At 41.3% G+C, this 144,179-nt stretch overlaps 1 protein-coding gene across 1 annotated transcript; it reads left to right on the top strand.

Moving 5' to 3' along the window:
• Positions 1-98,853: 98,853 nt before the first annotated feature.
• Positions 98,854-100,367, top strand: HTR1E (5-hydroxytryptamine receptor 1E). Its single transcript, XM_032651685.1, has one exon. The coding sequence runs from the start codon at positions 99,036-99,038 to the stop codon at positions 100,131-100,133; it is 1,098 nt and encodes a 365-aa protein (XP_032507576.1). The 5' UTR covers positions 98,854-99,035; the 3' UTR covers positions 100,134-100,367.
• Positions 100,368-144,179: the final 43,812 nt, after the last annotated feature.

The raw sequence follows: 144,179 nt of genomic DNA, 5'->3' as shown, positions 1-144,179 counted from the left end.
CCCGTGTACCGCAAAAAAAAAAAAAAAAAAAAAAAAAAACTACAAACAATAAATGCTGGAGAGGGTGTGGAGAAAAGAAAACCCTCTTGCACTGTTGGTGGGAATGTAAATTGATACAGCCACCATGGAGAACAGTATGGAGGTTCCTTAAAAAACTAAATATAGAACTACCAGGGACGAGGGGAAGATGGTGGAAGAGTAAGACGCGGAGATCACCTTCCTCCCCACAGATAAACCAGAAATACATCTACACGTGGAACAACTCCTACAGAACACCTACTGAACACTGGCAGAAGACCTCAGACCTCCCAAAAGGCAAGAAACTCCCCACGTACCTGGGTAGGGCAAAAGAAAAAACAGAGACAAAAGGACAGGGACGGGACCTGCACCAGTGGGAGGGAGCTGTGAAGGAGGAAATGTTTCCACACACTAGGAAGGCCCTTCGCGGGCGTAGACTGCGGGTGGTGGAGGGGGAAAGCTTCGAAGCCGCGGAGGAGAGCAGAACAACAGGGTGCGGAGGGCAAAGAGGGGAGATTCCCGCACAAAGCATTGGTGACGACCTGCGCTCACAAGCCCAGGAGGCTTGTCTGTTCACCCGCCGGGGCGGGCAGGGCTGGGAGCTGAGGCTCGGGCTTCGGGCGGAGCGCAGGGAGAGGACTGGGGTTGGCGGCATGAACACAGCCTGCAGGGAATTAGTGCGCCAAGGCTAGCCGGGAGGGAGTCTGGGGAAAAGTCTGGACCTGCCGAAGAGGCAAGAGACTTTTTCTTACCTCTTTGCTTCCTGGTACGCGAGGAGAGGGCATTAAGAGCGCTGCTTAAAGGAGCTCCAGAGACGGGCGCGAGCCGCGGCTAAAAGCGTAAACCCCAGAGACGGGCATGAGACGCTAAGGCTGCTGCTGCCGCCAGCAAAAAGCCTGGGTGCGAGCACAGGTCACTATCCACACCCCGCTTTCGGGGAGCCTGTGCAGCCCGCCACTACCAGGGTCCCAGGATCCAGGGACAACTTCCCCGGGAGAACGCACGGCGCGCCTCAGGCTGGTGCAACGTCGCGCAGGCCTCTGACGCTGCAGGCTCGCCCCGCCCTCCATGCCCCTCCCTCCCCCCGGCCTGAGTGAGCCAGAGCCCCTGAATCAGCGGCTCCTTTAACCCAGTCCTGTCTGAGCGAAGAACAGACGCCCTCCAGCGACCTACACGCAGAGGCGGGGCCAAATCCAAAACTGAGCTCCTGGGAGCTGTGAGAACAAAGAAGAGAAAGGGAAATCTCTCCCAGCAGCCTCAGAAGCAGCGGATTAAAGCTCCACAATCACCTTGATGAGTAATTGAGGAGGTGGACTTTGACAGCAAGATTTATGATTTTTTCCCCATTTCCTCTTTTTGTGACTGTGTATGTGTATGCTTCTGTGTGAGATTTTGTCTGTATAGCTTTACTTTCACCATTTGTCCTAGGGTTCTATCCGTCCGTGTTGTTTTTTTTTTAAATTTTTTTCGTAATAATTATTGTTTATTTTAATAACTATTTTTATCTTACTTTATTTTATCTTCTTTCTTTCCTTCCCTCCTTCCTCCCTCCCTCCCTCCCTCCCTCCTTTCTTTCTCTCTTTCTTTCTAATTTTTCTCCCTTTTATTCTGAGCCGTGTGGAAGAAAGGCTCTTGGTGCTACAGCCAGGAGTCAGTGCTGTGCCTCTGAGGTGGGAGAGACAACTTCAGGACACTGGTCCACAAGAGACCTCCCAGCTCCACATACTATCAAATGTGAAAATCTCCCAGAGATCTCCATCTCAACACCAGCACCCAGTTTCACTCAATGACCAGCAAGCTACAGTGCTGGACACCCTATGCCAAACAACTAGCAAAACAGGAACACAACCCCACCCATTAGCAGAGACGCTGCCTAAAATCATAATAAGTCCACAGACACCCCAAAACACACAACCAGATGAAGACCTGTCCACCAGAAAGACACGATCCAGCCTCATCCACCAGAACACAGGCACTAGTCCCCTCCACCAGGAAGCCTACACAACCCACTGAACCAACTTTAGCCACTGAGGACAGACACCAAAAACAACGGGAACTACGAACCTGCAGCCTGCAAAAAGGAGACCCCAAACACAGTAAGATAAGCAAAATGAGAAGACAGAAAAACACACTGCAGATGAAGGAGCAAGATAAAAACCCACCAGACCTAACAAATGAAGAGGAAATAGGCAGTCTACCTGAAAAAGAATTCAGAATAATGATAGTAAAGATGATCCAAAATCTTGGAAATAGAATAGACAAAATGCAAGAAACATTTAACAAGGACCTAGAAGAAATAAAGATGAAACAAACAATGATGAACAACTCAATAAGTGAAATGAAAAATACTCTAGATGGGATCAATAGCAGAATAACTGAGGCAGAAGAACAGATAAGTGACCTGCAAGATAAAATAGTGGAAATAACTACTGCAGAGCAGAATAAAGAAAAAAGAATGAAAAGAACTGAGGACAGTCTCAGAGACCTCTGGGACAACATTAAACACACCAACATTCAAATTATAAGGGGTTCCAGAAGAAGAAGAGAAAAAGAAAGGGACTAAGAAAATATTTGAAGAGATTACAGTTGAAAACTTCCCTAATATGGGAAAGGAAATAGTTAATCAAGTCCAGGAAGCACAGAGAGTCCCATACAGGATAAATACAAGAAGAAATACGCCAAGACACATATTAATCAAATGGTCAAAAATTAAATGCAAAGAAAACATATGAAAAGCAGCAAGGGAAAAACAGCAAATAACACAAAAGGGAATCCCCATAAGGTTAACAGCTGATCTTTCAGCAGGAACTCTGCAAGCCAGAAGGGACTGGCAGGACATATTTAAAGTGATGAAGGAGAAAAACCTGCAACCAAGATTACTCTACCCAGCAAGGATCTCATTCAGATTTGATGGAGAAATTCAAACCTTTACAAACAAGCAAAAGCTGAGGGAGTTCAGCACCACTAAACCAGCTTTACAACAACTGCTAAAGGAACTTCTCTAGGCAAGAAACACAAGAGAAGGAAAAGACCTACAATACCGAACCCAAAACAATTAAGAAAATGGAAATAGGAACATACATATCAATAATTACCTTAAATGTAAATGGACTAAATGCTCCCACCAAAAGAAAAAGACTGGCTGAATGGATACAATAACAAGACCCATATATATGCTGTCTGCAAGAGATGCACTTCAGACCTAGAGACACAGACTGAAAGTAAGGAGATGGAAAAAGATATTCCATGCAAATTGAAACCAAAAGAAAGCTGGAGTAGCAATTCTTATATCAGACAAAGTAGACTTTAAAATAAAGCCTATTAGAAAATACAAAGAAGGACACTACATAATGATCAAGGGATCGACCCAAGAAGAAGATATAACAATTGTAAATATTTATGCACCCAACATAGGAGTGCCTCAATACATAAGGCACATACTAACAGCCATAAAAGGGGAAATCGACAGTAACACATTCATAGTAGGGAACTTTAACACCCCACTTTCACCAATGGACAGATCATCCAAAATGAAAATAAATAAGGAAACACAAGCTTTAAATGATACATCAAACAAGATGGACTTAATTGATATTTATAGGATATTCCATCCAAAAACAACAGAAAAAACATTTTTCTCAAGTGCTCATGGAACATTCTCCAGGACAGATCATAACTTGGGTCACAAATCAAGCCTTGGTAAATTTAAGAGAATTGAAATTGTATCAAGTATCTTTTCCGACCACAATACTATGAGACTAGATATGAATTATAGGAAAAGATCTGTAAAAAATACAAACACATGGAGGCTAAAAAATACACTACTTAATAATGAAGTGATCACTGAAAAAATCAAAAAGGAAATAAAAAATACCTAGAAACAAATGACAATGGAGACACGACGACCCAAAACCTGTGGGATGCAGCAAAAGCAGTTCTAAGAGGGAAGTTATAGCAATATAATCATACATTAAGAAACAGGAAACATCTCGAATAAACAACCTAACCTTGCACCTAAAGCAATTAGAGAAAGAAGAACAAAAAAACCCCAAAGTTAGCAGAAGGAAAGAAATCATAAAAATCAGATCAGAAATAAATGAAAAAGAAATGAAGGAAACGATGGCAAAGATCAATAAATCTAAAAGCTAGTTCTTTGAGAAGATAAACAAAATTGATAAACCATTAGCCTTTTTCTCCCAAGAAAAAAAGGTAGAAGACTAAAATCAATAGAATTAGAAATGAAAAAGGAGAAGTAACAACTGACACTGCAGAAATACAAAAGATCATGAGAGATTACTACAAGCAACTCTATGCCAATAAAATGGACAACCTGGAAGAAATGGACAAATTCTTAGAAAGGCACAACCTGCCAAGACTGAATCAGGAAGAAAAAGAAAGTATGAACAGACCAATCACAAGCACTGAAATTGAAACTGTGATTAAAAATCTTCCAACAAACAAAAGCCAGGGACCAGATGGCTTCACAGGTGAATTCTATCAAACATTTAGAGATAACACCTATCCTTCTCAAACTCTTCCAAAATAGAGCAGAGGGAAGAACACTCCCAAACTCATTCTACAAGGCCACCATCACCCTGATACCCAAACCAGACAAGGATGTCACAAAGAAAGAAAACTACAGGCCAATATCACTGATGAACACAGATGCAAAAATCCTCAACAAAATACTAGCAAACACAATCCAACAGCACATTAAAAGGATCATACACCATGATCAAGTGGGGTTTATTCCAGGAATGCAAGGATTCTTCAATATACGCAAATCAATCAATGTGATACACCATATTAACAAATTGAAGGAGAAAAACCATATGATCATCTCAATAGATGCAGAGAAAGCTTTCAACAATATTCAACACTGATTTATGATAAAAACCCTGCAGAAAGTAGGCATAGAGGGAACGTTCCTCAACATAATAAAGGCCATATATGACAAACCCACAGCCAACATCATCCTCAAAGGTGAAAAACTGAAAGCATTTCCACTAAGATCAGGAAAAAGACAAGGTTGCCCACTCTCACCACTCTTATTCAATATAGTTTTGGAAGTTTTAGCCACAGCAATCAGAGAAGAAAAGGAAATAAAAGGAATCCAAATCGGAAAAGAAGAAGTAAAGCTGTCACTGTTTGCAGATGACATGATACTATACATAGAGAATCCTAAAGATGCTACCAGAAAACTACTAGAGCTAATCAATGAATTTGGTAAAGTAGCAGGATACAAAATTAATGCACAGAAATCTCTGGCATTCCTATATACTAATGATGAAAAATCTGAAAGTGAAATCAAGAAAACACTCCCATTTACCATTGCAACAAAAAGAATAAAATATCTAGGAATAAACCTACCTAAGGAGACCAAAGACCTGTATGCAGAAAATTATAAGACACTGATGAAAGAAATTAAAGATGATACAAATAGATGGAGAGATACACCATGTTCTTGGATTCGAAGAATCAACATTGTGAAAAAGACTCTGCTACCCAAAGCAATCTACAGATTCAATGCAATCCCTATGAAACTACCACTGGCATTTTTCACAGAACTAGAACAAAAAATTTCACAATTTGTATGGAAACACAAAAGACCCCGAATAGCCAAAGCAACCTTGAGAACGAAAAACGGAACTGGATGAATCAGGCTCCCGAACTTCAGACTATACTATAAAGCTACAGTAATCAAGACAGTATGGTACTGGCACAAAAACAGAAACATAGATCAATGGAACAGGATAGAAAGCCCAGAGATAAACCCACGCACATATGGTCACCTTATCTTTGATAAAGGAGGCAGGAATGTACAGTGGAGAAAGGACAGCCTCTTCAATAAGTGGTGCTGGGACAACTGGACAGGTACATGTAAAAGTATGAGATTAGATCACTCCATAACACCATACATAAAAATAAGCTCAAAATGGATTAAAGACCTAAATGTAAGGCCAGAAACTATCAAATCCTTAGAGGAAAACATAGGCAGAACACTCTATGACATAAATCACAGCAAGATCCTTTTTGACCCACCTCCTAGAGAAATGGAAATAAAAACAAAAATAAACAAATGGGACCTAATGAAACTTAAAAGCTTTTCCACAGCAAAGGAAACCATAAACAAGACCAAAAGACAACCCTCAGAATAGGAGAAAATATTTGCAAATGAAGCAACTGACAAAGGATTAATCTCCAAAATTTATAAGCAGCTCATGCAGCTCAATAACAAATAAACAAACAACCCAATGCAAAATTGGGCAGAAGATCTAAATAGACATTTCTCCAAAGAAGATATACAGACTGCCGACAAACACATGAAAGAATGCTCAACATCATTAATCATTAGAGAAATGCAAATCAAAACTACAATGAGACATCATCTCACACCAGTCAGAATGGCCATCATCAAAATATCTACAAACAATAAATGCTGGAGAGGGTGTGGAGAAAAGGGAACACTCTTGCACTGCTGGTGGGAATGTGAATTGGTACAGCCACTATGGAGAACAGTATGAAGGTTCCTTAAAAAACTACAAATAGAACTACCATATGACCCAGCAATCCCACTACTGGGCATATACCCTGAGAAAACCTAATTCAAAAAGAATCATGTACCACAATGTTCATTGCAGCACTATTTACAGTAGCCAGGACATGGAAGCAACCTAAGTGTCCATCGACAGATGAATGGATAAAGAACATGTGGCACATATATACAATGGATATTACTCAGCCATAAAAAAAAACGAAATTGAGTTATTTGTAGTGAGGTGGAAGGACCTAAAGTCTGTCATACAGAGTGAAGTAAGTAAGAAAGCGAAAAACAAATACCATATGGTAACACATATATATGGAATCTTAAAAAAATAAAATGGTTCTGAACAACCTAGAGGCAGCACAGGAATAAAGGCGCACACATAGAGAATGGACTTGAGGACACAGGGAGGGGGAAGGGTAGGCTGGGACGAAGTGAGAGAGTGGCATTGACATATATACACTACCAAACGTAAGGTAGATAGCTAGTGGGAAGCAGCCGCATAGCACAGGGAGATCAGCTCGGTGCTTTGTGGCTGCCTGGAGGGGTGGGATAGGGAGGGTGGGAGAGAAACGCAAGGGGGGGCGGGGATATGGAGATATATGTATACGTATAGCTGATTCACTTTGTTATACAGCAGAAAGTAACACAACAACGTAAAGCAATTATACTCCAGTAAAGATGTTAAAAAAAAAAAACAAAAAAAAACGTAAAGCAGTTGGAAGCTTCCTGTAATCAGTTAATCAAGATGGAGAAAACCATAAAGCAAATTGCTTACAGAAGGGATAGAGACTAGATGAGGGACAATTTTCCTCATAAAGTTCTGAGGATGCGCAATCCTTAGAGATGCAAGATACAGAATAGAGGCATAGAATTGAGGGACTAGCTTGAAACAGGGGCTTTGGTTAAAACTTCGTATGTGAAACATTCATTTATTTCTTTGCCTTCCACACCCTAAATATAAAACCCGGGAACTAGATGTCCATTCTCCAGAGGGCACCTTCTCTAGGAAAACTGAGAAGTTCAAGAGAAAAGATGATCTCTGAGACAGTAGATTAAATTTCGCAAAGGTAGTCAAAAGAAATGGCATCCATAAAGCAAGAATTAGAAGTTGGTTCAATCAGCTAACAGGAGTTTCAGAGGTGAAAAAGAAGAATTGGAAGATGTAAACTATCAGAGAAATAATACTAGAGAAATTCCCGGAGATAACAAGTACAAGTTGTCAGACTGAAAATTCCCACTGAGTATCCAATACACTGAATTTTTAAAAATAGACCTAGGGCACATCATTAGAAATTTTGTCCACTAAATTTGAATAATACAAATGAGAAAATAAAGGTCATCTACCAAAAATAAGAATGGCATGGAGTTTCTCATTCATAAGCCTGTATCTGGAGAACATTAGACCAAAACTGTCACAAATATGAGGGAAAATGATTTTCAGAAATTAATGCTCTGTAAAATTATCAGTCAAGTGTGAGGTAAAAGAAAGATATTTGTGTAAATTCATAAATTCAAATAAATTCTCCTTAGGTGCGTCTTTTCTAAGGATTCTGCTTGGCAAGATGCTCCAACAAAATAATAGAACTAACCAAGAAAAAGAAAGGGAAGGAAACCCAAAATGGTGGATTCAACCTAAAAACGTGGTGAAGGAGAGTCCCCAAATGGCAGGTCTAGAGAACAATCAGGCCAATGATCAAGAGCAAAGAAGTTGACTCCAAAGCCTTCAAGGAAAAAAGGGGAGGAAAACAAATGAGATACAAAATATAGTAGAACATTTAGAGAAATTAAATGTAAGTGAATGGAAATTGGGCAAAAGAAAAAAAGAGCACTTTGAAAAATTTTCACTCTACAATAAATGAGTACATTCATATAAGTATTGATTTTTGGTCACTTAGAGTAGCACTATATCCATATTGGGAAGACTGGAGAAGAGGAGGTGGGAGTCCCAAAAGAGATAAACCCTCACCAATCAAAACAGGAAGTCAATAGGTAATCTCTCAACTTGATTAATAAGAATATAGTAATATAAGCATATCATTGTAAATAAAAACAACAACTGAAAATAAAGCAAATAAAGACAATAAAAATGATTACTTCCTAAAAGTTCTTATTACAGGAAATAAATCTTGTAACTAGGTGAGGTGATGGATGTTAACTAGACTTATTGTAGTGATCATTTCATAATATATATATATACATATCAAGTCATTATATTGTACACCTACTTGAATTAATTCCTTTTTCTGTGTAGTAGTTAGGATATCAACTTTATACACTGTAAGGATTGTTTGTGTTTGTATTCAGTTTTAGTGTTTGCTTCTTATTTCATCCTTTTTGCTTGTTTATTTTTGAATATATAAAATATTTACGTGAATATTACATCACAAAATTCAAAACTATTTAAAAGTTTATTCAGGGAAGTCTAGTTCCCAGCCCTGTCCCTTCCTCAATTCTCACCTACCTGCTTATATAACCACTTTCATTCGTTTCTAGCTTGTCTTTCCTGTGTTTCTTTTTTGAAAAACCAAGCTGTGTGTGTTTGTATGTGTTCTAATTTCTCCTTTTTTGTTACAAAAAAGGTAGTACACTACATATCCTCTTTTGCACCTTGCTTTCTTTAACAATATATCCTGGAAATCATTCCATATAGTTTCATAAAGATCATTTTTTGTCATTTTCATGGTGGCAAATTATTACATTTTGTGGCAATTCAACTACTCTAAGAGTGGATATTTAGGTCGTTTTCAACATTTTGCTAATACAAATCATTTTGCCAGGAGTAGTTTTGGGCATTTTGTTTTGTATTCGTAAGATGTACCTTCAAAGGCTTAAAAATATTTCTAGTATTTGCCATATGAGATGGTTAAATGCTAGAGAAATCGTTAGGACAGTGAGATCGTTGTCTATCCAAATTCCATCTTCTTCTCTCTACTAACAGAATCCTGATTTAATTATAGACCTCAGTATGTCAACTAGAATACTATATTCTCTACCCACTACTAGGGAGGAAGACTCAACAAGGAGGGGGGGTCTTTTGCCCTTTTCTCCTCTGTACAATTTCTGTGTAAAATTTGAACAAAATGTCTGGAACCCCAGCAGCCATTTTGGACTATGAGGCAACCTCAAAAGCTGGAATCTAAGTGCAAAGGATGGCATAGCAGAAAAATAGGAGACTGTGTTTTGGCCCCAGACTGCCTGCCTCTAGAGCTCTTTACATGAAAGATAAACTTCTATACTGCTTGAGCTATTTATTCGGATTTTTCTTTTAATCAGCCAAATAAAATCTTAGTGATACAGAAACCAGTACCTGAGAGTGGAGTGCCTCTAGGAACTTAAACCAAAATATGTCAAGGCTTAGTGGAGGCAAGCCAGCTGGAAAGCTGATGACCCTTATAATGGGGCAGCCAAACAGTCAAATGCTGATGGACTCCAGTGTTAGGTGATATGGTTGGGATATTCATAATGATACATGTGTTGGCTTTTTCTTGTCACTTTTAGTAAAAACCTAACAGAGAGAAATAAACTCAGACCAGAGCTATCAAGTCTGCAAACTGAGATTAAAAGGAAACACTGCCTTAATGAAAGAAGTGTTCCCTGCCTGAGTTCTTCAATCTAAGTTTAATTAGAGACCCACGGTTCCAAGCCTCCAAGGTACAAAAGCAACCAATGCTTCTGTACTTTCAACAAAAACAGCAATAAGAGGTGTCTGTAAAACTGCAGCCTTAACAAGATTTAAGATGGAAGGTGCATCCTCTGTCAATGACAAGACTGAGGTTTCAGCCTCCCACTGGAGCCATTATTTCAAATGTCCTCCAGACATCAGCCTTGAAGTTGAAAGAGAGTGTTGGAGAGAACACTAAAGCCACAACCAAAAGATGAAACTCTCAGGATTTAGAATTATGTCCCTACAGGAGAGCCAGAATACTACCTCCTTTGAAAATGGATGCCACTGCATCAGCCCAGGACTGTGACCATGAAAACTGTCCCTGCTTCTTTGACTTCTATCTTCCAGAGGAAAACCAGCTGCTTGATGCTCAAGTGTTTACTCTAAAGCAGTTATATCAGAAGTGCTGCAAGGGAGGGAATCTGTTATTGGCTTTCTTCCTCCTTAGATCAGGAGGTCTAGCTGCCATTGGATGGACTTATGACAAGTTCACTCTATCATGACATTTTTCCACCTGGGCCCTGCTGACCACACAATGTTACCTCAAAATCTCTGATTCCTTTTGAGCCAAAAGTCTTAAATGCTGGTCTTTGACTCTTTTCAAGGTAAGGGGGAAAAATATGCAAAAGAAGATCCCTCTGCCACGATTAGAGTCTGCTTTGCCTTTTTCGAGTAAATCCCCTCGGTGAGATCATCACAAGACTAAATTGAAAGGTTATCTCTTACAGACTTCATGAAGAAGTGAAACCTGAAGGATGGGTAGAATTAAATTAACTATGACTTATTTCAAGTAGAATAAGCAGCATATACAAAGGACTGGAGGAAAGAAGGCTCAGGGCCTGTCCAAAGAAGAATGGACTGGTTTGGCTGAAGCTTCGGGCACAGGTGAAAAGATGCATTTGGACATGGCCTTGAGTGCAAAGTTAAGACACTTGGACATTGTCCTGCAGGTAACAAGGGTTCATAGAAAACAATGAGTGATGTTTGCAAATACTGTTTTTCTACCAGCTATGTAGCAATGCCCACAGCTAATTCATGGAGTCAGCTAGGACCCATAGAAAACTGCACAAGTTCAACTGAGGACAGTGAATAAGCAAAATGGAGTGAATCCCTGTCAAACCAGCAAGTCCTTTTAGTGCTCCCCAGCACGGGCAGCAATGGCATTGTGAAAATGAGGTCAACTCTGCCTATTTGGAAAAACTCTTCCATCTTTATGTCTACAGAATAAGACTAACCAATTTGGGGACTTAGGTAGCCTATGATGCATTATCCTTGCCAATTGAGAACTTTTAAAAATCTTGCTTTTTTTCTCTCCATCATAGTAAGTCAGCATTATTTGATAGTAGGTCAGCATTATTTGATGGTAGGTCAGCACTGTTAAACATCTAGGAGCGGGCTTCCCTGGTGGCGCAGTGGTTGAGAGTCTGCCTGCCGATGCAGGGGACAAGGGTTCGTGCCCCGGTCCGGGAGGATCCCACGTGCCGCGGAGCGGCTGGGCCCGTGAGCCATGGCCGCTGAGCCTGCACGTCCGGAGCCTGTTGCTCCGCAAGGGGAGAGGCCACAACAGTGAGAGGCCCGCGTACCGCAAAAAAAAAAACAACAAAAAACAAACAAACAAAAAAAAACATCTAGGAGCATCAAGAGTGAGATTTGTGACTCGCCAATGTAGATTAAAATCTGTGCAAATGCATGACCATTTATAAATATGTTCGAATTGCCTAAATAAATACAAAAACAGAAGCTCTCCTAGGTGTACTAAGCAACCTTGATTTTTATTTTTATTTTTTTGCACCAATTTGTATAGTACATTCTCTACAAGCCTTAATCGAGCTAGGATAAAAAATGTCTTTCTTTGGTCTCATTTATATCCATCAGATTGTGTTACCTCCCTCTGGCAATGTCCAAGGATTTCTCTGCATTTTAAACAATGTGATCCTGAAATGTGGTGTAACCTCAGGTGACTTGGTGAACAACCATCATCCCCACATCAGTGTAGTCATCTCAGCCTCTGAACTGTCAGCTCCAGATTATAAATTTGATCTACTTGTTCACAAAACTAGCTCATAGAGAGAGAAGTCAGGTCTTGCTTTAAAAGGGGATTAGCAGCAAAGATGGATTCAAGTGCAAAAAGAGTATTAAAAAATAATGAAACCAAAATATATATTATCAACGCCTCTCTAAGCAACAGAATAAATTATCCTAACATGAGTGCAACAGGAGTATTGCTCTTTGCTAGAGTTTGCCTTTCTCTCTCTCATTCACTCTGTTTATCGTTTACCTTTCTCCTGTTTGGTACAGTACATTCTTTTAAATTACATGTTGCCAAGGGCAAAGATAGTTTTTGCTGGTACTTTCCTACCTCTGGAGGGAAACAAGGGTGAGTGTCATTTGAAGGTAGACAGCATCTTATTCGTACTGTTGGAAACCTTGCACACTGCAGACTTGATAAAAGCTCTAAAAATAAGGAAGAATTCTACTTCTACTTTCAGTGGTACCATCAAGATCAATGTCCATGGTTATAATGAGAATAAAAATTTTAACTCCATAATTCCAGAGTTTGTGTTCCCATAAACACATAAAAATCCTTCTGTACTCAGGCGTTTGACTAGTTTGATGTAACCTTGTAAAAAAGGTGAAAGCTCCGATTATCTTTTTCCCTCCACAAAATCATACTTTCTACTCCTAAAAGGAATGCATAGCCATCAATCAGAAGTTAACTAGATATTTTCTTTTCAGTTTAAAAGATTTTTAAATTAATAATGTTCTCTAAATTATGGAATTTTCCTCTTTGGGCTAACACACTGTGTAATGTGGAGATAAAGATGATCGTCTATTACAGAAACCTAGGAGCTCTTACTGGGTTACCAGATATTGTGGATTGATTTGTGTCCCCCAAAAAGATATGTTGAAGTCCCAGTCCCTTGTTCCTGTAATGTGATTTTGTTCAGAAACAGGATCTTTGCAGATGTAATTCAGTTAAGAAAAGGTCGTTAGAGTGAGCCCTAATCCAACATGACTAGTGTCCTTATAAGAAGAGAAAAATGCCATGTGAAGAGTCAGACACACAGCAGGAAGGCCATGTGATGACAGAGGCAGAGATTGGAGTGATGCAGCTACAAGCCAAGGAATGCCAGGGATTGCTGGCCACCATCAGGAGCTAGGAAGAGGCAAGGAAGGATTCTACCCAGAGTTTCATATGAAGCATCACCATGCCAACACCTTGATTTTGAACTTGTAGTCTCAAGAACTGTGAGGGAATAGATTTCTGTTGTTTTAAGCCATCTAGTGTGTGGTACTTTGTTACAATACTCTGGTAAATACAACAGGCAATGAGCTAGTTGGGACCAATTACATCCCCTTTTCCCAGCTGGAGGGACTGCACCTGAACTGGACATCTCATGGGACAGAGACATCACAGCCTCCAGGTGCTGGGCAGCTAACATTTCCCTACATTACATGCCTTAAACAGCTGTTTGTCTCCTGTTTTACTAGGTACTCTTACTCTACCCCCATTAAAAGGTCGAGCAAACGGAGGAGGAGTTGTCCTGTGGGAGCACAGTCTCAAAATGAGTGCCACTATGCCCAGGCCAAGCACAGAATGCTGAGGACACAAGAGATGTGTGCAAGCTGCTGACCTTCCACTCATGAGTGCCAGCCTGCACCAAGTGACACAACTGGATCTTGATCCAAGCCCTTTGCAGGACACATTATGAATTCAAAAACATCTGACATTCCATTTACACACTGAGTAACAGATAGACAGTGTGGACGTACAAAGCCCATATCCTTGAGTCATGGTGCTTGGCTTTGGAATTGACTCCTCTTTACTAGCAATGTAGCCTTGGGCAATGTATTAACCTCTTTGGCCTTAGTTTCCTTATCTATAAAATGAAGATAATAAAAAATAATAAGAATTTGTTCTGGGTGTCCTTGAGAAGGGTAAATGAAAACAAAATCCATGTAAAGAGGTGAACACAATTAGACGCAAGCATTAATTGCGTTGATTGATATTCTTTTACCTGCTCTGAGCACTAACTAAGAATTTATTTCTCATGACTGATGATGCGTCTCCAGCCGCCCAGCATGCCAAGCCTCTGTTTTCCTGCAAGTATCACACTGACAAATTTCAGTGGCTCATCATTTTTCCTTGCATGCAGTTGTTCTGGGGCTTCATGTCCTCAAGGACAGCCATGTTATCTGTTTCCATTATTTTTCCAAAATCAATAGGCAAAATATTTACTTAAATTTTTGTACTTGAAAACAGCACAGTCTGAACGACTCTGAGCTCCCTCAAATGCATATGAATGATGATTGGTGAATATCAGGTAAGTATTGTCACCACCAGTCATTCAGTTGCTTTCTCACTCAACTAAGAACAATGAGCCACCATATCCCAAGACAGTTTTAAACTGTCTTTACTTTCAGTCATATACAAAATTTGCATTCTTTTAACTAAATTCCAATCAAAATGTTTATAATCCAGCAAAAACTAATGTTTAAAAAATAAAATATCGAGGAGATTCGTTCAAGATGGTGGAGTAGAAGGACGTGCACTCACTCCCTTTTGCAAGAGCACAGGTATCACAACTAACTGCTGAACAGTCATCGACAGGAAGACACTGACACTCACCAAAAAATATACCCCACATCCAAAGACCAAGGAGAAGCTGCAATGAAACGGTAGGAGAGGCACAATCACAATAAAATCAAATCCCATAGAGGCTCGGGCTTCGGTCGGAGCGCAGGGAGAAGACTGGGGTTGGCGGCGTGAACACAGCCTGAAGGGATTAGTGCACCACGGCTAGCCGGGAGGAAGTCCGGGAAAAGGTCTTGAGCTGCCGAAGAGGTAAGAGACTTTTTCTTACCTCTTTGTTTGCTGGTGCACGAGGAGAGGGGATTAAGAGCGCTGCTTAAAGGAGCTCTAGAGACGGGCGCGAGCCGCGGCTAAAAGCGCGGACCCCAGAGACGGGCAGGAGACGCTAAGGCTGCTGCTGCCGCCGCCAAGAAGCCTGCGTGCGAGCACAGGTCACTAACCACACTTCCTTTCCGGGGAGCCTGTGCAGCCCGCCACTGCCGGGTTCCCAGGATCCAAGGACAACTTCCCCGGGAGAACGCACGGCGCGCCTCACGCTGGTGCAACGTCACGCTAGCCGCTGCCGCCGCAGGCTCGCCCCGCCCTCCGTGCCCCTCCCTCCCCCCAGGCCTGAGTGCGCCAGAGTCCCCAAGTCAGCGGCTTCTTTAACCCCGTCCTGTCTGAGCGAAAAACAGACGCCCTCCGTCGACCTAGACGCAGAGGACAGGCCAAATCCAAAGCTGAACCCCTGGGAGCTGTGAAAACAAAGAAGGGAAAGGGAAATCTCTCCCAGCATCCTCAGAAGCAGCGGATTAAAGCTCCACAATCAACTTGATGTACCTGCATCTGTGGAATACCTGAATAGACAACGAATCATCCCAAATTGAGGAGGTGGACTTTGAGAGGAAGATTTATGATTTTTTCCCCGTTTCCTCTTTTTGTGAGTGTGTATGTGTATGCTCCTGTGTGAGATTTCGTCTGTATAGCTTTGCTTCGACCATTTGTCCTAAGGTCCTATCTGTCCGTTTTTTTTTTTTAATTTTTTTTCTTAATAATTTTTTTAATTTAATAACTTTATTATATTTTACTCTATTTCGTTTTACTTTATCATTTTTCCTTCCTTCCCTCCTTCCTTCCTTCCTCCCTCCCTCCCTCCTTCTTTTCTTTCTTTCCTTCTTTCCTTTTCTTAATTTCTTCCTTCCTTCCTTTCTTTCTTCCTACTTTTACTAATTATTTCTCTCAACTTATTCTCACTTTTATTCTGAGCCGTGTGGATGAAAGACTCTTGGTGCTACAGCCAGGAGTCAGTGCTGTGTCTCTGAGGTGGGAGAGACAACTTCAGGACACTGGTCCACAAGAGACCTCCCAGCTCCACATAATATGAAACAGCGAAAATCTCCCAGAGATCTCCATCTCAACACCAGCACCCAACTTCACTCAATGACCAGCAAGCTACAGTGCTGGACACCCTATGCCAAACAACTAGCAAAACAGGAACACAACCCCATCCATTAGGAGAGAGGCTGTCTAAGATCATAATAAGTCCACAGACACCCCAAAACACACCAACAGATGTGGACCTGCCCACCAGAGAGAAAAGATCCAGCCTCATCCACCAGAACACAGGCACTAGTCCCCTCCACCAGGAAGCCTACACAACCCATTGAACCAACCACTGGGGACAGACACCAAAAACAACGGGAAGTACTAGCCTGCAGCCTGCAAAAAGGAGACCCCAAACACAGTAAGATAAGCAAAATGAGAAGACAGAAAAACACACTGCAGATGAAGGAGCAAGATAAAAACCCACTAGACCTAACAAATGAAGAGGAAATAGGCAGTCTACCTGAAAAAGAATTCAGAATAATGATAGCAAAGATGATCCAAAATCTTGGAAATAGAATAGACAAAATGCAAGAAACATTTAACAAGGACCTAGAAGAAATAAAGATGAAACAAACAACAATGAACAACACAACAAATGAAATGAGAAATACTCTAGATGGGATCAATAGCAGAATAACTGAGACAGAAGAACGGATAAGTGACCTGGAAGATAAAATAGTGGAAATAACTACTGCAGAGCAGAATAAAGAAAAAAGAATGAAAAGAACTGAGGACAGTCTCAGAGACCTCTGGGACAACATTAAATGCACCAACATTCGAATTATAGAGGTTCCAGGAGAGGAAGAGAAAAAGAAAGGGACTGAGAAAATATTTGAAGAGATTATAGTTGAAAACTTCCCTAATATGGGAAAGGAAATAGTTAATCAAGTCCAGGAAGCACAGAGAGTCCCATACAGGATAAATCCAAGGAGAAATACACCAAGACACATATTAATCAAATGGTCAAAAATTAAATGCAAAGAAAGCATATGAAAAGCAGCAAGGGAAAAACAGCAAATAACACACAAGGGAATCCCCATAAGGTTAACAGCTGATCTTTCAGCAGAAACTCTGCAAGCCAGAAGGGACTGGCAGGACATATTTAAAGTGATGAAGGAGAAAAACCTACAACCAAGATTACTCTACCTAGCAAGGATCTCATTCAGATTTGATGGAGAAATTAAAACTTTTACAGACAAGCAAAAATTGAGAGAGTTCAGCACCACTAAACCAGCTTTACAACAAATGCTAAAGGAATTTCTCTAGGCAAGAAACACAAGAGAAGGGAAAGACTTACAATAACAAACCCAAAACAATTAAGAAAATGGGAATAGGAACATATATACTGATAATTACCTTAAATGTAAATGGACTAAATGCTCCCACCAAAAGAAAAAGACTGGCTGAATGGATACATAAACAAGACCCTATATATGCTGTCTACAAGACACCCACTTCAGACCTAGGGACACATACAGACTGAAAGTGAGGCGATGGAAAAAGATATTCCTTGCAAATGGAAATCAAAAGAAAGCTGGAGGAGCAATTCTCATATCAGACAAAATAGACTTTAAAATAAAGACTATTACAAGAGACAAAGAAGGACACTACATAATGATCAAGGGATCGATCCAAGAAGAAGATATAACAATTGTAAATATTTATGCACCCAACATAGGAGCACCTCAATACATAAGGCAAATACTAACAACCATAAAAGGGGAAATCGACAGTAACACATTCATAGTAGGGGACTTTTAACACCCCATTTTCACCAATGGACAGATCATCCAAAATGAAAATAAATAAGGAAACACAAGCTTTAAATGATACATTAAACAAGATGGACTTAATTGATATTTATAGGACAGTCCATCCAAAAACAACAGAAAAAACATTTTTCTCAAGTGCTCATGGAACATTCTCCAGCATAGATCATATCTTGGGTCACAAATCAAGCCTTGGTAAATTTAAGAAAATTGAAATTGTATCAAGTATCTTTTCCGACCACAATGCTATGAGACTAGATATCAATTACACGAAAAGATCTGTAAAAAATACAAACACATGGAGGCTAAACAATACACTACTTAATAACGAAGTGATCACTGAAGAAATCAAAGAGAAAATCAAAAAATACCTAGAAACAAATGACAATGGAGACATGACGACCCAAAACCTATGGGATGCAGCAAAAGCAGTTCTAAGAGGGAAGTTTATAGCAATACAAGCCCACCTTAAGAAACAGGAAACATCTCGAATAAACAACCTAAACTTACACCTAAAGCAATTAGAGAAAGAAGAACAAAGAAACTCCAAAGTTAGCAGAAGGAAAGAAATCATAAAGATCAGATCAGAAATAAATGAAAAAGAAATGAAGGAAATGATAGCAAAGATCAATAAAACTAAAAGCTGGTTCTTTGAGAAGATAAACAAAATTGATAAACCAGTAGCCAGACTCATCAACAAAAAAAGGGAGAAGACTAAAATCAATAGAATTAGAAATGAAAAAGGAGAAGTAACAACTGACACTGCAGAAATACAAAAGATCATGAGAGATTACTACAAGCAACTCTATGCCAATAAAATGGACAACCTGGAAGAAATGGACAAATTCTTAAAAAGGTATAACCTTCCAAGACTGAACCAGGAAGAAATACAAAATATGAACAGACCAATCACAATAAAGAAATTGAAACTGTGATTAAAAACCTTCCCATAGGGGCTTCCCTGGTGGCACAGTGGTTGACAGTCCGCCTGCCGATGCAGGGGACACGGGTTCATGCCCCGGTCCGGGAAGATCCCACATGCCACGGAGCGGCTGGGCCCATGAGCCATGGCCGCTGAGCCTGCGCGTCTGGAGCCTGCGCTCTGCAACAGGAGGGGCCACAACAGTGAGAGGCCCGCGTACAGCAAAAAAAAAAAAAAAAAAAACTTTATAGATTTCCTCATATAAATCTTGTAAATGTTTTGTTAGATTTATAACTAAGTATTTTATTTTGGGGAATGCTAAAGCAAAATAGCATTTTTGCTTTATTTATTATGTGTTCTTAATTTCAAATTCCGTTGTTCATTGCTGGTATATAGAAAAATGACTGACTTGTGTATATTACCCTGTATCCTACAACCTTGCTATAATTGCTTACTTATTCCAGTAGGGAATAAGTTGGTTGATTCTGTTGGATTTTCTGTATAGACAGTTGTGTCATTTATAAACAAAGACAATTTTTAGTTCTTCCTTCCCAATCTATGTATCTTTTATTTCCTTTTCTTGTCTTATTGTGTTAGGAAGGACTTCCGGTACAATTTTGAAAAGGAGTGGAGAGAGGGGATATCCTTGTGCTGCTTCTGATCTTAATGGAAAAACTTCTCCACAGGTACAGTAGGAGGAGGAGAGCTTCAGTCCAGCTCCTCTGATTCTTTTCTCCAACCCATCTCTTTTTACATTCTTACTCTTCTCCCCTTCCCTCAACCTCAGGATCCTTTAACACCTTTTTGCTTCCCAACTGCACCCAAACCAAGCCTGTTCCTTTCTCTTCTCAACTTTCAAAGCAGGTTTTGCCCATCTGATTTCTCTTCTGGATCACTAGATGTGGCTGGAGGTGGAGTGAGATGGGGTGGGGGGAAAAGCCCCTATTAGAGTCTGACCTCAGGTTGGGTTATCTACAAGACAGGCTGAACTTTCACATTGCCAGATCAGACCTTTTTTTTGACATATCCCCTGTTTTACTATTGTGCTACAAAACAAAAGAAAACCTCTGTCTTTTTTTCGGCACCTTTTGAGGTACGTTCAAAAGGGCTTTCTTGGTTTTTTGTACTTGGGTATATTTCAAGCCCCAGAAATGGGAGTAGACAAGAGGAGGGAGAACACAACCCTGCCACATGTATATTATGGTTGTTATCATTAAAATTAAATTTATAAAACAATCTTTAATTATATGCTAACTTAAAATTAAAATTTTTACTTGAATAACAAAATAATTATTTTAATCCCTGAACAAATTATAAAAGTATATTCTGTGCAAGTGGTTCAAGCATCAAAATAATTGGACTATTCTGGACACTAGGACTACTCTGATATGTCCTATCAAACAACTGACTGTATCTCTTTGACATTTCTGAAGAACTTTATTTCTTGCTATCACTGATTTTTAATTTTTGCTTTGCAAATTGAAAAAGTGAGAAAGGAAGCAAAGTGTTAAAAACTATAGTGAAAAGAAGCTAGAAAACATTCTATATGTATGTGTCTTACTGTTACTATTGTTGACAACGAGACTGACTTTGTAGACCACTGCAAAGGACTGAACTGTGTCCCCCTAAAATTCATATGTTGAAGCCCTAACCCCTCATGTGACTGTATTGGAAAAAGGGCCTCTAAGAAGGCAATTAAGGTTAAACGAAATCATAAGGATGAAGCTCTGACCCCATAGAACTGGTATCCTTGTAAAAGGGAAGTGACACCAGAGATCTCTCTCTCTCTCTCCACCATGTGAGGACACAAAGAAGCACGGCCGTCTACAAGCCAGGAAGAAGGCTCTCACCAGAAACCAAACCCTGCTAGAACATGGATCTTGGACTTCCCAGCCTCCAGAACTATGAGAAAATAAATTTCTTTTGTTTAAGCCACCCAGTCTATGTTATTTTGTTATGGCAGCCTGAGACGACTTAGACAACCACTGAATATATGTCAGGGTAAAAGGAGGGTTGCACAATATGAACAGCTTGAGAAAACCAGTTCTAAGACAAAATTACCTTCAAGAAAATACATTGTATCTGAGTCTCCAACAATATTTTGGTTTTCTTTTTAACACATTAAGGAATCATTTGGAGAAGTTTCAAAAAACACAGATTTCTCAGCCACAGCCTCAGAGATTTTGATTCAGTAGATCTAGGGCAGAATTTGATTTTATTGATTTTTTTTTTACATGTCCCCAGATGATTCTGATGCAAAGTCAGGGTTAGAAACCACTGCACCAGGGAAGCACCTCAGAAATAAGAATCATAATGAATGTAATCCCCTCCTCTCATGTTTTCTCCTCTCCCCACAAACCTGTCTATTCCCTGCCCACTTCTTTTCTTACTAGTAAAATTAATTTAAAATTAATCAGAATATTGAATTGGAATCAATATGTGGAAATTTTCTGATGAAGAAGAAACCTGCTACTCTCTGGTCCAACAATTAGACACTATGCACAAGAGGAGGACACAAACCTCAGGAAGCCACTGAATCAATTCTGGCTGCTCAGCAGGTCTGTGACTGATCTCTAGATAACCTGTATCCAAAAATGGCCTTTGGGGTTAGTCTATTTACTTTCTTTTCACCTTTGCATTTTAAAACCATAGTTTTCATCTCCCAGCCTAGAAACAAGTGAAAATTCCAACATTCCTCTTCCCTCCTGCCTCTCCTCTCCAGCTGGTTACCAAATCCTATTGACTTTTCCTTTTAAGTCTCTCTCAAATACTTCCCTACCTCTGTATCTATCCACAACCTCTACCTTCTTCCAGATTACTATAATTTCACACATAATTATTATAATAGCTCTGGTTTTCCTTGCTTGCAGTCTTGACCTTCTATGATCTAATCCAGATTAAGGTCCTTCAAACCGCTTACAGTGGTGGACGGGGCTCTTCCTCCTTTCAGGCTTAACTTCCACAGCATTACCCCAGCCCTGACCCATAAACACAGACCCAGGACCAGTCACGCTGAGCTATTTTATTCTCTAAACACTTTAGCTTATGACTCAAATGAATTCACACATTCGCTATTGTAAACCAACCTTCTGCTTGGAATATGACTTCCCCAAAACCTGTACAATCTGACTCATCACTCATTCCAGGCCATCCTCCATTCTGCCTCCTCTGTGTAATGCTCCTGAACTTCCCCTGTAAGAAGAGAAAATAAACAAACAAATAATCAAAACAAACATAGTTGTTGTGAATAACTCAAATCTCTGGATAGGCCTTTCCTTGATAAGATAAAAGAGTATGGGGAAGTAAAAATCCCGCCTTGAATTTGTGCCTCTAGAGCCTGGAAAGCAAAAAGCCTAATAAGCCATGATGAAGGGAGAATGTGGTGTCTGAGAGGCAGCTCTGCAGACTTTGTCTCCCCGGCAGTACCCTACCATGCACACTTTCCCCCACCATGCACCACAGCCCTGAGGGGAAGGCTTGCACCATCTCCCAAGGGAGGCTAAGTAAAGAGAACAACAGCAAAAACAAAGAGAGTAACGCAGAGAAGATGAAACAAAACAAAACAGTACAACGAAAGAAAATGGGAATACCATCTGGAAAGCTCAAGAAGAATATACTCCTAAAGAGGATCTAATGAAGGATAAAGCTGTAACACCAGGGACCCTCACACACAATGTGAGGACAAAGGAATGAGTTGAACATTCGATGAGAGAAAGGCACTACATTTAACATATTTGAAGTTCCTAGAGCTGAAATTTTGAGAGGGGCTCTCAGGGGAAACTCGATTTATTTTCTTTCCAAGGACTCACTTTGGGAAGTACTTGTTGATAATAGTTTCCAGAGTCTGCTGTAGCTAAATTTAAAAGAAAAATTTTTTAACACCAACCCTTTCTGATAGGACTGTGGCCTCTTCTCTCTGTATAGATAGATACATGACACACATGGAATTCTCATGCTGGTCCAGTCACCTGTGAATTCAAGAATTTGCTAAAGTAGGTTTCAAGCCCTGTCAGACATGCATTCTTTGTGCTCCAAACTCAAAGAATTATGCCTCCTTCAGCTTTTACTTCCCATTTCAGAATCCCCCTATTTAATACAAGCTCATTCTCTTTCTGTCTCCAAGGATCCTAAATGTTTCCATCACATCAGGCTTTGTATTGATCTTTAAGGAAGAGGCTAATGACAAAAGTACCAACTCTGGAGTCAGGAGAACTGGAATCTAATCCAGGCCCTGCCTCTGACCAGATATGCGATTTTGGAACAGGACATATACATCTTTCTTTCTTTTCTCAGCCATATTATCATCCATACAAAAAGACATATTAACGTCCAAGGTGTCCAATTTTGTCTAAAATTCTCTGGGATCTGATAAATAAACATATCAAATATGCCCATGTTGAGAGAGAGAGAAACACCTCCATTTACTAGCAATGGCCTTGAGTAAGTCAAGTCACCTCCTAACTTCTCTAGGCCTCACTACTGGTGTCAGATTGCCTGGTTTTAAACCCCCGTTTTGCCACTTACTGGCTACAAAGATTTGGGAATATTATTTAACCTCTTTGAACCAGTCTACCAATCTAAAAGATGAGGATAATAGGGACTTCCCTGGTGGTCCAGTGGTTGAGAATCTGTCTTCCAATGCAGGAGACACGGGTTCGATCCCTGGTCGGGGAACTAGGATCCCACATGCCGCGGGGCAACTAAGCCCACGCTGCAACTACTGAGCCCATGCACCACCACTACAGAGCCCACACACCACAACTACTGAGCCCACGCACTCTGGAGCCTGCATGCCACAACTAGAGAGAAGCCCGCATGCCACAACTAAGACCTGACGCAGCCAAAAATAAACAAATAAATATTTTTTTAAAAAAGACGAGGATAATAATGGCCCTTTCCCCATAAGGCTGTTGCAAAGATTAAATGAGTTAATATACATAGCATGTTTAGAGCAGTGCTGCAAATAGTAAGAGCTCAATAAATGTCAGCTATTATTATCATCCTTGTCATTATAAAATGAGAATAACAACCTGCTTTGACTTCTTCCTATGATTCATGAGGGTCAACTGAGATAATGTATATCAAAGTGATTTGTAAATTTAAAAGTGCTATTTAAAGTTAAGGAATCATACAAATGTTCAACAACTGGTGACTGGACTTTAAAATATGTGCCATATACAACTACTATGGAGAACAGTATGGAGGTTCCTTAAGAAACTAAAAACATAACTACCATATGATCCCACTCCTGGGCATATATCTGGATAAAATCATAATTCAAAAAGATACATGCACCCCAATGTTCATTGCAGCACTATTTACAATAGCCAAGACATGGAAGCAACCTAAATGACAGAGGAATGGATAAAGAAGATGTGATACATATATACAATGGAATATTACTCAGCCATAAAAAAGAATGAAATAATGCCATTTGCAGCAACCTGGATGGACCTAGAGATTATCATACTAAGTGAAGTAAGTCAGACAGAGAAAGACAAATATCATATGATATCACTTATATGTGGAATCTTAAAAGAAAATGATACAAATGAACTTATTTACAAAATAGAAACAGACTCACAGATTTCAAAAACAAATTTATGGTTACCAAAGGGGAAATGTGGCTGGGGGGGAGGGGTAAATTAGGAGTTTGGGATTAACATATACACACTACTATATATAATATAGATCATCATATACAGTTCCTACTGTATAGCACAAGGAACTCGACTCAATATTCTCTAATAACCTATATGGGAAAAGAATCTGAAAAAGAATGGATATATGTATATGTATAACTGAATCACTTTGCTGTACACCTGAAACTAACACAACGTGGTAAATCAACTATACTCCAATATAAAATAAAAAATTAAATTTAAAACAAAATAAAATATGTGCCATATTTGTACAATGGAAAACAATTCAGCAACTGATAGGAACTACTGGTACATACTACATACTGATGAACCCAAAGACATTGTGCCAAGTAAAAGAAGCCAGACACAGAATATTGTGTATTCATATGTGCTGATCTTCAAATTTACAGAAACAGAAAGCAGCTCAGTGGCTGCCTAGGACAGGGGTGGGAGGAGGGAAATTGACTGTAAACAGCCATGAAGGAACGTTTTAGGGCACTGGAGATGTTCTACAACTGGACTGTGGTGATGGCTGCACAACTTCATAAAGCTAATAAAACCACTGAACTGTATACTCACAATGGGTGAACGCTACGTTGTATAAATCATACCTCAATCAAGCTATTTAACTAAATAAATAAATACAAAGTGAAGGTGTTATTGTCACCTAATATGTTATATTGTAAACCCTGTTTCTCTTTAAAGAAATGATTTGACATTGCTCAGTTTTGAAGACAAAGTGCTTTGAAAGTTGTCAATTTCTACACAAAGTAGTAATATTACTGATAAAAATAAATAATAATAAACACATTTTTAGGTACTCTCTTATCCCCCAGACCCCCATCCTCACAGTCAAATACTGCCACAAGAATCCCTTGCTTCATGAGCCTGAGTTCCACAGCCCACTCATTCCCATAACCAAGCTTTCTTTGGAGCTCCATCAGCCCACCTCTGGAACACACTCCAATGGAATGAAAAAGAATAAGCCTTAGAGCAGTCATGGGTTCAAACCTTAGCTCAGCACATACCACCTATATGACCACCAGCAATGTACTTACCCTTGAGCGCCTCCTTTTCCCAAGGGCCAGAAGAGAGCCACTGAGGTAGAAAGATCAGCCCTACACTGAGAAAGCCTAGTTGTCCTCTGCACATCTTTCCAAATCCAGCTGAGCCCCAATTCCTCCACCTAGGCTTCTCTGCTCCTTCAGCTTTTCCATGAAGTCATCCATGGTAGTACCTTCCCCAGCCTTGACTTTGAGCTCCTTGAGGGCAGGGACCCGGTCCTACATATATTATTTCAAACTTCCAGGTTGGAAGTGTGCAAGAAATATTTATTGAAAATAACCTATTTCTACTCACCACTGAGTGAGCTGCTTCTCATGGTCACTTTCAATGAAGAAGGGTTGACCATGAGCCCCTGTCAATACCTCTAGAGCCTGAGGGTTTGTTCCTTGCTATGTTTGTTCTAACCAACCTAGTCTGCCTTACTTACTTCTTCATGGGAACAGGTGTTAACGTGTGCTAACGTGGAGAAAGAGCCAGCCTGTTGCCAGAGCAAGGAGCTTTTTCCTAGTGCAAGGACAACTGTTCCTGTAAAGTTGGGACTCTGATGACATAGTCTAATCAATTAAGTTAATCAACCTAGATTTATTATTTTGCTCCCCATATCCTGAGTTTGGTGAACACCATTGGCCAATCAAGTCAATACATAAATATTTTTAAAGAGAAAATGCTTTCATTCAAAAGCATTGCTGGACACTTGTCATTTGAATACTTGGTGGACAATATTTGTCACTCCTAGGCTCATCTCTACACAGCCCTTCCCTGGAATCCCTCCCAGTGGAGGAAGTATACTTTTCATTCAGTTGACATCAGACTCAGTCATGTGACTTGCTTTAACAAATGGAATGGGAGCAGAAATGATCAATCTTATAATTAAGCAAAAACTTTAAGAAGCACTGTGATGTTCTGCCATGACTCTTCCCTCCACCTAAGAATGGTCTGGCTCCATCAGCCTGTGTCCCAGGACAAACATGTGGAGTGAACCTGCTAATCCACAGCTAATAGGCACTGCGGGCAAGATACAAACATTTGCTGTAATAAACCACTGAGATTTGCGGGTTATGCTTTGTCACCATAGCGGAACTTACTGAGAGCTGACTAATACAGGAAGCTAACTGTAGACATCTTATACTCCTCCTCTGGCTTTTGTCACAACATAAATCTAGAAAGCAATCGGAAGCTCATTCTTTGAAATCAACAGTAAAAGAGATGAGAGCTATGTCATACGGTTATTGGGATTGTTTGGTAGGCTATCATGTGGAAAGCGTCTAGGATTCTGTGAGCTCCTCCCCATTATAACTCCTTCCCTTCTCACTTTATTCCTACTTCCACGGTGGAGGTAGGAAATTACAGATAAATGTCTACTAGGGTCTTGACTTTTCTCCGTACTACCGCTGGGATGAACAAGTCATACACAGTCCCCTACCTTAAGAAGCTTCTAGGCCATCTTCTGGTAGGAAAATGTGCATGCTTGCTCCCTCAGATGTTGAAGTAAGTGTCCAGCATCCACGTGGAAAGTTAACAAATGTGACTGGGATATGCCTCGGAAGCAACGCATTCCACTTCCCGCCACTACCAACCACCACCCCCATGTCCAGCTAATACTCCCTGGTACTCAGGCTGGAGTAGATTCCCCCCACTTTGCATTCCCACCCCTCCCTGTACTTCCCCTTTTGCCCAACTATTACTTTGGATTGGACTTACAGTTTGTGAATCAGTCTTTCCATCAGATGCTAAGTTCTGTGAGAGAAGAAACTATATTTTCTTTATTGTATTCCCAGAAGCTGGCTCATGTCTGGAACATGGTACTCATTTATCAACATTTTTTGAATGAATAAATTTGATCAGTTAATTCCTTCATAATGACTTTTGAGTTCACACCGAAAGTTGATGAGTTTGCTATGCCATGTGCTCAGGGCTCCAACTCAATCCTTATAGATATTTTTTAAACTGACAAGGAGCTCTCCACGTGAAATCAGTATGTGATTTACATATACCTACAATCTTAAAGCACTCATAGAACCCTGTGGAAATTCAAATGGGCAATCCACCAGCTGAATTATCAGCTCCTAATTAAGCAGATGTTGGCTTTCATTAAAACTGGTAAAATATATCCCAGAAGTTCATTCATAGCTTGAGAATAACCATGAACTTAAAGAAGCTGAAATCTGCTAAAGCAGGGGTGTTCTGAGGTATGTTCAGCAGTTTCCAAGTGTATGATACATGTTTCCATAGTTGCCTACACTGTAATAACCAAAGAATAGATAAGCTAATTTCCTAAAAAAGAATAGAATAGAATGGAAAGAATAGACTCTCCTTCATCTCTTGGAAGGACTCCAGAGTTGCCAGAGTATGACCATGTCCTTGCTCCTGGGATATCTACAAAACTTTGATTCTGTGAGTTTCTTTTTAATGATGAGGAATGATTCTTGTTCTGTTTATTTTTACATAACACCTCTATCATCAAACATATTTCAAAATGATGATTTGGATTGGTACAGCCACTGTGGAAAATAGCATGGAGTCTTCTCAAAAAAAACTTAAAACAGGCCTACCACGTGACCCAGCAATGCCATTCCTGGGTATATCTGAAAAAAACAAAAACACTAATTCAAAAAGATACATGCACCCCAATGTTCATAGTAGCATTATTTAAAATTGCCAAGATATGGAAGCAACCTAAGTGTCAACAGATGAATGGATAAAGAAGATGTGGTGCATATATATATACAATGGAATACCACTCAGCCATAAAAAAGAATGAAATTTTGTCATTTGCACGGATGGATTTGGAGGACATTATGTTAAGTGAAATAAGTCAGACAGAGAAAGGAAAATACTGTATGATATCACTTATATGTGGAATCTAAAAAATACAACAAACTAATGAATAATACAAAAAAGAAGCAGAATCACAGATAAAGAGAACAAACTAGTGGTTACCAGTGGGGAGAGGGAAGGGGGAGGGCCAATATAAGGGTAGATGGAAAAGGGGGGTTATTATGGGATTGTATGAAATCACATGTGTGAAACTTCTGAAAATTGTAAAGTACTATAGAATTTAAAGAATCCTTCTAAATACTATATGATATCACTTACACGTGGAATCTTGAAAATACAAAAAACTAGTGAATATAACAAAAGAAAAAGCAGACTCACAAATATAGAGAACAAACTAGTGGTTACCAGTGATGGCAGGGGGCAATATTGGGGTAGGGAAATAGGAAGTACAAACTATTAGGTGTAAGATAGGCTCAAGGACGTATTGTACAACACAGGGAATATAGTCAATAATTTTATAATAACTGTAAATGGAAAGTAAACCTTTAAAATTGTATTAAAATAAAAAATTTTAATACAAATAAATAAAATGAAATCAGATTTTTAAAAAAGAGTATTTCATTCAATAAAAAATTTTAAATAGAGGAAAAAATTTTAAATTTTTAAAAAATTCCAATGACTTGGAAACACTGCCTTTCCTTGGTGGAAAAAAAAATCCTTCCATCCCATCCTCCTGTTAGGCATCAGTCAGCTTAAGCCTTTTCTCTTAGTTTCAAAGGATTAGCAGAAGCAAAGTACAATTCAGGACTTTGGTTTTCCAACTTTCTCTGGTTCAGTGAAATTCTCCTTCATACCCATCACCCAGTCCATGCTGATCCTGAGAGGCACTCCAGAAAGCAGGAAGAAGGGTACACATGCTTGCTTTCTGAATTGAAGAAGGATTTTGTTTGCTTTAGAATTGCCAAGCTACTAGAAGAAAATCACATCAATTTAGCCATGAGGCTACACACAGTAAAGGCAAGCGTGAGGCAGGTATTTGGGGAACCACATGGTTTGTCTGCAGAAGTTCCAATGACCTTTCAACTCAAAGATTATATCAAGCTGTCTGCAAATCACATTGTCTATGTAAAATTTTCTCTTTCATTTTATGGCTCCCATGTCTCCTCTCCCATCTGCCAGGGCTGTGGTTCAAATAATCTGCTTTTTTTCCTGAAATATCATGGAATAAATCTACATAAAGCCTCAAGGTTTCAGAGCTACCCAGGTTCCAGACAGTTAGTAATCCACTAGCCCTCGGGAAGCCTCCTTCAGCCGGGCCAGGATTCTATAAAGTCCCTCCCAAGTTAAATTCTCTGGCCTCGCGGCAGGTGGATACTCAGAACACTTGGAAGAGCACGGAAGCTCCTGCCAACTTTTCTCCACCCCAATTTGCGCCCCCCCCCCCCCCCGCTTCTTCCCTACCCTCTTCTTCCCATCCCTCTCCATAAAACATCCTGTGGATGATGACTGGAATTTTCCCCTTGAGGAAAGCTGAGGAATAATTCACCTCCAGAGTGTTTGCCTGGAGGAACCGCAGGAGACAAAGTCCAAATCTACCCCACTCTCCCCCGTAGCCAGGTTGGCCACAGGAGAGGGGAACGGGGTCTGCTTCTCCCAGCAGCCACTGGCCCGCCGCCAGCGAAGGGCCCTCGTCCACTCCTCCCCCCTCCCCTTAGGCCAAGTTTATATTGCGGGCAGCGCTGCCCTCTAGCGTTGGCAACTGGGAGCCCTGGGGCGCAGTCAGCTCCAGAATTTCTCTTTCACAGCCTAAGCAAGACCTGAAGCACCTCCGAGCTCCGGCCCCCTGTTCTCGTCCACCACCACCCCCGCACTGCACCCCGCCCCACCTCTTCATCCCACCCACCCCCTTCTCCTTTCAAGGGTGTCCTGGACGGCTGCAACCTACCGGTCGATTTAACAGACGGCCCCGCGCTCCCGCTTTTCTCCTGGTCCGTCTCCTCCTCCCCGCTCTCGCTCTCGCCTCCTCTTCCTGTCGGGGCGCCCAGACGTGGCGGAACGCAGCGCCTGCCGCCCTGCGCGCCGCGCTCCCGGCCCCTTCTCGCCACAGCCCGTGGTCACCGCGCGGGCAAAGGGCGCCCGAGGGGCCAGCGCCCGGGCTCGAAGCGCCCCGAAGCCGGGTGCCGTGAGAAGCGGCGCTTTGGTAAAGCTCGAGAGGAAAAGGAGCGGTTCGGAGTGAGACTTCTGGAACCACCGGACGCCCGGGTTTGCCCAGTGCGCGGCAGCTGCGCGCACCGTCCACCAGGTGAGGAGCGCACGCCTTCCGGTACGGCCTCGGCCTCCCCTTGACCCCGTCCCGAGGCAGAGGCTCGGGCTCGGGCTGGCGGATTTCTGCCCGGTCTGAGGCTCAAAGGCGACGGGGATTAGGGCCTGGGGAGGGCGACTACGGGGGTCGCCCAGGCACCGTGCCTGCCTCTGGACTTCTTAGCACGGGACACGATTCTCGATCAAACAGCCTCCCAGATGTGTGAACCTAACTGTCGACATTGTGTAGAACTGTGCTTTGAGAATTTTATACGGCTTCCTTGCAGAAGGATTTGAGGCGGCGTAAAAATTAAGTAAAGGTAGAAAAGGGGTGCTTGGAGGAAGGAATTTGGGTGGCAGTCCGGAGAAGACGGGTATGCTGCGGGGACCGCGGGAGGACGAGGGGGAATGCAGAGACAACGCTGATGAAAAAACCTTTGATTAGAAAGGAATGCACGGTTGCTCCAGCGGTCAGAAAACAGTGATGTGCTCCTGAGAAAGAAAATACCCAGGTGGGGAGGTGATGGGGCTGACTCGTTTTCTTAAATTACCAAATAAAGCTTGGAAATGCGAGTGAAGACGGGAAGTTTAGTCTTAAGCTATTTCCACCCAGTACTGCAAGGTGAGAGACTGGCCCCTTACGTAGTGAAAATGAAAGGGAATTGAAGCTAAATGGAAGTGGTTCCTGCTTCTATCTCAGGCTATCAAGGTTGTGTGTTATTAAAATATCATATAGTTTTATGTGTTTCCATCTGCATCCAGTTTGGGGTAAGACCTTGTATTCAACCTAACCCTGCTTGTCCTTGAGTTAGAAGGATGAAGCAGAGGGTGTCAGCCTCCCAGGGTGCTTCTTCCTAACCTTCCTTATTGTCCTTCTGTGCTTCCTGCACCAAATCTCCCAGAGTCTGGGAGGGAATAATAGATGGTCAAATGGATTGGGGGAGGGTTTTTTTCCCCAAATAATTCAGGGTTCTCTTACCATTTTTCTCTCACTCCCAGCTCCAAGCAGTATATGCTCAGATCTGAACTTGACATTGCTCCACAATGTATGTTTGCCATAATTATACACTCAGGTGCAATGTACATGACCTTAAACACCCAGGGTGGACTTGTGAATCCGGGACTTCCCTGAATTAACCCTGTTCAAGGGGCAGGAAGCAGGGGCCTGGGTCTGGTTCCCTGTGCAGTCTCTTCGATGGGGAACATATTAGAAATACATATTTGAAACAGAGGAGATTATGAGCCAGCCTTTCTTCTCTTGCTGGTGTACTTGTTTACCTGCTGAATTCAATGAGGTGATCCTGTCTTCAACAAATAACTGAGTAGAAGTGTCTGAGGGCAGCTTAGCAAATGCAGAAAATATGCCTGCCTGCCTGCCTTTTTCCTCCCTTCAGAAATTTAGCCCCCAGACCACAGAACTGTGAAAATGAAGCAGGCCTCCTAAATGGGGCTCAGCTCAATTTCTGTAATCATGTTTAAAGCAAAGTATGTTGCTTATTTCTAAAATTGCATAGTACCTCCACTACTAACCATTTTGCTGCATAGAAGTGGGAGAAGTACTTCTGCTAGGTATTTCACCACTAGAGAGCTATACAGAGAAGCTCATTCACATCCTGATTCATCGTTGTTGATACAACTTAATATCATGTCATCATCACCCGATATGGGCTGTCAAAGCCCAAGGGTTGCTGCAGATCTCATGATGAGCTGGAAAGAGCTGGAAAAGAGTTCAAAAAAATAATGTAGCTGAGACTCAGATTCTCAGAATCATGGTTTATGCATGCCCAAACATTCCTTTAGGTGGTCATTGTTCCTTTCGGGAAGATTTCCAGGGATGAAGACTTCACAGATTATTTTCATAGTAAAAAGTATTCAAATTGGCCATTTATGTCCACCAGCTGACAAATTTAAAATTCCATGGAAATCAACATAGTAAACTCAAGTTTTCTTCTCTTCTCTTCTCCTACCCATGGTGACTTTACACAGGGCATATTCCCAGAGCAGTGCTCCTGGCACACCGTGCCCTTAGGCACATGTTGAGACATGAGCCATCACCTCCTTTGCAACTCTCCCTGCTATCACTTTTTAAATTTATTTTATTTTATTCATTTATTTAATTTTTGGCTGCATTGGGTCTTCGCTGCTGCACACAGGCTTTCTCTAGTTGCGGTGAGCAGGGGCTACTCTTCATTGTGGTGTGCGGGCTTCTCATTGTGGTGGCTTCTCTTGTTGTGGAGCATGGGCTCTAGAGGCGTGGGCTTCAGTAGTTGTGGCTCACAGGCTCTAGAGCACAGGCTCAGTAGTTGTGGCACATGGGCTTAGGTCCTCCGTGGCATGTGGGATCTTCCCAGACCAGAGCTCGAACCCATGTCCCCTGCATTGGCAGGCAGATTCTTAACCACTGCACCACCAGGGAAGCCCTCCCTGATATCACTTTTGTTAGCCTTTCTGGTATCTATTCAGAAACATCTGCTCCCCATTTCTTCTTATTGATGCCTGGTCAGCATCAATCATGTAAATAAATTTCTATTCTTTGGAGGAAAATAGCCAAGGTTCTCAGAGATGGGACCTAGGAAGAGACAAAAATCCAGGACACATCTTTAGTCCAGATGACACTGCAATATGTTTCCATTCCCTGCTGTTTGATGAGATTCTTACTGGAGAGTGAAGTGAAACATGTCTCTAGTGGCACCTTGTCCCCAGCTGACTCAAGTACCTCCCCATGGACGTATTAAACCACCCCCCAGGGGCTTCCCTGGTGGCGCAGTGGTTGAGAGTCCGCCTACCGATGCAGGGGACACGGGTTCGTGCCTCGGTCCGGGAAGATTCCACATGCCGCGGAGCGGCTGGGCCCGTGAGCCATGGCCGCTGAGCCTGCGTGTCTGGAGCCTGTGCTCCGCAACGGGAGAGGCCACAACAGTGAGAGGCCCACGTACCGCAAAAAAAAAAAACCAACAAAACCACCCTCCAATCACCACCACCACCAGGATCTCAAGGCTTCAAGTCGAAAGTAGATCCCTTTGCAGAAAACCTCAGGCCCTGACCTGCTAGGTTATCTTCGCACTAATCAAGCATCTGATTTCCACGCCTCACCTGTATACACGTGTCATTTTTTTCATGTTTCTGTAGTCTTTCTTGGAACTTTATTTCTATACTGTTCTTTAAAAGTACAAGATTTAAGTCTAATATTTTAATATAGAGAGGGCTTCCCTCTGTTTCCGTAGGCTTATTTACATGAGAAAATAAGCTCGAGGCTGCTCAAGTGGTGAATTTCAACCAAATAAGGATTTACTGTTCATACCACATTTTATCAAGGCCATCTCATGGCAGAGGTGAATCTGGGCATCTTATGCTTTATGCTCCTTTATGCTCCACCTCCCACATTTTTACGCATGGGAAATTATATGAACATTAATTGCAGGGAAACACTGAAGATAAGTATGCTATATGGGTGAGGAGAGGGGTAGATGGCTGGAGAGGGAAGAGAAAAGGGGGGGAAATGGGGCAGTGGCTCTTTACAGCATCTGACTTCTCCTGTTTTCTCCTCCCTGAGTCATTTTCTAAATCTAGTACTGGGGCCTCTAAAGCTTGGGGCCAGTCATCCTTCCAAAGTCTATCTTCCTAGGAATGAAAGGACTTTCATCAATATCCCATCACCTTTTTATAATTTGGTATTTGTTTCCACATTTTGTGGATTAAGAAACTGAGAACCAGAATTTACAGAGGTCATTCAGTCAGTTGGCATATTCCTGAATCACAACAAATTGGCAAAATCTTTGAGAATTCTGTTTCTGATACAGTTTGATTCTGATTTTATTTTTCATTTTTAAGTTTATTGTTTGTTTGTTTCATCCCCTGTGGATTACCTGATCACTGTGGTCTTTGTCCTAATAGATTTCAGTGCTTTTAGTTCTAAAAAATGCACATAACCAGAACACTTGTAATAGGTTTGTTGTTAGAGCTCTCTCCTGGTCACCAGTTCTCAACACGTGCATTGTAGGATTCGGAAGACAAAATCCTTTGGAAGAAGCTGTAAAACCCAATCCTTCTACATATGGATCATTTTAAGTTGTAAGGAATGAGCATCTCAAGATTCTAGTTATCAGTACAGACCAGATGGAAGGTCTTTGTGAAATCTGGCTTGAGAAAGAAAGCATTTTTAGAGCAAGAAGGTAATATTTTGAAAGATAGCAGCCAGTAGCAGCAGCAGCTTGCAGTTCTAAAGCTCTCAGATCCTTCTAACAACCCCATCTACCGAAAATGCCCAAGTAATGTAAAACCAGACCCTGAGAAATATCTTTCCTTATCTGCAGCCGTTCTTTATCCCTTTATAAAATAATAGGTATATGGTGATGTTTCCAAGGGATCTGGGAAGGATCTGACTTAAACTTGAAAGTATGGGTTTGGTTGGGACAGCTTGCCCAAGAAAGTCAAATTTGTGTCAAGATCTGTATTCTTGGGAATCAAAGACAAGCCAAAGTGTCTTTTGGGAGTAAACTCTGCCTAATAGTGAGATTGATAGGCAATACCTCCCAGAAAATGACTTCAGCTACAGTATTATAATAATGTGCAGAGTTTTCATAAGCCCATTCATATATGGTGGAATGGGGAAAAGAGGAGGGAACTAATGTATGATGAGTGTCTGCAATGCTTCAGGAATTGTGCTAAGAACTGCACACATATTCTTTTACTTAATGCTCACAGAAGCACTGCAGGGTAAGTATTATCAACCCCTAAAATTCATTCATTCATTTAAAAACTACATTTGTCATCCAACTGCTGGACCTGCTGTCCTTTTCAGGAAGCTGCAAAAAATCCAGAGTGAGTGATGTGAACACACACAAGGGGAATAGCTCGAGAGAAGGTTTGAAAAGAATGTTGGTCATGGAGGGGATCCTATGACTTGGGACTTTACTCTGTAGGCCTGGGGGAATCATTACAGAATTTGTAAATGTATTTAAATGTATTTATTAAGAATAATATACATTTAAAAAGTGTACAAATCATAAGTGTTAAGCTCAGTGACCTTTCTCAAAGTGAACATACCAGGTAACTAACCACCACCAAGATGAGAAATAGAACCTCTTCACTACACAAATCTCTTCTGTCCCCACCCCATCACTCCTTCACCCTCCTCCCTAAATGTAACCACTCCCTGCCTTCCAACATCATAGATTTTTTTTTTTTTTTTTTTTGCGGTACGCGGGCCTCTCACTGCTGTGGCCTCTCCCGTTGTGGAACACAGGCTCCAGACGCGCAGGCTCAGCGGCCATGGCTCACGGGCCCAGCCGCTCCGCGGCATGTGGGATCCTCCCGGACCGGGGCACGAACCTGTGTCCCCTGCATCGGCAGGCGGACTCTCAGCCACTGTGCCACCGGGGAAGCCCTGATTATTTTAAGCTTTATATACACATAAATCACATAGAATGGTCTCTTTTGTGATTTGGCTCAATCTTACATTCATGAGATTTATTCTTGTGGATGGTGATACCAGTAGCTTGGTAATTTGTTGCTGTGGTTGAAATCGCATTGCATCGTATGAATGCGCCACAGTTTAATGAATTATTCTACTGTTGATGGGCATTTGGGTTGTTTCCAGCTTTCTAAACCTGGTGACTAATGTTTCCTTTCACCAAGACTGAGGACACAGGAGAATGAGTAAAAACGCATTTGTTGGCTCTCAGAAGGTTAAAAGAATTGCCAAACTGGGGACCTCCCTGGCGGTCCAGTGGTTAAGACTCCACGCTTCCAATGCAGGGGGCGTGGGTGCGATCCCTGGTCGGGGAACTCCCACATGACGCGGGGTACGGCCAAAAAAAAAAAAGAATTGCCCCAATCTGTGCTTCTGCCACAAGCACTCTGTCCCCTGGCTCCCCCCATGACCCTTCCTCCTGCCCCAGCAGCCCTCACACCCTGAATTATAATGGGAACCTCAAAGGGAACATGAACTACTTCGTATTTCCTGAGCTGGTGACCTGTGAATCATTTGCTTTCCCTTCAGTTTTACCTCCTTTCAGCGGCACAATTCCAAACAAAGAAGGAGATGATGAGGAATCAACTAAAACTTTTTTTTTACCTTTTAGACTACAAGACAGAATTCAGGGCAAGAGAATGGAAATAAAGGAAGTAGAATGTAGAGAGCCTAGTCTTGTTCTGGTTGGTTCAGGGGGACTGACCCAGTTAAAATGTGCAGAGCGGCAGATGCCAGCAGTGCACGAAAGACAAGCACTATCTGAAAATGCAGTTAGACCGCCAATGGGCTGTGTACTTGGCTTTGATGGGGACCTGTCACGGGTCAGCCTCTCCAAGAAACACACTCTGAGATGGGATTTATGGTACCGGATGTGTATTAGGGAATGCCCAGGGGAACCACACCAGAGGAAGGGGAGGAAGCAGGATTGGGCAGAGGGAGAAGTTGAGCTGCAATGTGGGCCTCCGGGGGGCGCCTGAGCATTCTAGAATGATCCACCAGAGTTGTCCCAAGCTGGGCCACAGGGTCAGGCTTCCCAACCTTTCCTCCGGCAGGAACTGAAAGTGGCTGCCCTGAGAAGGGCACAACCCAGCTCTCTGCAGCTGAGGACAATCCTGAAAGGGCTGTCCTGACCCAAACCCAGCGGCCTAGCTACAAGCCCTTTCTTTTTTTTAATTAAAAAAAAAATTTTATTGGAGTATAGTTGATTTACAATGTTGTGTTAGTTTCAGGTGTACAGCGAAGTGAATCAGTTGTACATGTACATATATCCCCTATATTTTAGATTCTTTTCCCATATAGGCCATTACAGAGTACTGAAAACGGTTCCCTGTGCTATACAGTAGGTCCTTATTAGTCACCTATTTCATATATCATAGTGTGTATATGTCAATCCCAATCTCCCAATTTATCCCTACCCCCTTTTCCCCCCTGGTAACCATAAGTTTGTTTCCTACATCTGTAACTCTATTTCTGTTCTGTAGATAAGTTCATTTGTACCCTTTTTTTAGATTCCACATATAAGCAATATCATATGATATTTGTCTTTCTCTATCTGACTTACTTCACTCAGTATGACGATCTCTACGTCCATCCATGTTGCTGCAAATGTACAAGCCCTTTCTTGAAGGAGAGATCTGGGCAGCGTGTCTCTGTGTCCATCTCAGGACATTTTTTTATATGGACTCCAACTAGAGAGGGTTAAACTAGATAACTTTCCAGGCTGCTCCTTCTAACTGTGAGATCTGCATTGACTTTTTTCATTATACCCAGGTTTCTAAGCCACTGAAGAGCTTCCAAAGTGTTGTAACTAATTTGCCAATTTGCCTTTCATCTCTCCGCCCTACCATTTCAGCAATACATCACTTAAACCACTCAAAGAAGGGCGGCAAGACCCCCTATAAACACACGTGACCCCTTGATGCAGAACTTCTCTTAAGAAGGTGGGGAGGGTATACTGCCAACTGTCTTCAGTAGTAACCTTTTAGATGATCCTAAAGGGACTGTGTGTGTGTGTGTGTGTGTGTGCATGCCTGTAATGGTGATGCCTGTATTTAACGCTTGAGAAAGACTTTGCTGTAACTGCTCCTTTATAACTGGACCTGCATGAAGACTGAAATATAACAGAAAAACTGCTCATGAAAACCTCTCCTTACTATCTCTGCCTATTCAACTCAGTAACATGCTATCCTGTAAAGGGGTTTTTGCTGTACCTCTTTGACAAGGGACTGGATGATACTTACCAGTTTGAAGAACCTCTTGGAGCAGATTCTGCTGGGGAAACCCCTGCTCACACACCACACGCAGCAGCCCCTGAGCTGGAACTCTGCCTCTGACCTGATGATTCATTCCATTTTGCCTTTAATGCTGGGCTGCTGCTCCCAGCTTTCTCACGACTGTATTTGGTGAATTTCTACCAAGGGCCTCTCCCCAACACTTTTGTGACCTAGAAAGGGCAGAATTATACTCTGCATCCATCGGAGCTCCATTCCTGGGTCCTATTTGCTTTTGCTCCCACTGTTTGGTCTCCTTTCAAAAATGGTTTTACTGTCTGCAAAATCATCATTACGAAAGAAACACGGTCTGTTAAGAAAATGTCATTAGTTTTGGGCCTTCGCTGTGTTAATTTTCTCCAACATTCTTACTGCAGTTCTCCAGTTTGCTTTTCTTGATTGCAGTCTGACGCCTCCCCCTCCCTTATTACCTAAAGTAAGTTCTTTGATCGCTCTGGGCCTTGGTTGTCCCATCTCTTAACATGAGAATGACAATTCCTGCCTTCTAGACCTACTGTGAGGAGTAAAGAAAGGGTAGTGTCACATAGGCTGTGAAGAAGCTGAGGTATTATTACAATCACTATCTTCATTATTATTCCTGTGTGGGGTGTTGTAGAAATAATCCTGACCTAAGTTTAGTTGAAGGATGTGGCGCTGGTCTTGTACAAAATAAACAGCGATGGATCCAGGCTGAGTTCCACTGCCCTGAGCCCTGTCGGCAAGAATTTTTCCTCTTTTAATTACTAAACTTTGCCTCAGATCAGCCCCAGAGCATGCTCTTGTGGGCTGCTTTCTCCAGCCACTCCATCTCCACACTCTGGATCCACTCACAAATCCCCCCTCTGTACATGCAGGAAGAGAGACTGGTCCCAGGGTGGAATTGTGGAATTGCATTTGTCATTGCTCTGCACCTAGAAAGTCACATGGTTTCTGCATGCTCTGTAGTGATGCCTCTTAAACCTCAGTGTGCAGAAGAACCACCTGGGAAGCACGTTAAACCTCAGGTGCCTGGGCCCCACCTGCAAAGCTACTAATCAGTAGGGTGGGGAGGGCAAGAATTTTCATTTCTCACAATCTCCCAGTGATGCTGGTACTGCTTGTCTGCACACCACACTTTGGGTAGCATGGATCTGGGTGGGTGGTGGGGGTGAGGGGGGTGGCCACGGGGCCAGCATGCCATACAAAAGAAAATGTTTTTGTCACAGCGAAATAAACAGAAAACGTATAAGGGAACTCAAAGAACTACAACCCAGATTAGAGGTGTGTCATCTTTAAGCAAGAAAACATTTTGCTGTCATGTTGCAAATACTTTATTACCACAGTCTTCTTTGTGGGGAAAGCAAACTTCCTTTTAAAATGAGCAAAAATATCACATCAGTGAGCCAGTGTTCATCTCAAAGGCTACCAAAAGTTTACAAAATTCAATATATATTCCTAATTTTTTTAAAAACTAGTAAACCGGAAGTAGAAGAAATAAATTTATTAATAAACTAGAAACAGTAAGGAACAGTTTTTCACAGTAAGAACATCTTTCTCAAACAATAGCCAACATCATGCTTACTGGTAAAACACTATAACAATAAGACAAGGATGCCTGCTAATACTACCATTATTTAACTTTCATCTAAATGTTCTAATCAATGTGGAAGGAAGGAAGGAAGGAAGGGGAGCAAAGAAAAAAGAAAAGAGAAAAAGAAAAAAAAAGACTAGAAAAGAGGTGTTATAAATACTGGTCAGGCTGTAGCTGTATTATTATTTATAGATGATGTGATTATCTACTAGGAAAACTCAAGTGAATAAATGAAAAGTGCCATTAAAAAGAATGGAGGAACTCACGAAGATGAGTATACAAAAATATACAAAAGCCAATAGCTTGCCTGATTGGCAACAATATTATTGTAGGGATATCTACAAAGCTTGCAAATCACTGGGGAGAAAACAGGCCTGAGAAATGTCAAAAGATTCTGTCAGAGTCCCAGAAGAATGGGAAATGAAAGCCCACCTCACCTGAAGAAGCTGAAGGAAAGGACCCTACCGGAAGGGACTTCACATTCCAAAACTCATCTCCACGAATTCTGTAATATTTATCACTCCATGGTTTCTGACCACACCATGTGGCACTCTAACTAATTCTCTCCTGTATTACCATAAATGAACAAGAACAGTATCCTTACTTAAGTAGCTTACATCTTTTTTGGTTTTCCCCCTTTTAAAATTTTTATACAATTTTTAAAGGTTACACTCCATTTACAGTTATTACAAAATATTGGGTATATTCTCCATGCTGTACAATACATCCTTGTAGCCTATATTATACCCAAAAGTTTGTACCTCCTACTCCCCCACTCCTATACTGCCCCTCCCCCTCCCACTGATAACCACTAGTTTGTTCTCTATATCTGTGAGTCTGCTTCTTTTTTGTTATATTTACTAGTCTGTTGTATTTTTTAGATTCCACATGTAAGTGATATCATACAGTATTTGTCTTTCTCTGTCTGACTTATTTCACTTAGCATAACACCCTCCAAGTCCATCTATGTTGCTGCAAATGGCAACATTTTGTTCTTTTTTATGGCTGAGTAGTATTCCAGTGTGTGTGTGTGTGTGTGTGTGTGTGTGTGTACACACACACACACCACATCTTCTTCTTTTTTTTTCTTTTTTTAGTTTTTGGCCACACCCCACGACATGTGGGATCTTAGTTCCCTGACCAGGGATCAAACCCACGCCTTCTGCATTAGAAGGCAGAGTCTTAACCACTGGACCACCAGGGAAGTCCCTATACCATGTCTTCTTTATCCATTCATCTACCGACAAACACTTAGGTTGCTTCCATATCTTAGCAATTGTAAATAATACTGCTATGAACATTGGGGTACCTGTATCTTTTCAAATTAGTGTTTTTGATTTTTCAAATATATACCCAGGAGTGGAATTGCTGGGTCATAAGGTAGTTCTATTTTCAGTATTTTGAGAAACCTTCATACCGTTTTCCACAGTGGCTGCACCAATTTACGTTCCTACCTATTATGTATGAGGGTTCCCTTTTCTTCACATCCTTGCCAACATTTGTTATTTGTGCTCTTTTTGATGATAAGCAGCTTACCTCTTAAAACTTTATTTCATGGTGCAGATTTTAATGTTGAACTCTGCCCTTCTAAAAGAAATTTTTGTCACCTGGCAGAAGAAGTGGACATTTAGTAATCCATAAATACTCCCCTACCATATAGTCCAGCATAATTTAAGTAAACATTCAAGGAAAGAAGCAGAGTTTCCTCTTTCATTATGTTTTCATTTGAACTGTTTTAACTTTCTGATCATTCTGTCCCTCTGAACCTAATTCAGTTCCTTACAAAGATGGTCTAAAAAAAATCAAGTATTAAATATGACATTTTATTAGCAGTTGGCAATTAGCAAATAAATTTACAGGATACATCCATATTGGCAAGCATATTTCATAGATTCTAAACTAGTAAAGCAGTGTAATCTCCTCACCCTTTCTGTGACATGATAAGCCTGTTTCTAAGGCCACCTGAGACCTCACCTGATGTCCAAGGCATTGGAGGACCAAAATGTGCTGACCCCAGGATTTGGCAACTTACATATAAATGAAGCGTCTTATCAAGAAGGCATGAAAATGACTTTAGAGGAAAGAAAAATCTCCAAGCTCACGAGTCGTGCTTCGTTTTCAGCTTGGTAGCAGAGGCAGTGCTCTTGTGATACAGATAGAGCAGTTTTCTCCAGCACATCCGTGGCCATTTATACCTTTACCAAAAAGGTGGCCAGCCAGGTCCCACTGATTTTTGGATAATCTCTCATATTGCCTTAGTTTACTGAGTGCCTCTTTCTCAGACACATTTAACACTGACATGCATTTAATTAATAATTTATGGTTCATACTATTGTTATTACAATTGCAACACATTACTGTTATTATATTAAAACATGTGGTATTAGTAGCATATGGTTTGCCGGTTTAATAAAAATGAGCATGAATCTGAGGGTGAGGATGCATGGAGCAAAGACTTAAGGTCAGAGAACCTGGATTAACATCCCAGCCTCCTGGCTTGTGAGCTGCATGGTTTGTCATCATTACCTTTGGACAATAATACCTGCCCTGCCACCTCTAGAGAAGTTTCTCAAATCAGTGTGTGCTGTAGGAATTCATCCTTTACAAGATCACCTGTGTTAAGTCAAACTGCATCTTGTCTTCCTCCAAGGGGACAATTCAGCATGGAACTCAAACTTTGGAGTTCAGCGAGCCAGGTTCAAATCCCAGCTCAGCCACTTGTTAACTGCTTGCTTTGGGGAAAATTACTTACCTCTCTAAACCTTAATGTCTTCATTTGTTAGACAGGGCTGGCATAATAGTACTACCTCATAGGGCTACTATGGGAATTTAAAATATGTATTAGTTACCCATTGCTGCATAACAAATTACCCCAAAGCCTAATGGCTTAAAACAACAGATTTTCATTATTTCAGGGTTTATGTGGGTCGGGAATCTGGGCATGGTTTAGCTGGGTCCTCTGGCTCAGATTTCTCACAAGGCTGCAATCAAAGGGTCAACCAGGAGTGCAGACATCTCAAGGGGCAACTGAGGGAAGATAAGCTTTCAGACTCACTCATGTAGCTACTGACAAGCCTCAGATACTGGCTGGCCAGAGACTTAGGTTCACTGTCACATGGACCTCTCTATAGAGCTATTATCAACACAGCTTGCTTCTCCCAGGTGTTGCAGCTTGCTTTCCCCAGAGCTAGGGCTAAAAGGGAGAGATTCCGAGATGGAAGCCACAGTCTTTTTATAACCTAATCTCAGAAGTGACATCCCATCACTTGGGCTGTACTCTGTTCGTTAGAGACAAGACACTAGTTCCAGCCCATACTCAGGGGAGGGAGTTACACAGAGGCATGAGTACCAGGAGGAACAGATCACTGAGGTCCCCTTTAAGGCTGTCTACCACAATATGACGATATATGAAAAGTTGTTTGATAAAGACTCAAGTCAGTATCAGCTGCTATTACTACCTCACAGTACTGTTCTTAGTCTGAAATTAGAAGCCATGTAATCTATCAGAATATATGTAAAAGGAATTTGTAAAATGTAAAGATCCTTGCAAAATAAAGGTTTTATTAGGTTTATAACATTCAAAATCTACTTCCAAATTATAGGTGGTGATACAAAAACAGCAAATCAATGAGTAAGTGACCTGAATTCTACACCTTGCTCTGCGAATGCCCTTGTAATAACCATTTATTTGTTTCATGCCTTAGTTCTCTTATAAGAGCAATACTAATAACAGCCTTGCCAGGATAAAATGTAATAGCGTACATAAAACTATGCTGAAACCTAAAGAAATGAGATGCTGATGGTGATGCTGATGGTGATGATGACAATGACGATGATAAAAATGATTATATATTTCAGCTACTGCTTCTTGGTCCTTTGTTGACAGTTCAAGTAAACAGATGTGATTTTTTTTATCAGTTATATTTGAAATCTATGCATAAAATCCAGCTACTCCCAGTTTTTACACTTTTATATGGTTTAATCTTATCTGGCTTTGCATATTAGATATGCTGCTCTGAAAAGTGGATGCAAATAGAACTTTTGGAAGCTGACCCACAATTCAAATGCACAGAAAGGGTTTCCATATATCTAGTGGAAGTTCACAATGCATGTGTAACATAATTAGTATTTTTGTAATAGAAAGAATTATCTTTACCTAATTAGCCTGAGGTTTCTGACATTATATCAAGTGCTTTAGTATTGGGCACACCTGGATAAATACTCTTCTAGTATATGATCAAGCCTTAAAGTTATTAGAGAAAGAACTTGCAAAACAGCCTTTTGAAGTAGGCAAATATAACTTTTAGTTATCTCCAAGAGTGCTTTATGTTTAATTCTTGTGCTATGTACACTTCATCTCTCACTGTACACTGACTCCAATTTAGCAGGTACAAGTTCAAAATCTCCTGTTCAACCACATGTGGTTTTTTCCCCCTGCTTATAAATGTATTACATGTTCATTGTAGAAAATATGGAAATACAGAAAAGTGTACAGAAGAGAATTAAAATTATTCAAAACCCCACCACCAAGAGATAGCCACTGTTGATACTTTGATGTATTTTTGCTCCCAGTGCTTTTACTCTATATAAACAGATGTTTCTTTTTTAATAATATTAGAAGCATACTATGTGTTTTTTGTATCCATTAACTTTTTTCCAATTGACGTTATATCTTTAATAGTTTCACATATAACTAAATATTCTTTTAAAACATCACTTCTGGGCTTCCCTGGTGGCGCAGTGGTTGAGAGTCCACCTGCCAATGCAGGGGACACGGGTTCGTGCCCCGGTCCGGCAGGATCCCACATGCCGCGGAGCGGCTGGGCCCGTGAGCCATGGCCGCTGAGCCTGCGCGTCCGGAGCCTGCGCTCCACAACGGGAGAGGCTACAGCGGTGAGAGGCCCGCGTACCGCAAAAAACAAAACAAAACAAAACATCACTTCTTATAAGTATATATTGTATGGATATATCGTAACATTTAACCAATCATTACCACTGGATTTTTAGATTGTCACTTTTTTAATACTATAAAATTAGAGTGTGAAATTATATACATTTAATACTATAACATAGCATGAAATTTTTTACTTAAATCTTGTCGTTATTCTAGCTATTTTGGTAAGCGGTTTGTAGCAAAGGAGTTCTTGACGTAACTAGAGGGGAAATGAGTTTTGGTAATTTAATTGTGATAGGACTTACATACACACCACAGCCTTTTCTTTCCCTTCCTTCCCTCTTTTGGCAGCAATCTATAGGCTTTTAGTGCTGGAAATTGTCAAAGCAACAATCTAATTGGAGTGGCATCTGTCCTTTTTTCCCTACCCAGCATCCATCCCCTTTCTCTGGTAATAGTGCCCTGATTTTTCTTGAAGAACCACACCTCTTTTTCCTCAGTCTGCATGACCCACTCAGGTCAAACTGAATGCACCCTTGACTCCCAAGAGTTACACGTGACCCAGACCAATCGCAACATCTTGCTCTTCTAGCCACTGTGATTGGTTCAGGGATGTCCCGTGGTCCAGAACAAACCAATCAGAACCAGTGAAACTCAGTTCAGAGGTTTACAGGTGCCGCCAAAGCCTTTTATCTGTATCGGCTGGGTAGATCTGAGGATCGACGCCTGGAAATGCTGGGACCTGACCTAAGGGGAAAGCCCCCTAAAGATAACACCTTACATGGTGAAAAGAAGAGATGGAGAAAGCGTCTTGATTTAACTCTTTGACTTCCTGGATCCAGCTGTTCCTGGATCTACCCTGGACATTAAAGTCTCACGAGCAACTCCCTTTTTTGCATAAACCAATTTAAGAGGATTTCTGTCATTTGTGTTTGAAAAGATTCTCACTAATCCAGAGATCTTACACCCTCAACTGATGAAGAGGAGTTGTGATTAAGATAGTATAAATTCATACTTTATAACTTTATGAGTTGTGGTTAAGAAGATTCTGGAGCTGAATCGTGTATCCATCACTCACTGTGTAACTGCGGGAAAGTTAACATGACCTTCCCTCCGCCTCAGCTTCCCTACTTCTACAATGAGGAAAATGAAGGGTTAAATACATTAATATGTGAAAAGTGCTTAGAACAGTGCCTGGCACCTCCTAACTGCTAGCTAATTGTGCCCCTGCTGCCGCTGTTGTTAGTTTGAAGGTGGAAAGTGAAACACAGGAGAGGTAAGTGACCTTTTTCACTCAGGGCTTTGTTCGTCAACCAAAAATTCAAACTTAGGTCTTCTCTTTTCTGTGCTCAGTTAACGATATCATCATCTTGATGACACAGATTTAAGCATTAGGCTTTGAGAGGGTTTCTGTCCGCATATTTGAATATTTCTGTCAAAAGCATTGGAGGGAAATCTGAGGCCCACACAATAGCTTTATGTTGCTAGCAGTGACCAGCCCCTACTGCTAGGACTGTAGGTTATAACTTGTAACTGAATATCTTTTATTATAAGAAATTTAATTAACTGTATTGTTAAATGTATTTATTCAATTAAAATTAAAATACATTTTATTGTAATTTCTATTATTACAAGTGATTGGAAAGAAAATACTTGGTCCCTTTCCCAGCTTTCCTTTTCTTAAGTAAAATATACCTTCCCACTAAACCAGTTGCCCCTGCAGAATGCCTTCAGGTAGTGGGCTCCCGTTACTACTGAGCGCTGGGCAGGCAGCTGGTCTCTCCCAAACGTGAATCAGATTTCATCAAGTCTGGCTCGGAGAGAACGTGGCATATGGCCAATGAATACACAGCTGCCTCGTGAATTTTTTCACCGAGATTAGTCTAATACCTAAGTGTACAGTGAATAAAACACTTTCTAAATAAGAATATTATGTTCACATTCCTTGTCACTGTCAAATATTAAGAGCCAGGTCATTCCCTTGAATTATAACAAAATCCCACTCTCCTGTTTGAAAAAGTCCACATTACTTAGTATTTATTGTCATACTATTCAAGTCCAGGCTGCCTTTTAAATTTTATTATTAAAATTTTTTTCAGACAGCTACATTGCCTGTTATTAAAATAGAAGCTCTTCTGTGAGTGTAGAACTGCTCCATAAAGGCCTCATAAAATTCTGATAGAGATGGAGAGCATGGAAGAATGATGGTGTGATTGGAGGTGCTGGGCCTGGGGCTTTGGAAGGGTCCGATCGCAGTTCCAACACAGCCCTGACACTTCTTGGCTGCCTGCCATTGAGCAGGGTACTTACTACCCTCCACCTTAGTTTCCTCATCTGTAAAATGATAGTAATAATATGCCCTAATGATAATACAACTATTATCAGAATCAAAATTGGGATAACAAAATTGTCAGAATCAAAATGAGAAAATGTATACAATGCTTTTAGCACAGTACCTGCTGCATAGCAAGCCCTCAAAAACAATGAGAGCTGCTTTGTTATTGATTCCAAAGTTTGCAGAATTATCTTTGTAACCACGGGACAATTAGCAAACCTTTCTGGGCCTCAGTTTTGTCATCTTTACAAGTAAATTGGATCAGATTCAATATAAAATGCCTTTCAGGTTTAGAATGCTATGACAGTGCCCATAGGTGTAAGGTAAACCCCAAATCTATAACAGTGTTGATGTTGGGGGAATTTTTTCAAACCTATTCTTCCACGGTGAAATCAAGCTGCACCCATTCTCAGCAAGGTTCCTCCATTCATGACTTTTTCTCCATCCAGTGCTCAGATTTTTCAGCACTTGTTTGGGGAGAAGAGTTAATGGCTCATTGCAGAACTTTCCTCATCATGACAACTTTAATAGTAGTAACAACTTTCTTTCCGATTCCATAATGAATCTTTGTCATAATTAAAGGGCTGCATGATGTTGATAGCACAGACAAAAGTAACCAATTCAAGGATTAACTTGGTTACTGAGGATCACTAATATAGGTTATTCCTTCCCAATTGTTTTGCTGGGGTGGGTGCTGAGGGCACTAATCGTCTTCACTGATTAAGCCAACCTGAAAATCTCTTTATCAGCCCTTACCTTCGTACTTCACCAACACAGCCTTTGAAGTATTTATGTTTTTCTTCTCATGAAGAGCTTTTAATTTTTTTTTTGCCTAGGCTCCAAAGTAAGAAATTAATTTAAAAAGCATTACTTTCAAAGCAGACTTCCGAAAGCCTCCACACATCAACATTAAATCTAAATTGATAAGTATTTTTTTCTTTAAATGATGCAACTTGTAAAACTAGTGGTATATTTCCTGTGTGAATAACTATAGCTATATTGATTTATGAACTCCAGGAAGAATTACCGCTAGGGAAAAAGACAGGCTAGAGGAGCACTAGTTGTGAAGCAGATATAACATTTTAAACTGTGTTTACATTTACATGTGTTTATGTGTTAAGTGATATTTATACTCATTTTCCCAAAATGAATTATAGATTGATGAAGGACGTATTCAAAACTCAATTCACTGGAAGAAAAAACAATAGATATAAATATACGCTGTGAAATTGAAAAATGTTTTTCTTCTAATAATATAAATGGAATAATGCAAATAAAAATGTCACCTAAGTGGCACGCTGTATTTTTGGACCCCAGATTGACTACTGGCATAACTACCAGAAAATAAAATAGAAACTAGATACAGCCAGGCATTGGCAAATATCCTTCCATATTATTGTTAAGAAATTAAAATAACTGCCTCTTCATGGTGTGAATTTTCCTTATTTGAGCCTTTCTTGATTACAAATAACAGATTCCCATTTCAAATTAGCTTAATCATGAAGGCAATTTATTAAAAGTTGCTAGGATATATGGTGGAACCCCAGAGCCACAGCTAGCTGCTAGGAAGTTATCCAGAACCCAGAACCCAGTGTGTATATGTCTCTCTTTTCTCTCCTTCCCTCCTCTCCTCTCCTCTCTCCAGATTGGCTCTCAGTGTTCTGCATGCACGTAGGGAAATGTAGGTATTCTGCAGCTCCCTAGCTCAGATGTCCAGGTTCAGAAAACTCAGAAAACCAGTAAACATCTCTCACTCACAGGTCCAAATTTCTAGAAGAAAGTGATTGGCCCAGCTGTAGTTAGGTATGTACCCTTGGCCCAATGAACAATGGCCAGGCGGTGAGGTTCTGGAATTGCAAACATTGTTGCTGGGAATCTAGTCTTACTGGGAGGGGAACAGTATGCAGGAAAAAAGAGGATATGACTTGTAGAGATACTCCCCCCGAAAGTTGTCTGTTCTTCCTGCATAAACACACACACACACACACACACACACACACACACACACACACACACACCCCTCTACCTATCTCCTTATATGAGGTCTCCCAGCCATACGTGATTAACACAGCTTACACTGAACTACACACTCTCACCCATTCTCCTCCTAAAGGGAGATAATCCTATCAGTCATATCTAGCAACTAAAACCAAAAATGTCATCGATGGGCCCCTATCCTCAAAATGAATGATTTCCAGCTTAGCCCATTTTCCCTCTAGACCAGACTCCATTTTGTCGGACAATGCTCTTTTCCATCCTGCAATTCAATGGTTAGATGGAAAAATTAAAAAGCTGTCAGAACCACAAACCACCCCCACTTAGAAAAAGATACAAGAAGCAAAAGCCTTCAAGGCAACACCATGCATTGGTTACCAGACCACAGAATATATTGCATCTCACAGGAGGACAAGGATTAAAGGGAAGGATAAAAATATTTTATGGGCCTCCATTGGTGTTGTGGTGGTGTTGTCTTGCTTAATTAACTGCTTCAGTAAAACATAATGCAAATGAGGGAATTCTTTCTGCATGCTGCCCTGAGTGACTTAGCCAATCAGTTCCACAGTCTCTCTGTAGTTCTGTAGCCTTCTCTATTGATACAGTTTCTCTCTTGGTCAAGATTCTTTGGTTTGCAAGTGAAAACATACACAGATGTAAAAACACACAGCTGAGGGGGAAAAATAGGTTAGGAGTTTATTGGAAGGGTACAGGGGTGTACCAGTTAGCTACTACCGGATAACAACCTCAAAACTTAATGACATAAAACAGCACCCTTTATTTAACTCAGTTTTGGAGACTGGGTAATTTTTCTGGTGTGGTCCAGCTCAGCTGGTCTCTGCTGAGATAGCTTGTGTATCTGCACACAGCTGGCATGTCAGTTATAAGCCTGATCTAGTGTGTTCACACACTTACGGGGATTGGCAGGCTGCCGTCTAGTGCACTTAAGTGGGCCATTCAGGATACTAGACAAGGTGTCCTCACTTGGTGGTCACAGGGTTCCTAAAAGAGCAGCTCTTGAGACCCAGAATCAAAACTCATACAATTCCATTTTTGCCGTGGAAAAATGGTCAAAGTAATTCATAAGTTCAAAAGTAATTCATAAGTTAAGCCGGATTCAAGAAATGGGGAAAAGATCCACCTCCCGATGGGAGGAGCTGCAGAATAGTATGGGCATTTCTGCAATCTCCAGCAAGTGATATTTCAAGGAGGTCCAAGATAATGTGAATAGCCAGACACCACAGTGGCTAGAACTGGGAATTGTAAAGCTTGCAGAGCCTGGGGGATTTCCATTTTCATTCAGGCTATTGTCTGCCTCTCATCATAGCTAGCTCTGCTCCCCTCAGTAAGACAACTGACTTTATTCTGTGACTTTCTTCTCTTGTGTGTGTGTACAAGACCAAGAGGATGGCCCCACAGTTCACCAGTGCACACGTCTTCAGTTCAAGTGACCAATAGACAGCTGTTCACCCAGCCCATCCACCGTGTCTGGGGGGAGAGCCACAGAATAGACACATGGTAGCTGGGAGCCCACCCTGTGGAAGAGGAAGTTTGGGGATCCTTCTCAGAGGATGAGAGAGACCCAGGAGGCACTTTCTGTCACCATAAGTAGTGACAAAGCCTGTGTGCTATAAGAAAGACAACTCTCCAAATGAAATATGTACCCTATGGCCAAGTCAGTAGCAGGCAAGTGCAACAAAAATTGAAAACAAGCTTGTCATTTTCTTTTATTTCTTCTGAATCTGAAGCTCCTGTAAATACTTTCTGTTCTTTTAGAAGGTTTATAAATGATATTTAATGGAAGTCAAATTTGGTCTGCAGCATATTTTGTTCATTCAAATTTTCCCCATTATCTTGGGAGCATCCCCTAATGAACATCCCCTACTCCAGAGCGCCAGCACAGCATCCTTTCCATCCATCTGGGAAATGGGCACAACATAAACCAGAGCAAATAGACTATCTGCTTTCTGATAGCAAGTATGATTTCAGGAGTTTCTCTGAGCCCGTGTCTTATGACTTCACCACATTTTCCTACACTTTCTGGAGGTCCAGCAAAGAGTCAGTTTTCCCTGGCAATCTTTTTTTTTTTTTTTTTTTTTTTTTTTTTTTTGCGGTACGCGGGCCTCTCACTGTTGTGGCCTCTCCCGATGCGGAGCACAGGCTCCGGACGCACAGGCTCAGCGGCCATGGCTCACGGGCCCAGCCGCTCCGCGACATGTGGGATCTTCCCGGACCGGGGCACGAACCCGCGTCCCCTGCATCGGCAGGTGGACTCTCAACCACTGCGCCACCAGGGAGGCCCCTCCCTGGCAGTCTTGTTGGGGCAAACAATATCTCTTGCTGGCACCACTGCTTATTTTCTACAGAGCGATTGAGAGGGACTATACACCCCATGCAGATTATTTTCCCACCTGCACTTACCCATCATGGAACCTTAAGCAAAGCCTCCTGTCAGCTTGTCACCTACAAAATCTAGATATAAAATATCTGCTCTTGCTGGTACTCAATATGTTGGTTATCAAGATCAAATAAGTCCAGGTCTACATGCGGTAGCACCTTGAAAACAGTAGAATGTTCTGTACATGAAAAGAAAAGGAACTTCTCTCACAGATGCTTGGTAGTGAGATCAATTGGAATAGGTTATTGTATGCCCAGTGTCGTAGTACAGAAGTAAAACCCCACCCTGTAAATGTAGATGAGCCTGTGGAGAATTGTTCCTCTGCTACCCCAGCCTGCTGCTGCCCCTTGCAGTATCCCGGAGGCTCTTCCTCTCAGCCTTCCTCTTTACATACAAACACTTGAATAAGTCTGTCAGAAGGAGGTGGAAGATATGAGAACTTAACCAAGTTTGGTTCTCCCAGGAAAAGCCTCCAGAAAGCTTGCCAGTGGGTTCAAAGATGATTTGTCACACTGGTCTGGTTTAGAAGTCCTTTGGCTCACCCACTTTCTGATATCCCTTCCATAATTTTCTCCTAAGTTTATCATTACTGTCTTCTCTGATTTCCTTTGAATTTTTTTTAACAGATCATGCATTCCCATGCTTGAAATTACTCCCAAATGTCAAGAGGACTCTTACAAAATGCCCAAACAGCCAATCTTCAAATTATGTTCTGGGTGTAGTAACTTTTGCCCTAATTTTCAATTATTATACTTGAAAATTTTCCATTACTTCAATATTTTGTTTTGATAAATGTCAAATCTACAGAAAAATTAAAAGACTAGTACAATGAGCGTGGGTATATCCTTCTGGATTCTTCAACTGTTAACATTGTCCCACATTTATTTGCCTTCTGACTCTGTCTCAAAATCTCTCTCCCCCTCGCTCGAGTATGCATATTCGTGTGTGTCTGTATGTGTGCATATATACACACACATATGTATAGGTTGAACTACTTGAAGTTACAAGATGTTCTGGGCTCATCTTAGGCTTTCTCTACAACCAATTTGGAATCATCCATTTCTCCAAGGAGTACTGTTTTCTTTTAATGGAGAATTGTACTTAGAAACCACAGTCTGGGCTCTAGGTTTACTTGACACTAAGGTGTCATTGCTTCTAGGCCTTGTTAGTGAACAAAACTAAGAAAACAGTTTTAAGAGTTCCTATTGTTGATGTTTCCAACTCAAATCCAGCACCCCTGAGTTCTTTCTCACCATCTCTTATTTCATATTTGTATCTTCCTTCTTCTACAAATGAGAACTCTTGTTTCCACCTACATCAATGTATTTAATCATGTGTTCTATCCTGCCATACACACAAAATAGTTTCAGAATTACTGTATCCATACTACTGCTAGCAATAAAACTTCTAAGTAAAGGTCAAGATTTCTTTGCAGTTCTTTCTTTCCTTAGGAAAAAAAAAACTGCAAAAAAAGTTCCTTAATATTATAGAGTATGTGTCACTATATTATCAGTTTGATTATGTACCTGTGTTTATATTTACATTCAATTCTACAATTTTCTTTTTCCATTGCTCTTCAATTATTTTTGAACACATAAAATATTTACAAAGTTCAAAAGTCCATCTCCTCACTTTCACTCTGTGTGTGTCTTTTGCCCTAAAGTCAGTTTCTTATAGGCAACATATTGAAGGGTCTTATTTATTTTATCCAATCAGACACTCTTTGTCTTTTGATCAGAGCCTTTAGTCAATTAACATTTCTAGTAATTATTGATGGGTATGTACTTATTGCCATTTTATTCCTTGTTTTCCAGTTGTTTTTTGTAGTCCTTCTTTTTGTTTCTCCCTCTGCAGTTTGATGATTTTGTTTTGTAGTATGCTTGGGTTCCTTTTGGTTTTTGTGTATCTGTTGTAGGTTTTGATTTGTGGTTACCATGGAGTTCACGTATATTGACACATAATTACATCTACTTGATTTAAACTGATAGTCATTTAAGTTCAAACACATTCTAAATGACTTAACATATTTTACTCCCCCTTACCACATTTCATGTTTTTGATGTCTTATTTTACATCTTCATACTTATCCCTTTACGGTTAATTGTAGTTATAGTTGCTTTTACAATTTTTTTGTCTTTTAATCTATTGAAGTGATAAAGTGCTTATTTACGTGATCTTCAGTCTTTACATTGCCTTCCTATTGGGATTTACCCCTCCTATAGATCTTTATTTCTTTTCCATTTAGAGAAGACCCTTCAAATTTCTTTTAGAGTAGGTTTAGTGTTGATGAATTCTTTTAGTTTTTACTTGTCTGAAAACTTGTTTATCTCTCCTTGTGTTCTAAATGATAATCTTGCCGGGTAGAGTACCATAGGTTGCACATTTTTCCCTTTCAGGACTTTAAATATATCATGTCACTCCCTTCTGGCCTGTGAAGTTTCTGTGGAGAAATCAGCTGATAGCCTTATGGGGATTTCTTTGTAAATGACTCTTTGTTTTTCTCTTGCTGGCTTTAGAATTCTCTCTTTATCTTTAACTTTTGACATTTTAATTATGATATGTCTTGGTGTGGGTCTGTTTGGGTTCATCTTGTTTGGGACCTTCTGTATTTCCTGTACTTGGATATCTGTTTCCTTCTTTAGGTTGGGGAAGTTTTCAGCCATAATTTCTTCAAATACATTTTCAATCCTCTTCTCTGTCTCTTCTCCTTCTGAAACCTCTATAATGTGAATTTTGGCACGTTTAATGTTATCCCATAGATCTCGTATGCTGCTTTCATTTTTTTTTTTTTTTTTTTTTTGTCTTTCTGTCTGCTGTTCTGTTTGGGTGATTTCCATTATTTTATCTTTCAGATCACTTACGAATTCTTCTGTGTCATTTAGTCTACTATTCATTGCTTCTAGAGTGCTTTTTATCTCACATATTGAATTATCTTTTTTTTTTTTTTTTTCCTGGTTCGCGGGCCTCTCACTGCTGTGGCCTCTCCCGCTGCGGAGCACAGGCTCCGGACGCGCAGGCTCAGCGGCCATGGCTCACGGGCCCAGCCACTCCGCAGCATGTGGAATCTTCCCAGACCGGGGCACGAACCCACATCCCCTGCATCGGCAGGCGGACTCTCAACCACTGTGCCACCAGGGAAGCCCCGAATTATCTATTTTTGATTGGGTCTTCTTTGTATTTCCTAGTTCCTTGTTAAAATGATCTGTGTTTAGACCAATTCCCTTCCCTAATTCACTTAGCATTTTTATTACCAATGTTTTGAATTCTTTGTCTGACAGATTGCTTATTTCTGTTTCATTATTTTTTCAGGGATTTTCTCTTGCTCTTTCAATTAACAGTAGTTCCTCTTCCTTTTCATTTTACTTAACTTTCTCTGTCTCTATGAATTTAGATGAAACATATGAATTGTGGTCTTGAAGCGGTGTCCTTATGTGGACTATGTAGACTGCATTTGCCCAGTCCCTTTGGTGGGAGTGCTGAATTTGATATGGACACCAGTCACATTTTTCCTCAGGGTGTGGTAACCACTCTCACCTTGGTAGGGGCTGTAGCTGGTGATGGAGGAGCTAGAGCTGGCTCTAGGTGTGAGGCAGGACTTCCTCTCTGTTCAGTGGCCATCACTGCCCTGTCCTGGGTGGGGTCTACTCCCAAGTTACTGGAGCAGAAGCCCTGAGGGTCCAGCTCAAGCTGGCTCTGTTCTCTTTAATGGTGTGTTTTTCTTTCTCCCCGCACTGAGACCTTTGCCCAAAAGGAGGGGAGTGCTAAAGGAAGTGGGGCTCATGTGCTTACAGAGTTCCGATGTGCTGCCTGTGTAGGTGTCTGTGGCTCTGCTCAGATGCAGCCCACAGTTGCATCTTTTGCACTGTTGTGGTCGCCCCAGATCTAGTGCTAGGCAGTGGCATGGAGTGGGTGGGGCTGGAGGTTTTGCTCAGTCTGGGCTGGGGCACACAGTGAGGCAGTGGTGGGGATTCCAGCAGCCACACTGCCATCAAAAGTCTGGGCTGTTTCTGGGGTGCTTTTTGAGTAAGCACCAACAATGGCCACCACTGCCCCACCTGGATTACACCCAGGGACCCCAGGTTGCTTCTGCATTCCTAGGTTGTAGGTTGAGTCTTTTCCCAGGTCCTGGCAGCCCTAGATCCACCGCTATGGAGTAGCAGGGATGGGTTGTTCACTCAGCTCGGACTAGGGAGCACAGCGAGGTGGCAGCTGCTAGGGCAGACCTCTGTTCACCCAGCCTAGAGGCAACCAGCACTAGTGCACTCCTTATGAGTGGAGGCAAAGCTTCAGCCTTTCTATCTGTCCCGGCAATTCTCCAAGCAGCCAAGGGGGCTGGTCTTCTACATGTAGGACCCCAGGACTGGGATGCCCAGTGTGTGGCTCAACCCCTTCACTCCCCAGGGCGAATGCCTGCCTGTGTGATCTCCCTTTTCCTCTTAGTTCCCTCCCAGGGGCACAGGTCTCAACCAGATGGTTTCCTTCCCATCCTACCTGATTACATGTGTATCTTTCTTACAGCCCTGATTATACAGGAGTCCGTCTCCCAGTTTCCAGTTAATTTTCCATGAAAACTGTTCCACATGTAGATGTATTTCTGATGTGTTCATGGGGGAAGGTGAACTCCACATCCTCTTACTCCATCATCTTGATCTCCCTCTTCTGGCCTTAGACCTATATCTGGATTTTGAATCAACACTATAAAGGCTTTTCCCTGGCCTATAAAGAAATTGACCTATATTTTCTTCTATTCTTGTATAGTATTTTTACATTTAGAACTGTAATTAATTGGGAACTTTGGTATGGATCTAATTTTATCTTTTTTCAAATTGCTATCCAGTTGCCCCAACACCATTTAATTTACAAGTCATCGTTATTCCAGTAATGTTAGAGGCAGGCCACTTTTATCATAATCACAATTTCCACTTGCACTTGAATCTACTTGGGGAGTTTCTATTCTGTCCCATCGATCTATCTGTCTATTCATGCACTAATATAAATGTGATACCTTTTCAGCTGGGTTCACACAACAGCTACTCCTTCTGCCGTTGGTTCTTGGAAGGGGTGCAGGGAGGGAGTACCATCAGGCCCAGTATCTCACAGTCTAAAGACTTGGAAAAGTGTTTGTGGTGGACAGACCCTAACGTGATCCCAGTGATTCTGCCCTCTGGTATTCACAATTTTATAGATTCTCCTCCCCTTGAATGTGAGTGAGGCCTGTGACTTGCTTCTAACCAATGAAATACAGCAAGGTTGATGGGATGTCATTCCCTTACATTACCTAAGACTGTCTTGCTAGCAGATGTACTCTTACTCTTCCGCTGGCCTTGAAGAAGCAGAGGGCTCTGTTGTGAACTGTGGAGCAGAGCACATGACAAAGAACTGTGGGTGGGCTCTGGGAACTCAAGGCAGCCTCTGACCAACAACCAGCAAAAAACAAAAACAAACCTGAAGCTCTAGAATCTCTCTCTCTCTCTCTCTCTCTCTCTCTCTCTCTCTCTCCATTGTGGGCTTTAAAGAGGCAAGCTGCCATGAATCCTACAGCCATAAGGAAATTAATTTTGCCAATAATCCAAGGAAGCTTGAATGTGAATCTTTCTGCATTCGGGTCTGTGATGAGAACCGAGTCCTGGTGGACACCCTGATTGCAGACTTGTAAGACCTTAAGCCAAGGACTCAGCTAAGTCATGCTCAGAATTCTGATCACAGAAACTGAGATAATAAACATGTGTGGCTTTAGGCTGCTAAATGTGTGGTAGTTTATTACGTGGGAAGGAACAACTAATAATACAGTGTTCACTCTTAAATCTAAAATAGTATTTTAAGTAATACAATCCTAAGTGTGTATGAGTGTGTGTAGGCTTCAGTAAGAGAAAGTGTGTGTGTGAAGAATGAAACACATTTAAAAATTAAATATGGTTTTAAAAATATGGGGTTTTTTTAGTGTTTAAAATTTATTTTTCATTGGATTGTCATTACAATTGGATATTATGGATATTATGTAATTCTCAAAACAATTTGAACTCATTATAAGTATTGGTAGTTACTAAACATGAAACAATAATTATAACAGCAAATCTTAATAAAATAGATGTGAGAGCTTTGTACCTTTGTGAAAAGTAATTTTACTGACATCAAATGTTTGAATTGCTCCATTTTTTTGGTGCCCTGAATATTTTTACATCTGGGTGCAAAGCACCACAGTAATATAGCTGTTTTCTTCTGGGAGACACAATTTTACACACAAATCGACATTATAAGAGTATATGTGGATGACAAAGTCTGAATATTGATTCCTTTTAAAATGTGTGTTTTTTTAAAAATATGATTTTTAAAATATGATTCCTTTAAAAGTACCCTACTATTAGGATATTTTCCTACCCGGTTTTAAGACCAATGATATATAAAATACAACCTTCCGACACAAAATGGACCTGCCGATTCAGGAAAAGTCTATGGTTTTCCAGCTATGCCTGTGACAGAGTGGAAGAATCTATAAAAACATGTTTTTTTAGAGTCAGAGAGAGCTCGGGTGCTACTTGCTTAGCCTATGGTCTTATTACATGTTATTTACCTTTTTTGAGCTTTATTTTCTTTTTCTGTGAAAAAAAGACCACCACCACCAACCTTAGAGTTTTATGAGAGTTGCATATGCAACTCTTATTTGGCCAGGCTGGTATATGCATATGCTTATTTAGCCAGGCTGGAAGACTATAATGTTAGATTTGTGCTTATTTGTTTGTTTGACTCTTTATTGGTATTCACGGGGTTCCATGGCTGAGTTCCATCACATGCCAGCCTTGTTGTTAAGCATATAAAACAACCATTGTTGAAACTGCCAGTCTCCAGATACCCAACAACAAGGCTGAGGCTCTGAGACAGCTTAGTAAAATCTATCCAACAGAATTGAGAAGGCTTGGGAGCAGATGTTTGGGGGCATTTTAAAACAACTTTAGGCACCAGTCCAGGGGGAATTTTTGTTCAAGTGGAGCTGGCATTGTGGGATTTTTTCAAAAACAATAAGCAGTCCACCATTGTTCAAAGATGATTATTTCCTGCCTCTGAGGCGATTACTTGAGCAATGTATTTCAAATAATCCTGATCTAAGAATTTTTCACTTGAACCTTTGAAAAAAAGCAAGAAAAAATATCTATCTTTTACTCTTTATAGTTGTGTAGAACAACCTCTAATGATTAGGGTATCTGGAAGTTTCTTTTTATGATAGATGCTGGCCAAGACCATCTGTGTTTTTGTGAAATATTGTTAGAATTAAATCCCCAAATTCAAGATGAGCTTTCCCTTACTGTCACTTTTCTTCCTACCTCTTGACTCTTCAGGGACTCTCCATGGATACCTCAGCCCCAGCTTCTCAGGCCTGTGACACTGGAGAAAAAGCACAGTGTGGTCTGTCTTACATCAGTTGATCTGAAGGTTTAGTTCTTTCCATTTGTTTTACAATTTGTTATAAAATAAATTATTTTCCCAGTGGGGGGAAAAAGAAAGAAAGACTTACAGGCATTCGCATGGAAAGATTTCGAAGATGTATTGTTAAATGGAATGAAAGCATGTGATGGAATGAAGACTAATATGCAAAACCAGATCCCACAAGCATGGAAAAGCATGGACAAAAGTCTGCAGGGTGCGTGGTGGTTACACTGGGCACCCATGGAAAGGGAGTGGAGTGGGGAGGGGTCAGGGGGCCTGTTGCCTTTAGTTATGTCTATTTCTGTATTATTTAAATTTTTTACATTTAGGCTCTATTGACTCATTGCTTCATTTCTTAAATTGTTTTCAATTGAAAAAGCACATGCAGCGCTTGATCAGTAGAGGCACTTGTCATTGACAAGCCTATGTTTAAATGTCAGCCCCTCGAAATCACCTTCCTTGATCATTCTATCTATAGGACCCTTTCTTCCTTCACTCTGTCCCTGCTTCCCTCATCTCCCTCAAAACACTTGCCACAATCCAAAATTAAATTGTATCGATGTTTATTCGCCTCTCTCCCGACAAGAATGCAGGTTTTGTGATGGTGGAAGTCTCATGAATCTTGTTCAACTTTGATTCTCCAATGAGAATCTGGAAGAGAACTGGGCATAGAGTAGACGGTCAGTGAATATTTGAATAAATACTGGAATGAATGAGACAGGTGCCCATTTACCCTGTGTTCTCAGCTGCACAACTCCCGAGGGGCAGGAGCTGCAAGGGAAAGTAGCAGCTTTCCCAAGTTCTGTATCTGCTTCCAAAATACCCCTCTCTTCTTTGTTAGAGACACTTGTTTCAAGAGATTCAGAGAAAATTTGCCCCATGAAGGATCCCAGCAGTCACAGATTTGTGATACAGAAGTGTCTACCAACCTGATGTTGGCCTGGCTCCCAAACAGTATGAGGCAGTGTGTTACTCAGGGTTCTCCAGAGAAGCAGAACCAACAGAATGTGTGTATCTCTCTGGCTCGCTCGCTCTATACACGTATTTTTTTAAACACACATTATATCTGTTTATTCTGTAAAAATGTAAAAAGTGAATGTTTTTTTTTCCATCAGGGGACAGCACAAAAGAATAACCACAGCCACCCTCATGTGTAGAGAGAGATGGTCCCATATCAGATTGTGACTCCCATCACAGCTTTGTAGTGAAGCAGTGGTACTATTCAAAAGAATCCAGAATTGGGCTTAAAGTCTCTCTGTCACCTTGCCTGAAGTAGTAAAGAAATGAATTATTCTAGAAGAAAAATAGATGTTTGATATAGCACAACATGAAGGAAACAAGGTGAAGTAATTGATTTTCACTAGTAGTGTTTTTTTTTTTAAGTAGTATGAATTTAAGCTTGTATCCATCTTTTGGAGCTTAGATGTGATAAAAGAATAGCAGCACAGAACAGACAGGCCCTAACTATTGGGAGGGGTTAATGTGAGCTGCTCTACAGAACCAAGCTGCTTCCAAAATTGTCACTATGATTTTTCAGGTACCACTCTGTACCGTGGGCACATTTTGAATTAGAGATTGGTCCTTTCTGTTATTCTCTGTCTTGTCCTGTGCAGCACTTCCACTGGCTCCGGAAGCATCACTCCATATCCTACCAACAGAGAGAGATTGATCTTAAGGAATTGGGTCACAAAATTATAGGGGCTGGCAAGTCCAAAATCTACAGAGCAGTTGCCAACAGGCTCGAGACCCAGGGAAGAGTTCATGTTTCAGCTTGAGCTCAAGGTCAGTCTGCTGGCAGAATTTCCTCTTTCTTGGAAGGCATCAGTATTTTTTCGTTTAAAGCCTTCCACTGATTGGATGAGGCCCACCCTCATTAGGAAGGGTGATCTGCCTCACTCAAAGTCTACTGATTTAAATGTTAGTCTCATCTTAAAAAATGCCTTCACAGGCAGGGAAACTCTGCACCCTTTCCCCATACTTTGCCCTGTGTATGTATCTCTTCCATCTGGTTATTCCTGAGTTATAGCCTTTTATAATAAACCAGTGATCTTGTAAGTAAAATGTCTCTCTGAGTTCTGTGGGCCACTTTAGCAAATTAATTAAACCCAGAGAGGGGTTCATTGCAACTTCCAATCTATAGCAGGTAAGTCAGAAGCACAGGTGACAATCTGGACTTGGGACTGGCATCTGAAGTTGGGAGGGCAGTCTTGTAGGAGTGACCCCTTAACCTGTGGGATCTGATGCTATCTCAGCAAAGATAGGTCAGAATTGAGTTAAATTATAGTGTTGGGACTTCCCTGGTGGCGCAGTGGTTAAGAATCCGCCTGCCAGTGCAGGGGATACGGGTTCGAGCCCTGGTCCAGGAAGATCCCACATGCCGCAGAGCAACTAAGCCCGTGCGCCACAACTACTGAGCCTGCATGCCACAACTACTGAGCCTGCGTGCCACAACTACTGAAGCCCACACACCTAGAGCCAATGCTCTGCAACAAGAGAAGCCACCGCAATGAGAAGCCCGCGCACCACAACGAAAATTAGCCCCCACTCGCCACAAGTAGAGAAAGCCCGCAGGCAGCAGCGAAGACCCAACACAGCCAAAATAAATAAATAAATTTATTTTAAAAAAATTTTAGTGTTGGAGAATTTCTCCTAGGTATGGGGAATCGCCCTCAACACACACACACACACACACACACACACACACACACACACACACACTGGAATTGGTGGCCAGAACCTTTAAAGACTCACCCACATTGTGTGCAGTTGTGCTTTGTTTATTCTCATTGCTATATAGTATGCCAGTGTATGAATATAAAATAACTTTTTTAAATACAAAAAAAAATGCCTTCACAGAAACATTTAGACTAGCATTTGACGAAATATCAGGGTAGCACAGCCTGGCCAAGATGACACGTAAAATTAACCATCCCAGGCAGGATGACAGAGCTTCAGCTGAGGCAGGTGGGTAGATAGTCCAGTGGTGAAAAGATTAGAAACAAGGGTATGTGTGAGGAAGAAGGGGCAAGTTTTATATAACTTCCTGACAGATGTTGAACCTCTCTTAACCCTCTTTTATGCAATGATTGGAAAGAGAATCAGAAGCTGGAGGCAAGGTCAGCAATGGGAGCCCTGGCTTTCCAGTCCCATCTCAGCCAAGTGGGGAGATAAAGCTGTTGGAGGCCAGACAGCTCTGAGTGTCCAGCTTTGACAGCAGTGACCTTCTTCCCCAGTATCACTACATTCTTGGGTACTAGTAAGAAAGCCAATCAATTCTACCCAAATTACAAATAAGTTGAAATGTAATAGGGAAGAACCTTTTGTATTCTATTACAAGTTAATCACTAAAGGGATGTCGTCTATAAGTTTAAATTATACGTAATGGCCCATCTCTGGGAACCCTGCTTCCCAGGTAATGAGCGTTAAGCTAGAATACCTTTGTTTAGCTCACAGGAAACATCCTGACCAGGCCCACCTGTGAATGACTGCAGAGAGGAAGAAATCAACACACTACCTCTGGAGGCTGATGGGAACCAGGAAGTGTTTGACTTTACTGCCTCCCCTTCTAGTATGAAAGGAGCTTGAATTCTAACTCAGGCAAGATGGTTCTTTGGGGGCATGATCCCACCATCTTCTCGGTTTGACAGCTTTTCAAATAAAGTCGTTATTCCTTGCCCCAGCAGCTCATCTTTCGATTATTGGCCTGGTTGGGGGGGGCGAGCAGTACAAGCTTAAGACTCGGTAACAGGGCTTCCCTGGTGGCGCAGTGGTTGAGAGTCCGCCTGCCGATGCAGGGGACGCAGGTTCGTGCCCTGGTCCGGGAAGACCCCACATGCCGCCGAGAAGCTGGTCCCGTGAGCCATGGCCGCTGAGCCTGCGCATCCGGAGCCTGTGCGCCGCAACGGGAGAGGCCACAACAGTGAGAGGCCCGCGTACCGCAAGAAAAAAAAGACTCGGTAACAGAAAGGCAGACTGTCTAAAAAGCAAACTTAAGTGGCACGTGGCACACTGCAGAAGTTGTCTAGATAAATCAGGATAAGATTCGGCCGGCAAGTTTGTAAAGCTTATATTTGGGGTTCCCATTATTCCAGCGGGTGACCCTGACCAGTTAGATTCTCTTTAGGACTCAACTCGGGCAAATGCTCTGTCGTCACAGATGTCCTGTCAAGTTCTGCGGAGCTGCAGGTGGCGAGAGCAGTGGAACAGGGACGACCCCACCCGGAAAGTGGAGGTTAATGAAAGGATGTCAGAGGAACAGGATTCTAATGGGCTTTAACACCTCTCCGGGTGATGCGGGACCAGTCACTTAATCTTCAAGCCTCCGTTTCCTGTCTGCTTCTCTCCCAGCCCTACAATTTCCTGGGACTTCTAATCTTAGACACTCTGATGGTCATAATGGCCTCAGTCCCCTCTCCTAATACCTAATGCTAACACTCTATGCCTTCAGATATCTGCCACTGCAGCTGTTGATTTTATCTCCACCACTTCAGTCACGAAAAACCATACTAAAAAACAGTTCTTTTCCCCACACTGGTGAGTCAGAATACAGGTTCTGAATTGCTTTATACATACACTGTATGTTTATCTAATTATAAGTAGAGAATTATACCGTGCCAGTGATAAAAACAAAGCGAGGAACTATCAAGAGAGCCTGGCCATATTTCCAAATACTACTATATTCTTTCACAGTTTGGTTTCAAATCAGCTTCCAGTATTTGGGGAGTCAGGTTTTCTTTTTTTAATATTCCTGCTGTTCGCTTGATTCAGAAAATCTCTTGTTGCTATGGAAGTCGAATGGGTTTTTTTTTCATGTTTTCAAGTCCTCTCTTCATGCCTTTACAATTAAAAAAGTCAGACCTAATTATAATGCTAAACATTTCAATGCGAGATCACATGTGAAATAAAAGAGAATGCTTTTTCTGACTCGGTTTATTATTCTACCCGACTTTAACTCTTTCCCACTCTTTCACATCCCACTTAAATGAGACTAAGGTGTGATGAAAATCAATTATATGACTTTAATTTGTCCAAGCTTGGGATCAAATTTTATTACTCTTTTCCTGAGCATCTGGTTATTCTAATTAATTTTCTCCTCCTTATCAGCGAGTTTAATGATTCACTTCCATGCCCTTATTTTGCCAGGCGTGTCAGAGCGCTTGGCCAGAGGTGTCTCCATGGCTGTTAGGAAGGTCTGATTCTGGGAGAAGAGCCAGGAGCAGGGCGCTGAGAAGGAGAGGAGGGATGAGGTCATTCCACTGAGCAGTGACTGGCACCTTCATTTTGCCTGTAGGCTTTGTAATGTCCACGTGTGCACATGCAAGTGGACATGGGCACACACAGAGATATGCATCGTTGCATGTATCCTGATATCAGAAATGGGTGGCAAGTGAAGATGAGGGCATATTCCACATTTTTTAACCTAGGGACGACCCTGGCAGTCCAGTTGGTTAAGACTCTGCGCTTCCAGTGCAGGGGGTGTGGGTTCGATCCCTGGTCGGGGAACTAAGATCCCACATGCCATGCAGTGCTGCCAAAAAAAACCCTAGTCTAAATTCAAGTCCTTTGCAGAGCTCATCTGAATAAGCCCTTTTAAATCTGAGCCCTTTAATTACTCCAGATTCCCTTAACACGTGGCTACTTCTGTACCTTGACTGTCATAGCAAAGTCACAGGTTGACATGCACCTGCTAAATAGTTAAAAATGTGATGTAAGTGCCTGGAATTAAGAGTGGAGACAAATTAAATCTGAAATGGTATGTGTGGCCCCATCCATGGAAGGTGTGAAAATGTCCCTGGTCTACCGCAGCCCTCGGTAGGTTTATTAACTCCTTCCCGAAGGGAACACGTCTCAGCCCCAGACTCTGAGCATCTGCAAACACTGAAAAATGTGCAGGGAAACAGATGCATGAACATGAATACATCCATGGGGAAGGGTACTATCAGCACCAAAGACTACTGAGGCTGACGTCAGTCACACAGAAACAATAAATCGACACTCCATGCCTTGTGCTTCTGTTTCGCCTTTAATTCCCAAGGCTAATCTTCAAAGTAAGAACTGCCTTCCTGAGAGCATGTTTTCATGTACCTTTTACTAGTTCACAGAGTGGGCAAAGAAGATGTGAACACAAAGCAGGTGAGATTTTGTTTGCACATGAAGGAGAATTTCTTGGTGATGAACAATTGGAACAGTTTATAAAATGTGGTGTGTGGTTTTCAACCCTGGAGCAGGTTAAAGAAAAAAAAATCAAAAAACATTTGCCTGAAGTTGCTTGGGTCCGAAATGGCAGGGGTTGAACGTACGTCGTTTTAGGCAGCTGTGAAACTGGTCAGACATAGATATAGAGAGATTAATATCATCATTTGTCCTGTAAATACTTGCCAAGTACCTAGTATACACCAAACACTAGGTCTGGCTTTGGAAATACAATGAACAAACTCTCTTTCCAAGGCCTTCACAGTCTTAGGGGTAGGACAAATAGACAAGTAAAAATTGCTGTACAAGTCAGGACATAATTCTAGAAAACTCTAGAAGAGGAGTTGCACTGGGTGCTATGGAGTACAGAAGAAAGGCACCTTACCTGGGGCAATGCATGCAAAGGAAGGCTTCCTGACAATAACCAGTCCTCCAGTTCTGAAAACTAAATCATGTGATTATAAAGAAAGCTCAGCTGTAGGAATAAAATAATATGCATTGGAATCGTATCATGTGGTTTGGGGTGGTTGTATTATTAGCCCGCAAGACAAAAATCAAGTATATTTACAATTATTCGCAAACTTCCTGCACGTTGCCCCTAAAGTACAATGTACATAAATATTTGCAGCTTTATGTTATAACTGTATTCGGTAATAAATATGCATAAATATGTGGTCTAAGCAATAAACACAAAGATCACAATCAGCATAGCAAGATGCTCTCAATGTGAGAGACGCGAGAAAATGTGATACACTCATTTAGTGATAGAGCAGACTCTTTTGCAGTATTTAAACTGTTTCTTCTTTCCTCTGCCTTTGTATTTTTTTTTCAAGCATGGGTAGTCAGATTTGACTAAGGTAAATGAGGACATGGTGGGATTACACTGTATTACTTTGACTTCTCTTTACAACAATGGTAAATTACAGTTGGAACAAAAGGCTTCAAAGTGTCTTAAATTCTCTTAAAATAGAGATTCACAGTACTGAAGAACTAAATGAAAACTTCAGCAAAAGAAACCTTTACAAATACCAAATATTTATTAATTTTGGTATCCTTATATTTTTTAATGCTCTGCGATTAGGAAGAATTATTTCATTTATAAGAATGACGACTTTCTCTTAAAATTATAACTGATCATTTAAAATTAACAAAGGAAACAATATAGTACCATTAAAAGAAATGAAAAGGAACATCGTTAGAAATATATCCTCCAGATTTACTGTGTTCCATCCACCCCTGGACTGTGTTGCCCCAGCTGTTGCTTCAGAGCCAAATCTGCTCAATTAATATCACCTTCTGCCTCATTTCCATTGCGTCTGTAAGTCAAGTTCCCCATCACTGGCCCCCTCCGTGCCCCATATGAAGCCCTCCAGACCAACCTTGCCTTGAGGGACTCAGCATCCTGGGCTTCCTACCCCTGTCAGGGGAGCTGTCTGAGATGCTCCTCCTTCAATCCTGGGACATGCTCACTGCTGCTCTGGCCCAAAGTGGGACCAGAGCTGGCTGACCTCTGACGCTAGGCATTTCTGAGTCTCCTCACCTTCTACGTAAAGTTCCCTGTCTGATAACGAGGCTCTCATTCCTGGCATGGAGTCTATCCCACTCCTCCTTCTTCTATGAGTGCCACTCTAGAGAGTCTCAGTGATACGCAACTGAAAGCATTTGAATTCCTTAGTGCAGTAGCTCTCAAACTTGACTGCATGTTTTATTCATCTGGGAAATTTTTTTTTTTAATATCAGTGTCTGGCCCTACCCCCATAGATTCTGACTTAGGAGTTCTGGGAGGGGTTATAGTCATTAGCATTTTGTACAAGTTTCCCAGATGGTTCTAATGTACATGCAGCCAGAGTTGAGGACCACTGGCCTAGAAGGCATCACGCTTCATCCCAGGCTCACCTTCCCAGGCAATGCCAACAGCCAGGTCAGTCCATCTAGGGGTTCCTAGCGTGTGTACATACACACACACACACACACACACACACACACACACACACACACCAGGCTAGGTATAAGTAAATAATTCAAGGAATGATTACAAATAGGAGCAGAGACAAAGTACACCCACCATGCTGTGTCTGAATTCCTGACCCACAGAATCCAGGAGCGTGATAAAACAGTTGTTGTTATATACCATTCTGTTTGGGAGGTTTTGTTACATAGCAATAGATAATTGGAACAGCAAGTTACATAACTTTTCTAAGGTTTTGTTTGATCGTTTTCTAAGGTTTTGAAAAGTTGTGTTGAAAATTTAAATTAATGTATATAATTTACCTGGCACAAAATAAGTGCTCAATAAGTGATATCCATTCCTGATAGTGATTATCATTTATTTTCATTAACTGTTGTCTCTTTGAGGCCTGGCTGCGGCCACTGCTTCATAGGTGCTCTTCACATTTGAAGATGCATAAAAATATGAACAAAAAATTCTATGTAACGAATTCTCTTTCAAAGCTAACCATGCAAAAGGACCAGCCCCTTGGTTTGAGGTGACACCAGTCATTTGCCCAACAATTTAATCATAAGTTACTTTTTTGATTCATGTTTTTCCAAGCAATTTAACAAATATTTATGAAACAATGTGCTATGTACAGTGACACAGAAGATAGAATCCCTGCCCAAAGGAATTAATAGTCTTAATAGTCTTAATAATAATTAAGAAAACAAAATCATCAAATAGGCCTAAGAGAGCTTCTAAAATATCCCTTCATTTTATACTTGAGAAAATCAAAGTCTGGAAAAGTTAATCAAGCTGCTCGGGACCACACATTATTGGCAGCAGACCTGAGACTAGAACCCAGGACTTATTACTTCCAATAATTTATTCATTCCTTCCTTCAAGAGACATTTGTTGATCACTTCCTATGCTCCAGTCACTGGGGACTCCAAGATGAATAAGAAACACTCTTGCTGACAAGGAGTCCACAGTCTGATGGGAGGTACAGGCACAAAAGCAGATAAGTACAGAGCTCAAGAGAAGAGCTGCAGGGTTGAAAGGTAGCCTGGGAGCAGAGAGGGGGCTGCCCATCTTTGCTGGGGAAAGATTCAGAAAGGAGATGACATTTGGGCTGAGTTTTGAAGGTTGAGTAGGAGTTTGCCAGGCAGAGAAAAGGCATGCCAGGTAAGAATAACCAGTTTTGTGATGCCTTAGAGATACGACTATGCATTTTTATTAAACCAGAGTTTCAGAAACTCAGCTCCATGGACATATTCTTAAAGGACCTAGAGAATTTTTATCCTTTTAAAGGGTTAATATTTTATTCAAGTTTATTAAACAGACAATTCTTCACAAACAAAAACAATACAAGACACATAAAATATACATCTTTTCTAAAGGAACATGTAGTGTCTGACCTTCAGAGATCATTTATCTCAGCCCCCAGGGACTCATGGGCCATAGCAGAGGAGGGATATAGCTTAATGAGCAGGAAGGCTGTGAAACCAGAGACATAGTTAAACAGCAAGAACAATTAAAGGTTAAAATTAGATTATTATTCCCTTTGATGCCCTTCCCCCATGGCATATCACAAAATATAAAAGCAAAGGGGAGGGAAAAAAAAACAGCAACTGAGAAGATTACCCTTGAGCCAGCCTATCACAATTACAATATGGTATTTGATAAAAGACAAGACATTTCCAAAGGCCACCATTATTAATGCCACCAAGAAAGAATTGGAAAGTTGCAGTTTAAATCATTGGTTCTGTGCCAGTTCTCTTTTTTATATAAATAACAGTTCTCACTGTGAGTTATTGCACCTTAATTTAGTTAGGAATACATTTTAAAAATGGCTTGCTAGAAGGTGTGACTCAATGGAGGGAATGGATTATCAGGTAGGGCAATGATCCATAAATAGCTGTTATTATTATTTAACATGTGGGTGTTAAACACCCACAGTGAGCTAAGCACCGTATTAAACCTCGGGAAGTTGTGGTTCTTTCTCTGACAAGGAAAGGCTAAATACACAGAAGAGAGGAACGCTTAAATCTACTTAAGATCAGGGAAATTTATTTTTCTACTCCAACTTTTCCTTGCTTTGCTTGTCAAATTAATACAATTCAAGATATCAGACTAGTATTGATAATAGTTATTCCTTACCGGTATTCAGTGTTTTATACTTTACAAAGGGTCTTATATAAAGATCATTAGATAACAGGGCACATAGTCTTTGGAAGATGTGAGCATTAAGGAGAGATAGTTTCATTTCAGGAGAAGACAAAAAAAGAAAGAGGGGTCAGCTGACCTTCAGAGCATCACAGGGCAGTTGTACTTGGGGAAGGAGAGAGATTTTTAGGATGGGTAATATATGCATGGAGCAACTGTCCCTCCCACCTCTTTTAGCCACCAGTTTCTCTCCCTAGAGGCAGTCAACAAAATCAATTTCTTGTGTATTCTACCAGAGCTACCAAATGCATGTCCTAGCATAAAATTTACACATGTGGTATCATACTGTATGCACTGTTCTACACCCCACTTCTTTCTCCTATATTTTGGAGATTATTTCATGCTGCATTATTATTTGTAATGGCTGCATCATATTTCAGGTATACATGTGCCATAATTTATTTAATTAGTGTGGTAATAAAGGATATTTAGGAGGGTTGGATTTTTTGTTTGTTTCTGCAAACTTCTGCTGTTACAATGATTCAATACATATCGTTGTAGAAACAACTTTCCTATAAGTGGATTTGCTGGTCAAAAGTGTACATGAATTGGTAATTTTGATAGCTGTTGCCAGATTCTTCTCTGGAACATCTTGAAATTCTCAACAGCAGTGTATAGGAGTGCCTATTTCCCCCACTGTCACAGGCACAGTGCGTTACCAAAATTGATGATTTTTGATAATCAGATAAGTAAAAAATAGAATCTCATGGTAGTTTCATTTGCCTTCCTTTCAATTATAAGACTTTTTTTTTCCCAGTTTAAAAAACATTAGCATTCCTTTCTGTGAACTCTGTTTATATTCTCTGTAAGGTTTTCCTTTTGGGGTGGTTCTCCTTTTTCTGATTGATTTTGGGGAACTCTTTTAATACTAATGAAATATATAATCTGAATAGCATATATTTTTTGTAGTATGGCATTTCTCTTTTGACTTTGTTAAGGATAATTTTTGCCTTACAGAATTGTCTCATTTTAATAAATTAGTGAATTAATCAATCTTAGGTTTTGTTTCATATTTATAAGTCACTATTAATACAAGATTTTTTTTGTATGTAAGTGGTTAATCCATTTGGTATTTATTTGGTGTGAGGTAAGGATCTAATATTTTGTTTTTCTCGATGGCTACTAAGTGGTCCCAACTTCTTTCATGAATAAATCACCTTTAAATTTAAATGACACTTCTGTCAAATATTAAATTCCTCCATAGACAGTAATGTTTTGTTAAGACCATTATTCAGTTTAGGAATCTAGAAATTCCCCTGGGTCAATTCACCAGAGTTTATGCTAGAATGACCTCCTGAATCCAAGTAGATGTGTGTGGCAAGGAAAAAGTGATATGTAGGAAACAGTGCCAGCTGGCGTTAAGATAGCAAATAGGAACAGAGAGAAGTTAAGATAAAAATATGAAGAAAAAGTAGGGAAGATTCCAAAACAAATGCTTATGATGCAGAAGGTGATCTGCATTCCAAGTGCCCTACTGATAAAATAGGCAATCATCTATTCCAATTGCCCTCATGATAAAGTTTAAATTCCATCACGTGAACTCCAGGACCTGTCTGATCTGGCCTCTGCCTACCTCTCTAGCCCAGGATAGGTTGTTACCCCCACTTGTCTTTCAGGTTTCAGCTTAAGCACTATTTCCCCAGGTCTACTTCCCCGACCTGGCCAGTACTGAATCAGGTATTCCTCTTATGTGTCTCTGCAGGATCCTGTGCTTTGTAGAGTCTGTCTAGTCTCTTAATGCTTTCACCTCTGTTGTAGACTTTTCCCCCACCCCCAAGCTTTTATAGATCTTCCTCCTGGTAGATAAATTTCTCTCTGGGAGACTGCCCCTTCTCTTACAATAAGCTCAGTGTTTCTGAGGGCGTTGACTCCGCCCAACGCAGAGATCCCACACGGGATTTAGAGCAAAGCCATTTTAGTGCCAATCATGCTCCAAGCCCCAGTGCTTGGTTCAGGGATGGGCGTGTGCCCAAAGGGAGCTAATAGGACACAGTGAAACTTAGACTGGGGAGCCTGAATACAGACTCATACCAGAAGTCATCGCAAAACAGGAGGCTGAAGAATGAGCCAAAAATAAAGTGGGACTAAGAAATGGGAAGACAGAGAACATCATTTGAAGCCCTAGGTCAATCTGAAACCAGTCTTGTGCCTGGACTGTTTAATGATAGGTGAGTTAATACATTCCTATTTGTCCTCAAGTCACATTGAGTTGGGTTTTTTGTCACTCCCAACTGCAACTTCTTAACCTAAAGGTTAAGCTTCTTAAGGGCAGAAACTGTCTTAATGCTATTGTATTCCTAGCACCATGCCCGGAGCACAGCAGCCTTCAATACAGCTACAGGGGAAAAAACAGAATAACTAATCTGATAAAGTTCTTTCAAATTCTAAAGTGACAATTGCTTCCATGTATTGATATTCTACTTGCAAAAGATCACTGAGCCCCGGCTGTAAGGCAGAACCTGGATTCTTTGCAGGGCTCCCTGGGTCAAGGTCCTTGGTTTTCTCATCTATAAAATGGCAACAATAATACCGAATTTGAGGCTTGACGTAAAAATGATGATGAAATAGGACCTGGGAGCGCGCCCCACTGCTGCTTCAGGTGAGCGGCCACAAGACCCGCCACACGCCCCGCAGGCCAAGTCCAAGGTCAGGTGCGTGGGGACCCATCCATGGTGGATCCTGTGGAGTTCTCCATGTGGACCCAGCATTACCCTCAGTACTGCCAGACTGTGTGGGTCCTCAGGCTGAAATTAGTGCCCAAAGTGCAGAAGAAGGCGGACCAAGCCTGGGCTGGGTCCTGGCAGAGCTCAAGGTGCTGAAGGCCATCAGTGAGTGCCGGGAGCTGACAGCCTGGGAGTAGGCCAAGAACCTGGAGCAGGGGTAGCAGCAGGCCGAGGACAGGGCCCCCCAGGCTGGAGAGGCACAGGCCTGGACATGACTCTAGGAGCTGGAAGTGCTACAACTGCAGGAGAAGATGAAAAACTTCCTCACCCAAGAGAACCTGGAGATGCAGGTGCAAGACGCATTGGACTCCTGGAAGACATACAACTGGTTCATTTCTAGCACAGGGCTCCTAGGGGGCCAGCAAGGACAATGCCCACCCAGGGCCCAGAAACCATGTGTGTGGGGGGGGGGGAGCAGGGGGGATTAGGAGAGTTGAGCCTGATCTGGAATAAAGCATCTGGTGCTTTTTATTAGGAAAGCTCAGCTTACGTCAGCACAGCCCTCACCTTGTGGCCTCTGCACCCACCACTTGGTTAGAAACTCTCCAACACAGTGCCCTGTGCCACCCATGTGCACAGCTCTAAGCACAGCACCAGCCCCTGGGACAGGTTCCATCTCACAGAGAAGCAGACCGGGCCATAGTCCCCTCAGGCAGCCAGGTCATCTCTGAGTATCTTTAAGGTTAGCAGTTAGCAAATTACAAGACATGGGTCACATCTGGGCTGCTGCCTACTTTTGTTAATAAAGTCTAATCAGAATACGCCCACACACACGATGATAATAACAGCACACATAAATACTTATTCTTAAACTGATTATTTCACCCTTTTTCTCCTGTAGGCTTAATCCTCTTCAGAATCTTTACAGATTATAGAAACCACATAGGAACTCTCTAAACTCGGAAAGGAAGGTATCATGGCTATCTATGAGAGGTTACCCTGATTTTGCAAATAAAATTGTTTTCACTCAGCTTCCAGTTGTCTCTGCTGATGAGAGAATGCAAAGTCGTGGATAATCGAAAGTCATTTATACATGTTCGGGGACCTTGTTGTCTGATGAGTTCAGCAGTAAATTTTCCTTCCTAATTGCATTTTGCCTACAGTGGCACCAAAGTGAGTCTGGATTATGTGAGCGTATGTTGACCGGGTGATAAAGAAGCTAATCATTGTGTTGGACAGGAACAGAAACCGAAACCATTTTTAAATGTTTTTAAATTTTACTTCATGGAATCCTCAAAGCAGATAATCTACAAAGCAGAGCGATAATGTCAACGAAGTATAAGAAATTTTTTTGTTCGACGCCATCATTATGATTTTTAACATAGCATCATAATTTTTTTATTTTGCAATAATTAAAAAAAATTTTACCTACTGTAGCTAGAGGAACTTTTATTAACTGTAAAATTTTACACTACTTGAATAATCTTATGTTTCAATTACCATCTTCTTCTTTTTTGCGGTACGCGGGCCTCTCACTGCTGTGGCCTCTCCCATTGAGGAGCACAGGCTCCGGACGCACAGGCTCAGCGGCCATGGCTTACGGGCCCAGCCGCTCTGCGGCATGTGGGACCTTCCTGGACTGGGGCACGAACCCGTGTCCCCTGCATCGGCAGGCGGACTCTCAACCACTGCGCCACCAGGGAAGCCCTACCATCTTCTTAAAGTAGCACAAGTAATGGTTGAAGCATTATTCATAAGTTAATGCTGTTTTAATTCTGTGAGTGAAATGGATTAAAAATTCTTTATGGAGTGCTGCTGATCCACAGATCACAGTCTGAGCAGCTGCGCTTTGGAGAACAAAATGATTCCTCTATGCATGTGTGACTGGGGAGCCAGGATAGGAGGTATAAGAGCATAAATTGGTTTGCAGAGAAAATGTAGCAGGCTCAGCTGGACTGGGAACTATCGTCTTAGGTGTGCCTAGTGAGATTTGCAGGTGCAAGGCATTGCTAGAGGATTCCTTTCTTAAATGTCTGTAAGGAAACTTATTCCTGTAGTGACATCAGCATCATGGCTTCATGAGATGCTCCCGTTGCCTCTCTCCCTTTCAATCTACAATTAAAATAAAACATCCATAACTCAACAAAGGCTCCTCTGCCCAAGACACCAGGATGCCAGAGAGATCCACACGGCTGTAGATCTAAAGGTGAGTGGATTGGAACATACAGAGGAGACAGAACCGGGGGAACAATAGAGGTGGTGCCCACCATCCCAGCCGCAGCCCCAGAGAATGCAGGAACAGCAGCAGAGGTGACACACACGACTCTGGCCGCCCAACACAGTAGCACCTGCAGTCACAGGGAACCAGGTGCAGTGGAGGTGGCACTCTCAAACCTGACAATCCCAGATGTGGCAGAGGCACCTGAAGCCCTGGCTCACCTGCCTCCCCTCACCACAGTGGTGGTGCCCGCGACTCAGGCAACCCCAGACATGGCAGAGGCGTCGACCATCCCCGTGCCCCCGATGACAACACCAGCCACAGCAGGGACACTGGAAGCAACAAGGCTCCGGCGGCCCCAGAGGCACAAGCAATGATGACAAGGACACCGCAACACCTCTGGCAGAGGCAGTAGAGGATGGGAAGTGCCAATTCTCAAATACACCCTGAGGAAGCGCAGCTGAGAGAAACCAAAAACTTGTGCTATAGCGCCACCTACTGAAAGACGAAAGAAAGGCCTCTAATTACCAACCTGTTGACTTGATAGAATCAAGTTTGCAAAAAAAGCTTTACCTAAAGAAGACAGGCGTTTGCTACTTCACATGCACTGGCAAAGGAATAACTTATCAATCACCATGAAAACCCTTGGTCACACAGAACCACAAGAAGAAAATGACAATTCTCCAGAAACCAAACTTAAAGTCATGAAAGACTGTGATCTGATAGAGAATTCAAAACAGCTGTCGTGAAGAAACTTAAGTTACAAGAAAACTCAGAGAGGCAGATCAGTGGGCTCAGGAATAACATTAACAAACACAAATAATATTTTACCAAAGAGACTGAAACTCTAAAAAAGAACAAGACAGAAATTCTGCAGCTTAAGAACTCAATAAATGAGATGAAAAATGCATTAGAAAATCATTGGAAATAGAGCAGACTATATGGAAGAGAGACTAGTGAACTCAAAGATAGAAATCTAGAAATGATTCAGGTAGAAGAGGTGAGAGAACTAAGTTTTTTTAATGAAGAAACTCTATGAGAACTACCTGACTCCATTAGAAAAGGTAACATAAAGATAATTGTATCCCAGGGGCTTCCCTGGTAGTGCAGTGGTTAAGAATCCACCTGCCAGTGCAGGGGACACCGGTTTGAGCCCTGGTCCGGGAAGATCCCACATGCCATGGAGCAACTAAGCCTGTGCACCACAGCTGTGCCACAACTACTGAAGCCGGCGTGCATGGAGCCCGTGCTGTGTGACGAGAGAAGCCACCACAATGAGAAGCCCACACACCACAGCGAAGAGTGGCCCCCACTCGCTGCAGCTAGAGAAAGCCTGCGTGCAGCAATGAAGACCCAATGCAGCCAAAAATTAAAATTAATTAATTTTTTAAAAAGATAAGCATATCCCAGAAGGAGGGAGCAGAGAGCTTATTAAAAGAAATAATAGCTGAGAACTTCCCAAACCTGGGGGAGGAACTGGATATACAAGTCCACAAGGCTAATAGAACACTTAATTATCTCAATGCAAACAAAGACCTTCTCCAAGACACATATTAAAACTATCAAAAATCAATGATTAAAGAAAAGAATTTTAAAGGCAGCCAGGGGATAAAAAGACAGTAACTTACAAAGGAACTTCCATTAGGCTATCAGTATATTTCTCAGCAGAAACTCTACAGGCCAGGAGAGAGTGGAATGGTGTACTCAAAATATTGAAAGATAAAAACTGTCTGCCAAGAACACTCTATCCAGCAAAGTTACCATTCAAATATGAAGGAGAAATAAAGACTTTCCAGACAAACAAAATCTGAGGGAGTTCATCACCACCAGACTTACCTTACAAGAGATGTTGAAAGGAACTCTTCTACCTGAAACACAAGGCAAAAGTAAACAGAACTTTGAGTAAGGTGATAAATAGACAATCAGAAAATTGCAACTCTATATCTGAATAGGTTGTTAAACACAATTACAGTATAAAGGTTAAAGGGGGGAAAATCACTGAAAATAACTATAGCTACTTCAATTTGAAATGAACCCACAAATAAAAAGGGATAATTTGTGGCAATAAAAACATAAAAAAGGAAGAGGAAAAGAATGGAACTTATATAGGCAAATGAAGATAAGATGCTATCAGCAGAAAACTGACATTTTATCTATGAGGCATGTATACAAACCTTATGGTAACCACAAAACAAAAATCTAGAGCAGAGACACAAAATATAAAAAAGATGAAACTGACAAAAACATCACAGAAAATCATCAAACTAAAATAGAAGACAGAAACACAAAGAAAAAGAAATAATGAAGACATAGAGCAGCCAGAAAACAAAAGATAAAATGGCAGTACTAAGTCCTCATTTATCAATATTCACCCCCTAAATATAAATGGATTGAATTCACTGATCAAAAGACACAGAGTGGCTGGCTGGAATAAAAAACAAGACCCAACTATATGCTGCCTCCAGGATACTCATCTCAGCTCTAAAGACAAACATAGGCTCAAAGTGAAGGGTTGGGACATGATACTCCAAGCAAATGACAGCTAAAAGAAAGTGGGTGTAGCCATACTGATATCAGACAAAACAGATTTCAAGCTAAAAAAGTAACAGATCAAAATTATCAACATATAATAATAAAGGGGACAATCCATCAAGAAACAAATTTATTAATATGTATGCACCTAATTTAGGAGCACCAAAATATATAAAACAATTACTAACACACCTAAAGGGAGAAATTGACAGCAACACAACAATAGCAGGGAAATTTTACACTGCACTTACGTCAATGGATAGATCATCCAGACAGAAGCCAACAAGGAAACACTGGCCTTAAATGAAACATTAGAACAGATAGACTTAACAGATATATACAGACCATTCCACTCAAAAGCAGCAGAATACAAGTGTTCATGGAACATTCTCAGAGTTAGGCCGTATGATGGGAAACAAAACAAGTCTCAATAAATTTTAAAAGATTAAAATAACAAGCATCTTTTCCAACCACAAAAATAGAAAGCTAGAAATCGACTATAAGAAGCAAGCTGGGAAAATCACAAATATGTGGAGGCTAAAAGCAACATGCTATCAAAGAACTATTGGGCCAATGAAGAAATCAAAAGAGAAATTTTTAAATACTTGAAGACAAATGAAAATAAAAATACAACATACCAAAATCTATGGGATATAGCAAAAATAATACTAAGTGGAAACTTTACAGCAATACAGGCCTACTTCAAGAAAAAATTCAAAAACAATCTAAACTTACACCTAAAGTAAGTAGGAAACAAAGACTAAACAAAGATCAAAGTGGTAGAAGGAGGAAATAATATGGATTAGAGCAGAAATAAATGAAATACAAACTAAAAAGACAATAGAAAAGATCAATGAAACTAGGAGCTGGTTCTTTGAAAAAATAAACAAAATTGACAAATTTTTAGCTATACTCACTAAGAAAAAAAAGAGAGAAGGCTCAGATAAATAAAATCAAAAACGAAAGAGGAGAAATTACAACAGCTACCACATAAATACAAAGGACTATTAGTAAGAGAATACTTTGAATAGCTATACAGCAACAATTTGGACAGTCTAGAAGAAATGGATTAATTATTCAGATCAATCATACAACTTTCCAAGACTGAATCATGAAGAAATAGAAAATCTGAATAGACCAATCACTAGTAAAGAGGTTTGAAACAGTAATAAAAATCTCTCAAAAAGTAAAGGTCCTGAACAGATGGCTTCACAGGTGAATTTTACCAAACATTCAAAGAAAACTTAATACTGATCCTTCTCAAACTCTTCAAAAAAATTAAAGAGATGGGCTTCCCTGGTAGCGCAGTGTTTGAGAGTCCGCCTGCCGATGCAGGGGACACAGGTTCGTGCCCCAGTCCAGGAAGATCCCACATGCCATAGAGCGGCTGGGCCCGTGAGCCATGGCAGCTGAGCCTGCGCGTCGGGAGCCTGTGCTCCACAACGGGAGAGGCCACAACAGTGAGAGGCCTGTTTACCGCAAAAAAAAAAAAAAAAAAATTAAAGAGATGAGAATGATTTCTAACTCATTTTACAAGACTAACATTACCCTGATACCAAAACCAGAAAAGGACAACACAAAAAAGAAATAAAAGGAATTCAAATTGGAAAGGAAGAAGTAAACTGTCACTATTTGCAGATGGGATGACTTTATATATAGACTCCACCAAAAAAAACTATTATAAATATATACTCCACCAAAAAAAAAAAAAACCTGTTAGAAATAATAAATGAACACAGAAAAGTTTCAGGGTACAAAATAAATATATGAAATAAATATATGAAAATCTGTTGCATTTCTATACACTAATAATGAACAAGCAGAAAGAGAAATTAAGAAAGCACCCTTCATATTCTTAGCTATGCAGGGTTTAAAGAGCAAGCAGGATATTTGAAGATATGCTTTGGGCATTCTTTAAAAAAAAAAAAAACATAACCTAAACTCAGTGAAATGACTCACTTTTACAAGGAAGTCTCTGGTATCTTTCCCATTATGGCCGGTAGCTGTGTACATTGATATATTATTTCTGGAGTACAGTTTACCAATTTGTTTAAAAGTCCCTGAAATATTTAGCATTTGATTCAATTACACTTTGAGGAGTTATCTTAAGAAAATAATTAAAGACACAAAAACCATGTCATTGCAGCCCTATTGATTATAGGGTGAAAGGTCTAAATTTCTAACTATAATGACATATCTGTAATTTTAAAAATCATGTTTTCAAAGATTATTTCATAGCCAGACAAGATAATTGTAATACAATTATTAAGCAAAGTACACACACAGAGAAAATTATCCTGGATATCTCTGTGAGTGTACAGGGGGAGTAGGGAGTGCAGTAGAAAATTTGCCAGGTACTACTAGGGTTGTGCGATGATGGATAATTTTTACCTCTCATTTTCAACTTGCTGTCTCATCACAAATGTCCGTGATAAACATATACAGCTTTTATAAGTATGAGATCTATGTGCTCCTTGTCTGGAGGCAGGAAGACCTGTTAGGAGGCTGTTGCAATCGTCTGGGTCAGAAATGATAAATATGAACCAAGGCAGTGGCAACTGGGGGAGGGGGCTAAGTGGGAGATTCAGCTATAGCCCACCCAGCCCATGTGTATCCTCAGCCTAGAATGATCTTCATCTTTGCTCAGCCAGATCCTCTCATTCTTCATGCTTCCATTCAAATGCCTCCGGCATAAAATCCTTCATATTTTGTATTTTGAAACAATCACACTTACAGAAAAGTTGCGGGTACAGTACAAAGAACTTTTTCTTAAACTATTTGAGAGTAAGTTGCCAAGCTAATGCTCCGTTACCCCTGAATACTTCTGTGTGTATTTCCTACCAAAAAGAAGATGTTCTCTACATAACCACATTACAACCATCAGAATCAGAAAATTAATATTGAAACACTAATGCCATCAATTTCTCACTCCAGTCATGTTTTTTCATGAATCAATGTCTCTTTAATTTCATTCAATCTGGAACACTGTCTGTCTTAACTTTCATGACTTTTACACTGGAGAAAATCACAGGCCAGTAGAATATCCATCAGTTTGGGTTTGTCTGGTATTTCCTATGACTAGATCCAGGTTATACATCTTAGTAAAAATAACACAGAAGCTACACTGTAGTCCTATTAAATGGTACATGATTGCAATTTGTTCTATTATTGGTTATGTTCACTTTGGTCACTTGATTAGGATGATTTCTGCCAGTCTTCTCAACTCAGAAGTTAATCTATCCCCCTATGTAATTAATAATACTTTATAAGGATGTACTTTCAAACTTTTAATTTATTCATTCATTTATTTCTTATCAGTGTGGACTCACCATTCATTTTATTCTATAGGCTATAATCTATTACTATCATAATTTATTTTGAAGCTCAAATTGACACAGATTTGGCCAGTGGGAGCCCCTTCAAAGTGGCTTCTCTGTCCTTTAACATGTCCTCATTATTTTTTGAGCATTTCCTTGCTTTGTCGTATGTTCCAAGCTCATTTGTACCTTCCTTGTTACAGACCTGTAATCATCCATTTCTATTGGGTTGGCCAAAAAGTTCATTCCGGTTTTTCCATGCAATCTTACGGAGACCCAACCCAATACAAAGATGCCTGGTTCCCTTAAGAATGGTATTTAGAAACCAAAGTCTGAATACTAGAGTGTTTATTGCTTTCAGAGTGTAACTGCTCCCAGGGCCACTCAGTCAGTGGACAGAGATTAGTAATCTTGGGAATACATGTATATGCAATGCGTATAAATTCACACACATTTACATCTACAGCTATTAAGATGTCTGTCTGTATATACTGAAAACCATGAGTTCACACTTAAATCTTTTAATTTCAAAGCTTATTCAAGCTTTCTCCTTTTCCGTATTTGCAATTCCTTTTTCTGACAGTGAGAAATCTGGCTTCTGTTAACCTTATTATAGCTACTTATTTAAACATTTCCCCTATATGTAACCAGTTTCCCATCTTTGAAACTACTCCTTCTCCCCTGCATAGATGTCCTCCTTAATCCACGAAGGCTTTATATGACCACACATGGATGTCCTCCGTACCGTATTCAGTCACTGAAACCCCACTCCATATGTATACCCTCTTCAACCACTTTGTTCTGATACTTCCATGCCAGGCCACTGGCCCCCATGTGGATGCCCTTGTCACCCTGCTTATGCTCTGATACCCCACTCCGGGCTATCCTACATGTGTACCCTCCTCACTCCACCAGGCCACCTGATACATGGACCTCCTCTTCACTCTGCTTACAAATAATAAAATCTTTAAGTTAAGAGAAAAGAGATACTGGTAGAATTTTTACTCTAGGGACACCCTTGACCAAACCCTGAAATTATTAGAATACTTGAAACACACTCAAGGAAAAGTGATTCCTTCTTTTCTACCCCACAGACCATTCATCAACATAATGATTGTTTAAAAGAGAAAATATATCAGCTTTTCCTTATTCAATATCACACACACTCACTCACTGTGAGAGTCTCCTTCACTTTCACTCATTCCTCTGTGGATTGAAAGTTGGCAAAGGAAAATCAAATTTTTAATATTTTTCATGGAAAGCACTGCTTATTACATTCTGTTGCTGGAAAGAGGCTCCTTTTGCAGATTCCTTCTGTTTAGACACTTTAAAACTTCAATGTGAATTCATAATCCTTTCTTTTCTGGCATAGAGAAAATCAATAATACCAGCTTGGCCAAGGTTAAACTCATTGATTTGGGGACAAAGGAAATAACAGTATATAAATTCAACCCAAAAGAATCTTGGAAAATTTTGATGTTCTTTGACAAAAACTCACCATTGAGTCACAGTTTTTAGCACCAGCTGCCATCAAAATAAAAATATCAAAATCAATTTAGTGCCCAAGATAACTTTCACATTGCTATGTCAACCTCTTTTTCAAGTTTAATATCAGAAGTCTTAATTTGGACAGAGTTAATGTTTACTTTTTAGGAGGGGTGGTTTTTGTTTTTGTTTTGTTTGCACAAATTAGATTTATTTCAATTTTTCCAGAAGGGCACTATTAGATTTTACATGATTTTGTCCAAGAATAAATTATTCTGGTCAAAATCAATTTCCAGTTGAGTAAAATAAATTATATGCGAATTTGTTATGCATACGTTTTATGTACTATTCTTGGGAGAAAAATTATGTTTTCATCTGGTTCGCAAATGAGTCATGACTCAAGAAAGTTAAAACTATTGGTGGAGAATGAATAATAATTGTAGGTGGTCAGAAAAATTACCATGACAGGGGAAAGGACAAGAAGGAATAAAATAAGATGTATTTAAAGAGTTTTGACATGAACAGATATAAGAAAACTACCTCCTGGACACGGCAAAGTGGTTGCATATGTATTCAAATTTGTTACGGTGTAGTTGGGAAACTCAGTACGTGCATAGAAGCCACTGGAGCCTTTAAGATATTTAATGACGATACACTGCAGTGCATGTATAAATTAGATGCATGCCTGTATCAGTGAAAGTTCCAGCAGGAAACGTAAGGCACAAACTAAAAGGGTATTTGAAGAGATTTTAATGAAGGGAATATTTACAAAAGAGTGGACAGGATTAAAGGAAGCCACAGGGGTGATGGGGGAACCTAGGATTGACAGCAGTGAAAAACTATTACCACTCATTCCTAAGCCCAAAGGGGCGAGGAGGGAATTTTCTCAGAAGCTAGCCTGTGAGAGTCAAGGCTAGGGGACCAGAATGCCTGGCAGGAACTTTGACCTTAGGAAGAGGGGTGCAGTAACTGCCAAACTGCAGCCCAACAAGGAAGAAGCCAGGATCATACATGCACCAACCTCACTCTCTCCCCATCCTCCGACCTCTCACTGACCTAATCCACACAAAAGCTGAGGGTAGGGGAGCTGGCTCATCCTGTCTGAAGAAGTCAGTTTCTAAAGCCCGAATAGCTTCAAGGGTGGAGAAGGACCTGACAGGGCAGACACCACCCAACACAGATGCTGCCTGAATGAGTGCATGGGAGGGACTCATTAAGAAATGGAGATACTTGGTTCTACAACAGCATTGGTACACATTTTGGGCGAAAGTGTATATTTTAGAATCCTTCCCATTTTCTTAATGTTAGTTTTTAGTCTTCACACTTCACGGTGACAACTTTCTGAGTATAAACAAATACATATTTCATAATCATTAACTTTCTGACAGTAAATCCAATCCTTTTTCCGTCAGGCAGAATCACTCTCCTAGTTCCATAATCTTGGCAGTACTTTATTACTGTCAAAAGCAAAGTGTTTACATAACTTGAGATCATTTGCTTTGATTCCACCTCCAAGTTATACTCATTCACATTTGATTCATGTTTCTCTTCTGAGTCGTTACAAGTATAAATTGTGTCTGGGAGCGTGGGTAGGTGTATGTGGTTAATTTACTGATCAACGGAGAGGCCGTGTGTCCAGATGACCTGAGTGCCACCACTAGCTCATCATGTCTGTCTTTTCAGGAACTGATTGTATAGGTTGTGTGCTGCAGTGGAAAATGTTCTGGACTTTGGGTCTGGAAGCACTGGTTATGATCTGTCTTGTCATTAACAAGCTGTAGGACTCTGCAAGTCCCTCTACCCCTCCAGCTTCTCTTTTATTTCCATAAAATTATATTCCAATAAAGATATTAAAAAAAATAAAAGTAAGGGTTAAATTTAAAAATATATGGAAGGCAGCAGAGGCTCTGATGTCACGCCTAGCTTTAAAATTCTGTACTTCAAACATTAACTCTAAGTACCATACCTAATAGGAACCATCAGTTTTGCTACTTATTGGTAGCTTTAGTTTGAAAGGGCTTTTTTTTAAAATTGAAGTATAGTTGATTTACAATGTGTTAGTTTCAGGTGTATAGCAGAGTGATTCAGTTATATATACATATTCTTTTTTAGATTCTTTTCCATTATAGGTTATTACAAGATATTGAATATACTTCCCTGTGCTATACAGTAGATCCCTGATGTTTATCTATTTCATATATAGTAGTATTTGTTAATCCCAAACTCCTAATTTATCTCTCCCCCCGCTTTCCCCTTTGGTAGCCATAAGTTTATTCTCTATGTCTGTGAGTCTATTTCTGTTTTGTAAATAAGTTCATTTGTATCACTTTTTTATGTTTTTGTTTTTGGTTTTTTTTGCGGTACGCGGACCTCTCCCTGCTGTGGCCTCTCCCGTTGCGGAGCACAGGCTCCGGACGCGCAGGCTCAGCGGCCATGGCTCATGGGCCTAGCCGCTCCACGGCATGTGGGATCTTCCCGGACCAGGGCACGAACCCGTGTCCCCTCTATCGGCAGGCGGACTCTCAACCACTGCGCCACCAGGGAAGCTCTATATCACTTTTTTAGATTCCACATATAAATGATATAAAATGATATTTGTCTTTCTCTGTCTCATATCATACTTCACTTAGTATGATAATCTCTGGGTCTATCCATGTTGCTTCACATGTCATTATTTCATTCTTTTCTATGGCTGAGTAATATTCCATTGAGAGAGAGAGAGAGAGAGAGAGAGAGAGAGAGAGAGAGAGAGAGTGTGTGTCTGTGTCTGTGTATACCACATCTTCTTTATCTATTCATCTGTCAGCAGGTATTTAGGTTGCTTCCATGTCTTGGCTATTGTAAATAGTGCTGCTATAAACACTGGGGTGCACGTGTCTTTTCAAATTAGAGTTTTCATCTTTTCCAGATATATGCCCAGAAGAGGGATTGCTGGATCATATGGTAACTCTATTTTTAGTTTTTCAAGGAACCTCCATCCTGTTTTCCATAATGGCTGCACAATTTACATTCCTACCAACAGTGTAGGAGGGCTCTGAAAGGCTTTTAAACTAATATAGAGAATGCTAAATACTCTAAATTAAAATTCAGATAAAGAAACCAGTGGACAACATTAAAATCCTCAGTGAGTTTCTGAGAGTCTAACAGTTCTAGCCTCCCATGAACCTTGGCATTTCCCTGAATTGCACAAATTATGTTTACCATTTCATAGATAAATATTTACATGCCTGAGTAATGACTCCACAAAGCTATGAGGAATGACAGGATAATTTATGCCCTAGAGTAGGTCCATACTTCATAATTCAGCTCCATTAAAGAAACTCTCCTTACTATCCTTTATATCTTCTTCAATGTCCTAGAACAGAGGAGAGAGCTATTCAGCCCCTGCTGAGGCTAAAGTATTCCCTACAAACTGGTACTATTTACATAGGTAAATAAGTAATTACCATCATATTTAATACCTACTACACAGTGTATTATGTGTGTTACATACACTATTTAATTCTCACAACTGTCCTTTGATATTAAGTCCAATTTGCTGGTCTCAGAGAAGTCAAATAACTTAACCAAAGACAACCTAGTAAGCAATAGGGCCAGGATTTGAACCTAACAGTCTAGAGCTGACGCCTTCATTCTTTTACCCCAGTGTCTCAAGCAATACTGGTCAGACACATCCACTATATCTCAAACACTTCATTTGTTTTTCATAGAAAATGAAGCTTTCCTTCTTCCCTTGAGGGATGCCTCTGCACCCTGAGCCCCTCTACATGTCCCTCTAGCAATATCCATCACTCCTTCAGGAATGAGAACCAGGCCCCAAACTTGGCCTCGAATTACAGTGTCCTCCAGCTCTGTATCAGAGGCAACTGACACATCCAGGAGGCTTCTCTTTAGGCATTAAAAGCCCTATCTCTTTTCATTCTTCTTAATTACAGACCACTTTTTTTCCCATAAGTATCTACCTCCTCTGTACTTCTACCTCAGTTATCCAAGTGTCCAAATAACCTGCTCCCTACCTCAGTTCTCTCTAGAAAACACCTACCTTCTAAATGTCCTTTAGAAAATTTTACACCTTTACTGGTCTTTGAGGAATAAAGAAAGAATGGAGACACTGTCCTAGACCGCTCCCCTTCTGTCTTAGATTCGGTCTCCTCAGAACAGACTGAGATGGAGAATTGTGTACAGAAGTTTGGCTGGGGAGTCCTCTGAGAAGATTAACCTGCAAGGAAGTGAAGAAAGAAGGACTGATGGATGGAGGACCCAGGGGTGGGTCAGCCCTGGAGAGGGGTCTGGGATGAGCCCCACAGTGTACGCTACATCCCTTCAGACTGGTGAATCGAATTTGTGTCTTCCGTGTAATTACCTGTTCTTCTTCCCAACAAAGGGTTTTTAAGGTTCTAAAAACCAGTCTGGAATCTGTGCAGAATTTAAAAGATACTGAGCGTTCTCTCTTGGGAAAATAAATGGAACAAAGATTATAAAATATGAAAGTTCTAAAAATAAAAGAATGAAACTGGGTAATTTGAATGAAAGCCAGTCAAATCTATATGGAATATAGCATATTACTCAGTCATTATCAGGCCACATAGCTTAATTATATTCTATTTACCATGCAATTTTCACACCCTGAAACTTCCCCTGTGAAGTCCACATTATCTGATTAGAGAAAACAGAGAGAGAGAGAGAGAGAGAGAGAGAGAGAGAGAGAGAGAGACAGGGGGAGGGGACATGTAAAAAAGCTTAGTTAAGGATGGCAGAATGCATTGCAAATTCAGAAACATCTTTAACATGTAAAAGAAATGATGCAAATTCATGTTTTGGTTTCTATAAATAAGCAGGGTTTATCTTAAACTATTAGTAAGAATATCCTTCCCTTTCATCTTTCCTGAACTTGAGTCATTTACAGTTTGTAACAGAGAACCATTTTTTAGATCTAACTTAAAATGTAACTCCGTTGTTTCAACAACGAGCAAAACTTCCTAAGACATAAGTAATTTCTACAAAGTGTTGATTTAGGAGCTGCTGTATTAGGAACATACATTTCATGATTGCTAGGTTCTTCTGGTCAAACTTTAAAGATATGTTTTCAAAATATATATACATATCTCAAGTTCTGGGATCAGGAATTTTTAGTGACTGAAAGATGATGAGGAAAATGTAAAGCTCTTACTTAAAAGTATCAAGTCAAACACATTGGTGGTATTATCTTTTCTGAAGACAACTACTTACTTTTGTCCTAATAAGAGACAGTATAGTAAATATGCAAATAATGCTGTTAGGTTAATCTGATCAAATACATTAATAACTTAATAACCACTCTCAAGTTTTAAGGAGTGTTTGCATATGAAGAATAAAGAGGTATGTATGTATGTGTGTATATAGTTAAAACATTCTCCATAATTTTTATTGTCCTAGGAATTATATTAAATGCACTTTTAAGTCTGTTTCTAAAGGAGCCATAATTAACATTTTATTTTAAATAAATTTGGCTAGGAATAGGATATAAATTTGTGGAAGGCAAAGTTTTTTATCTGTTTTATTTATACCATATCCCCAACAAGTGGAAGGGTAACTGACATAGAGTAGGTGCTCAGTAAATACACGTTGAGTTAATAAATTAGGACAAGTTTAGTGAGGACTATAAGAAAATACTAAGAACAAGAAACGGCCCTGGCTATTCAGTGACCATACTTTTTCTTAGAAAGAGAACTAGCAGGTATTTGAAGCAAAGGGGCTCAATCCAGGTTTGGATTAACAGTAAAACACGCTGTCGACATCTGTCCAAATTCTTTCACAATCTTGGATTTTTACGTAAATGTTCTGAAATCTTTTAAAATAGCAAAACAGGCATAAGCCCAGAACCACGACAGCTTTGTTTCAATACAGAATTAAGAGGAGGCCTATTGGGCTTCCCTGGTGGCGCAGTGGTTGAGAGTCCACCTGCCGATGCAGGGGACACAGGTTCGTGCCCCAGTCTGGGAAGATCCCACATGCCGCGGAGCGGCTGGGCCCGTGAGCCATGGCCGCTGAGCCTGCACGTCCGGAGCCTGTGCTCCGCAACGGGAGAGGCCACAACAGTGAGAGGCCCGCGTACGGCAAAAAAAAAAAAAAAAACTTCATGGTGGCATCCTTCACATGTTGCAGAACAAATTCTGGTAATGTTTATTATTTCCAACATCTAGAAGGCTGTCATTTACTATCTGTGCAGTTGTAGAAGGGGAAAAAGTTATATTACTACCTTGCTGTATTTCTTATAAACAATAAAAAAGTAGCATGGAGGGTCACAATTCTATCACTTTTCTCATAAAAGCTGGAATTCATGAACATGGTGATTAGAAGAATTTATTTTTCTCTAGGTAGAACTCAATTGAAATTAGATTGAATCAAAATGATGGTCCTCAAGACATTTGCTGCCATTTGGAAGGACACTGACTTTTTTTTTAATCTAGGGAAATAAAAATAGCTTTTCAGATACCAATCCAGACTAGTTACTAGTGATTGATCACTAATCAGTCATAACACTCTTGCTTAGTCTGGTTACCACCTCTGAATCCTCAGTCCAGCACTCCAGCAGCCAGGACCCATGAGTTGGGGTTTATATGAGGTGAAACTATTTCCTTTTCCTATTATATCTGAAGTACCTCACCTGTAACAGTTTAAAAAGCAAAATATATAATCCTATAATATTTGCAGAGATATCAGTGCCCTTTTAAGTTCTGATCAGTGCTACTAATCCCTATAAACAATTTCAACACTTTGCTGGAAAATAGTGAAATCTAATTAACTGTACTCTAGAAGGGACTGTGGCTCTTAATAGCTTAGCAACTCAGAGGATTCATCAGGAGTAAAAAGAAACATACAAAGTTCCCTTGTCCCCCTTAATAAGCATAATAGTGATGAAGGAAAAAGGAAATGAGGCAAAAATAGACAAAGTAAATATTGTGAATTTGGGAGTCAGATAATATAACTATGGGAAAATCAAAACACATTTACTTTTTGAGGCAAGACAGTCAAATGCAAAGTAAACAAACAAATATAGGACCAAGAAAAGGCAAATATATAGGGTGCATGCTCTCCAGCCCCTGCCCACACTCACAGCAAATAACACTTGCCATTCACAGCACTGTCATGCTGAGTTCAGATGCAACCTTAGAAAATCCAACACAGCAGTCCATGCAGCCAGTGATACAACTGGTACATGAGATGAGGCTTTGTTGTCGTTCCCAGTCTTATCTCTGTTGCCAAACTCCAGACTTTATCTGGATCTGACCAGTTTTTCCAGTAATGCCCTCTTTCTGTTTCAATCCAGGACATACATTGTATTTAGTTGTCGCATTTCCCATCTCCTCTGGCCCGTGACAATTTCTCACTCTTTGCTTCTCTTTCATGACCTTGATGGTCTTGAGGAGTGCTGGCCAGGTATCCTGCAGAATGACTCCTGATCTTGGTTTGTCTGGTGCTTTTCTCATGTTTAAACTGGGGCTATGGGTTTTTGGAAAGAATACCATGGAGAAGTGCCCTTCTCATTACATCATATCAGAGTATATCATATCCACATGACATCACTGGGGATGTAAACCTTTATCACTTGGTTAAGGTAGTGCTTGCCAGGATTCTCCTCTACAAAGGTACTATTTTTTCCTTTCTCTACTCTACTTTTTACAATGGTGAGTCATTAAGTCTAGCCTACCCTCAAGTGTGGGGAATTAAGGTCCAATTCCTGGAGGGGGGAATATGTACTTACATTTTTTGGAATTCTTCTTTAAGGAAGATTTGTGTCTTCAGCACTTATTTATTCAACAATTTATATGTGTATACACTTATGACTCAGTCCTGAGAGGACAGTAGCCTCTTGTTTTGGGGAAATTACATTTATAAAAGTGCAGCTGATGCTTATATATTTTTTAATTAATTTTTATTGGAGTATTGTTGCTTTACAATGTTATGTTAGTTTCTGCTGTACAGCAAAATGAATCAACTATACATATACATATACCCCCTCTTTTTTGGATCTCCTTCCCATTTAGGTCACCACAGAGCACTGAGTAGAGTTCCCTGTGCTATGCAGGGGGTTCTCATTAGTTATCTATTTTATACATAGTAGTGTATATATGTCAATTCCAATCTCCCAATTCATCCCACCCAGCCCCTTACTCCCTTGGTATCCATAAGTTTGTTCTCTATGTCTGTGTCTCTATTTCTGCTTTGCAAATAAGTTCATCTGTATCATTTTTCTAGATTCCACATATAAGTGATATTATACAGTATTTATTTTTGCTGATGCTTATTTATATTATTTATTTATGTCAGTATGGACTCATGGATATTTATTTTATTTTCTGGGTTATAATCCAATACTGTGTTATTTGTTTCACTGCTCATATTGTCCCAGCTTTTGCAGTCATTGTCATTGGGAGCTCTTTCAGTTAGCGTCTCTTTTGTCAGACTGCTTTTCTTTCTCCTGTATGGACTGGATACATCTCTTTGAAAGGTGATGGGGAAATACAATCTGTCTTGTGAAGTATAGATAAGGTTTTAGTCAATAAACAGTCTCTAGTGCGGGCAAATAAAGCCTTTTAATATGAAGGGCACCCATAGAAGTGTTATTTACTTTTCAGCTGAGAATAATAAAAATGAACTTTATGAAGTGCCTGTCATTTAAGCTAGCTGGTGCTTGAAGTTGTATTAGCAAATTTTTTTAAGTGAAATGACTTTTTTTTGATCCAGCTTAATGACACAACTGAAGTACTCAATTCATCAGAGAAGATCTGGGCTCCTTCCTGTGCTGTGCACACAGTTTTCTCTTAAGTCTTCTGCAGTGCAGTGTGCCTTTGTACCAGACTCAAGGAAATGAGCATTTAAGCTGCCTGCAGAGCTAAGGTTTCCTACTGAGCTTCCACCTTGCAAAGTATTGCTGTCTCAGACTACTTGGCTCCGCTCCAACCGCCTTCAAGGTCATGTTTATAAGAGGGAGGTTTGCAGGTACATATTTTGGGGGGGCTTTGCTCAACCTACTTTAGGTTGAGAAGCAAGAAATAGTGTGTTGCAGGGCTTCCCTGATGGTGCAGTGGTTAAGAATCCGCCTACTAATTCAGGGGACACGGGTTCGAGCCCTGGTCCGGGAAGATCTCACATGCTGTGGAACAACTAAGCCCGTGCGCCACAACTACTAAGCCGGCACTCTAGAGCCCGCGAGCCACAACTACTGAGCCCACGTGCTACAACTACTGACGCCCGTGTGCCTAGAGCCTGTGCTCCACAACGAGAGGCCACCGCCATGAGAAGCCCGCACAACGCAATGAAGAGTTGCCCCCGCTCACTGCAACTAGAGAAAGCGTGTGTGCAACAACAAAGACCCAATGCAGCCAAAAATAAATAAATAAAATAAATTTATAAAAAAAAAAAAGAAATAGTGTGTTGCATAGCTCCTGTCAATGTGTATATCTGGAGTCCCCATCTCCTTCATGGCAAATTTCAGGATTTCTTTGAATGCCCGAGGGGCACACTTCTTGAAACCGACTCCACGGATGCCTTGTGAATGTTAATAGTGTATTCTCTGGTCACCACCTTGTTGATGGTGGACCGACCCTTCTTCTCGGCACCCTTCTTTGCAGGAGCCATCCTGCTGGTCTGGGGTTGGAAAAGAAGGGCACAAGGGATTGTGGGAGAAGGAAAGCAACATCCTAACCTACCCCTTGATAGGAAGGGAAGTTCTTACTGTATACGCTGAGAGGTTCTACCTGGAGGAATGTGTATATTGCTAGGAGCTCTTGCTCTATGGGGTTATATCGGGTTTCTGCCCCCTTTTAGAGCTGGGACAAATATCTTATGGGTATTCTGTTGTCTTTGCCACAGTGCCCAACGCATACCTTCCAGGGTTACAGGCACATCTAACACCAGTGGTAGCCCTGCTTGAGAGATGCCCAGAGCTTTAATCAGCTTCGCTAGTATTTTTGCCTTCTCAAAGGGGGGCTTGCTGCTCTGATCCATGTCCCACGCACGCCCTTTCTTTACCAGGCAGTATAGGGATGGCGGCACTGTGCCAGGTGGGGAGTAAAAACCTCCAAAACCTCCAAATCCCTATAAAAACTTGAATTCCTTTCATGTTCTTAGGGTTTGGATAGGTTTGTACATTATCAGTCAAAGCTTCTAGGACAATATACATCTTACCTAAACAAATGGCTCCCAAAAACTTGATGGCAGGGCCTGGGTCTTGAATTTTCTGTGGGTTCATTGTCCATCACCTCCACAGAGGTTCCAGCAAAGCCTGCAGAGTGTCCTGCAGCAAAGCCAAGTCCTCATGTGTTAACATTATATCATCAATGTAATGGGCCCATTCTGTTGATGTGGGGAGAACAACCAATCTGCAACGTCGAAGGGAACTTCCTGACTATAATGGTTTGCCCTCTGTAACCATCGGTGGGATCAGACAGCAGGGGCATTTCATCTATTTCAATGTCAATCACCATAACATCCTCTTCTTCATTCAAATTCCTTTCCCAGGGATTCCACCTCTTAGCATCCCAGTCCGGCTTTGTCCCACGCTTAGACCTTAATCGTAAGCAGCTTGTGCCCTCCTAGCTTTGCAAACCAGCACACTAAAGTCTCTAACTTCTTACTCTGCTCTCCCACTTTGTCTGCCAGCCCGGAAGCTAGCAGACTAGTGGACACTGCACACCCTTCTCCAACCTCAGCTCTTCTTCCAACTTCTACTTGAGCTTCCATCTCTAGCTGGGCATAGTGGCCAGTGAACTGTCCACAGTAGAGACTAGCCCACTGTCAGCCCTTCATTTCCCTTCTTTGGGGCAGTGCACCATGCAGAGTTCCTCAAACAAGCTCACTAAGCCAGCCAGGGTTCCAGGGTGTCCCCGGATTCATGTGGAGGACCACAAGCATCTAACATACAGGTCACCCTTCCCCACGTAGAGTCAATGGCCAATTCGGGATTTCCCCCACAGATGCCGCTTTCCCAAAACCCACTTCTCCAGTCTCCTGACTGGCTTACCAATTGTTGGTTTGCAAATTCAGGAACTTCCGGAGTGAAATCTGAAATTGGCCCCCATACACAGAGGGCAAGGAGAGGCCAAAGATAGAGGTAGACCACTCCAGATGGGTAGGTGGGAGGTTTACTAAGGAAGGGAACTTACATATGAGGCTGGTCTCAAGTGTTCACGATGTGAATAGATCTCCACACCTGTCTACCAGAATCTTTAAAGTTTATATGGAGCCCTTAACTGGATCCAGTCATGTATACCGTCCAGATGGTCTCAATAACACCTTAATCTCTCAAGGCTGCATCCTTGAAAACAGCTCCCACTGTGGGAACTGTGAGCAGAACATGCATTCCAAGGATGAGGGATGGAGTGAGGAGCCTCCCATTGCTCTGGTCCAGCTCACGGGCAGTCATGTCCTCTGGATGACCTCTCCCAAGATAAACATAAAACCTAAAACTATTAAGCTTCTAAAGAAAATACAAAAAAAAGATCTTTGTGACTTTGAGGTTAGAAAAACCTTCTTTGGACACAGGAAGCTCTAATCGTAAAGAAAACATGGACCACAGACTTCATCAAAATTAAAGTTTTCTGCTTTATCAAAAGGCTACATAGAAAAATACAAAGGCAAACCACAGAGCAGAAGAAAATTTTCACAAAACACTGTTCTGACAAAAGAATTGTGTCCAGAATATATAAACATCTCCTGAAACTACGTACTCTATTTCACTTGAATTTTTACAATGATAATGTTTTCCTGTTATGAGTATAGTAACCTCATAATAACTACATGTCATGTCCCAGTCGTAATTAAAATAAATAAATAAGAAAAAGAGCATAAAGGACACCACACTCTGGAATCTCCTCTCCCTCTTCCTTTACGCCCACTGAAAGGTCAAATTGAGAAACGTACTACTATCCACCCTTCCTTTCCCCTGGACAGTAAAAGAAAAGTCTTTATGAAGGCTGAGGAAGTGGATTTAACAAACAGTTAGGGAGACAAAATTAGTAATATGAAGGCAAGTTGTCACACCTGAAATAACAAAAAGCAATTGGCACATACTGAGGGTTTTTTTTCATGATTTGAAGAAATTAGGGCAAAATGAAAACAATCAAAGAAGAGATGAGGGCTTCCCTGGTGGCGCAGTGGTTGGGAGTCCGCCTGCCGATGCAGGGGACACGGGTTCGTGCCCCGGTCTGGGAGGATCCCACATCCCGCGGAGTGGCTGGGCCCGTGAGCCATGGCCGCTGAGCCTGCGCGTCCGGAGCCTGTCCTCCGCAACGGGAGAGGCCACAACAGTGAGAGGCCCGCGTAACGCATAAAAAAAAAAAAAAAAAAAAAAAAAAAGAAGAGATGAAAGAATATTTATAGCAAGTTACCTAAAACCAATAGGAGACTAGATAAGAAGGTAAAATTAGAAAGGAGTTGAGTGTGCTCATAACTCTGGTGACTGGTGCTCTGACCATCACTGGGATAGTATAAATCAGAGGCTCTGAAGCATCTCGGTAAATGGAAGCAGCATACACTGAGCTGTTTGGTTTAGAGTGATTCTCTCCTATTCATAATCCTAATGAAAAAGTATTTAAATATGGCTTTGGACTGCATCGGTATTTTCCATGTCATAATTAGAGCAGAAACTGAAAGTTATAAACCCCCCAAGATGTTCCTGCATCAACTCCTGATAGGATATGACTGGTTTTAGCTACAATTACTGCAGTTAATTTTCCATTCCAGGGGACTAATGAAATTTGGTGTGTTGCTATCAGTATTTGCCTTGGTTCTACAGAATGTGTTTTGACTGAAGTGTTATTAGAGTCCCTCCCCCAGCACTATGTGAGAAGCTAAAGATGCTTAAGAGATTTTCAGGTGCTGTGTAACAAGCTCTGTTCTAATTAGAAATCATACTACCTCCTAAGGAGTTGGTAGTGATTATCAACTGTGTTATTTTCTTATAAAAGGAAGCCAAGACAATTGAGGTTGGGTCATTTCCTGAATATGGCTGTATCTCTGGCCCCTTCACCGCCCCCAGCATGATCCCTTAAATTGCTCAGGGAATTCTACTTACCTGGTGTCCCGAGGCCCCACTGACTGACTCGAGCCTCCTCCTTACGGCTTTCCTGCTTCCTCTTTTACATTTCACTCACTCCACAAATGCTCCCCATCCCAATACAAAGGATATTGAATGTAGCAGTAAAGAAAACTATGAACAGCCTGGTTTAAAAAGACAACCTCTCATCTTAAAAAGAAAACAACCCTGACTCCACATTTCCCTCCACATCCACCACCTTATTTTTCTGCTCCCCTTTTCAGTAAACTCCACCACGGCACCAGATGACTCTTGTCAAGGTCATGGATGTCACCCGGATTGCCCAGCCCATCCACAGTCTGTCAGCAGTGTTTACACAGTGGATCACGCTCTCTTACTTAATACACTTCCTTCACATGGTCGTGGCATGGAATTCTCTCTCCTCGTTCTCCTCCACCTCAGGAGCTTTTCTTGTCCTCTGATCTGCAGGTTCCTCCTTACCTACCTGATTTTTTTAAACAGTGAAGAGCTCCAAAGCCCAGTTACTCCACACTTGTTCAGTTTATCATCACCCCCCAGGGGATCTTACCCAGCCATCTGAAAGAATGTGTTACATGTGTTGCTATGGAACAAACTTCAAGATATATTGTTAAATGAAAACAGATGAAAGATGGCAAGTTGGATGTGTGCAGGAGTTTAGGGTGGCTGACAATACAAGGATAGAAAACTTCTACTCTGAGAGGCTCAGGCACAAATAAACCAGGAAGTCACATTAAAGAGCTGACAATGCAGTCCCCTCAAACCGTAATGTTTTTACTAATTTAACTAGAAATTAAATTTAATTTAAAGCTAAGAAGATGAATCAGGCATACATCCTACCCTCCAGAAATATACAGTCTGATGAGGGGAATGAAAAATAAATAGTTACAAAATAAGGAGCAAAATAGTGTCACCAGAGAAATTACAAGTAGGAGTTATGGGAGCTCAGCTAAATAGAGCAGCTTTTAAAAGCTCTATGAAGCTGAAATTATTCTGATTTTTTTTTTACTGCACACTTTCAAAATTAATGCATTTCCTAATTGCCTCTATAATCAAATTGAAATTTCTAAAGTTTTCTGTCCCTTATTCATGCTACTGTATGCTCTTAATCTTACAATCGGAGTGGAAAAGCCTTTTTACTGAGAACTACTCAACCCCACAAACCTCAAGAACCCAAGAAACACATAGCTAAGGATTAATATTTGGAGAAAAAAACAACTTTATTTCATTTTATTAAACAGAAAGGGGTCAAAATGGAGAGATAAAGACATAAGACACCAGGAAAAATGTAGAGAAGTTGCCCCAAGCAGCTAGTAGATGGCTTAGCTGGGATCTGAACCCATGTCTGTCTGATTCCAGAGCCCATATTCTTTCAGTTTTATAGCCTGCTCTCAAATATACATGCACATTTAAACTGATTATAAAAGGAGGGAAAGGTACCAGCGGCGAAAAAAATATTCCATTTATAAGGAAGGAATTGTTGATGGCACAAGTCCCCTGAAAGAACTAGAGAAACACAAGACATTCAAAAGTGGACTTCTGAAGTACATCCAGGGACTTCCCTGGCCATCCAGTGATTAAGACTCCGTGCTCCCACTGCAGGGGGCATGGATTCCATCCCTGGTTGGGGAAACTAAGATCCCACATGCAGTGCCATGCAGCCAAAAAAAGGAGGAAAAAAAGTAGGTACATCCACAGATACACTGTAAAACATCATAGAAACAGGCAGAAGAAAGATACAGACTATCTTAAAAATAACTGCCTCATTTCTGATCTTTAGGGAAATCATCATTATTTTCTTTCATTTTCTGTGTCTAAAAGATAAATGATCCTCATTTACCCTCTTCTTGGTTTTTGCCCTATAAACAGGAGAAATTAAATTTAGAGCTAAATCTCATCCAGGCTGGAGATTTTGATTCCTGCCCACTGCCTTCCAATTTCCACTTTATCCAAAGACCTCTTACCCACCTTCACTCCCATTTCACACATGTCTCAGCTGCTCTTGCCCTCATCCTCCGCTGAAGTCAGTATGTCTGTTGGGCCTAATCCACAACAATCTATGTCCCTTCTTAAAACTGCTGAAACACCAGTATTTCTCTGAAGTTTTCCTGGACCTACTGTCATAGAGTCAAATCAGATTTGATCTGTGTTCTAACCAATAGTCATTAGCCATGAATATTCCTATGCAGATTTTGATTGACTTATTCTCATGAATATACATTTATATTTGACTTTATTTTTTTAAAATTCCTTACAGCTATGCATTCAGTAAATGTCACTGACTATCTCATTGACTGCCCAGCTTAATGACAGTGTTCCAGTAGACAGGTGACAAGACAGATAGGTAGTTAGAGAGATGATAGATAGATAGATGGATAGATAAACACAAATGTTAACCAAAACTAAACACATTTTAAAAAATATAGAGATCTTTGAGCTTGGTGATCATTCTGTTTCATAGTCAATTTACTGTATTACTCTGAGAACAATTTGCCATAAACATCAAAGTGACATTATATGCTTTTTTCTCTCTTTTCTCCAGAGAAAGGCACAGTGGGATACATAAAATGTCAGAAATAATTAGACGAAATTGCACCATCCCATTGCGACACTAAAATATCTCTGAAGTTAAATATTTGCTGTGAAACTTTAAAATCTGGTTTGAAGGCTTCTTATTATAAACAATATAATTTTTCCTTTAATGTAATGGTCCCAGAATTTTTAAAGTGTGATATTATGTGAATATATGTTTCCAAGTGTAAAAAGCCTTATAAATTTAAATGAGGCAGTAATTTGGGTGGCAAGATAGAATTAAAATTTGATAATGTCTTCCTCATAAAGAGTTTGGGAATTTTTTTTTTTTTTTTCTTTTTTTTTTAACGCGGGCCTCTCACTGTTGTGGCCTCTTCCGTTGCGGAGCACAGGCTCCGGACGCGCAGCCTCAGCGGCCATGGCTCACGGGCCCAGCCGCTCCGCGGCATGTGGGATCTTCCCGGACCAGGGCACGAACCCGTGTCCCCTGCATCGGCAGGCGGACTGTCAACCACTGCGCCACCAGGGAAGCCCGGGAATTTTTTTAAAATGTAGCATTTGAATAATAATGTAAAGATGAAGTTTATTAGTGAATATAACAAAAAAGAAACAGACTCACAGATATAGAGAACAAACTAGTGGTTACCAGTGGGGAGAGGGAAGGGAGGAGGGGCTGTATAGGGGTAGAGGATTAAGAAGTATACCTAATAGATTGTATTACGTATAGAATCTATTATGTATAAAATAAGCTACAGGGCTTCCCTGGTGGCACAGTGGTTGAGAGTCCGCCTGCCAATGCAGGGGACACGGGTTCGTGCCCCGGTCCAGGAAGATCCCACATGCCACGGAGCGGCTGGGCCGGTGAGCCATGGCCGCTGAGCCTGCACCTCCGGAGCCTGTTGCTCCGCAGCGGGAGAGGCCACAACAGTGAGAGGCCCGCGTACCGCAAAAAAATAAAAATAAAATAAAATAAAAAATAAGCTACAAAGATATATTGTACAGCACAGGGACTATAGCCAATACTTTATAATAACAATAAATAGAGTATAACCTTTAAAAATTGTGACTCACGGGACTTCCCTGGAGGTCCAGTGGTTAAGACTCCACGCTTCCACTACAACGGGCACGGGTTCAATCCCTGGTCAGGGAAAAAAGATCCCACATGCCACACTGACAAAAAAAAAAAAAAAAAAAATTGTGAATCACTATATTGTACACCTCTACATTATATAATATTGTATACCAGCTATACTTCAATTTTTAAAAAAGATGAAGATTACATTCAAATAATAAAAAAATTATATCAAAAATATGTAAAGATTTTATGAATACCAAAATACTGTCATTTTGTCTTCCAGGTAAAAGAATATGGCTTTTTAAAAAATATATCTTTATTGGAGTATAATTGCTTTACAATGGTGTGTTAGTTTCTGTTTTATAACAAAGTGAATCAGCTATACATATACATATATCCCCATATCTCCTCCTTCTTGCATCTCCCTCCCATCCTCCCTATCCCATCCCTCTAGGTGGTCACAAAGCACCAAGCTGATCTCCCTGTGCTATGTGGCTGCTTCCCACTAGCTATCTATTTTACATTTGCTAGTGTATGTATGTCCATGAAGAATATGGCTTTTTCATTCATTAACCAGTAGCATACTATTTTCCAGGAACCCTCCATTCAGAAGAAATGCTGTGGTGCTTCCCTTTACCCACACGAAATGGAACCCAAGAGACTATGCAGCTGAAGAAAAAATTACCGCCTCCTTACAAATGAGAGATTTTCAAGTCTACATAGTTTCCAACTGCAGGAAAATAACCATCAGCTTCTCCACAGTGTAGATTAGAACAGGGGAAAATGAACATCACTAACTGTACCCCAGAAGCCAGTGTGGCTGTGAGACCCAAGACCATCACTGAGAAGATGCTCATTTCCATGACTCTGGTGATCATCACCGCCCTGACCATGCTGCTAAACTCAGCCGTGATCACGGCCATCTGCACCACCAAGAAGCTCCACCAGCCTGCCAACTACCTGATCTGTTCTCTGGCTGTGACGGACCTCCTGGTGGCCGTGCTCGTCATGCCCTTGAGCATCACATACATCGTCACGGACAGCTGGAAGCTGGGGTACTTCATCTGTGAGGTGTGGCTGAGTGTGGACATGACCTGCTGCACCTGCTCCATCCTTCATCTCTGTGTGATTGCCCTGGACAGGTACTGGGCCATCACCAACGCTATTGAGTATGCCAGGAAGAGGACCGCCAAGAGGGCCGGGCTGATGATCCTCACGGTCTGGACCATCTCCGTCTTCATCTCCATGCCCCCTCTGTTCTGGAGGAGCCACCGCCAACTCAGCCTGCCCCCTAGTCAGTGCACCATCCAGCACGACCACATCATCTACACCATTTACTCCACACTTGGGGCATTTTACATCCCCTTGACTTTGATACTGATTCTCTATTACCGGATTTACCATGCAGCCAAGAGCCTTTACCAGAAAAGAGGATCGAGCCGGCACTTAAGCAACAGAAGCACGGATAGCCAAAATTCGTTCGCCAGTTGTAAACTGACACAGACTTTCTGTGTGTCTGACTTCTCCACCTCAGACCCTCCCACAGAGTTTGAAAAGATCCACACCTCCATCAGGATCCCTCCCTTTGCCCATGACCTAGATACCCCGGGAGAACGCCAGCAAATCTCCAGTACCAGGGAGCGCAAGGCAGCACGCATCCTCGGACTGATTTTGGGTGCATTCATCTTGTCCTGGCTGCCATTCTTCATCAAAGAGCTGATTGTAGGTCTGAGCATCTACACCGTGTCCTCTGAAGTGGCCGATTTTTTGACATGGCTTGGTTATGTTAATTCTCTGATCAACCCTCTGCTCTACACAAGTTTTAATGAAGACTTCAAGCTGGCTTTTAAAAAGCTTATTCGGTGCCGAGAACATAGTTAGATTGTAAAAAGCTGGAAGGCATGACTTTTACCAGCCTCGTGAGTGCACAGGGGTAAGGGGTACAACTTATTAATTCTTGAACTTAGTTGGTTCAGGAGGTTTGTAAGTATGTGTGGTCTTGGTTTTTGTTTGTTTGTTTGTTTTCTGTTTTGTTTGAGGCTTGTTATTGGGTGTGCTGTTTTCTACCTCTGGTCTTATTTGTGGTATCTAATTGCAAATAAACACTATCATACAAAAACAGAAATTTCACAGCAGTAATAATAAGGTAAAATAGTAAATACTTTTCACTTTTTTAGCCATTTCAGTTAACCCTGCAATTAAAGAATACCAAAATAAATCTTCATTTGGAGAATTTCTTATTACTTATAAATCAAATATCTGATAACTTGCCCTGGTGTGTGGCATTAGTTCTGAGCATATGGATCCAAATGCTTACCAATTCCAGTGGAAACTGCATGACCACATAAAGCATTAAAAGAAAAAAAAGTGGTGTGCTGTCATCTACTGCTTGCAGACCTGATCTAAAGCCACTTATTATGATTACGTGGCCCACTCCTTTCCAACACAGATAGTACAGCTGGCATGTCTTCTTAGTTCATGATTAAATACACATCCTCATTCTCTAAACAGAACTTGGAATGAATGTACTGGCACTTTCCTAGGTCTTTGACTATGAATGTGAAACATAAGCAAATAGTATTATAAAACAATCATGGAAATTGGTCATTTTGTTGCTATTTAACCTGACAGACATATTGGGCCTCCTCCAGTTCTAAGAAGTGTCCCAGCTAAGCCTCGAGTACACTCTCCCATTCTAGCAGGATTAAGGTGTGAGTACAAGTCAAATGTGGAGAACTTTTAAAGCAGTATTAAGCTGCTGAACCCATTAAGGGGTGCAGGGATCAAATGAGAGAATCCATTACCTGAAGAACTTTGTTGGAGACTGTTGCTCATTAAGTTACCAGCTGTGCACTTGGAAAAAAAATTAAAAATTGAAAATCTGTGTTTACAGCAAAGGCCATCCACTAGCAAATGAGTATGAAATTGTGTCTCCTGGAATCCAGGAGGCTGCAGGCGGGACCCAAGGCCACACAGTGCATGGCCAACTTGGACTGATGGCTCTAGTCATATGGTGGAGCTCGTCACTAAGTCAAGAGTGATGACAGAAGGGACTGAAAGGGTGGAAGTTCTTGGACACTCCTCAGTAAGTGACTGTTCTAGACCTCTTCTCCTCATCTCCCATCCACAGCCTCTCCCACCTCTTCACTCCCCCCAGATCACGTCTCTTGTTTGTTTGTCAAGAAGACATTGCTTTGCCCCCTGCCCACTTCCACCTCCATGTTTTACCCCTTAGTTCTATCCCCTCTCAAATTTTCTGTAATCTTGCTACTTTCCTCTCTCTCTCTCTCTCTCCCTCCCTCCCACCATCCCTTCCTCTCCCCACTTTTCTTTAATCTCACCCATCAGTTTGCTCAAGTCTCTTAGACATTAGAACCAATGTCCTCCAGCCCTACTTCTCCTTCCGGCCCCTGCTCCATCTCTCTCCACACTCTCCCATCTGAGTCTCCCCAGTCATCAACCTGCTCGTTCTACCTCCACTTCTCCCCTTCCACTAACTTTTCTCTCCTTTGCCATCTGGGTATGCGCCCCCGCCAGTTCCCCCAAAACTGATCTCCCAAAGGGTATCGGTGACTTGCCAATGGGCAAATCCAGTGTCCTTTCCTCTGTCCTTATCTACTTCCCACTCTCATCAGTTAAAACAGCTAACTATCCCTTTCTTGTTTAAGCCCATGCCTTCCAGGATCCCTTTACTAACCTGGTTCTCCAGCTACCTTCTCATTCTTTGCCTCCTTTTCTTCATCCTAGGGGTTTATCCTCAGCTCTCACCTCCCATATATTCATACTCCACCCCAACCTCCATCATTTCCACAAATAGTTCCATGCCTGAGGCTCTAAAATGTGTGTCTCTAATTCTGATCTCTCTCTTTCTCAAACCCTAGACCCATGAATTATGTCTGGTGAACATCTCCCTACTAACACTCTATTGGTGCCTCAAACACAGCTTTTCTAAACTGAACTCATGATAATTTCCCACACTCATACCTTCTCCTTTTCCACCTTCTCAATATCAGATAACAGGATTACCATGCTTTTTATCATTCACATTAGGTCAATGAGATTCTCTCTCTTTGTAGCTTGTCTCTCACATCCAGATAGTATAAAAGTCTTATCCATTTACCTCTGTAGCAATGTTTGTATATTCACCCCTCTTCTCCAATAACTTGGTCCTCTCCCCTGGACCAATCCTCTTATCTGATCCACCTACCTCTGGACCCCCCACCTGCAACTGTGCCCCTGCACACCTGCCACTCTGCCCCTGCACACCTGCCAGATACATTTTCCTAGAACAGTGGTTCTCAAAGCAACATCTCCAGACCAGCAGCGTCAGTATCACCTGGGAACTTGTTAGAAATGCAAAGTCTAGGGCCCCATTGAAGACCCACCATGTCAGAAATTCTAAGTGGGGGGGCATCCATCTCTATCTTAACAAGCCCTCTAGGAGATTCTGGTGCATGCTAAAGCCTGAGATTCAGTCTCCTAGAATGTCCTGTCGATTTCTAACTTCAGTGCACAAAATCCCTTAGTATTTTCCCACCAGTACAAAATAAATTAAAATTCCTAAATATAACATTCAAGGCTTCTTCACTATGTGGCCTCAAACCACATTTCCAGAATTAAGTCTCAGCACTTCTTCCCACCCACCTCATATTCCAGAAAACTCTGGAGATTTCCTGTGTTTTCTAAGCTCCCCTAACATTTGTCCCCACTGCTCCAGAAACCTGACCCCCTGGCTTCCCATCTTTCTTCTCCCAGTCCTTCACCATGGAGTGCAAATGCAGTCTCTTCTGCGAAGCCTTCCTGAGGTCCTCCTTCCTTCTCTGTCATGTGAAAGTCCTCTCCCAGCTCTATGCTCCCGAAGAAGCTCACTGGGATCTCTATTGTTATATGCATACTATCTTGTAGTGCATTTGTTTGTATATTTCTTCTGTCTGCTATAGTAGATTGTGAGCTCCTTGAGGGCAGGAACTGTGTCTGTTTCATCTCTGTATCCCCAGGGCCTCCTACAGTGTTTTACACACAGTAGGCACTCAATAAATGTTCCCAGAAAAGAAATGTAAATGTGCAATGTTCTCTCAGTGAGAAAACCAAACTGTTAAAATCCTATGATGTAATAACACACTTCCTTTTTCTTTAAAACTTACCCTATCATTCCCATCTTTGTTCAAAAACTGCTAGGAATGCTTCCACATGGAAAGAAAATGGATTTCTCTCTCCACTGAATACATGAGTGTCCTTTACTGGTTAGGATTCAAGCTAAGCTGCTCTCAAAGGAGAGACCCCCAAGTATAGTAGTTCAAACAAGATAGTTTCTTTCTCTCTCACATGACATCAAGAGGTAGGAGGGCAGCCCAGAGTGAGCAGGAGACTCTGCTCCACGATGTCCTCCAGGGACTCAGGTCCTTCCATTTTGTGGCTCTGCCGTCCCCTCAAGGCTTGTCCTCGTCTGCATGGCCAAAGCTGACTCACAATCACATCCACGTTCCAGTCCATAGAACGGAGGAGAAAGAAATGGAGAGCAAACAACTTCCTTTTAAGGAAGTCATGTGGAAATTGTACACATTTACCTCTCCTTATAGCCCATTGACAATAACTTGGTCACATGGCCACACCAAGCTGTAAAAGAGAATAAGGGGGTGAATCTCTAGTGGGCAACCATGTGCCTTGCTTAAAGTGAGAACTTTATAACAAAAGGAAGCAGGAGAGGATGGATACAAGGGGCTAATGAGCAGTCTTTTCCACAAGGGGATATTGGTTTCTGTATGTGCAGCTCAAATATTACAAGGCAAGTCAGACAGCTGTCCAGCTAATGGTGATCTATGTACCAGGATGTTGAGATTTAAATTACAGGTGATTTAACTGAGATCGTGCCTATGCTGAAAATCTAGTATTTATCATAACTGTAATATCTATAATATCTAAAAACTATAAGGGCAACTCGCTTGCTTTCTTATCACCCCCCCATATGTCATCATTGAAAATTCTTGGCAATTATAAGAGTTTAAAATTTTTTTTTTTTTTTTTTTTTTTTTATTATTTTTTTTTTTTGCGGTACGCGGGCCTCTCACTGTTGTGGCCTCTCCCGTTGCGAAGCACAGGCTCCGGACACGCAGGCTCAGCGGCCATGGCTCACAGGCCCAGCCACTCCGCGGCATGTGGGATCTTCCCGGACTGGGGCATGAACCTGTGTCCCCTGCATCGGCAGGCGGACTCTCAACCACTGCGCCACCAGGGAAGCCCAAGAGTTAAAAATTTTTAAGAGTCTAAAGAAATAAAAAACAAAGAAGCAGAAGCATAACTAATTTTCACTTACTCACTTTCACTAACTAGATAAATTTCATTCCTAATTTACTAGATAAATCTCATTTCTAATTTACTAAATAAATCCTAATTAAATATATTTTCTCATACCTACCCACCGCTGCCCTTAGCAAAGAATCTGCATATGTTTCCTAGTATAAATCAAACCTGTTGAAAAAAATTCTGTTGTTTGGTTTACTCATTTAACTGATAGGGCTAGCTGCTATTGACCACTATTGCCCCTTTAAATTAAAGCTTGAGTGAAGTAACAGTACCTTCCGATATGGTCAGTGTTTCTAGGGTAAACATTAGCAGATTAAAAGTAAAACCCAGGGGTGACATTTCAATCACCTCCATTAACTAATAAATTAGGACTTCCTGGTTTGTGTACTTGGTAAAAGAGTACTTGCACATGTCACTCCCTTGGAGACCTGGTAGAAGCTTTGGTTGTAACTGGTGTCAGTAAGTACCCCTAGTAGCATTGCTACTACTATCTGCTTTGAATAACTGTATAGGCCTTCCACACTTATGAACTTCAGTTTGCAAACTCTGATAATTGTGTACAAGGTCAGCTGCAGAGCAACATCCGGCAACTAACTCTGCTGGTTTCCTGTACAAGTCGTTTTAGTTTCGACCATCACGTTGGTCTTAGTCTACTCATGTGTGTTTGCTTATTTGCTTAATTTTTAAGGCCTTCTACACATAACTTCATTATGTACAGTATTTACAAAAACAGTGAGAACATTAGAAACAAAACAGCAAAAAGGAGTATATGACTACAACAGAAATACAAGTAAAGGTAATTTTTAAATTAAAAGTGATGAGACAGTGACAACCATTGTATACGAAATGGGATGAAATCTTTTTCAGTTTACAAGGGCCACCAAGAGCAACATGTGAAAAGGCACTGTGCCTAAAATTATCAACTATAATCAGCAGGAAATAAGGAAAAGTGATTAATGAGATGGGAACATGTCTGAGCATCACACAGTAGTTCTAAGAGGTATTTGGGAATGTCTGTGAGCACATTTAGTTATTTCAGTAGAGAACACCAGTGGCATTTTGTAGTAGGAGACAAGGAGGCTAAATCCTGCAATTAAAAAAAAGCCAGGACTTCCCTGGTGGTCCAGCGGTTAAGTCTCCACGCCCTCAGTGCAGGGGGCCTCCGTCCGATCCCTGGTCAGGGAACTAGATCCCACATGCTGCAACTAAAGATCCTGTGTGCTGCAACTAAGACCCGGTGCAGCCAAATAAATAAATAAATATTTTTTAAAAATAAAAGCCAGTCCCACTCAATAAAGAATTGCCCCACCCAGAATACCATTACCACCATTATCACCACCTGCTGAAAACCCCAGGTGTATCAGCATCAGCGTGGGGATACTCAGGGGTCTAATGTTAATTCCGGTGTTGGCTTGGGGATATTTGAGAACTTAAAGGCTATGCATGGTGAAAGTGCTGCCTATGAACTTTTATTGTAAACCATGGAGGGTTTCAAAGGCTCGAGACTAATTTGAATCTGCCAATATCAAAATGAGGGTCAGGCCAACACATACAGACACCACAATGGTTAGAGAGTTTCCTGTGACACTGGCAGAGGTCATTAAGAAAAGGGACCGAATAAAATGTCTATCATCAAAGAGGAGATATTGATGCTTCAAAGGACTAACTCATATCCTTACCTGCTGGAAATGTTTTTGAAAACTGAAGTCTCACCTAAGTCACCTCAGGCTTAGAATTAAAAGACAATCTTAGATACCTGTCAGTAGGAAGAAGAGCTATTTCAAATGGTAGAAAGGAAGATACTGGATGTTCCTGGGACCCTTAAATCATCCAGGATCCTTAAATTATCCTCCTTTTGCCCCCTAAACCCTGGGGAATTCACAGCAGGCTTCAGCCTTGCCATAAAAAAGGGTTGAAATTATTCCCTTCATAACAGAAGGGAATCACTCTGAGGGGAGAATTGCTTCAGGAAAGTAATCTGTTGGCTCCCTGGAAGCTCCCAGCACCCAGCACAGCGGGTGGTACGTAGTAGCATTCAATTTATATAATTTATATGTCTGCTGAATTTAATTGAAATGAACACATTGATTACAGACTTTAAGAAATTCAGAAGCAGAAGTATGTCCTGGGTAAGGAGGGTCCCTTCTCTATGCAGAAGCGGAATTGTCAAATATTTATAAAGAAAAGAAGGCATCAGGACAGTGATGATACGAAAGAAACAGCAACAAGAGGAGCTGGAAAATAATATCAGCAAAGTCTTAGGTACTCAAAGAATACTGACTGACCATCTGCCATGAGTGTGGGTAGATTATGGAAACTTTTCATTGAAAAAGAAAAAGTTATAACAGCAATGATATGAAGAAAGCAAGAATACAGCAATGGAAAGAGTAGAGGTCAGAAGATAATATTGGTGATGGTTTTGGGTCCACAAACACCAAGTGAGAATCTGGCATGAGTTTGGCATCTACTTAAGCACTGGGATCTCTGTAAGGAGAAAATAAAAGGGAAAAGAGGACAGAAAACCTAGGTGTAAGACTATGAGACCCTGGTCTTCAAGGCAGATTTGTAGTAAGCTGATTATATTTATTTTCTATTTGGATAAAATATAATTTTAGAGGGATTTATAAACATTGCCTTTGCTAAGAGGATGAGGGAAAAATGAGGCAGAGGAGAGCATTTTGCTCATCTGATTCTTGGGGAAAGTGAAGGTGATACCAGAAGCTCTGAAGAATGGAAAAGAATGAATGGTTCTTCAAAGAAAATGTGAACAACATAGATACAAGAAACAAGGTCATATGGACATGTTTTTCCAGTTCATGTGGTATCAAATAGTCATATGTCAAGGGATGATTTAGGAAATGCCAATTTATGAAGACATCCAAAGAAATGGCGATGGAAACAGTTCTCTGAGGAAAATTTAGACTTGTAAGCAGTCTAATAATAAACAGACCAGTGACCCCAAGTGTTTCTGTTTCATGGTTAAGCACTCAATAAGAAATTGTCGGAGGGGGGACCTTGAAGATGGCGGAAGAGTAAGACGCGGAGATCGCCTTCCTCCCCACGGATACACCAGAAATACATCTACACGTGGAACAACTCCTACAGAACACCTACTGAAGGCTGGCAGAAGACCTCAGACCTCCCAAAAGGCAAGAAACTCCCCACGTACCTGGGTAAGGCAAAAGAAAAAAAGAAAAAACAGAGACAAAAGAATAAGGACGGCACCTGCATCAGTGGGAGGGAGCAGTGAAGGAGGAAATGTTCCACACACTAGGAAGCACCTCCGCGGGCGGAGACTGCGGGAGGCGGAGGGGGGAGCTTCAGGACCGCGGAGTGGTGCACAGCGACGGGTGCGGAGGTCAAAGCGGGGAGACTCCCGCACAGAGGATCGGGGCCGACCGGCACTCACCAGCCCGAGAGGCTTGTCTGCTCGCCCTGTGAGCTGAGGCTCGGGTTTAGGTTTCGGACGGAGTGCGGGGAGAGGGCTGGGGTTGGCGGCTTGAACATAGCCTGAAGGGGTTAGTGCACCACGACTAGCTGGGAGGGAGTTCGGGGAAAAGCCTGCACCTGCCGAAGAGGCAAGAGACTTTTTCTTCCCTCTTTGTTTCCTGGTGCGCGAGGAGAGGGGTTTAAGAGCGCTGCTTAAAGGAACTCCAGAGACGGGCGCGAGCCGCGGCTAAAAGCGCGAACCCCAGAGACGGGCGCGAGCCGCGGCTAAAAGCGCGGACCCCAGAGAGGGGCGCGAGCCGCGGCTAAAAGCGCGAACCCCAGAGACGGTTGGGAGACGCTAAGGCTGCTGCTGCCGCCACCAAGGGGCCTGTGTGCGAGCACAGGTCACTCTCCGCGCCCCTATTCCGCGGAGCCTGTGCAGCCCGCCACTGCCAGGTTCCCGGGATCCAGGGACAACTTCCCCGGGAGAACTCACGGCGGGCCTCAGGCTGGTGCAACGTCACGCCGGCCTCTGCCGCAACGTCACGCCGCCTCTGACGCCGCAGGCCCGCCCCGCACGCAGTGCCCCTCCTTCCCCCCCCCTCCCCGACCCCCGGCCTGAGTGAGCCGGAGCCCCCGAATCAGCGGCGCCTTTAACCCCGTCCTGTCTGAGCAAAAAACAGACGCCCTCCAGCGACCTACACGCAGAGGCAGGGCCAAATCCAAAGCTGGGCTCCTGTGAGCTGTGAGAACAAAGAAGAGAAAGGGAAATCTCTCCCAGCAGCCTCAGAAGCAGCGGATTAAAGCTCCACAATCAACTTGATGTACCCTGCATCTGTGGAATACCTGAATAGACAAGGAATGATCCCAAATGGAAGAGGTGGAATTTAGGAGCGAGATCTGTGATTTTTTTCCCTTTTCCTCTTTTTGTGAATGTGTACGTGTATGCTTCTGTGTGAGATCTGGTCTGTATACTCTTGCTTCCACCATTTGTCCTAGGGCTCTATCCGTCCATGGTTTTTTTTTTTTTTTCTTTAAATTTTTTTCTTAATAATTAATTTTTTTTTTTTTTTTTTTTTTTTTTTGCGGTACGCGGGCCTCTCACTGTTGTGGCCTCTCCCGTTGCGGAGCACAGGCTCCGGACGCGCAGGCTCAGCGGCCACGGCTCACGGGCCCAGCCGCTCCGCGGCACGTGGGATCCTCCCGGACCGGGGCACGAACCCGCGTCCCCTGCATCGGCAGGCGGACTCTCAACCGCTGCGCCACCAGGGAAGCCCTTAATAATTAATTTTAATTGTAATAACTTTATTATACTTTACCTTCATTCTTTCTTTCTTTCCTTCCTTCCTTCCCTCCTTTAGACAACGAATCAACCCAAATTAAGGAGGTGGTCTCTGAGAGCAAGATTTATGATTTTTCCCCCTTTACCTCTTTTTGTGAAGGTGTATGTGTATGCTTCTGTGTTAAGATTTTCTCTGTACAGCTTTGCTTCCAACATTTGTCCTAAGGTTCTATCCGTCCCTTTTTTTCTAAATATTTTTTAATTCAATAACTATATTATACTTTATTTTATTTTTACTGTATCTTCTTTCTTTCTGTCTTTTTTCCTTCTTTCCCTCATTCCTTCCTTCCTTCCTTCCTCCCTCCCTCCCCTCCTCCTTTCTTTCCCTCTTTGCTTCTTTCTTCCTTCCTTCCTTTCCTCCTTTCCTTCTTTCTTTACTCATACTTCTACTAATTCTCTCTACTTTTTCTCCCTTTTATTCTGAGCTGTGTGGATGAAAGGCTCTTGGTGCTCCAGCCAGGAGTCAGGGCTCTGCCTCTGAGGTAGGAGAGCCAACTTCAGGACACTGGTCAACAAGAGACCTCCCAGCTCCACATAATATTAAACGGTGGAAATATCCCAGAGACCTCCATCTTAACACCAGCACCCAGCTTCACTCAACGACCAGCAAGCCACAGTGCTGGACAACCTATGCCAAACAACTAGCAAAACAGGAACACAACCCCACCCATTAGCAGAGAGGCTGCCTAAAATCATAATAAGGCCACAGACACCCCAAAACACACCACCAGACGTGAACCTGCCCACTAGAGAGACAAGATCCAGCCTCATCCACCACAACACAGGCACTAGTCCCCTCCACCAGGAAGCCTACACAGCCCACTGAAACAACCTTAGCCACTGGAGACAGACATCAAAAACAATGGGAACTACGAACGTGCAGCCTGCAAAAAGGAGACCCCAAACACAGTAAGATAAGCAAAATGAGAAGACAGAAAAACACACAGCAGATGAAGGAGCAAGATAAAAACGCACCAGACCTAACAAATGAAGAGGAAATAGGCAGTCTACCTGAAAAAGAATTCAGAATAATGATAGTAAGGATGATCCGAAATCTTGGAAGTAGAATGGACAAAATGCAAGAAACAGTTAACAAGGACCTAGAAGAAATAAAGATGAAACAAGCAACGATGAACAATGCAATAAATGAAATTAAAAGTACTCTAGATAGGATCAATAGCAGAAAAACTGAGGCAGAAGAACGGATAAGTGACCTGGAAGATAAAGTAGTGGAAATAACTACTGCAGAGCAGAATAAAGAAAAAAGAATGAAAAGAACTGAGAACAATCTCAGAGACCTCTGGGACAACATTAAACGCACCAACATTCGAATTATAGGGGTTCCAGAAGAAGAAGAGAAAAAGAAAGGGACTGAGAAAATATTTGAAGAGATTATAGTTGAAAACTTCCCTAATATGGGAAAGGAAATAGTTAATCAAGTCCAGGAAGCACAGAGAGTCCCATACAGGATAAATACAAGGAGAAATACGCCAAGACACATATTAATCAAACTGTCAAAAATTAACTACAAAGAAAGCATATTAAAAGCAGCAAGGGAAAAACAACAAATAACACACAAGGGAATCCCCATAAGGTTAACAGCTGATCTCTCAGCAGAAACCCTACAAGCCAGAAGGGAGTGGCAGGACATACTGAAAGTGATGAAGGAGAAAAACCTGCAACCAAGACTACTCTACCCAGCAAGGATCTCATTCAGATTTTGATGGAGAAATTAAAACCTTTACAGACAAGCAAAAGCTGAGAGAGTTCAGCACCACCAAACCAGCTTTACAACAAATGCTAAAGGAACTTCTCTAGACAAGAAACACAAGAGAAGGAAAAGACCTATAATAACGAACCCAAAACAATATAGAAAATGGGAATAGGAACATACATATCGATAATTACCTTAAATGTAAATGGACTAAATGCTCCCACCAAAAGACATAGATTGGCTGAATGGATACAAAAACAAGACCCTTATATATGCTGTCTACAAGAGACCCACTTCAGACCTAGAGACACATACAGACTGAAAGTAAGGGGATGGAAAAAGATATTCCATGCAAATGGAAGCCAAAAGAAAGCTGGAGTAGCAATTCTCATATCAGACAAAATAGACTTTAAAATAAGGACTATTAAAAGAGACAAAGAAGGACACTACATAATGATCAAGGGATCGATCCAAGAAGAAGATATAACAATTGTAAATATTTATGCACCCAACATAGGAGCACCTCAATACATAAGGCAAATACTAACAGCCATAAAAGGGGAGATCGACAGTAACACATTCATAGTAGGGGACTTTTAACACCCCATTTTCACCAATGGACAGATCATCCAAAATGAAAATAAATAAGGAAACACAAGCTTTAAATGATACATTAAACAAGATGGACTTAATTGATATTTATAGGACAGTCCATCCAAAAACAACAGAATACACATTTTTCTCAAGTGTTCATGGAACATTCTCCAGGATAGATCATATCTTGGGTCACAAATCAAGCCTTGGTAAATTTAAGAAAATTGAAATTGTATCAAGTATCTTTTCTGACCACAACGCCATGAGACTAGATATCAATTACAGGAAAAGATCTGTAAAATATACAAACACATGGAGACTAAACAATACACTACTTAATAATGAAGTGATCACTGAAGAAATCAAAGAGGAAGTAAAAAAATACCTAGTAACAAATGACAATGGAGACACAACGACCCAAAACCTATGGGATGCAGCAAAAGCAGTTCTAAGGGGGAATTTTATAGCAATACAAGCCCATCTTAAGAAGCAGGAAACATCTCGAATAAACAACCTAACCTAGCACCTCAAGCAATTAGAGAAAGAAGAACAAAAAAACCCCAAAGCTAGCAGAAGGAAAGAAATCATAAAAATCAGATCAGAAATAAATGAAAAAGAAATGAAGGAAACGATAGCAAAGATCAATAAAACTAAAAGCTGGTTCTTTGAGAAGATAAACAAAATAGATAAACCACTAGCCAGACTCACCAAGAAAAAAAGGGAGAAGACTCAAATTAATAGAATTAGAAATGAGAAAGGAGAAGTAACAACTGACACTGCAGAAATAAAAAAAACCATGAGAGATTACTACAAGCAACTCTATGCCAAAAAAATGGACAATCTGGAAGAAATGGACAAATTCTTAGAAATGCACAACCTGCCAAGACTGAATCAGGAAGAAATAGAAAATATGAACAGACCAATCACAAGCACTGAAATTGAAACTGTGATTAAAAATCTTCCAACAAACAAAAGCCCAGGACCAGATGGCTTCACAGGTGAATTCTATCAAACGTTTAGAGGAGAGCTAACACCTATCCTTCTCGAACTCTTCCAAAATATAGCAGAGGGAGGAACACTCCCAAATTCCTTCTACGAGGCCACCATCACCTTGATACCAAAACCAGACAAGGATGTCACAAAGAAAGAAAACTACAGGCCAATATCACTGATGAACATAGATGCAAAAATCCTCAACAACATACTAGCAAACAGAATCCAACAGCACATTAAAAGGATCATACACCATGATCAAGTGGGGTTTATTCCAGGAACGCAAGGATTCTTCAATATACGCAAATCTAACAATGTGATAAACCATATTAACAAATTGAAGGAGAAAAACCATATGATCTCAATAGATGCAGAGAAAGCTTTCGACAAAATTCAACACCCATTTATGATAAAAAACCCTGCAGAAAGTAGGCATAGAGGGAACTTTCCTCAACATAATAAAGGCCATATATGACAAGCCCACAGCAAACATCATCCTCAATGGTGAAAAACTGAAAGCATTTCCACTAAGATCAGGAGCAAGACAAGGTTGCCCACTCTCACCACTCTTATTCAACATAGTTTTGGAAGTTTTAGCCACAGCAATCAGAGAAGAAAAGGAAATAAAAGGAATCCAAATTGGAAAAGAAGAAGTAAAGCTGTCACTGTTTGCAGATGACATGATACTATACATAGAGAATCCTAAAGATGCTACCAGAAAACTACTAGAGCTAATCAATGAATTTGGTAAAGTAGCAGGATACAAAATTAATGCACAGAAATCTCTGGCATTCCTATATACTAATGATGAAAAATCTGAAAGTGAAATCCAGAAAACACTCCCATTTACCACTGCAACAAACAGAATAAAATATCTAGGAATAAACCTACCTAAGGAGACGAAAGACCTGTATGCAGAAAATTATAAGACACTGATGAAAGAAATTAAAGATGATACAAATAGATGGAGAGATATACCATGTTCTTGGATGGGAAGAATCAACATTGTGAAAATGACTCTACTACCCAAAGCAGTCTACAGATTCAATGCAATCCCTATCAAACTACCACTGGCATTTTTCACAGAACTAGAACAAAAAATTTCGCAATTTGTATGGAAACACAAAAGACCCAGAATAGCCAAAGCAATCTTGAGAACGAAAAAAGGAGCTGGAGGAATCAGGCTCCCTGACTTCAGACTATACTACAAAGCTACAGTAATCAAGACAGTATGGTACTGGCACAAAAACAGAAAGATAGATCAATGGAACAGGATAGAAAGCCCAGAGATAAACCCACGCACATATGGACACCTTATCTTTGATAAAGGTGGCAGGAATGTACAGTGAAGAAAGGACAGCCTCTTCAATAAATGGTGCTGGGGAAACTGGACAGGTACCTGTAAAAGTATGAGATTAGATCACTCCCTAACACCATACACAAAAATAAGCTCAAAATGGATTAAAGACCTAAATGTAAGGCCAGACACCATCAAACTCTTAGAGGAAAACATAGGAAGAACACTCTATGACATAAATCACAGCAAGATCCTTTCTGACCCACCTCCTAGAGTAATGGAAATAAAAACAAAAATAAACAAATGGGACCTAATGAAACTTCAAAGCTTTTGCACAGCAAAGGAAACCATAATCAAGACCAAAAGACAACCCTCAAAATGGGAGAAAATATTTGCAGATGAAGCAACTGACAAAGGATTAATCTCCAAAATTTACAAGCAGCTCATGCAGCTCAATAACAAAAAAACAAACAACCCAATCCAAAAATGGGCAGAAGACCTAAATAGACATTTCTCCAAAGAAGATATACAGAATGCCAACAAACACATGAAAGAATGCTCAACATCATTAATCATTAGAGAAATGCAAATCAAAACTACAATGAGATATCATCTCACACCAGTCAGAATGGCCATCATCAAAAAATCTAGAAACAATAAATGCTGGAGAGGATGTGGAGAAAAGGGAACACTCCTGCACTGCTGGTGGGAATGTGAATTGGTTCAGCCACTATGGAGAACAGTATGGAGGTTCCTTAAAAAACTACAAATAGAATTACCATGTGACCCAGCAATCCCACTACTGGGCATATACCCTGAGGAAACCAAAATTCAAAAAGAGTCATGTACCAAAATGTTCATTGCAGCTCTATTTACAATAGCCCGGAGATGGAAACAACCTAAGCGCCCATCATTGGATGAATGGATAAAGAAGATGTGGCACATATATACAATGGAATATTACTCAGCCTTAAAAAGAAATGAAATTGATCTATTTGTAATGAGATGGATAGACCTAGAGTCTGTCATTCCGAGTGAAGTAAGTCAGAAAGAAAAAGACAAATACCATATGCTAACACATATATATGGAATTTAAGGGAAAAAAATGTCATGAAGAACCTAGGGGTAAGACAGGAATAAAGACGCAGACCTACTGGAGAACGGACTTGAGGATATGGGGAGGGGGAAGGGTGAGCTTTGACAGGGTGAGAGAGAGTCACGGACATATACACACTAACAAACGTAGTAAGGTAGATAGCTAGGGGGAAGCAGCCGCAAGGCACAGGATATTAGCTCGGTGCTTTGTGACAGCCTGGAGGGGTGGGATAGGGAGGGTGGGAGGGAGGGAGATGCAAGAGGGAAGACATATGGGAACATATGTATATGTATAACTGATTCACTTTGTTGTAAAGCAGAAACTAACACACCATTGTAAAGCAATTATACCCCAATAAAGATGTTTTTTGGAAAAAAAAAAAAGAAAAAAAAAAGAAATTGTCAAATGAATAAATCAATTACTCAGTTAAGCAATCAAGCCTGAGTTGGAATTTGGATAACAAAGGAGACCAAGTCGGGCAATATAACAAAAGTGTCTTTGCAGGTCAGTTAAAAAATGGATGCTGATAAACTACACATTCAGAGGCATGAAGCAGTGATATAAAAAAGCTAAGGCTGCAAGCTGAACCATCAGCCATCCTTTCTAGCTGTACTTTGCAGGTGGGGGAAAAAGAGGTGTTTTATAGAGAACAAGAAGAACATCCAGGGACTTCCCTGGTGGTGCGATGGTTAAGAATCCACCTGCCAATGCAGAGGACACGGGTTCAAGCCCTGGTCCGGGAAGATCCCACATGCCACAGAGCAACTAAGCCCATGCGCCACAACTACTAGCCTGCACTCTAGAGCCCACAAGCCACAACTACTGAGCCTGTGTGCCACAACTACTGAAGCCTGTGCACCTAGGGCCTGTGCTCCACAGCAAGAGAAGGCACTGCAATGAGAAGCCCACACACTGCAACGGAGAGTAACCCCTGCTCAACGCACCTAGAGAAAGCCCGCGCACAGCAACAAAGACCCAATGCAGCCAAAAAATAAAATAAATAAATTTATTTTAAAAAAGAACATCCATAAGGTAAATGGTGTTGACATAGACAATAAAACTTTTGAGGCAGCATGCGTCTTCTTACCTGACAACTTTACCTGAATACTTCTTATCAGTTTCTCACTAATGAAGAACTAAGGCCTGACTTCCCTTTCTAATCACACACACACACACACACACACACACAGACACACACACACACACACACACATACCCGTAGAAACAAAAACAATGTCCTCAAGCACAGTAAGGAAAGCAAAGGTACGTGTGATACAGGCAAGTGTCCTTGATTGAATGATTCCAATTAGAAATGCAACATCAGGTGTACCATGTATGCACATGTCATTTCATGTATGATTGCTGGATACAGTACAAACTGGAACAGGAGCCTATGGGGATCTCAGCCTCACTGGTAATACCTAGGAGAAATCATGATCAGAGTTTCCAAAATATGTCTATAGCCAAGACATCTTGCCTTAGAACACCTGACTTGCCCATAAACTCCTTCTAAATGGGTTAGGAGACACAGGCACAACAGAGTAAAGCATCTCTAGGTGGTTCTTGAACCACAATCCACCACGTGGTACCATGTGACGCCCTCTCCCCTATCATCCATCAGCTGATTGGTCAGGGCAGCAGGCACCGGCCCCAAGAACAACTGTGTCTACAGGCTGGCTGTGTGCTATGGGGTAGCCTGGTACAAAAGCTCCCCCCAGACAGAAAGTGATAAGTTGCAACGATGACATTCTTACCTCTCAAAAATTTGAACGAAAAATATATGAAGAGACATTCCGCTGTCAAGGGAAACAGGAGTAGAAAGATAAGCAAAGGGGAGTTGAAACAAAAAGAGTAGCCACCTCACATCCATGGCAAAGGGGTAGAATGAAGCTCAGTTAATTCCTGCTCCCAAGGAACTAACAGTGTCACCTGTCATCAAGAGCTGCCTCTTACAATTCCTGACAGCCTTCCGGTCCCCAAACTATGCTCCAGATCCTTGAGGTTTAGCTGTAAGAATGTTCCAGAGACTCCTGTCTCTCTTTTAACAGCAGTTACCATCACAGTCAATCACCACCACCTGCCATAACCTGCACTGTTCTCTCTTCCAACCACAGGAGCCCTGACACACAGAGCTCCAAGGCCTCTGAGCCAGGAGCTTTTGGAACAGCCACGCTGGCTCCATTTGGACAGTAAGTGCCGCTGGACCAGGTTCAAGTCTTTTCTTTCCAGTGACCTTTCTAGGGTGAAAACGTACACTGTTTCCTGACTCCCTGATACTCTTCAGTTACCCTCATGAAACTAAATTCGTTTTTACTCCATGGATTTCAATTCTATCCATTATAGGTTTTTTTCAATTGTTGTTGCTACTTGTCTTTTGTTTTGGTTCCTAGGATAAAGTGACCTACTCTTTGCCCAAGGAGCAAGTGATGTTGATTTCCTTAAGTCTTAGCTTTGGGAATGGACAGTAGTAAGGAAGGGCAGGGTGGGAGGGCCAGTGGGCAGAGTGATCAAAGTAATGTCTTAGTTCATCGGGGCTGCTACAACAGAAATGCCGTAGAAACAACAGAAATGGTTGATTTATAAACCACAGAACTTTACAGTTCTGGAGGATGGAAGTCTGGGATCAGCTGACTGCCAGCATGGTCAGTTCTGGTGAGAGCCCTCTTCTGAGTTACAGACTGCAGATTTTTCCTTGAATCTTCATATGGCAGAGAGCAGAGAGAGAGACAGGAAGCAAGCTCTCTCATGACTCTCATAATGGCGCTAATCCCATTCGTGTGTGATCCATCCACCCTCCGATTTTCATCTAATCCAAATTACCTCCCAAAAGCCCCACCTCCCAATACCACTGCATTGTGCGGGAGAGGGTTTTGATATATGAATTTTGGGGAGATGCAATATTCAGTCCATGACAAGTACTAACAGGCATCTTTAAAGGGTTTGTGCACCAGGCTTCACTGATTCCACTTGTATCTTCTGCAAGTGTTTTGAGGGCTCTGGGGAGCAGAGTTATGATATTAACAACCACTATGTACTCAGCCAGGCTTAACAGTCACAACCATCCTAGAGGAATAGAATCACCTTCTTTCAACTTAAAAAATGTTGAAAGTCTGAATATACTCCAGCAAATGGGCATATTTCCAGTGAGATGAGCCCTTTCTTAATGAAAATAACCAGGAGAAATTACTAAAGTCCAGCAAGGGTGGGTAGGGATTTACTCTACTAAAAAAAAATAATTTGGGCTTCCCTGGTGGCGCAGTGGTTGAGGGTCCGCCTGCCGATACAAGGGACGCGGGTTCGTGCCCCGGTCCGGGAGGATCCCACGTGGCGCGGAGTGGCTGGGCCTGTGAGCCCTGGCTGCTGAGCCTGCACATCCAGGGCCTGTGCTCCGCGGCGGGAGAGGCCACAGCAGTGAAAGGCCTGCGTACCGCAAAAAATAATAATAATAATTTGAAGATTAAGTTTATTCAATCAACTAACTTTTATTAACATCTCTGTGTCAAGCTTTGCATCACATTGTGTTGTGAACAAGGCACAGTCCAGCCATTAAGGAAAATATGATATACTGGAAGAGGAAGTGAAGTAAACAAATAAGTGATTACAACAGAGTGTGATGCGTTGCATAATAGATACATGTACAGTGTGGTATGTGAGCAGAGAAAAGAAATAAACAGTTCTGTGGGAGATAGGGGAGGGGAGCCTTCCCTCCAGATTTGAACCAGAACATGATATGAGCTCACTAGGCTGACAATTTATTCAGAGACGCAGCATGAACAAAAGCATGGAGATGCAGAGATGCAGATGGTGTTTGGGGAATGAGATGTGGTGTGTGGTGGCCAGAGTGTGGGTTAGGAAGGAGAGTGACAGGAGAGGAGGCTGGCCGGGCAGCCAGGTCCATGAAGGGCCTCAAATCCCTCTCTGAGCACACTGGATCTCATCCTGCCAGCAGCAGAAAAATGCCTGAGGATTTTAACCAAAGGAGAACATGACCAGACCTGCAGTTTGCAAAGCATCTTTGAATGAAAGGGATTGGAAGAATGAAGACTAGGTAGACAGGTGTTGGAATAGCCAGAGAGTGGTATGGGGGAGTCTGTACCGAAGAAAAAAAGAAAGTGAGGGGGAAGAGAGGGTGGGGAGATTTTCAATTTCAGAGATAAAATTGGAAGAGAGACAAATCAGTAGATTTAACTGGAATATGACCTTTTTCAATCAAAAGAGAGCAAAGTTTCAGACTGCCAAGGGGCAGATCATCAATCTCACAATTTGAGGATACAGTAGTAGGAGAGAACAAGGGTCACCTTCTTTGCCAAATGGGCCAATCCTTTTCACACTTTGGAGGTTGTCTACCTTCGCTTAATCACAGTCAACTGGGCAGAAAATCTATTCTGGGAAATAACAATAGGATCAGAGGTGCTAATTACACACCTCATTTGTCTGCACTGTTAGCATTACTCCTCAATTGAGCCCTTCTAAACACACTGGTTACTTAACAACTAGGTTAAGCAAACAACCATTACTCTGCAGATATCCATTCATTTATCCTTCAGCAAACATTTACTGAGAACCTACTATCTGCCAAGAATTATGCTAGGTCCTAGATATTCAGCAGTGAGCTAGACAATACAGATTCCTTCCCTAACTGAAATTTAAGTATAATGGAAGAGAGAGACTTTAAGCAGCATTTTCAATACCGTGTGTTAAAATGCAGTAAAAGGCCGTTTTTCTCATATTTCTGATTTGGTAGGTCTGGAGTGAGTCCTGAGATTGTGCATTGCTAGATGTCGCTGGTCTAGGGACCACCCTCTGCATGATACAGAATAATATAACTCAGTCCAGAACATTCTCAACCAAAACCATTTGAAGAGAAACTGGCAGGAGGATGAAATCTCCTTCATTTCATACTTTGAGCAACAGCAATTGGTAACATAAAAAAGAAATAACAAGCACAGTACAAGCATACTTGCAGAACTCTGACGACACTGAAGCAGAAAGTCTGAGCTCATCCTTGAGCAAGTTGGAATAGAAAGACAGTGGAGATGAGTGTGCACACTTGGGACCTCAAGCAGATGTGGAACTAGTGCCATCAAAGTTTAGAGAACAAGGGCCAGGACAGAGCGCACACCTCATGTCTCAGGCTCTCTCTGTCTTTTTTGTTTGTTTGGTTTTTGCTTTTTGCCCACAGCACAGTGTAGAGGGATTAGATGGCCCCAAATTGTTACAATAGTATTTTCAAAATAATTTTTCTGTGTGTAGTTATGCTTGAGTTAACTGTTCTATCAATAGATGCACTTTACCCCATGGGTTCATAACTTTTCAACTAATCCTTTTGTTGTCCTAATAAAATCTGTAGATCTTAAAGATCCTCCTCAGGCAACATTAAAGAGAGTACCTGAGCATGAAGAATTTAACTAACCTGGATCCTGAGACCATGTAAACCATTGGGCCCTTTGTCTTTTCTTGTTTGTTTGTTCTTTTTGTTTTGTTTTTGGCCGTGCAACATGGGGGATCTTAGTTCTCTGACCAGGGATTGAACCCACGCCCCCCGCATTGGAAGCGCAGAGTGTTAACCACTGGATGGCTGGGGAACTCCAGGCACTTTGTCTTTTTCAAGGAAATGAAACGGACAAGAGAAATGGAAAGGAAATGGGAAAAGGCAGAAAGTTGCTCCTGTTAATTTAGTCAGCTTCTCTCCCACCTGCCTGCATTGGACATTGCAAACCCAGAGTCCAACAGCAGGACACAAAAACATAAAGCAGGCCATAAGGAGACATTAAGAAAAGATGATTTCCCAAGGAAATGCTTTTCACTTTGCATTTTAATCTAGAAAATGTGCTTAAGTTCCAAAACTGACACCACCATTAACAGAAGAGATTTAAATGTGGGCCTAAGTCATCATTCTGAGAAATGGCTCACATGGCTCCCTGCGCACCACCAGACCATGTTCTGTGAGCTTGGTACCCTCCAGGAAGCTGTGATTCCCAGCCCTGTGTGTCCTGTAAAAGCCTCAATACAGGGAGTAAGCCCCAGATGCGGAGGCACATCATCCCTCCTCACTGAGAGGACTGGTCCTACACTGTCAAGAAAAGCCAAGAATCTTAGTTTTGCTTGGTTGTGTTACATTGGTAGCCAAAAAGTATCTGATGGGATATTTCTGCAGTTCTACCCTTAACACTCCTAGACTCTTTGGGTCTTTCCTATGCTTGCTCTTGGTTACCTTCATTGGCTGGCCCCAGGAAAGGAGTTAGATAAGTGAAGTTTGTTTTCTGTGTTCCTCACTCCTTTGGTAACCATCAGACATCCAGGTCCTCCTGTTGTTCCGGGGCTGCTCACAGATCTTCCCTGAGGCACCCACCCTGGGCCAGCAGCCCGTGCTCAAACCACTTTCCTTCTCTTTTCTTCTGGAAACAGTTCCCTCAATAGCATGGAGAATTTCCCCTGGAACCCACTTCCTGTGGCTCCAGGGAGGCTTTCAACTACAGCAAGCACTGTAATACCACCCCCAGAGAGAAGCAGGCACATGACCAAGGCCTGGCCAAAGTCCTTCCCTGGGACTCATGCACGGTCCCTGGGGACTGTAAAAAGCGGAACCCGGTGACCATACGCTCTGCTATTTGAAGGAGCCTGAGCCAATGAGACCAACACAGGAGATGAGATGAAATAAAAGCTGGAGAGATGGAAAAAGCCCTAAGTGTTTTAGTTAATGGGGAATTAGAACAGCTAATTCCTCCCACCTCTAAAGGCTTATGATTCTTGAAAATATATCCATGAATAGTTACAGCTTAATAAATTACTCCTCTCAAGTAACATACCGGGAACTGAGTCAAAACTTACTCTGGTGGACCGAAAAGAGAATGTGGAGTAACAACCTAGATTTAAATTCCCACTCCAAAATTATTGCACGACATTGGGAAAAGTTGCTTAGTCTCTCAGAGCCCCAGTTTCTTCATCCATTAAAAAAAAAAATATATATATATATATATATACATATATATATTTACTCCCCAGGTTGTTGTTAGACTTAAATGACATAAAACTCAAAAAGGTGCCTTGGTAAACTACAAAGCCAGAGAAAGAAAGAGATTGGAGCAGGTAGGAATTGAAATTAGAAAAATCTCTAAACCTGTGTAAGACAGTGCAATGCAAATAAGGGTTCTATTTCGATAAATAACGCTAAGAAATCAGTCATGCAAGGTCCAGAAACTGCATGGCACATTCAATCCAAGTTCCGGTTTGATTGAGGGAGCCCTCCAGTGGCTGATAGACAGGACGCCTCTAAATTCTCTTCGCGGTGGTATTCCCAGATGAAGAGACTCACTGTCACATTATGGTACTGTGTAACTAGAAAAGACCTTGGAGAGCATTTCCTCAATCTTCCACATTTGAGATGAGGAGACAGAGATGCTAGGAGGCTGTATATACATATTTCGAAAGTTAGAAATCATACCATTTTTTAAAATATTTAACCCTTTATATTTTGCCGAAGAATGTCAAAATTCAACAATTTCCATTTCAACATAAGAGCTACTCTTATTTTCAAAATGTATACCTAAGGCATGTCTATAGTGACCAAGACACAAAATGATCACTGGATAATGTAACCATGGTGCTTTAAACACATTTACATCATGGAATTATTTCCGTACAGATGCTTTGGCTGAAATTGTCCTGCAATTAGAACACCAATGTTTCTATCTCTTCAAAAGCTGTACTTGTGACCATTACTTGATGCCCTCTACTGGCATAATGTTATTATCCAATGTTCAATACAAATTATTTCCATGTGCTCTACTAATCGACTTCATCATATGCCAGAACATCAGAAAAGTTAACTTTGGGGATAAACAAGTAAATAAAGGAACAACGGAATATACAAATTATAAGAATATATCAAAAAATAGGTAATGAAATAAACCCAAAACAAATCATTACTGTAGTAAATTTTTGGAATGTTAAACAATTATGACATCAACTAGTTTCACCTAATATTTAAGCCTCAAAATATAACTGGGCTGTCAATTTTCTTCTCAGTGTAAAATTTTTCTATTCTGCCATTTTCTATAAGGATGTTCTATTGAATTATTTATTACTGAATTTGACACAGAACAACAGAATTGTTAAAATTCAGTTGTTAACTGTTCAGAGATGCCATGTTTAGAAGTGCAGGCAGGTCTTTTGTCTCCTTAGGTAGGTTTATTCCTAGGTATTTTATTCTTTTTGTTGCAATGGTAAATGGGAGTGTTTTCTTTTTCTTTTTTTTTTGTGGTACATGGGCCTCTCACTATTGTGGCCTCTCCCGTTGCGGAGCACAGGCTCCGGATGCGCAGGCTCAGCGGCCATGGCTAACGGGCCCAGCCGCTCCACGGCATGTGGGATCTTCCCGGACCAGGGCACGAACCCGTGTCCCCTGCATCGGCAGGCGGACTCTCAACAACTGCGCCACCAGGGAAGCCCAATGGGAGTGTTTTCTTAATTTTACTTTCAGATTTTTCATCATTAGTGTATAGGAAAGCAAGAGATTTCTGTGCATTAATTTTGTATCCTGCTACTTTACCAAATTCATTGATTAGCTCTAGTAGTTTTCTGGTATCAAGTTTAGGAGACAAAAGACCTGTATTTAGAAAATTATAAGACACTGATGAAAGAAATTAAAGATGATACAAATAGATGGAGAGATATACCATGTTCTTGGATTGGAAGAATCAACATTGTGAAAAAGACTCTACTACCTAAAGCAAGCTACATATTCAGTGCAATCCCTATGAAACTACCACTGGCATTTTTCACAGAACTAGAACAAAAAATTTCACAATTTGTATGGAAACACAAAAGACCCCGAATAGCCAAAACAATCTTGAGAAAGAAAAATGGAGCTGGAGGAATCAGGCTCCCTGACTTCAGACTATACTACAAAGCTACAGTAATCAAGACACTATGGTACTGGCACAAAAACAGAAATATAGATCAATGGAACAGGATAGAAAGCCCAGAGATAAACCCACACACATATGGTCACCTTATCTTTGATAAAGGAGGCAAGAATATACAATGGAGAAAAGACAGCCTCTTCAATAAGTAGTGCTGGGAAAACTGGACAGCTACATGTAAAAGAATGAAATTAGAACACTCCCTAACACCATACACAAAAATAAACTCAATATGGATTAAACACCTAAATGTAAGGCCAGACACTATCAAACTCTTAGAGGAAAACATAGGCAGAACACTCTATGACATATATCACAGCAAAATCCTTTTTGACCCACCTCCTAAAGAAATGGAAATAAAAACAAAAATAAACAAATGGGACCTAATGAAACTTAAAAGCTTTTGCACAGCAAAGGAAACCATAAACAAGACGAAAAGACAGCCGTCAGAATGGGAGAAAATATTTGCAAATGAAGCAACTGACAAAGGATTAATTTCCAAAACATACAAGCAGCTCATGCAGCTCAATATCAAAAAAACAAACAACCCAATCCAAAAATGGGCAGTAGGCCTAAATAGACATTTCTCCAAAGAAGATATACAGATTGCCAACAAACACATGAAAGAATGCTCAACATCATTAATCATTAGAGAAATGCAAATCAATACTACAATGAGATATCATCTCACACTGGTCAGAATGGCCATCATCAAAAAATCTACAAACTATAAATGCTGGAGAAAGTGTGGAGAAAAGGGAACCCTCTTGCACTGTTGGTGGGAATGTATATTGATATAGCCACCATGGAGAACAGTATGGAGGGTCCTTAAAAAACTAAAAATAGAACTACCATACGACCCAGAAATCCCACTACTGGGCATATACCCTGAGAAAACCATAATTCAAAAAGAGTCATGTACCACAATGTTCACTGCAGCTCTATTTACAATAGCCAGGACATGGAAGCAACCTAAGTGGCCATCAACAGGTGAACAGATAAAGAAGATGTGGCACATATATACAATGGAACATTACTCAGCCATAAAAAGAAACAAAATTGAGTTATTTGTAGTGAGGTGGATGAACCTAGAGTCTGTCATACAGAGTGAAGTAAGTCAGAAAGAGAAAAACAAATACCTTATGCTAACACATATATGGAATCTAAAAAAAAAAAAAGCTCATGAAGAACCTAGGGGCAAGATGGGAATAAAGACACAGACCTACTAGAGAATGGACTTGAGGACACAGGGAGGGGAAGGGTAAGCTGGGACAAAGTGAGAGAGTGGCATGGACATATATACACCACCAAATGTAAAATAGATAGCTAGTGGGAAGTAGCCGCATAGCACAGGGAGATCAGCTCGGTGCTTTGTGACCACCTAGAGGGTTGGGATAGGGAGGGTGGGAGGGAGGGAGACGCAAGAGAGAAGAGATATGGAGATATATGTATATGTATAGCTGATTCACTTTGTTATAAAGCAGAAACTAACACACCATTGTAAAGCAATTATACTCCAATAAAGATGTTAAAAAAAAAAAAAGAAGTGCAGGCAACGGAAAAACATGAGTGAATGCCCTATCTACTCAGATAGCCTTAAGACTGCAGTAAACTTAACTAAAATATATTCCTTAAATATATAGTTTTACACACAAACATGCACACTCCACACAGCATAAAATCATACTTTGACCCAAAGAAAAATCACAACCCCTAATAATAAACCAAATTATGCCATAAGCAGTTAAATCACTGATGATCCACTCCTACCTTCACCACCTCATCATCTGTGGGGTCGCTGCCTTCCTTCTCCAGTCCCTCAGAGGTGAATCTATCAATACATTTCCCACATAGAGGCGTACCGGGCTCTACTTCTACCTCCTAAATAACTATTTTTGACCCCTCCCCAGTCCTGTTGCATATCCTAAGCGGGGCTGTGTTGCTCCCTGAGTCATCTTTGCTGCCTATGTTCCCAGCTCTTCTTGCTCCTGTGCACCTCAACTCCTAGCCCAGCCTCTTCTCTGGTTCTTACCTGTCAACCTTATTCTACTGTCCCCCATCCCAGCTCAATGTCTGCATTTGTTTCCAGGGCTGCCGTAACAAAGTGCCAAAGACTGGGTGGCTTAAACTACAGAAATTTATCTTCTCACAATTCTGGAGGCTGGACGTCCAAGATCAAGGTGTCAGCAGACTTGCTTTCTCCTGCGGCCCCCCACCTTGGCTTGCAGATGGACACCTTATTGCTGTGTCCTCACATGGTCCTTCCCCTGGTGTCCCTGTGTGTGTTCAAATTTCCTCTTCTTGTTAGGACAAAGTGAAATTGAACTAGGGCCCATCCCAATTGCCTCATTTTAAGTTAATCTTCTCTTCAAAGGCCCTATCACCAAATACAGTCACATTCTGGGGTACTGGGAGTTAGGGCTTCAACATATGAATATTAAGAATGTACTGTATAGCACAGAGAACTCTACTCAATACTCTGTAATGCCTACATGGGAAGAGAGTCTAAAAAAGAGTGGATATATGTATAACTGATTCACCTTGCTGTACACCTGAAACTAACACAACATTGTAAATCAACTATATTCCAATAAAAATTTTTTAAAAAAATATGAATCTTGGGGCTTCCCTTGTGGTGCAGTGGTTGAGAGTCCGCCTGCCAATGCAGGGGACACGGGTTCGTGCCCCGGTCCGGGAAGATCCCACATGCCGCGGAGCGGCTGGGCCCATGAGCCATGGCCACTGAGCCTGCGTGTCCGGAGCCTGTGCTCCACGACGGGAGAGGCCACAACAGTGAGAGGCCCACGTACCTCAAAAAAATATATATATATATATGAATCTTGGAGGTGGGACACAATTTAGCCCATAACACGGATGGATGCTTAATAAGCCACAGGGAGCAAGATCTCATGCCCATGTGTGATTGAGGATCCCCAGCTCTGATGCTCTGCCCATAGACTGAGCCCTTCCTATCTGCCCACAGAGGCCAAGGTTCCAAATGTTGTCTGACTCTACCCAAGGAGTCTTATCAACCTTGGGAACATCTCCACAGTTCATGCTGACCATTATCTCAGTTACTCTAAACTACTGTGTCAGTCTCAGATGAATTACAGGTTCATCTACCTCCTCATCTATATCATGTTGCCAGAATATTACTACTATCACTTATAATAATAGTAGTTAAAACATTTATTGAGTTCTAGCCATGTTCTAGGCACTTCTCATGCTTAATTCTCACTATAATCCTGTAAATTTGGTACAGAATACATGGGAACTAACTGTATTATCTTTGCAACTCTTTTGTAAATCTAAAGCTACTCTAAAATAAAAGTTTATTTTAAGAGAATAAAAAGAATAACTGCTAACGGTTCTATCAAATTTTCACTGTTATTTACAAAATTTTGGTGCATTTCCTTCACTCACTTATATACATACATATTTAAAGGTAAACTCAATTAACAATCTTATTATCTTAGATGTGACACAATAAACCTAAGAATCAAATGCTGCTTGATGGATGTGAATGCTTTGCTAAGCTGTACTCTTTAATATGTTCCCTGTAGTTTGGCACTTCATGTACATGTCCTATAAAAAGCTCTCAAAATAGGGACCTAGGTAGCATATGGTGTATTTATTATCTGTGTTTAGCTGTCCCTAGTATCATGCATTGCAATGCTCACAATTATAAAACATACTTTTCTGTCCTGCTTTTCTACCTTGATTGTAAGTTGCTGATGGCTTATATTTAGATTTCATCGTGATTAGTCTTATGTCAATTCCCTCCGCTTCTCAATTCCAATCATTCTTCTTATAATAGAATGTTAAATGGGACTTTTCCTAATCTCAGCTGAAATGAATAGGTGTCATATGTCCCTACATTCTAAAGAGAAGTGCCAAATACACATTCAGGACTGGCTAAGAAGCATCCAAAAAACTGAAAACTATAATCCTTTACACCTCACCAGTCGCCAGGACATTGGAAAGGAAACTAAGAAATTACTTGAGGTTATTGGTGAGGTCTTTGAACAGAACTGTCAGTGTTATATTCCCACCCCAACCTGTTAGAGGAGTCCCCACTCCCACCCTCAGCCAAAGGACAGAGCTTCCAGAGAACTACTCAGACAGAATGGAGGATGAAGGGTGGACCTCAGAGGAGGGCGCCCCAGGGGGATGTTTGCTGAGAGGCAGGTGTGTGTTGGTCTGTTAGTCTGCCTGGCCCCTGGGAAAGAGTTTAACCCATGTCCTCTGTGGATGGAGAGTGCAGACACTGGGGCCTGCTCTTATCTGGAAGATCTTACAGAGAGAAGCTGGCTGGAATGCCTTTGGACTGCAGGGCAAGAAGAGAAGGCTGGGATGAAGAAAGCTGCGCTTGCACCCACAGTGGGTGGAGGGGACATGTTTCCTAAGGGCTAGAGTGGGCACAGCAGAAGATAGGCTTGAGTGACCTCTGAGGGACCCTGGCCCAGGGGATGGCTGGAGAGATGGGGTGAGCCATGCAGAAAGAGGCTGAAAGGGGTCAGCCAGGGCACACATAGCCAACTTCAGGAAATGTTGAAGCCTCTCGGCCAGGGAGCAGGAAGGCTGTCTGAAAAATCCATAAAATGCGCCATGAGATAAAGAACCAGCATTTAGGCATAATCTGATTATGACAGAGAACACCAATTCCAGGCTGCAATCACACCGGGTGAGGCAGAACTGCTTCAGTTCCAAATGACCAGAACTGATCTTGAAACTACAGTAAGTATCCTACTAAAACAACATTTTTTTATTTATTTATTTTTGGCTGCGTTGGGTCTTCCTTGCTGCGCGCAAGCTTTCTCTAGTCGTGGTGAGCAGGGGCTACTCTTCGTTGTGGTGCGCGGGCTTCTCATTGCAGTGGCTTCTCTTGTTGCAGAGCACGGGCTCTAGGCACACGGGCTTCAGTAGTTGTGGCACGAAGGCTCAGTAGTTGTGGCGCACGGGCTTAGTTGCTCCGTGGCATGTGGGATCTTCCCAGACCAGGGCTCGAACCCATGTCCCCTGCATTGGCAGGCGGATTCTTAACCACTGCCCCACCAGGGAAGCCCCTAAAACAACATTTTTTTAAAAACTGAAAACAAGACATCTTAATAGGTTCTGCTTGAATTAACAGATTTTTTCCTATTACCAAGAGATTAAAACAGGTAGCATTTTGAAAGGGAGGGAGGGAGGCAATATTATTATTATGCCTCCTGTGGCACAAATAGTTTCTGGCAGAAAAGCTTTAACCTTAGAATCGCACAAATTGATTTTTAAGGGAATGGAAAACCTAAAAGACTGCTAGGAAATGTAGGTGAGAATCACCTTTCAAAATCATATTGATTCTCCCTAGAAACCAACTATTATACAAAATACAAATTGCAACGCAGGTCTTTTCAGGAGAAAGGGCTTGTTGGCATAGTATCAAATAACGCCCATCAGCCAAATGGCAATCTACTCACTACACAAATAGATGTGTCAGTCCTGTATTGTCAAGAGATCAGTCACTCACCAACTTAAATTAGAACCCGTGAATCAATACTCTGTTTTAGGAAACATAACTACTCTCATCTGCACAAAAGTGCAGGCTTCCTCAGAGAAATTTTCTCATGAATTTCTCACCCATGATCAAAATTTACAATAGCCCTTGCTAAGGTTTTGTCAAGAAATGATCCCCTGACACTTGAGAGCTGTATGTACACGAGGATGACAAAGTCAAGATCTGGAACCTCACATTCTTTAAAGTAATTTTAATGGAAACCTGCAACCCTAGATGCTTACTATGCCTAGAAATCGGTTATGGACAACAAGGCATATTAAGCAGCTGTAAGCCCCAGCACACATGCCTAATGTCCTTCATTTTGAGGGTTACTGTCTGTATTAGTCTGCTCAGGGTGCCATAACAAAGAACCACAGACTGGGTGGCTTAAACAACAGAAATTTATTTCCCCACAGTTCTGGAGGCTAAAGGTCCAAGACCAGGCATTGGAAAATTCAGTTTCTGGTGAGATCTCGCTCCCTAACCTGTAGATGGCCCCCTTCTCACCCTGTCCTCAATGGCTTTCCTCTCTGCTCACACAGAGAGAGTTCTTAGGTGTCTCTTTCTCTTCTTATAAAGACATCGATCCTACCGGATCATGGCCCCACCCCTATGACCTCTTTTAACTTTAATTATCTCCCAAAAAGCCCTCCAAAATACAGTCACTTTAAGGGTTAGGGCTTCAACATATGAATTTGGGGGAGAGGAAAACACAATTCTGTCTATAACACTACCTTTTTGGTAATAACAGCACATTGATTAATGTTAAGACAGCCTGAGATCAAAATGCATAATTTCTATTGTTTAGCTCTTCAGAGTTCTAAGATAACCATTCAACATAAGTAATGGTTTATTGAGTTAGATACCACTAATTTGAAGTTGGCGTTGTTTGAACTGGGGAATCTGAAGCTTCCAGTGGTACCATGCAAAAAATATTACTGAGGCAATTGCAAGTGTTAACAAGATTGCAGAATTGGGGAACCAATAGAGAAAAAATTTCAGCTGCTGCCATTGGTATATAAATAATGAGCTGGTTACTAACTACCGTTATCTGGTCGTAAAAGCAGTTTGTGGGCTCCCCCTTCAGGCACTCTTTGCCCATCTTCAGTCAAATAACTATAAGTTCAGTGCTCTAATACTAAATAAATATTTAACATTAAATATATATATATTTCTTTTCAAACACTTCTGAGTCTCTAATGTATACAAATCACACTCAAGATCCTCATTTGGATAATCAAGGCCCTCCTTAATCCAGCTCTATTTATGCCAGCACTGGCTCCAATTATTCCCTAGTATAACCTCTTCTTCAGTCAGGCTACTCTTCTTCTGGCCCTTGGACATCCCATGCTAGTTTGACCCTGGCTTGCAGGGCTGGCTTGCCCCTTCTGTCCTTGGTGCTTCAGGATCTTGGAATGAATTCTAAAAGCAGAATCTAGGAAACAGAGATGCTTCCCAACCTTAGGGCTCCAACAGCTACGATTTAGGGTCTCAACTCCTCACTTTCATTTTGAGAATTTCCACTTCCTATAAGTTTCACTCAAGTCCCGCTTCCTTTAAGAAAGACTAATTTTCCTAGTAATTTTTATGGAGTTGCTCATCTCTGAATTTCAAGATCCATTCCACCCACTCTAGCTATGCAGTACAGCTTTCCTTCCTAGTCTCTTTTTTATTTTCATAAGCAGGTTTTGAAATGGAGCGCCAATTCCTTCAAGTCAGGTACCGCTGACTTTCACTGTTGTTTTAAACATCCAAAGAGCTCAACAGAGTGTGGAAACATCATTCGATAAATTTTCTTTTCTTCAGAGTAGCTTGAGTTCAAACCTTTCACTGCTTCAAATCAATCCTCTGAAGTAATGCTAATTACTGAGGCTGTGCTGCATCTAGCATTCTATTCATGCTTGATATCACAAACCAATTCTGGAGCAACAGGTATGTGACAGCAAGAAAGAAACATAAAAAGAGGGTTGAAGGGCTTCCCTGGTGGCGCAGTGGTTGAGAGTCCGCCTGCCGATGCAGGGGACACGGGTTCGCGCCCCAGTCCGGGAAGATCCCACATGCCATAGAGCGGCTGGGCCCATGAGCCATGGCTGCTGAGCCTGTGTGTCCGGAGCCTGTGCTCCGCAACGGGAGAGGCCACAACAGTGAGAGGCCCACGTACCGCAAAAAAAAAAAAAAAAAAAAAAAGAGGGTTGAAAATTGACAAATTCCTTAAAAGAGATGGAAAGAGTCACTGGGCAGTAGTCAAAGAGAGTCACTTAAGGAAGTTTTAATGCAGAAAAGAAAGCTCTTATTTGACATACTAAGTGGGAAAACAGTTTAACTTTAGTTTATGTACATTGGTGCTAATTATTTAGATGATAAGAACTAAATCAGTTTCTTTTCTTAAAACCAAATAAATTCAAACCTCCTGAACTTCCTGAAATACTAAAGCAAAGTTTTGGGTAGAGTGGGCTAGAATAGATGGGGTGGGGAATATAATTGTATTTTATTTTTTAGATGAATCCTATCACCTAGGAGCAGTTTCTGCCCCTTTCCAAAAGTGAGTGATAGGGGTCACACTCTGGCCTCACCCTAATATTAGGCAGTGATGGAAAAATGCCTCTTTCAGCTCTCTGAATCAATAATTCTCAACCCTTGGGAACTGCAATATTGTATTGTAACTTGCCTTTACGACTGCTGCTTCACTAAAACTCATCTGTGCTATAATTATACACACATTAAGCATATAAGCTAAAAATACATACTTTTACTAAAATTCTACACACAAAAGGATAGGATGGGTTGCACTGAATTATCTAAGATAGCCATTCTAGAACCCAAGCAGCAATTCTCAGCATTTTCTAATACAGACTACAGTGATTCTGAGCAGAGAGAGCTCATAACCCCTTCGGACTGAATTTCATGATGTCTGATCAGCCAAACGACGTTCCCAAAAGTTTTTGGACAAAGTATTAATTTTAGCTGAACATATCCTGTCTTTGACCAAATCTCCAAAACATTTTTTTACATGACAGATTTTGAGTTGTGCCAAAATTATACAGTCAGGATTCCCCACGTAATTCAATGGTTTATCTTACTCAATAAACCATATGCAGTAGGTTGGAAAAATGGCCACACATGCTTCATCTCTTTGTATTCATACCCTCTTTGTCATGGAAGTTTGAGCGCCCTCAAACTTGACTCTGAACTTGGCCATGAGACATGTTTAACCAATGGGATGCTAGCAAACATGATGCAAGGACTGAAAAACACTTGTGCTTTGGGGCTTCCCCTCAGACCACCACCACCACCACCACCACCACCACCACCACCACCACCATATGAAGAAGCCCAAACGAGCCTATCGATGACTAAAGGCATGTGGTCCAGTCAGCCTTGCCACCCAAGCCAAGAGCTACCCCCACCCCCGGAAGCAGAGCTGACCAACAGCTAACTGCAGTCTTTTAACTGCCGGTAAATAAGAGCCAGCCTAAACCAGAAGAATCACCCTGTGCATTCCAACTCCTGATGCAAAGAAACAAGAATCAAATAAATGGCTGTTGTCTTAAACCACTAAGTTTTGGGGTGCTTTGTTATTCACTAAGAGCTAACTGACACACCATGAGATTTCAAATAATAGCCTACCATTTTCCTCACCCCTTGCCTTCAACTCCAATGATCCCTTTTTTAAATTGGCCATTGCTAGATCTTTCATTTTTTCCTAAACACAATGGGATTATGGAATTGCAGTCTGGAAACCAATTCAGAGATTTAAGAAATTGTCTCATAAATGGGAGAATGGGAGTGCAATAATTTTCACCAGCTGGGTTTTACTAATATTCAGCTATCCTATCTCTGCAATGTATTCCTAATGGTTGAAATACAAGCACCAAAGTCCAGCATCTTTTACTCGCAAAGTTACTTGAAATGTAGTGAAACAATGAAAGCTTTCAAGCAGAACAAGAGTTCTTCTCTTTTTTTTTTTAATACACCAAGCAGGTGGCATACTATAGCCACAAAATAGTATTCAAATTTCAATCCATCTCAACAGAAATTGGACAGTTATTTGGTTTCATCATGGATCAAAGCCCCCAGATCTCTGTAGTTTTTGTACTAGAGATTCCAAAATTGAATAAGGGAGAACCATAAAACTAAGTTGTAGCCCATCCAAAATAAACCGTTGGTTTATGTCACTGATAAAAATCATTGTTTTAATGCTATTATAGCTATAATTATTATGGCATCTATTTTTTTCTGATTCCTATCACATGATATTTTTATTTTTGCATATTTAATGACTATTCTTGCTTAACTTTAGGACATTTGGATAGACTTCCCAATAAATTTCCAGACTGAAATCCACCTTCATACCAAAACTCATACTGAATTATTTTTCTCATCAATCAGTGAGGAGGCAAAAACTGACAACTGATAAATTATACTTAAATTTAAAAACTGGTTAAAACCAAAAAAAGACGGTTAAAATTAAAAAAAAATAAGATTCTTGGATGTTAAAAACACTGACAACTACAGTGGAGACTCATTGCAAACAAACAGGCTGGGGGAGGATTCTTTTAACATTTTCAGAGTAAAATCTTCAGATGGTGCTATTTCTAAGTTTTCCTTCCTGCCGTTTTTATGCTTGTTGCATTTGGGGGAATTAAAAGACAAAAGAGCTTTAAGAGAGTAGGCTTGGAGACCCTTTAGAGGCTTTCCCAGTGTTCAAGAAATATGATGGGAATGGGTTAAATGTCTTCATTGAACGTAAGCGAGTGTCTGGCCTGGAGCCAGTCACTGTTTGGGCCTTCAACCTGACCAACATGTAAACCATGTATGAGCGACGCGACTGGGGCTGGAAGGACCGAGAGAAACACAAGGAAATGATGGATTACCTCTCATCGCTCGGGAAAAACAGTTCGGTCCATGTCGCCCTTCCTCTCTTCCGGTTTGACGTGGTGTGCAGGGACGAAGTCCTGTACCACTACGAAGTACAGATGGAGAGCAAGATGTGGCGGAAAGGCCTGGGCAAGCTCCTCATACAATCCAGCAGATCACGGCCAGCAGCACACAGAGGAAGAGAGTTATGTTAGCTGTATGTAAGCACAATCGTGGCGCCTACAGGTTCTTCAGAGAAGCGCTGCAATGTGAAATCGACGACTCTCCCCCAAGCGTGTCCGGATGCTGCTCCAATGGGGTCCCGAGCCGGAGGACGAAGTCTGGGGACAGCCAGCACTCCCACGCGGGCGGGTACTCTGGTGGCTGCTGTCCCTGCACTCCCAAGCCAGAACACTTCTCTCAGGCCTGTCCTCTCCCTGGCCTCGTGCCGCTTACCAGGTGCCCTCAGAGCTGTGGCCTCCTTAGCCCTCCCCGTGCCAGGTTGCACCCTGAGAGCACAGAACCTTGGGGAGGAGAGGGCCACGCTGCCCCTCCCGCTCTCTCCTAGAAGAGCAGGAGGCCAGGACGGAGCAGAGGGGACAGGATGCTGTGGGAAGAGCCGGCAGATGCCTGGGCACAAGGCGCGTGCTCTCATAGTGGCCGCCCACTCACTCGGCTCTCGGCTCTCGCGAGAGTGAGAACCCTTCCGCGTAGGGTTCCTCAACTTTCCTCCAGCGGAATGCCTGAGTAGCCCGCCGGCGCCACCACCACCAGCACATGCTCACAGTTGGACAATGGAGTGTTTATACTCGCCTTTCTGAAAGTTCTGGACCCCTGGGTCAGGGTCTGGCTGCTTCCCAAAGAGGAATGGACTTGGTGTAGGTTTGGGCTTTTAGGCGTAGAGAGAGGCTTCGGAAAGCCTCCCGTTTCATGGATGGGATGCTCGGATGGAGACCTTGGGAAGGTCTTTGGTGCCGCGACACAAAGAAGCGAGAGAGCTCCTTATGGCTGTGCTTTTATGGATCCACAGTTAGAGCAGCGCTGTGCCAGGGGACCAGATGACTCAGGGAGGAAGGCTGTCTCCCTCACTCCATTGCTGCCAGTGAGGGGCTGAGAGGACCAGGAACAGGTGTGAATGGGGCCTACCACGGGGACTATGGCTTCTCCGGGCTTTTGGACTTGGCTACATCCTGACCTTAATCTCTTGATCTCATGGCAGTGACTCGAGTTTTTCTTTCATAGAAAACAGCCGGAGGCTCTGCCTGCTCTTCTCCGTCACCTCTCACCACTCTTTCTGCTTCTGCCTCTCACGCCACCCCAGATACCCAAGTTCTTACTCTCAAGGGGAGAATAACATCAGGGAGCCCCTCGTCTTCCCCCAAAATGGCCCCTCTTTCCTGGCATATTTAGTGCCGCTTCCTCTCCTGTCTTGGCGCTGATAGCTCTCTGAAGGTGGGTATCCCTCCCCACCGCCCCGCGCATCCCCCCGCCTGCTTAGAGAGCCCCCAGCCAGCAGCGGGCCCCTCTGCCCGCACTCCCCGGCCTGGCCCCTCGCTGCCACACAGAGCCACCAGTGCCACTGCCCTGGCTGGCAGCGCAGGCTGCAGCAGGAACGCCTCTCTTTGGCCAAACAGCTCCTTTTCTTTCCGGTATCACCTGTGGCAGCAGGTGGGAGCCAGGAGAAGGTCTTCCTCTCCTCTCGTGGGATAGAGAGAGTTTAAACCCGCCCTGATCTCTAGGGCGATCTCTTCCCTTGTTCCCCTTCCAGGGAAGAAAATGACCAAATCCTTATCCAGGAAGAAGCACCTAACGCCTTCCCTTGGACAACCTTGAGCTCTGCTTTAGGGAGTGTCCCAAAGGTTCTGCCTTCGTGAGGTTGCTCGCGAGGAGGCCTGTCCGTCCTTCTGACCGCTGTCTGCTCACGCTGTCCCACCCTCTGCCCTCTTTCGGGCCGCCCATGCTGGCAGATCTCCCAGGAGCTGTTCCTGCTTCTCCCCCGCTCCGCCCCCCGCCTCGCCTCCTCCACACCCACCCCCGTTCCCGCCTGTGCAGGGGGGCCCTGTACACACGGCCTCCTTCCCCCGGCCCAGCCCTGCGCTGTGCGTTGCTCTTGACCAGCCAGCAGTGGACGTGGCCTTGCAGCTTTACACAGGAATAAGCCCACCTTTGCCCCTACCCTGCTGGCTCCCAGGGGATTTTACCCAAGGGTAAGAATTTTAATGACTGGGAGGGGATGGGAGGGCTCATTCCAAGAATCATGGAGCGACAGAAGCATATTTAGGAAAAGATTTTCCTCTGATCCCTGCTGTCTCTCAAAGGACACAGGATGATAAATATTTACTGTATTAGATCATGGATTTCTTTTCTTTTTTTCCATTAAAAACCAAAACAAGTTTATTAAAGTAAACTTTTTTTTTTTTTAGAGATCATGGATTTCTGATGCCTCCCACTAAAGGTGTCCGAAAGGGAACCCAGCATAAATCCCACATAAGGTGAGTTCAGTGTACGTTCTCTCTTTCTGCTCCCTAGGTACCTGGCAGCAAGCCCGCTGGTAGATGGGTGCTTTGTGCTGGGCCCTGCTGATCCAGCTGCCTCCAAGGGCTGCTGTCGGGGGAGGGGCTGCCTGAGACCTGCAGGTCACCCTGTTGTTGGTTTTGAGCCCATTCAGTTCTCAACTATCAATCTTTCTCCATTTCCCCAATGTCTTGGTTTTGAGAAACATAGCAGGCCTTTTGTACCAGAATTTTTTGTTTGTTTCTTTGGGGGATGTTAAAATATTAATTTTGAGATTTTTTTTTTAGCTGTATCTACCATATTTCAGGTTATTTTCATTGATGTCAGATGTGTGTATGACATGTTTATGGTTCTTTTTTTAACCCTTCCTGGTTTGTTTTTTTTAGAGGACACTTTGAATATAAACTCCTTCTTGATATATATATTTTTTTTCTTTAGCAACTTGTTATCACTGGAAGAAAAGGGGGGAAATGACCTCTTTTTGCATTGGTTGTATTTGTTTTTTGTTTGTTTTCATCTATTTATTTATTTATTTTTGGCTGCATTGGGTCTTCGTTGCTGCTCGTGGGCTTTCTCTAGTCGCAGTGAGCAGGGGCTACTCTTCGATGCGGTGCGCAGGCTTCTCATTGCGGTGGCTTCTACTGTTGCGGAGCATGGGCTGTAGAGCACAGGCTCAGCAGTTGTGGCACATGGGCTTAGTTGCTCCGTGGCATGTGGGATCTTCCCAGACCAGGCCTTGAACCCGTGTCCCCTGCATTGGTAGGCAGATTCTTAACCACTGCGCCACTAGGGAAGTCCTGTATTTGGTTTTTGGGGTTTTTTGTTTTTGTTTTCCTGGGGGTTTTTTTGTTTTGTTTTTTCTTTGTTTGTTTGTTTGTTTGTTTTGGCTGCCCCGTGTGGCTTGTGGGATTTTAGTTAGTTCCCTAACCAGGGATTGAACCCGAGCTCTCAGCAGTGAGAGCATGGAGTCCTAACCACTGGATTGCCAGGAATTCCCTCATTGGTTGTACTTGTATGTCACAAATAAAAGATACTTTGTTCAGCTGAAAAAAAAAATTTAATATTCTCAGTGGAATCTGGAGTGAAATACTGGACCTCTCCTCTGAAGGATATATTTCCACTAGGGTTTCAGAAACTATTCATGTAATGCCAAAATGAATTGAAGTAAGAAACATTCCCTTTAAAAAGCAGGTGTCTCATAGGCAGGTCAGTTAGATATAAGTAGTTTCTGACTACAAGCCAGTCATTTGTTTATTTTGAAAACTAGAATCTTGGTGGAGTAAATACAGAATTGACATTCTCAAGTTGAACAGACTCAAATCTTTATATTAAAACAGTAATTATCTTGCTTGTGTGCTGGATGATGAAAGGTCATTGAGGAAAAAATAGAGGGAATATTGAAGGGCATGTGCTTAATAAAAATGCTCACCACATCATCTAATGATTAGATATTATTTAATATTTAATGATTAAATATTATTTAATATTATTTAATAATTTAATATTATTTAAATAATTATTTAATTATTATTTATTGAATTTTTTCTTCAGATGAGGACTATTAGGATCTACTCTCTTAGCAACCCTCAAATATGCTACACAAAATTTTTTTTTTACAATTTTTTTAATAGATCTTCATTGGAGTATAATTGCTTCACAATACTATACTAGTTTCTGTTGCACAACAAGGCAAATCAGCCATATGCATACACATGTCCCCATATCCCCTCCCTCTTGAGCCTCCCTCCCACCCTCCCTATCCCACCCCTCTAGGTCATCGCAAAGCACCCAGCTGATCTCCCTGTGCTATGCGGCTACTTCCCACCAGCCAACTATTTTACATTCGTTAGTGTATATATGTCAGTGCTACTCTCATTTGCCCCAGCTTCGCCCTCCCACCCCATGTCATCAAGTCCATTCTCTATGTCTACCTCTTGATTCCTGCCCTGCAAATAGACTCATCAGTACCATTTTTTTTTTTTTAGATTCCATATATGTGTGTTAGCATACAGTATTTGTTTTTCTCTTTGTGACTTACTTCACTCTGTATGACAGACTCTAGGGCCATCCACCTCACTACAAATAACTCAGTTTTGTTTCTTTTTATGGCTGAGTAATATTCCATTGTATATAGGTGCCACATCTTTATCCATTCACCAGTCGATGGACACTTAGGTTGCTTCCATGTCCTGGCTATTGTAAACAGTGCTGAAATGAACATTGTGGTGTATGTCTCTTTTTGAATTATGGTTTTCTCAGGGTATATGCCCAGTAGTGGGATTGCTGGGTCATATGGTAGTTCTATTTGTAGTTTTTTAAGGAACCTCCATACTGTTTTCCATAGTGGCTGTATCAATTTACATTCCCACCAACAATGCAAGATGGTTCCCTTTTCTCCACACCCTCTCCAGCATTTCTTGTTTCTAGAGTTTTTGATGATGGCCATTCTGACCGGCGTGAGGTGATATCTCATTGTACTTCTGATTTGCATTTCTCTAATAATTAGTGATGTTGAGCAGCTTTTCATGTGCCTCTTGGCCATCTGTATGTCTTCCTTGGTGAAATGTCTGTGTAGGTTTTTCACCCATTTTTTAACTGGATTGTATGTAATTTTGATATTGAGCTCCATGAGCAGTTTGTATATTTTGGAGATTAATCCTTTGTCTATTGTTTCATTTGCAAAGACTTTCTCCCATTCTGAGGGTTGTCTTTTTGTCTTGTTTATGGTTTCCTTTGCTGTGCAAAAGCTTTTAAGTTTAATTAAGTCCCATTTGTTTATTTTTGTTTTTATTTCTGTTGCTCTAGAAGGCGGGTCAAAAAAGATCTTCCTGAGATTTATGTCAAAGAGTGTTTTCCTATGTTTTACTCTAAAAGTTTTATAGTGTTTGGTATTACATTTAAGTCTTTAATCCATTTGGAGTTTATTTTTGTGTATGGTGTTAAGTAGTATTCTTTTTTTTTTCTCTCTCTCTCATGTTTACTTGGCACAAATTATTTAATGTAATTCTGGGTGCAATTTACACCATGTTAACACTTATTTTTTTAATTAATTAATTAATTTATTTATTTTAACATCTTTATTAGAGTATAATTGCTCCACAATGGTGTTTCAGCCTCTGCTCTATAACAAAGTCAATTAACCACACACAGACACATGTCCCCACATCTCCTCCCTCCCACATCTCCCTCCCTCCCCCTCTCCCTATACCACCCCTCTAGGTGGTTACAAAGCACCAAGCTGATCTCCCTGTGCTATGTGGCTACTTCCCACTAGCTATCTATTTTACGTTTGGTAATGTATATATGTCCATGCCACTGTCTCACTTTGTTCCAGCTTACCCTTTCCCCTCTCCATATCCTCAAGCCCATTCTCTAGTAGGTCTGCATCTTTATTCCTGCCTAGCCCCTATGTTCTTCTGACCGTTTTCTTTTTTTGTTTTTGATTCCATATATATGTGTTAGCATATGATATTTGTTTTGCTCTTTCTAACTTACTTCACTCTGTATGACAGATTCTAGGTCCATCCACCTCACTACAAATAGCTCAGTTTCGTTCCTTTTTATGGCTGAGTAATATTCCATTGTATATATGTGCCACATCTTCTTTATCCATTCATCTGTTGATGGACACTTACGTTGCTTCCATGTCCTGGCTATTGTAAATAGAGCTGCAATGAACATTTTGGTACATGACACTTTTTGAATTATGGTTTTCTCAGGTATATACCAAGTAGTGGGTATATGGTACTTCTATTTTTAGTTTTTTAAGGAACCTCCATACTGTCCATAGTGGCTGTATCAATTTACATTCCCACCAACAGTGCAAGAGGGTTCCCTTTTCTCCACACCCACTCCAGCATTTATTTTTTGTAGATTTTTTGATGATGGCCATTCTGACTGGTGTGAGATGATATCTCATTGTAGTATTGATTTGCATTTCTCTAATGATTAATGATGTTGAGCATTTCATGTTTTTGTTGGCAATCTGTATATCTTCTTTGGAGAAATGTCTATTTAGGTCTACTGCCCATTTTTGGATTGGGTTGTTTGTTTTTTTGATATTGAGATGCATGAGCTGCTTGTAAATTTTGGAAATTAATCCTTTGTCAGTTGCTTCATTTGCAAATATATTCTCCCATTCTGAGGATTGTCTTTTTGTCTTTTTTATGGTTTCTTTTGCTGTGCAAAAGCTTTTAAGTTTCATTAGGTCCCATTTGTTTATTTTTGTTTTTATTTCCATTTCTCTAGGAGGTGGGTCAAAAAGGATCTTGCTATGATTTATGTCATAGAGTGTTCTGCCTATATTTTCCTCTAAGAGTTTGATGGTATCTGGCCTTACATTTAGGTCTTTAATCCATTTTGAGTTTATTTTTGTGTATGGTGTTAGGAAGTGTTCTAATTTCATTCTTTTACATGTACCTGTCCAGTTTTCCCAGCACCACTTATTGAAGAGGCTGTCTTTTCTCCATTGTTTATTCTTGCCTCCTTTATCAAAGATAAGGTGACACTATGTGCATGGGTTTATCTCTGGGCTTTCTATCCTGTTCCATTGATCTCTATTTCTGTTTTCTGTTATCTCTGGGCTTTCTATCCTGTTCCATTGATCTATATTTCAGTATGCCAGTACCATACTGTCTTGATTACTGTAGCTTTGTAGTATAGTCTGAAGTCCGGGAGCCTGATTCCTCCAGCTCCATTTTTCTTTCTCCAGATTGCTTTGGCTATTCAGGGTCTTTTGTGTTTCCATACAAATTGTGAACTTTTTTGTTCTAGTTCTGTTGAAAATGCTAGTGGTAGTTTCATAGGGATTGCATTGAATATGTAGATTGCTTTGGGTAGTAGAGTCATTTTCACAATGTTGATTCTTCCAATCCAAGAACATGGTATATCTCTCCATTTATTTGTATCATCTTTAATTTCTTTCATCAGTGTCTTATAATTTTCTGCATACAGGTCTTTTGTCTCCTTAGGTAGGCTTATTCCTAGATATTTTATTCTTTTTCTTGCAGTGGTAAATGGGAGTGTGTTCTTAATTTCACTTTCATATTTTTCATCATTAGTGTACAGGAATGCAATAGATTTCTGCGCATTAATTTTGTATCCTGCTACTTTACCAAATTTATTGATTAGCTCTTGTAGTTTTCTGGTAGCATCTTTAGGATTCTCTATGTATAGTATCATGTCATCTACTAACAGTGACAGCTTTGCTTCTTCTTTTCCAATTTGGATTCCTTTTATTTCTTTTTCTTCTCTGATTGCTATGGCTAAAACTTCCAAAACTAGGTTGAATAATAGTGGTAAGAGTGCACAACCTTGTCTTGTTCCTGATCTTAGTGGAAATGGTTTCAGTTTTTCACCATTGAGGACGATTTTGGCTGTGGATTTGTCATATATGGCCTTTATTATGTTGAGGCAAGTTCCCTATATGCCTACTTTCTGGAGAGTTTTTTTCATAAATGGGTGTTGAATTTGGTCAAAAGCTTTCTCTGCATCTATTGTGATAATCATATGGTTTTTCTCCTTCAATTTTTTAATGTGGTGTATCATGTTGATTGATTTGCATATATTGAAGAATCCTTGCATTCCTGGAATAAACCCCACTTGATCATAATGTATGATCCTTTTAATGTGCTGTTGGATTCTGTTTGCTAGTATTTTGTTGAGGATTTTTGCATCTATGTTCATCAGCGATATTAGCCTGTAGTTTTCTTTGTGACATCTTTGTCTGTTTTTGGTATCAGGGTGATGGTGGCCTCGTAGAATGAGTTTGGGAGTGTTCCTCCCTCTGCTACATTTTGGAAGAGTTTGAGAAGGATAGGTGTTAGCTCTTCTCTAAATGTTTGATAGAATTCGCCTGTGAAGCCATCTGGTCCTGGGCTTTTGTTTGTTGGAAGATTTTTAATCATAGTTTCGATTTCAGTGCTTGTGATTGGTCTGTTCATATTTTCTATTTCTTCCTGGTTCAGTCTCGGAAGGTTGTGAATTTCTAAGAATTTGTTTATTTCTTCCAAGTTTACCATTTTATTGGCATAGAGTTGCTTGTAGTAATCTCTCATGATCCTTTGTATTTCTGCAGTGTCAGTTGTTACTTCTCCTTTTTCATTTCTAATTCTATTGATTTGAGTCTTCTCCCTTTTTTTCTTGATAAGTCTGGCTAATGGTTTATCGGTTTTGTTTATTTTCTCAAGAAACCAGCTTTTGGTTTTATTGATCTTTGCTATCGTTTCCTTCATTTCTTTTTCATTTATTTCTGATCTGATCTTTATGATTTCTTTCCTTCTGCTAACTTTGGGGGCTTTTGTTCTGCTTTCTCTAATTGCTTTAGGTGTAAGGTTAGGTTGTTTATTTGAGGTGTTTCTTGTTTCTTAAGGTAGGCTTGTATAGCTATAAACTTCCCTCTTAGAACTGCTTTTGCTGCATCCCATAGGTTTTGGGTCGTTGTGTTTTCATTGTCATTTGTTTCTAGGTAGTTTTTCATTTCCTCTTTGATTTCTTCAGTGATCTCTTGGTTATTAAGTAGTGTGTTGTTTAGCCTCCATGTGTTTGTATTTCTTACAGATTTTTTCCTGTAATTGATATCTAGTCTTATAGCGTTGTAGTCGGAAAAGATACTTGATACAATTTCAATTTTCTTAAATTTACCAAGGCTTGAATTGTGACCCAAGGTATAATCTATCCTGGAGAATGTTCCATGAGCACTTGAGAAGAATGTGTATTCTGTTCTTTTTGGATAGAATGTCCTATAAATATCAATTAAGTCCATCTTGTTTAATGTATCATTTAAAGCTTGTGTTTCCTTATTTATTTTCATTTTGGGTGATCTGTCCATTGGTGAAAGCGGGGTGTTAACGTCCCCTACTATGATTGTGTTGATACTATATCGATTTCCCCTTTTATGGCTGTTAGCATTTGCCTTCTGTATTCAGGTGCTCCTATGTTGGGTGCATAAATATTTACAATTCTTATATCTTCTTCTTGGATTGATCCCTTGATCATTTTGTAGTGTCCTTCTTTGTCTTTTATAATAATCTTTGTTTTAAAGTCTATTTTGTCTGATATGAGAATTGCTACTCCAGCTTTCTTTTGATTTCCATTTACATGGAATACCTTTTTCCATCCCCTCACTTTCAGTCTGTGTGTGTCCCTAGGTCTGAAGCGTGTCTCTTGTCGACAGCATATATATGGGTCTTGTTTTTTATTTTTTTTTGTGGTACACAGGCCTCTCACTGCTGTGGCCTCTCCCACCGCGGAGCACAGGCTCCAGACGCGCAGGCTCAGCGGCCATGGCTCACGGGCCCAGCTGCTCCATGGCATGCAGGATCCTCCTG

Source organism: Phocoena sinus, chromosome 12 (genome assembly GCF_008692025.1).
Source record: "Phocoena sinus isolate mPhoSin1 chromosome 12, mPhoSin1.pri, whole genome shotgun sequence".
Classification (NCBI taxonomy): Eukaryota; Metazoa; Chordata; class Mammalia; order Artiodactyla; family Phocoenidae; genus Phocoena; species Phocoena sinus.
This window is presented reverse-complemented; position numbering and strand designations above follow the sequence as displayed.

What these genes read in the sequence shown, in the direction of transcription:
- HTR1E (XM_032651685.1), top strand. Translation starts at nt 99,036, where the DNA reads ATGAACATCACTAACTGTACCCCAGAAGCCAGTGTGGCTGTGAGACCC.